Here is a 144,179-nt window from a genome sequence, read left to right as displayed (position 1 = left end):
TCTAACCTGGAAACAAGATAAGATACGGCCTCTAGCCTGGGGATACAACATGACATATGGCCTCTAGTCTAGATGCAACATGAAATACGGCCTCTAGCCTGGATACAAGATGAGATACATCCTCTTCTAGACTGAATAAAAGATGAGATACGGTTGGGCATGGAGGCATACAGGTTCCGTATGGTATGCTGCGGAACATTCACTCACAGATAACACAGATTGGACTGTAGATCCTACGCTCTCCTAGGTTGCTGAAGCTGATGTCCCGAATGGTCCCATAAATGTTCGATTGGCTATAAATCTGTTGACCGGGCAGCCAAGGAAGGGTTGTAATCTGGAGGAGAAATTTCTGGTAAATCCTGTGTGCAGGTAAGAATTATTCTGCTGAAAAATGCCAGTTGGAAGCCCTGCCATAAGAGGGACACATGTGCCACAGGATGTCCAGCACATATCACTGAGCAGTTATTGTCCCTCATTTCACTACTAGAGGTGACTGACTGTCGTATGCATTGGCTCCACAGATTAACACACCAGCAGTGGGGGCAGTGTGCCGCTCCACAGCAAAGGCAGGATTGAAGTGTTCACCATGAGACCTCCATTCTTGAACCCGAAAGTCATCGGATCCCAAACAGAACCTGAATTTGTTGCAAGACAATAAAATTCCAGTCCATTTCAGTTCAGGTTTCACGACACTACTGCAAACAAAGCTGGCAGTGGCTGGCGGTCAATGGCAGGACATGTAATGGGCACAGTGTCACAAAATGTACTTCCTTAAGCTCCTGGAAATGGTCTGGTCTAGCAGTCAACCATCTCTCACCAAGATGTACAAAAGTAGCCTCTGAGATGCTTTTTTTATAGGGCAGCAGGGGAAGCACTTTGACAACCTACTGTGGCAGGACCCAGTGTCTAATCGTACCACACCTGTAATCATTTACATATCTGCCTGAGACATAACTGCATGCCGAGTTTTGCAGCAATCCAACATTTTTATCTGGATGTGTTATTTATTATAATTTTTTTATTATCATTGAGTGTACCTCGTACATTGACAACATAGTTTACATTTCCCTGTCAATAGCCTTTGCCCCTGTACATGTATATATCCCAAAGGCTAGGCAACCTAATTCTCCTCTCCTTGCATCAGCGATGCCTTCTGCAAGTCTGGGTTATGACTCTACTGCTCTCCTGTCCCAGTTGGATTGGTTTGCCATGGTTCTGGATTACTTCCGCCTTGTGGCCTATTGCACTTGCATATTTGCTTGGTTCTTGTTCCTGACTGTTATTGTGACTTTAATTTCCACTTTATCTTGGTTTCAGGGTCCCACTTTGATCTCATTCCTTGGATATTTTGCCTGGTACCTGTTGTTCTTCTGCTGGTTTTGACCTTTGCTCTACGTCTTTGACTCATACTCTGACATGTCACATTGTTAGCGCTTTTCTGCTGTTGACCCTTGGCTATGTTCTAACAGCATTCTTGCCACCAATTGGTGACTATGCTGGGGAATTTTGACTAGAAAAGGCCATAAACCCTTTCAGAGTTCACGGGTCTAAGCAGTGCAAAAACTATTGTGGCTTAGAGGAACCACATCTCTGGTGAGGCTACAAGCTTGATCAAGACCTAACCACTCGGGGGGAGCTCCTTAGAACTGGTCAAGAATATCATATTGTTGGGGGTCCAACTTCTGGCACCCCTGCTGATCAACTGTTAGAAAGGACCAAGGCACTTGGGCATGTGCTACAACCTCTTCTTCCATTTGTGAGGTTGTGTCCACCAGTCGCATGGCCTATTTGCAGCTCAATTGCTTTCAAGTGAATAGGACTGAGCTATGATACCAAGCACATACAATGTATGGTGCGGTGCTTGGTATACAATGAAGATTCCCACATACCTTCGACGAGCTGGGGGTATTAAGAGTCATATCTGCAACAATCAGAGGGTCCTGAGAATAGGTCATCAATATTCAACTCCCAGAAAAACTCTTTTAATAACTCTCTCCAGTCCAAGGCCCTATCACTAGGTGGCCTCCTAGAAACGTTACGAAACATTAATTTAACAGATTGGCCATTTTATGATGACAGATTCCGTTTAAATCCTTTTTTGGACAGCAATTACTGAATGTTCAAGGCAGTGAATAGCAAAGTGAGTTGCTGAAAGTAATATCTAATTTTTCAGAGTGTCTTTAAATAGGAGTGATATACTGTAGGTAGAATACAATGGCTCGTACATTATCGGCTTAATGGGCACCGAGGCTCCAACGTGTCAAGCTTTTTATCATTACAGTCTGAGTATAAGAAGAGAGACAATCAATATAATTATATCTGAGCGCAGAAGACTATAATTACTTTATATTATCTATAGCACTCATTCAGTTACTATCTACCTTATTCTATGATAACTCTGGAACCAGAAGAAACCCTATAAAAGAAGGGCTGTATGTGGGGAAGCCAGCACAAAGACGTCTGCTCAATATATCATGTCTAAGCGTGTAATCTTTCAGAATAAAAAATATGGAAGCTGAAATTTCGGAGAAGCATAAAGCATTTTGTATCAATGCTCCTCGCTCAGACGCCATTATGCCTTGACAAGGATAATCATGGAGCAATTAAATTTTCTAGCAGCATTGAAATTAGGCTTGAAAAGATCTCCTATCAAACCTGCTTCTAATCTGTCCAGTTGGAAGGTACTGTATTGATTTTCCTTATTGAGATCAAGGACTGTTGGAGGAAATGCTTCCTGGGGAAAAAAATACGGAAAATATAAGTGACTCTTACTACATTAGTATACATCTGGAAATCATACAAATGAATACCTCCAACATACACCGAAAATGCAGTGTAGTAGACCCTAAAAGTTAGCAATTATACTGACCTTCTTAGACATGATCAGGAAGACGTCTGTTCCTCTGGTCCTTGAACAATCCCTTTCCTCTTCTATAAAACCATATTCAATGCATATGTGCCATGATTTTACATTCTTTTCATCGATACTACCGTGATCTCCACTCTAAAGGGAAACCTGATAGACCTCCAGTTTGAATTTGGTGGAATTACTATCCATCATAAACAACAGGGCTATCCTTAGACTTAATGGTTTGCTATGTGGTTCCTTCGGTTCTGCTGTGCAAGTCACAGGAGTCCAATCGAATACACTAATGTGCATAGTGTAATGAGAAGACACAGATCAGACCATTGGAAGGACAATAATGGAGGATCTGAGGAGCATAACCAGAAGATAAAGAAGATTAATCACTGAAATCATGGACACATCATTGGTAAGCCTGAAGACCAAGATAGGACATTCTGGAGAAACCCTACTTATGTGGGGACCAGAAGTTGAAATTGACATGATAACCACCTCACCCACCAATAGGAGCATATTAATTGTGGCCCTATCAGTGTAATCAGGTCTGTCCACTACACAGTGGATAGAGTTGTATAGTTCTGGCGCCAACTTCCAAGACCGGAGCTACTGCAGAACAGCTGATTAGTGGGGTGCTGGGTGTTCCTGCTCCCGCCACCCCCCACTTTTCACCAGGGCCGCACCGCCAGCTTGGGGGGTGGGGCAATTGCCCCGTTGCCCCCCCCTATGGATCCGCCAGTGATGTAGGAGGGGTGGGTGGGCATGTTGTGGCAGGAAGTGTGCCTGGGCTCCTTCCGGCAAGAATGACGCCCCTCTGGGCACCTTACTGGCTCATTTGCATACCAAATAAACTGGACTTTCAGAGGTTAAAAAACATCTATTGCTGGAACAAAGGCACATCTGGAAATAAGGTACTAAGTGCTATTAGGCCATGGCTTTACTGCAATAGCGATTATACTGGTGACAGATTTCCTTAAAGCTCTCCTACAGCAGTGAAGATAAACGGCTGGGTTGTTATGGAAACCTGGAGTAAAACTGTGTATGTGGAGACTGGAGGACCTGCATGTTTCAATTGGCTGATAAGGGTCATGTGACCAGACTTCTATTGGATAATGCATTTTTTTTGGAATATCTCAGGAACGGTACGTGCTAGAGAGCTGAGACCCGATCTAAAACCTTCCCGGACACCTGATGTACCTGTATGCCAAATTTCGTGATTGTAAATGCGATGGTGCAGATTCCTTTAGCGGACATACATACATACACACACATACATACACTCAGCTTTATATATATTATATATATATATATATATATATATATACAGTCAGGTCCATAAATATTGGGACATCAACACAATTCTAACATTTTTGGCTCTATACACCACCACAATGGATTTGAAATGAAACGAACAAGATGTCCTTTACCTGCAGACTGTCAGCTTTAATTTGAGGGGATTTACATCCAAATCAGGTGAACGGTGTAGGAATTACAACAGTTTGCATATGTGCCTCCCACTTGTTAAGGGACCAAAAGTAATGGGACAGAATAATAATCATAAATCAAACTTTTACGTTTCAATACTTGGTTGCAAATCCTTTGCAGTCAATTACAGCCTGAAGTCTGGAACGCATAGACATCACCAGACGCTGGGTTTCATCCCTGGTGATGCTCTGCCAGGCCTCTACTGCAACTGTCTTCAGTTCCTGCTTGTTCTTGGGGCATTTTCCCTTCAGTTTTGTCTTCAGCAAGTGAAATGCATGCTCAATCGGATTCAGGTCAGGTGATTGACTTGGCCATTGCATAACATTCCACTTCTTTCCCTTAAAAATACTTTGGTTGCTTTTGCAGTATGCTTTGGGTCATTGTCTAGCTGCACTGTGAAGCGCCGTCCAATGAGTTCTGAAGCTCTTGGCTGAATATGAGCAGATAATATTGCCAGAAACACTTCAGAATTCATCCTGCTGCTTTTGTCAGCAGTCACATCATCAATAAATACAAGAGAACCAGTTCCATTGGCAGCCATACATGCCCACGCCATGACACCACCACTACCATGCTTCACTGATGAGGTGGTATGCTTAGGATCATGAGCAGTTCCTTTCCTTCTCCATACTCTTCTCTTACCATTACTCTGGTACAAGTTGATCTTGGTCTCATCTGTCCATAGGATGTTGTTTCAGAACTGTGAAGGCTTTTTTAGATGTCGTTTGGCAAACTCTAATCTGGCCTTCCTGTTTTTGAGGCTCACCAATGGTTTACATCTTGTGGTGAACCCTCTGTATTCACTCTGGTGAAGTCTTCTCTTGATTGTTGACTTTAACACACATACACCTACCTCCTGGAGAGTGTTCTTGATCTGGCCAACTGTTGTGAAGGGTGTTTTCTTCACCAGGGAAAGAATTCCTCGGTCATCCACCACAGTTGTTTTGCGTGGTCTTCCGGGTCTTTTGGTTTTGCTGAGCTCACTGGTGTGTTCCTTCTTTTTAAGAATGTTCCAAACAGTTGTTTTGGCCACGCCTAATGTTTTTGCTATCTCTCTGATTGGTTTGTTTTGTTTTTTCAGCCTAATGATGGCTTGCTTCACTGATCGTGACAGCTCTGTGAATCTCATCTTGAGAGTTGACAGCAACAGATTCCAAATACAAATAGCACACTGGAAATGAACTCTGGACCTTTTATCTGCTCATAGTAATTGGGATAATGAGGGAATAACACACACCTGGCCATGGAACAGCTTAGAATCCAATTGTCCCATTACTTTCGATCCCTTAACAAGTGGGAGGCACATATACAAACTGTTGTAATTCCTACACCGTTGACCTGATTTGGATGTCAATACCCTCAAATTAAAGCTGACAGTCTGCAGTTAAAGCACATCTTGTTCGTTTAATTTCAAATCCATTGTGGTGGTGTATAGAGCCAAATATGTTAGAATTGTGTCGATGTCCCAATATTTATGGACCTGACTGTGTGTATATATATATATATATATATATACAGTACAGACCAAAAGTTTGGACACACCTTCTCATTCAGAAAGTTTTCTTTATTTTCATGACTATGAAAATTGTAGATTCACACTGAAGGCATCAAAACTTTGAATTAACACATGTGGAATTATATACATAACAAACAAGTGTGAAACAACTAAAAATATGTCATATTCTAGGTTCTTCAAAGTAGCCACCTTTTGCTTTAATTACTGCTTTGCACACTCTTGGCATTCTCTTGATGAGCTTCAAGAGGTAGTCCCCTGAAATGGTTTTCACTTCACAGGTGTGCCCTGTCAGGTTTAATAAGTGGGATTTCTTGCCTTATAAATAGGGTTGGGACCATCAGTTGCGTTGAGGAGAAGTCAGGTGGATACACAGCTGATAGTCCTACTGAATAGACTGTTAGAATTTGTATTATGGCAAGAAAAAAGCAGCTAAGTAAAGAAAAACGAGTGGCCATCATTACTTTAAGAAATGAAGGTCAGTCAGTCAGCCGAAAAATTGGGAAAACTTTGAAAGTAAGGGCTATTTGACCATGAAGGAGAGTGATGGGGTGCTGCGCCAGATGACCTGGCCTCCACAGTCACCGGACCTGAACCCAATCGAGATGGTTTGGGGTGAGCTGGACCGCAGAGTGAAGGCAAAAGGGCCAACAAGTGCTAAGCATCTCTGGGAACTCCCTCAAGACTGTTGGAAGACCATTTCAGGGGACTACCTCTTGAAGCTCATCAAGAGAATGCCAAGAGTGTGCAAAGGAGTACTCAAAGCAAAAGGTGGCTACTTTGAAGAACCTAGAATATGACATATTTTCAGTTGTTTCACACTTGTTTGTTATGTATATAATTCCACATGTGTTAATTCATAGTTTTGATGCCTTCATAGTCATGAAAATAAAGAAAACTCTTTGAATGAGAAGGTGTGTCCAAACTTTTGGTCTGTACTGTATATATATATATATATATATATATATATATAATATACAATATTTCACAAGTGCCTGCATGCCTCCATGTCCAAACGTATCTCATTTTGTATCCAGACTAGAGGCCGTATATCATCTTGTATCCAGGGTAGAGGCCGTATCTAATTTTGTATCCTGGCTAGAGGCTGTATCTCATCTTGTATCCAGGCTAGAGGCTGTATCTCATCTTGTATCTGGGCTAGAGGCTGCGTCTCATCTTATATCCAGGCTAGAGGCCGTGTCTCATCTTGTATCCAGGCTAGAGGCCAATTATCATCTTGTATCCAGGCTAGAGGCCATATCTCATCTTGTATCCAGGCTAGAGGATGTATCTCATCTTGTATCCAGGCTAGAGGCCATGTCTCATGTTGTATCCAGGCTAGAGGCTGTATCTGATCTTGTGTCCAGGCTAGAAGCCGTATTTCATCTTTTATCCAGGCTAGAGGCTGACTCTTATCTTATATCCAGGCTAGAGTCTGTATCTCATCTTGTATCTGGGCTAGAGGCTGCGTCTCATCTGCTCGTCTCCCCCTTCCTCCTAGTGCCCTCCATAATGTACCAGTATAAAATGCCCCATATATAGTGCCCCAGTAGATGTCCCCCATAATATGCAAGTATAAATTTCTCCCTCTTAGTGCTCCCCGTAGATGACCCCCATATATAATATTTCCCAAGTTCCTGCATGCCTCCATGTCCAAACGTATCTAATCCTGTATCCAGACTAGAGGCCGTATGTCATCTTGTATCCATCGAAGAGGCCGTATCTAATTTTGTATCCTGGCTAGAGGCCGTATCTCATCTTGTATCCAGGCTAGATGCTGCGTTTCATCTTGTATCCAGGCTAGAGGCCGTGTCTCATATTGTATCCAGGCTAGAGGCTATATCTCATCTTGTATCCAGGCTAGAGGCTGTATCTCATCTTGTATCCAGGCTAGAGGCCATGTGTCATATTGTATCTAGGCTAGAGGCCATATCTCATCTTGTGTCCAGGCTAGAGGATGTGTCTCATCTTGTATCCAGGCTAGAGGCCATATCTCATCTTGTGTCCAGGCTAGAGGATGTGTCTCATCTTGTATCCAGGCTAGAGGCCATATCTCATCTTGTGTCCAGGCTAGAGGCCGTATCTGATCTTGTATCCAGGCTAGATGCCGTATTTCATCTTAAATCCAGGCTAGAGGCTGTATCTCATCTTGCATCCAGGTGTCACGGCCACGGTTTTGGCCGTGACTCCTTGGGAGCCGCATACTGTTGCCCGCGGTTTTGGGTTGTAGTGTCAACCGCAGCTTGAGGCATAAGGTTGTTAGCCTCAAGTGCGGTTGCCGCGGACAACAGCTATGTGTGCGGTTCCCTCGGAGTTGTGTGCGCATTTGTAAGCACTTTTGTATGTCTGTGTGCACTTTGTTTATGTTTGGTGTGCACTGACATTTTCCCTGCACTGTGGCTGTCCGTGGCAACGTTTGGTGGTATGATGTACATGTGGTGGCAGTGTCCCGGCCTTCGGGCTGACTCCCAGGACACGCTTGCCACCCATGTCGTTGCCTGCGGCAACAGCCACAGTGTGTTTGTTGTTTGGACACTTCCCCTTTAAGTTATGTTTTCCCTTCTGTGGTTTTGGAAGGGCTAACTCCCTTTCAGTGTGTGTGAGTCACGGGGTGTGTCTGATTGTTGGGTGTGGCCTCTTAGGCCTATAAAGCCTCAGTGTTTGGCATGTCTCAGTGGGTTGCTTCAGCCATGTGTAGCTGGAGCAGCCTCCTGTGTATATCATCTGCCAGTGGGGGCCACCCTTGTGGTCATAGCTTTATCTGTGTACTTTATGTCATGATGTTCAGTTGATGTTTTCCTTTGTCTCTGTTTATTGCAACTACGGATGTCCTGGGTACCTGTGTGTTCTGTGTGCTATGTCTCTTTGTGTTCTGTGGACATGAGTAGTGCATGCATGGGTTCCAGTCAGCGTGGCTGTGACAGGTACGTGTGGAACTTGTTTAGTTCGCCTGTCATATCTGTATGTTGTATGTGTTCCCCCATTCCTTGCAGCTTGGCCAGTGAGACCCCTGTTCCTCCGTGTCCAGAAGGAACAGGCCGTCTTACCCTGACTCCTATTTCAGGGACCGGTCGGAGGGTGAGTTAGGGATCCGAGGTTCCTGAGCATGGGCCCTCCTACCTTCAAGGTCGGCCCATGCAGCTAGGAGTTAGGGTCAGGTTAGGGATGTGTTAGGAGGTGACCTGCTCCCTAATCCTGTTGTCCTGGCCGAGCCGCTTTACATCTTCTGGCATCGCACGGCTGAGGATTTCCCCCATCCTCAGCCGTGACACCAGGCTAGAGGCTGACTCTTATCTTGTATCCAGGCTAGAGGCTGTATCTCATCTTGTATCCAGGCTTGAGACCGTATCTCATCTTTTATACAGGCTAGAGGCTGTATCTCATCTTGTATCCAGGCTAGAGGCTGTATCTCATCTTGTATCCATGCTAGAGGCCGTATCTCATCTTATATCCAGGCTAGAGGCTGTATCTCATCTTATATCCATGCTAGAGGCCGTATCTCATCTTGTATCCAGGCTAGAGCCTGCCCAACAGGGTCCTAGAGCCTCCTTTCAGTTGTACAGTTTTCCACCTTCTCTGTTCTTTCTAATATTGTGATCACTTACATTTATCATCATTACAGTCACACATAGAAAGCTTAATTCCAACAGCTCCTTCTTGGTGTTATTGTGCTTTCAAAAATAGAAGTGTTAAGTTTATTATGATCAATTAGCAAAATGCTAAGTGCATAAACAAAAGATAAATCTAAATCCAATCAATATTTGGAGTGACCTCCCTTTTCCTTCAGAACAGCCTCAGTTCTTCTAGGGACACTTGCACACAGTTTTTAGAGGAGCTCTGCAGGGAGGTTGTTCCAAACATCTTGGAGAACTAATCACAGGTCGTCTGTGGATGTAGGCTTGCTCAAATCCTTCTGTCTCTTCATTTAATCCCAGACAGACTGAATAATGTTGAGATCAGGGCTCTGTAGGGGCCATATCACTTCCCAGGCTCCTTGTTCTTCTTTTTCTGAAGATAGTTCTTAAAGGGGTTGTCTGAATTATGTGGGGGGGGGGGGGGGAGCACTGTAAATCTGATGGTCAGCCATATATACATAAGATAAGCAAGTTTTAGGCAAAAAAGAAATATATTTACTTATTTCCCTAGTTCTGGCCCTTTGTTTATATGCAGCTGGAGAGCTGTGGGGGCGTGTAACAAGACTGCTTTTCTCCTCCCCCACTCTGCAAAGGGAGTGAATAAAAGTGCTGCCCTGTCTGCAGTCTAACTACAAGTCCCAGCTGTACAGTACAGTACAATGACATTGCTGATACACACAGGATCTTCCCCTTACCTGTTCTTGTGCAATGCTCTGCAGACACTTCCTCACAGCCAGCATAAGAGTATAGAGGCGAGAACTTCTCCATTCTTTGTCAGCTCTGTGTTTGCAGGGTGAGGAGGGAGGGAGAATCCTGTACACAGCATTTGTCTCTTCAGTGCCTGGAGAAGAGGAAATCCTGCAGCTGCTCAGTACCTGAGGCAGAGCCTCCAGCCCTGAGTCTGCACTGCTAATTTTAGAAGGGGTTAAACTTTTCTGAAGAATCCAGTGGGAGGGAGACACACGGCAGACAGCTCAGCCAGCAAATCGGCAGTGCAAGTGGCATGGTCAATAGATTTTTCAGTGTGGGGGCGTACCTTGAGGCTCTAACCAGCACAGTCTTCACAGTGACGTTCAGTATCAGAGTCAGACTTGCTACTCTTGCTCCCTCAGGCTTGTGCACAGAACATCATCAGTGCAGGGAAAGAAACTCATGTCACAGGACATGTGATGCCCCTGCATACTTGGAGAACTGGGCCACTGTAGATGAAGTAAGAGAAATGAAAACCCCTTACATTTGGTTAAAGAGTAATGGAGTCTTCAATGCTTAGAAATACCGGAAGATACGTATCCATCATGTATTATCATCAAGAAGGTGTCTAATTGGATACAAATGTATTCTGCATCTGGACAACGACAACAAACACACAGCCAATATCATTAAGAATTATCTTCAGTGTAGAGAAGAACAAGGAAGTGATGATATGGCCCCTAAAAAGCCCCGATCTTAACATCATCCAGTCTGTCTGAGATTACATGAAGAGACAAAAGGATTTGAGCAAGCCTACATCCCCAGAAGATCTGTGGTTAGTTCTCCAAGATGTTTGGAACAACCTCCCTGCCAAGTTCCTTCAAAAACTGTGCAGGTGTACCTAGAAGAACTGATGCTGTACTGAAGGCAAAGGGAGGTCACACCAAATATTGGTTGGATTTAGATTTCTCTTTTGTTTATTGACTTGGCATTTTGTTATTTGATAAAAAATTTACCTAACATGTCTATTTCTGAAAGCATTGTTGCTGTATATAAAAGAATAAGTATGTAGCAATCTCCAAAACCAACACCTCATCTTTTAGTAACTATATTGTATATAATCATCCCAATCATGGACTTTGTAAATATCTAGTTTAACCACTTGGTAGAAGCAGTTATCATACTCAGTTCTCATAGATGTTTTATCAGGCCATCAATGATGACTGAAAGGGACTATCTAATCTGATCTATCATAAATGTATGGGAGAGGGAGTGCAGCCGTTCTCTAGGTCATAAAAGTAAAACTACGGTTATCGAAACACGAGGCTTGTAATCTCAGTCTATAGAAATCCAAGGTAGCAGTGCCAACCACCGAGCCACCATTCTATACAATTTTGTTGTAATAGTTTATGGTCAAGGAGCTATAATACAGAACCTGAGTCCGAATGCAGGAGACTCTTCGTTCTACACCAAACATGCATTCTGTATTTAGAAGAAGAGAGCTCTTGGTAGAGGATGGTGCACTATAGACAGTCTGCTCAGGGGATGGTGGCTCAGATTGGCCAATATACTTTCCGCAGCGACACTGGTATCTTCTTCACAGTCAAACTTTGACGAGAGGAAGCAGTCATTGAAACTGGAGAGCACCAAACCTTCTTTCCCTAGTATCGGAATGCACACATCCATACTTAGAGAAGCAAGACGGACAGCAATATGTGGTAACCCTGGCAGCATCTCTAAAAATATGACTTATGGTTTTAAGCTACACATATTTATCTATCTACTTATATAACATCACTAGTGCTCAATCGGTTTGTCCGGTATTGTGAGTTGGGTCATGCACTGAACATACTGTATAATAATGCCATAAAGTGCACAGAGGAGATGTGAATTAATTGACCACATAGTAACATGGTTTGTAAGGCTGAAAAAAGATATATGTCCTACAACACCCATAATGAATCAGTTCACAAAAGCCTACTTGTACATAGGAGCAGTATTATAGTAGTTATATTCTTGTACATAGTGGCAGTATTATAGTACTTATATTCTTGTACATAGGAGCAGTATTATAGTAGTTATATTCTTGTACATAGGAGCAGTATTATAGTAGTTATATTCTTGTACATAGGAGGCAGTATTATAGTAGTTATATTTTTGTACATAGGAGCAGTATTATAGTAGTTATATTCTTGCACATAGGAGCAGTATTATAGTAGTTATATTCTTGTACATAGGAGGCAGTATTATAGTATTTATATTCTTGTACATAGGAGGCAGTATTATAGTAGTTATATTCCTGTACATAGGAGCAGTATTATAGTAGTTATATTCTTGTAGATAGGAGCAGTATTATAGTAGTTATATTCTTGTACATAGGAGCAGTATTATAGTAGTTATATTCTTGTACATAGGAGCAGTATTATAGTAGTTATATTCTTGTACATAGGAGGCAGTATTATAGTAGTTATATTCTTGTACATAGGAGCAGTATTATAGTAGTTATATTCTTCTACATAGGAGGCAGTATTATAGTAGTTATATTCTTGTACATAGGAGCAGTATTATAGTAGTTATATTCTTGTACATAGGAGCAGTATTATAGTAGTTATATTCTTGTACATAGGAGCAGTATTATAGTAGTTATATTCTTGTACATAGGAGCAGTATTATAGTAGTTATATTCTTGTACATAGGAGCAGTATTATAGTAGTTATATTCTTGTACATAGGAGGTAGTATTATAGTAGTTATATTCTTGTACATAGGAGCAGTATTATAGTAGTTATATTCTTGTACATAGGAGGCAGTATTATAGTAGTTATATTCTTGTACATAGGAGCAGTATTATAGTAGTTATATTCTTGTACAGAGGAGCAGTATAATAGTAGTTATATTCTTGTACATAGGAGCAGTATTATAGTAGTTATATTCTTGTACATAGGAGGCAGTATTATAGTAGTTATATTCTTGTACATAGGAGCAGTATTATAGTAGTTATATTCTTGTACATAGGAGCAGTATTATAGTAGTTATATTCTTGTACAGAGGAGCAGTATAATAGTAGTTATATTCTTGTACATAGGAGCAGTATTATAGTAGTTATATTCTTGTACATAGGAGCAGTACTATAGTAGTTATATTCTTGTACATATGCAGCACGCCAGACCTGCAGGGTATTGCGATGTGAGGTCACGGTTTTGGGCAATCGAGGGTTGCTCACTGTATGGGAGGACCCTGGGCAGGCATGCGGCAGTGAAGGAGAGGTAGACACAGTTCCTCTGGGGCACACTCTGTGTGTAGGGACCAGGCCTGATGGTGGATGAGGTGCCCTGGATGTTACAGGTATTTTGAGTGTCTGGGGCAAGGTCCCTTTTGGATTTGTGACGCCAGTGCCTGTGACGGTGGCACACCGATTTGTAGTGGGAATAATTGAGGTACACAGATGGTATAGTGAACCAAACGTTTCTTTACTGAACAGTCCAACTTTATACAGTAAGGTAGTTATACAGTCCTTTGTATTACAGCTTGCAAGCAGGCTTATTCCACAAGATGGCAGGTATAAGTTATGCAAGATACTCAGAGGGTAAATCCACAATGCACTCAGAATCAGGTTGTACCTTTCCTCAGAAATAGCGTACACTGTTCCTTTCTAGAACTCCTGTCTGGTTTCCATCCCAAGGCCCGGATGCCTAAATGGTGGCTTAAATCCTTGGTATATATATATCTTCCTCTCGTATTAAATCCTTGCTTTTCTTCCTAAAGCATCTGCCCATCAGTGTTACTTATCTTTGCCTGTAGTATGTTGACTTTATTGCTGCAGGGCTGTGGTTTCTCCCAGGAGGTGACGTCCTGCAACCGGGGTGTCTCTACTGAGCTAATCCTAGCCTCAGGAGCTTCAGGTGGACGAAGTAACTCCTCTAGTCCCCTGGAATGAACTACCACTCCCCTGCCTGGGCCTTCCCATATATATCTAGGGCTCTCTAGCTCCCTCTAACGTCTGGGAGGCTAAACTACACCCTGACAGGCCTGACACCCAGTTAACACAGGGAAATGCATACACATAACATTAAAGGTAATAAAGACACATTAACCCCTTTTGTGCAGTGCCCACCTTTATCTAGTGGGACACTACATATAGGAGGCAGTATTATAGTAGGTATATTCTTGTACATAGGAGGTAGTATTATATCAGTTATATTCTTGTACATAGGAGCAGTATTATAGTAGTTATATTCTTGTACATAGGAGGCAGTATTATAGTAGTTATATTCCTGTACAGAGGAGGCAGTATTATAGTAGTTATATTCTTGTACATAAGAGCAGTATAATAGTAGTTATATTCCTGTACATAGGAGGCAGTATTATAGTAGTTATATTCTTGTACATAGGAGCAGTATTATAGTAGTTATATTCTTGTATATAGGAGCAGTATTATAATAGTTATATTCTTGTACATAGGAGCAGTATTATAGTACTTATATTCTTGTATATAGGAGGCAGTATTATAGCAGTTATATTCTTGTACATAGGAGCAGTATTATAGTAGTTATATTCTTGTACATAAGAGCAGTATAATAGTAGTTATATTCCTGTACATAGGAGGCAGTATTATAGTAGTTATATTCTTGTACATAGGAGGCAGTATTATAGTAGTTATATTCTTGTACATAGGAGCAGTATAATAGTAGTTATATTCTTGTACATAGGAGCAGTATAATAGTAGTTATATTCTTGTACATAGGAGCAGTATTATAGCAGTTATATTCTTGTACATAGGAGCAGTATTACAGTAGTTATATTCATGTACATAGGAGCAGTATTATAGGAGTTATATTATTGTACATAGGAGCAGTATTATAGTAGTTATATTCTTGTACATAGGAGCAGTATTATAGTAGTTATATTCTTGTACATAGGAGGTAGTATTATATCAGTTATATTCTTGTACATAGGAGCAGTATTATAGTAGTTATATTCTTGTACATAGGAGGCAGTATTATAGCAGTTATATTCTTGTACATAGGAGCAGTATATTAGTAGTTATATTCTTGTACATAGGAGCAGTATTATAGCAGTTATATTCTTGTACATAGGAGCAGTATTATAGTAGTTATAGTCTTGTACATAGGAGCAGTATTATAGTAGTTATATTCTTGTACATAGGAACAGTATTATAGTAGTTATAGTCTTGTACATAGGAGCAGTATTATAGTAGTTATATTCTTGTACATAGGAGGCAGTATCATAGTAGTTATATTCTTGTACATAGGAGGCAGTATTATAGTAGTTATATTCTTGTACATAGGAGCAGTATTATAGTAGTTATATTCTTGTACATAGGAGGCAGTATTATAGTAGTTATATTCTTGTACATAGGAGGCAGTATCATAGTATTTATAGTCTTGTAGATAGGAGCAGTATTATAGTACCGTAGTTATATTCTTGTACATATGAGCAGTATTATAGTAGTTATATTCTTGTACATAGGAGCAGTATTATAGTAGTTATATTCTTGTACATAGGGCAGTATTATAGCAGTTATATTCTTGTGCATAGGAGCAGTATTATAGTAGATATATTCTTGTACATAGGAGCAGTATTATAGTAGTTATATTCTTGTATATAGGAGCAGTATTATAGTAGTTATATTCTTGTACATAGGAGGCAGTATTATAGTAGTTATATTCTTGTACATAGGAGGCAGTATCATAGTATTTATAGTCTTGTAGATGGGAGCAGTATTATAGTACCGTAGTTATATTCTTGTACATAGAAGCAGTATTATAGTAGTTATATTCTTGTACATAGGAGCAGTATTATAGTAGTTATATTCTTGTACATAGGAGGCAGTATTATAGTAGTTATATTCTTGGACATAGGAGCAGTATTATAGTAGTTATATTCTTGTACATAGGAGCAGTATTATAATAGTCATATTCTTGTACATAGGAGCAGTATTATAGTAGTTATATTCTTGTACATAGGAGCAGTATTATAATAGTCATATTCTTGTACATAGGAGCAGTATTATAATAGTCATATTCTTGTACATAGGAGCAGTATTATAGTAGTTATATTCTTGTACATAGGAGCAGTATTATAATAGTCATATTCTTGTACATAGGAGCAGTTGCATGTCTAGGTTGTTTGGCACCTGGGGCGGGTCCTTTTGTCTGCCCCCCCCCCAATACTTTAAGAAAATTGTAGCCCCTCACAGTAGTATTGACCTCATTGTACAACCTTCACAGTAGTTTTGTACAGATTTGTGCCTAACAGTAGTTATGCCCACATTGTGCCCCCTTAAGGTACTTATCCCTTCATTGTGCCCCCTTCACAGTAATTATTGTAGTAGTTATATTCTTGTACATATGAGTAGTATTATAGTAGTTATGATCTTGTACATAGGAGGCAGTATTATAGTAGTTATATTCTTGTACATAGGAGGCAGTATTATAGTAGTTATATTATTATGGCAGAATTATAGCAGTTATTTAATGTTTATTTATTTGGAAAACCTTTTTTACCATAATTGGCAAATATTTGCAATGATAATCCAATATTAAACATTGCTTCTATTATAAACTAGCTGAAGGACCTGGCTTTGGACGGGTACATTTAATCTATTTAATTTAATGTTTGTGTGTGTCATTAAAATATAACGACAGTATCCACTATAACTGTGACCTCCACATTCCCCCACCCCTTAACACTGAATCCCCCACAGTGCCCCGTCTCCTTAAAATCGGACCACCACAGCAGCCCACCCCCTTAACTTTTACCTTTACAGCAGCCTGTCCCTTAACACTGACCCTTGGTTACAGTCCCCTTAACGGACCCCAACCATTCCCGGACCCCTTAAAAGAGACCTCCACAGCGACCGCCCCTTTAACAGTGACTGCCACAGTACCCCGCTCCCTTAACAGTGACCTCACAGTACCCCGCTGCCTTAAAAGTGACCTCACAGTACCCCGCTGCCTTAAAAGTGACCTCACAGTACCCCGCTGCCTCTTTAATAGCAGCCTCCACAGTCCCTTCCTCCCTTAACAGTGACCTCCACAGCAGCCCGCCCCCTTAAAAGTAACAACCACAGCGCCCTCCCCTTTAACTGTGACCTCCACAGTGGCCGCCCCTTTATTAGTGACCTCCACAGTACCCCGTCTCCTTAATATTGATTTTACAATAACCCGCCCCTTTAACAGTGACCTCCACAGAGCTCCATTCCCTTAAAATGTGACTTCCACAACAACCCCACCCCCCTTAACAGTGACCTCTACAGCACCCCTCCCCTTAACACTGACCTCCATAGGGGACCGTCCCCTTAACAGTGACCTCCACTGTTCCCTGCCCCCTTTACAGTGACCTCCACAGTGCCGCCTCTTTAACAGTGAACATCACAGCATCCCGCCCCCGTTACAGTGACCTCCACAGTACCTCATCTCCTTAACAGTGATTTCCACAACACCCCGTCCCCTTAACAATGGCTTCTACAGCAATGTGCCCCTTAACACTGACTTCCATAGCAAACCATCCCGTTAACTGTGACCTCTACAGCAGCCTGCCCCTAGTGTAGCCAGAGGTCCAGTTTTAGGCCGGACAGTCCGGCTTTCAGACTCCATGTCCTCCGTCCGACGCAGGGCCTGGACGGACACAGGGATGTCCTTTTGAACAGCTCACTCTCAGACAGCAGCACTGTGCTGTCTGAGTGGGAGCTGCAGGGAGAAAGTCACCCTCCCTCCCACCCCTGCAGCTGACAGAAGTTTATTTTTACCTTCATTTTTTCAATCCCCGTCGGCTGCGGAGTGGGAGGGGGCGTGGCCTAACCGGGTCGGGGCTTGGCTTAGCATGGTTTTTAAGTTCGTCTTTTGAGAGTGGCCTGAGGCCTCCTTACCTGCCCCCTGAACTGTGACCTCCACAGCACTCCGCTCCCTTAACAGTGTCATCCACAGCGCCCTGCCCCTTTAAAGCTGACCTACAGCAGTGGAGAAAAATGGCTGGGTTGTTATGGAAACCTGGTGTAAAACTGTGTGTATGTGGAGACTAAGGGCCTGCGAGCTTCTATTGGCTGATAAGGGTCATGTGACCAGGCTTCTATTGGCTAATGCATTTTTTGGGGGAATATCTCAGGAACGGTACGTCCTAGAGAGCTGAGACCCGGTCTAAAACCTTCCCGGACACCTGACGTACCTGTGTGCCAAATTCAGTGATTGTAAATGTAACGGTGCAGATTCCTTGAGTGGACATACACACATGCATACACTCAGCTTTATATATAAGATAATTGTGATTCCTGTGGTAGTTTCCTTTGGTCGGGTATAATTTTCTATCTGAACCTTCTCATTTCTCTGCTCTGGCTTAATGATCGCTTGCACTGTCAGTGTTGTGCTTGGACTGCGGTCTCATCTCAGCCATGGGGGTCGCTGAATCTGTTTGCTTTCAGCTTCTGTTTGTGTTTGATGCATCAACTTCTCACTGTGCCGCCCTGTGGTTCACTCATCTCGCTGGATATAGTAATGGGAGCTCCTGGGTATAAGCAGAGGAAACCCGGAACATTACAAATAATACACAGATAACAGATAATGCGTTATAAGATAGGCTTCTTGTATCACATCAATGCTTTGGAAGGCAAATAATACGGCGACTGTAAAAGACAATGCAACTGTAATGGAAAGTCCTTGACAACTGACTACTGTATGTTTTAGAGCGCAGCGTGTGCAGAACAGTTTGCTTTGATCCTTCTATAGATCAATGTAAATAAGAGGCAACCAATATCTCTTCAGACCAGTGTTCTCCAAACTATGGCTCTCCAGCTGTTGCAAAACTACAACTCCCAGCATATGCTCGTAAGTAGGGGTGAGCAAAGTATTGAAAAATTCAATTTGGCTGCTTTGCCGAATTTTACCAAAAAGTTTTGTTTCGAGATGAATTACTTCGTCACGAAGCACATTTCTTTGTAAGTAGTAGATGCAATGACAGGGAGCGACGATTGCGCAGTCCACCGTCTCTCCCCCCCCCCCCTTTGTACCCCTCAGATGCCGCGTTCATAGCTGATCGCGGCATCTGACAGTAGTAATACAGTGTAAAATAAAATAAAAAATCATACTTACCTCCTCCGTCTGATTGTGAAGAGCCGGCCACCGTCATCGTGATTGAAGATCAAGCGCGAAACCTTGCGCGGTCGGTGATAACGTCATCATGTCGGCCGGCAAGAGGACGTCGTATGTCACTGCGCGCGGGATTTTGTGCGAGATCTTCAACCAAGATGGCGGCGGCCGGCTCTTTGAGCTCAAATGGAAGAGACAAGTATAAGTTTTTAAAACATTTTTACTGCCATTCAGGGAAAATCTATTTTCTGCCATGAAGCACAAGGAAGTTCGACTCTGCAGGAAATAGATTTTTCCCTGAAATTCGGAGAGAACTCCTCATCCATGTAAAGTTTTCCCATACTACATCTAAGGTGTAAGCAAGCAAGGTGAGTCCGATAGACGAGACTAGGCTTGAGCGAATTGACCTTTGGATCATAGATCTGAAGTCGATTTGTTCAAATACTTTGCTTTTAATTCTGCATCCGCACAGCATTAAAATCTATAAGTCCTTCTCACCCGAAGACGCGCAAGACCTACATCTCGTATGTTCTTTTGCGGCATTTAAAATCCAGCGCCTGCGCATTGTGCGTTTCATCATGCGCTAACACACAGTGCACTTTCACTGGTCTCATTATTTTATGGTTTGGAGCGGCAGCCCCAGTCATATTCCTGCAGGGGCTCGACTTCTCTCCACCGCACTCAGTCTTCAGTAGTGATGCATGCCTACATCACTGGGCCAGGACTGTCTTCACTTCTCTGTGCCTGGGCAGCATTGCTTCTTCAGTCCCCTGCCAATCTAGAATATAGGTGGTCCTTCCAGTCTCTTCAATGGTCACTTCTGCTGCTCTCCCAGTCCACACACTAACACACCCCCGCAGGAACCTTAAATATCTCGACTTTCGCTTGCTTTCTGACTCTCTTCTAACACTCTCTACCATTTGTTCCCTCCAAGACCCAGACACTGGCGGATCCAGGGGGGGGGGGGGGGCAACGGGGCAATTCCCCTCCCCCTCCCGAGCTGCTCAGAAGTGGGGGCGGCAGTCGCAGGGCACAGGGAGATGAGCGCTTCCATTGTGGAAGCGTTCATCTCCATAGTCATCTGTATCGCCGTCCTCAGGACAGCGATACAGATGGCTGTGCTGTGGGGCAGGGGAGGGAGAGGCGTGTCCCTTCCTCTGATAGGCTGCAGGCACTAGGCGCTTGCTACTGGCACATTGGGGGGGCTCTTGTTACTGGCACATTAGGGGGGGCTCTTGTTACTGGCACATTAGGGGGGGCTCTTGCTACTGGCACATTAGGGGGGCTCTTGTTACTGGCACATTAGGGGGGGCTCTTGCTACTGGCACATTAGGGGGGGCTCTTGTTACTGGCACATTAGGGGGGCTCTTGTTACTGGCACATTAGGGGGGCCTCTTGTTACTGGCATATTAGGGGGGCTTCTTGTTACTAGGATATTAGGTGGGGGCTCTTGTTACTGGCATATTAGGGGGGCCTCTTGTTACTGGCACATTAGAGGGGCCTCTTGTTACTTGCACATTTGGGGGGCCTCTTGTTACTGGCACATTATGGGGGGCCTCTTGTTACTGGCACATTTGGGGAGCCTCTTGTTACTGGCACATTTGGGGGGCCTCTTGTTACTGGCACATTTGGGGGGCCTCTTGTTACTGGCACATTATGGGGTGCCACTTGTTACTGGCACATGATTGGGGGGCTCCTGTTACTGGCACATGATTGAGGGGCTCCTGTTACTGGCACATGATTGGGGGGCTCTTGTTACTGGCACATGATTGGGGGGGCTCTTGTTACTGGCACATGATTGGGGGGACTCTTGTTACTGGCACATGATTGGGGGGACTCTTGTTATTGGCACATGATTGGGGGGGCTCTTGTTACTGGCACATGATTGGGGGGCTCTTGTTACTGGCACATTAGGGGGGCCTCTTGTTACTGGCACATTAGGGGGGCTCTTGTTACTGGCATGTGATGGGGGGGGCTCTTGTTACTGGCACATGATGGGGGAGCACATTTTACTGGCAAATGATTGGGGGCACTATGGGGGCTATTCTTACTGGCACATTATTGGTGGGCACTATAGGAGCATCTACTGAGGCCACAAAGAAGGGATATTTTATATGGGGGGCTCTGTATAGGAGCATTTTATACTGGGACACATAATGGTGGGTACTATGGGGAAGGGGGGAGAGGAGTACTATGGGGTCATCTACGGGGGCACTAAGAAGTTTTTTTTTATACTTGCAAATTATGAGGGACACTGAGGGCATATACTGGGGCATTTTATACTGGCACATTATGGGGGGCACTAGGAGGGAGGGGGGATAGGAGCCCTATGGGGGAATTTACTGGGGGCACTATATAGGGGTATTTTATACTGGCACATTATGGGGGCACTATGGGGACATTAGCTCAACTGGGGGCATTACAAGGGGGTATTTTTTGCACTGTCTATTATCAGGAGAATTATTTCTACTGGGGGGCATTATGGTGGGCTTTATTACTCCCCCATGGTATGACCCCCTAGTAGCAGCCCCAGCCTCTCCCTGCTCTGCTATCCCTCTGCCCAGTCTCCAAATCCTTATTATGAAATCTATCTCATTAGGATAAAACACAACATCAGCTCCGCCGAGCCCCCGGCCAAAGTGTTGAAGTGGTGTCTGAGATCCCCAAGGGCCAAGCCAAGTAATTGTAAGTTTTCATGTGAAATATGTTTGTTATACGCATATAGCATACACTGTGTAGTCTTGTGGCGGCGGACAGAAAATAATCTGGAAGTGCCCCTCCCGAGACCAGGCTCTGGATCCGCCACTGGACCTAGATGCTGCCACCACCCTGTATAACACCACAATAAGTACAGCTCTGGACATTGTTGCCCCCTCACACACAACAAAACCCTAAAAATCAACAGACAACCCTGGCACACCAACCTGACCAAAAAACTCAGACAAGCTTCCAGGGCTGCTGAGCGGCGATGGAAGAAATCCTATTCTAAGGATCACCTCACCACATACAAGCAATCCCTCCTCATTCACAAATCCTCACTTGCTGATGCAAAACAGGCGATTTCTCATCTCTCATATCTTCCCTGGCCCACAGCCCTAAACAACTTTTTAACACTTTTAACTCCCTTCTCTGTCCCCCACCCTCTCCTCTCATCTCAGCTGAGGACTTTGCCACAAACAAAAGATAGTCAACATCAGAGAAAGCTTCATTGCACAGTCCCCACAGACCCTCTACACAACTGTACGGTCCTCTTCTCCCAAAACCAGCTTCTCCACCATTACAGAAGAAAAACTCAACTCTACTCTCCAGATCATATCTCACCACCTGTGCACTTGACCCGATCCCATCCCACCTCATCCCTAACCTCACCACGGTGTTTATCCCATCCCTAACTCATCTCTTTAACCTATCACTAACCTCTGGTGTGTTTCCCTCTGGTTTTAAACATGCTACCATTACACCATCCTCAAAAAGCCTTCCCTTGACCCATCTTCTTTGTCCAGTTATCGCCCCATATCACTTCTTCCATATGCCTCAAAGCTACTTGAGCAACATGTCCATTCTGATCTGTTCTCTCATCTCTCCTCCTGCTCGCTCTTTGACCGGCTACAATCTGGCTTCCGACCCCACAACTCAACTGAGACTGCCCTCACCAAAGTCATCAATGACCTACTAACAGCCAAAACCAAAAAACATTACTCTTTCCTCCTTCTCCTTGACCTGTCCTCTTCCTTTGACACGGTCAACCACTCCCTTCTGTTACAAACTCTCTCATCTCTTGGCATTACTGACCTGGCCCTCTCCTGGATCACATCATACCTCACAATGCGTATTTAGCGTCTCCCACTCCCGCACTACCTCCTCGTCTCATTCCCTCTCTGTTGGTGTCCCGCAAGGTTCTGTCCTAGGACCCCTGCTCTTCTCTATCTACACTTTTGGCCTGGGACAGCTCATAGAGTTCCATTGCTTTCAGTATCACTTTTATGCTGACGACACACAAATCTACCTCTCTGGTCCAGACATCACCACCTTACTATCCAGAATCCCACAATGCCTATCTTCCATATCCTTTTTCTTCTCCTCTTGCTTTCTAAAACTTAACATGGATAAAGCAGAATTCATCATCATCTTTCACCATCCTGCTCAAGCATCTTGCTCAACCCCCCCCCCCACCCCCAACAGACCTATGTATCACAATCAATGGCTGCGCACTCTCCTTGGTCAACCAAGTCTGCTGCCTTGAGTGACCTTGGATTCCGCCCTTTCCTTCCGACCGCACATCCAGGCCCTTTTCACCACCTGCCGCCTCCAACTCAAAAACATCTCCCGCATCCGCGCTTTCCTCAACTTTGAGTCTGCTAAAATGCTTGTACATGCCCTCATCATCTCCTGCCTAGACTACTGCAACATCCTCCTCTGTGGCCTTCCATCTAGCACTCTCGCACCTCTCCAATCTATCCTCAACTCTGCTGCCCGACTAATCAACCTCTCACCCTGTTACTCCTCTGCCTCTCCCCTCTGCCAATCCCTTCACTGGCTCCCCATTGCCCAGCGAATTCAGTTCAAAATACTAACAAATACATACAAGGCTGTCCACAACCTGTCCCCTCCCTACATCTCTGAGCTACTTTCCCGATACATCCCCACACGCAATCTCCGATCCTCACAAGACCTCCTTCTCTCCTCTCCTCTTATCACCTCTTCCCACAATTGCCTCCAAAATTTCTCCCGTGCATCCCCCACACTCTGGAACTCGCTACCCCAACATATCAGACTCTCACCTACATTGGAATCCTTCAAAAAAAAAATAAAAACCCACCTCTTCAGACAAGCCTTGAACCGGTGACCCTACTGCCTCTATACCGCCATGACCAACTTTACTCTCTTCTACTGTGTCCTTCTCCCGTACCATGTAGATTGCAAGCCCTCACGGGCAGGGCCCTCTCTCCTTCTGTACCAGTTTGTAACTCGTCTTGTTCATGCTTAGTACAATTGTCTGTATTATGTATGTATACCCCTCTTCATATGTACAGCACTATGGAATGAATGGCGCTTTAATAATAAATAATAATATTCCGCCAGCATGTACCTGCTGCAGCCAATCGGTTGCCTCAGCAGTAGTGTGGCATTCTACAGGCATCACATATAAGGTGATAGAACCCCAAGGAAACAAGTCAAAACAAACAAATGTATCACAGTAGCTATGGCTAGGTTCTTAGCTGAAGAAAAGAGCATGTACACATACAACTTCATATGTCCTCCATAGGGAAATATTACCGGCGCAACATATTTCACCAGGGATTTTCTAGTTTTATCTCATTCTAAATAATGCTTAAAGGGGTTGTCAGAGTTAATTTAATTTATTTAATTTAAAATAAGGCATGAACACTATTAGAATAGGGGAAAAAAGTGTATACCCACTACCCAGATGTTGCGTTCATCGCTGATCCCGACATATGAGGCTACCATTGAGGCCTTTCAGGGGTTAATCAGGGTAAAATAAATAAATACTCACCTCATCCATTTAATCGCATAGAGGCCGCCGTGGTCATCTTGACTGAAGACACAGCGTGAAATGTCATTGCGCTGGTCGGCATGGTGATGTCACACATCACCGCGTGAAAGATTTTGCGCGGTATCTTCAATTAAGATGGCCGTGACAGTCTCTTTGCGCGCAAATGGATGAAGTGAGTATGTATTTTATTTGTTTTTACCCTCATTTCAGGGAAAATTGAAGCGCGAGGAAATTCCGCTTCACGGCGAATCAAACTTTTCCTGAAATTCGTCTCAAAGTCAATTCATTTGACTTGGATTCGCTCAACACTAGAAACGATGAAACGGAATGGACCCAGTGGAGGTATCATGTCACATGGAGCAGGAGGGATAAAATTGCCGTTCATCCTCTATGGATAATGCAGAGATGATGAGGGTAACTACTGCGAGTAGGGAACTACTCGAGAAGCAGGGACTCAGCCCGTGAATGTCTAGCTCCATGTCAGCTCTTGGAATGAGAATTGAAGGCGGCGCAGTTATTTATATCCCTCACCGGCCGAGTCTGTGCTAGTAACAAGGAGCAGGATGGAAAGTGGCACAGCGCTGTGGCGGAGAGAATTACTCCTCAGTGGGCGCAGCTGGCACCGAGGCTTTCCAATGAGAAATGTTACGGGTCGCTAGAGGAAAACTTCAGCTGCAGGTTAACGAGCCCCAGGACTGACATGTCCGTGTATGAAACGTGATAGTGGAAGAAAACAGACGGCACACAAGGGCGGTGGAAGGGATGTGTCAAAACTGGTGCAAAGGAAAAGTGAAGCAGTTGATTATAGCAAACAAAGAGCCCCTCCAGTCTCTGCACTTGTATGCTGCAATCAGCCTGTATCACTGCACGCAAACATTCCTCCCAACAATGCGGGATCGCATCGGCAATGATCACACGATCTAAATAAGTCCATGGTCAGACAGGAGGAAATTGTGGTGGAAAATGATAATCTGCAGCCATTTACAGTTTGGGATAAGAGGATGGGGTTTCAAAACCCTATGTACATGTAGCGGATTGAAATCTGCTCAATCAGGGGCAAAATCCACGTTGGAAAATCTCTGCTATATCTGAACTCACACTGGTGCGACTTCAGATCTTACAGAAAGGATCTCGTTATGGTCTTTTAAACAGGCCTTGGGACATAACCTAGGATTATAACCAAGCCAGTATCACATCTTTCTTCTAAAGTCGAACACTGACTTATAGGATGGCTACAGTACCTTCTAACTGGTGGCATCAGATGCACAGTTTATTTTTCTTATTTGGAAACATAGCTAATTTTCACACCTTTCTTCCACAGGAGCTTTGAGTGGCTTATAAGATTCCTTATGGCTACTATGCACTTTCCAGAAGGAGAAATAGTACCCCCGGAGCCTCAATGAAGGTCTCTGACCCAGCTAAGCCAGTTTTCTCTACTCTGCACTAATGAGGAGCAATCACCCCAAAATAGCTCTGCAGATGAGTGACTGGCTTTGCTATAATCCTAAGTTATGTCTCAAGGCTTGTTAAAAAAAAGTCAAGCATTGATTTATAGCATAGTAGCAGTACACCCATCAAACGGTAGCGCAGGTGTCCTAAGGCAAGCTCAGGGAGGACAGAAACTTCCTGTGGAGCAGAAGGGTGGCACCAGAGGCACATCTTTCTTTTCTGTTTAGAAAGTGAGCTAATTTGAATGCCTTTTTCCCAGAGGAGCATTACCTGGCCTATAAGACTCTTTACATCTACTAGGTGTGCAGTACTCCAGACCTGGGAATACTATAATTGGTATATAGTTTGCATTGTTATGTATTGTATTGTTTACTTAAGAATGTATAGCAAGGAACAGGCCAAATTATCCTGTCCCTCTGCTCTTGGTAGGAGTGGGCTGGTCCTGCTTCCTGCAAGGAGAGGGAGTTCCTGTCCAGAGACAGAAAGGAGAGGAAGCACAAGCCTGAGCTCCTGCTCCTGTTACAGTTTCTCCAGAGAGGAGAACTACTCCAATTTTGCTCAAGTAAAGTCTTGAGACTCTAGACAGCCAGAGTGAACTGCCACCACCAGCATTGAAGACACTGCTGCAAGGTGAGGGATTAGAGTCAAGACACCTATCATCAGGTTGCTACTAGATCAGCATCACTGCCTGTAAGTGCTGAATTGCCATAAACCAACTTACCTGCATATCCTTACAGGTGCCAGAGAAGAATTGCACTAAAGCCTGCTGCTATGTTGGACTTTGTTACGTTTGCTCCTGCCCTCATTCTTCGGTTCTACATTTCCACTGCAATGGCCTGAGGGAGTACACCATGACGCAACACTTCAACAGGGCCACTCCCGTCCTCTACACCGGCTCCTCAGGTGGTCGCTGCACAAGGAGAAATAGTACACCCCAAGTCTCATAGGACGCAACGGCCTATATTTACAGAGTCTCTTGGGCACAGGATTAGGCAGGCACAGGCAGTACACCAGAATTGTGGCCCAATTTAAGCGCAATACGTTGCATATTAGACCACAATAATTTCCCCAGGGACCCAGTACTATAACTTTATAAGTAGCATACTAATCTCCATAATATTTCATGTAAGGGAAGGAACCTGGAGGAAGGTCTAAAAGGGGTAGCCTATGCTGGGCTCCTGGAGAGCGAGGCCTTCTGCTGTCTTTGCCCGAGTCACTTCATGTGCGAGGTTTATGTGGATATTTGGTCTGTTCATTGAGAGTCAGAGCATAACTCATTGAAAATGAATCAGTATTATTTGCGGTGATTGATCGTTTTTTACCGCCGTTGGTCAAGAGCTTGTAAATGATTTCAATTTGAAGATGTTTTCAGTCAGGGGATGAATATAAGATTCATTATTGAAATACCAATCAGTAGAAATCAACATGATTGATAACCCGGTGTTCCCACAGTTCCCATCAATGCCTAGATCCTTCAATAAGAAATCACGCAGGTATACACAATTTGTATCAGAAAAACGGCCCCCGGGGGCCTAACAGATGGTCGGGGGTCTAACAATACACATTTAATGGTAAAGGGCTTCTCACACATGCAGATAATTGGGCAAATGCTCATTCCTGATCATTGCCACGCAATTAGCGGACATACGAGCTTGAATGGCCGCACAAACCGTCCTAAGCAGTGCATGACCCTTCCTGTGGCCCTTCAAATGATCTACCATTGTAAAAGGTCCGCAACCCCTTAAAGACTGGGCCTATTTTCGTTTTTGCATTTTGAATTTTTTCTCCTCACATTCCAATAGCCGAAACTTTTTAGATTTTCCGTTCCTATAGCCATATGAGGGCTTATTTTTTTGCAGGACAAGGTGCTTTTTTTATGCCACCATATAATGTACCATAAATTGGAAAAACAAAACTATTCTACCAAGATTTTTGGGGTTTAATATTACGAAGTTCACTGTGCTCTAAAAATGACATCACATCCGTATTCAGCGGGTCAATAGGGTTATGGCAATACAAAATTTGTAAAGTTTTTATTTAGTTTTTTTACTTAAAAAAAATTAAAACTTTTGAAAAAAAAACATCAAAACTTTCTTTGCATCGCCATTTTCTGACAGCCATAACTTTTTTTTATATTTCCATCTACAGAGCTGTATGAGGGTATGTTCGTTGCAGGACACACTTTCGTTTTTATTGGTACCATTTTTGGGGTACATGCATCTTTTTGATCACTGTTATTAAATTTTTTAGGGGGAGAAGGTGAAAAAAAAATGTTAATTTGTGTGTTTTATTTATTTTTTCCATTACGGTGTTCAACACACAGGAATATTTTTTTTATATTTTAATAGTTAAGAAATTTCCAGATGCAGCAACACCTGTTATGTTTATTTTTTATTGTTTATATATTGTTATATGTAAAATTGGGAAGGAGGGTGATTTTAGTTATTTTTTGTACTTAAAAAAAAAAAATGTTACACAATAACTTATAGCCCCCTTAGGGGGCTATAACCAGCGATCTTCTGATTGCTTGTCCCTTAGACCATAATAGAGAACTGCTAGGGTCCATACGATTTTCATTGCCTGCCTATGAAGCTGTGTTGACCATGACAGGCTCAGAAAGCTTCAGCAGCTCCCAGGCTGTCATCGTAACTGATTAGCACCTCGGGATGTTACTGCGTGGGCTCCAATCTGAAGGCACAGTGAGCCCCCGCCTTCTGAATAACCTCATAGATGCCGCGATCGGTATTGAACGCAGCATCAAAGGGGTTAAATGACCGGTTTCAGCGTCATCGCTGATCCCATTCATTGTGGCCAGGTGCCTGCTGGATTATACTGTTGGCATCCTCTATGTATCGAGAGGGTTCAGTGTAGCAGCGCAACTCCATACAAGCTCTTGCGCAATATGGCGTACATATAAAAGGAGTTTCTGTTTTCTCTCTAGCCAGCAGTGCCTGTGGAGAAATCCATAGTCACGTACTCCCCGCTGCTCCGTCTTAGCTCCATAGCTCCCCAACATTCTTCATTGGGCTTCCAGTCTCTGACTGTAGCCAATGATTGGCATTAGCAATGACATGTAGCCAAGGGACATGTCACTGCTGGGTTTTGTGCCACTTGGGTATATGTCACCACAGAGGCCAGTCATTGGCCGCATTGCACATGAGACCCCATCCATGTTGACAGACTAGGACCAGAAGTCAAGTGAAGGGAATCAGAGAGCCACTGAGCCAGAAAAGGACACCCCTTTAAACAAGGACCGATTGACTTTCTATATTGCCAAACACTTCTACTCCGATTAAAGGACCCTAAGGATAGGCCATCCTGGACACCTCTTTCAAGCCCACATGATACTACTGCCCCAAGTAGAGGACCATGAGCACCATCTACAATTGTTCTCAGTTCCCTTCCTCTACATAGAAATGAAAGGAAGTGGAGATCTGCTAGGCCTGGTGAATGGCCTATCCAGGTAAGGAGAAGTTTCAAAGGTTGTTTAATGGTCCTTCATGGCCAAAATTACATGGGCACCATGTCTGCATCAAGGTTTTAGACAGACAAGTCATACGTATTGTGTGCACAGCCATAGAATGTCCATGAAGAAATTTAAGCCAATGAACCATATTGAACGCAGTCACCATGGCACCATCATAGGATGTCACCTTTCCAGTTCAGTCATCAGTCTACTAAAGGTGGTGTTGGCAAATAGCTCAGAACAACCTCATCTGAGACCAAAAGTGGAGTCCTCCCAAGATCAAAGAATGGCATCACATAAGGACCAAAAATTGTCTTTCTGGTTGTAGCGCTCACTGTTGAGGTCCAACCAGTGAGCCTAAAATAAAAGAGTCATAGACACGACCATATTACCAAACCGTGGTGTACAGTTCTTTTAAGTCTGCGCCTATTCGAGTCTATAGGCCCATACAGCACCTTTATGTGGCTCCAATTTTCACGGACATACACAGGTTATTTCTTATGGATTCATATAGCTATTGACATCATGCTCCAACATATGTCTAGTTACAGAACAATTAATTCTAGATTACAACATGGTACAACATGGATGTACCATATGGCGGTACATAGAGTGACCGCAAATTTATAATAAGGGGCCACAGCACTTCCAGATGCCCCCGTTCAGACTCAGTACAGCCATATTAACAATATTTGCTAATTAGAAGCTTATGGTTTTATTTGATCAAACAGTCTACATTATTCTGCTGTAGTTTTAGCTCTGGTTAATGTCTACAAAGCAAAGGAAATTGTCATCACAGCGGGGTTCAATTAATATCCGTAATGACTGTATTCTGAGTTCCAGACATGAATGGCGCAGGTGTCCTCCGACTCATCTCCGCCACCATGCTGTGATATTTCCATGTCACGCTCCTCTGCTGCACTTTCATCTTTCCATTAGTCACTCATGTACAGATCTGTTCCTTGATGTCCTCCATCACTTTTTTTGTGAGACTACTTTCTAAATAAAATGATTTAGTTTTAAATTTAGCTTGAAAATTGTTTTGAGAGATTACAAAATTGTACTTTTTCTAGAGTCTACAGAAGGATGTAGAGGATACCCTGTAACCTACAGACCAGGTCGTCATGACTGGCAGGAGAATACCTGTAGAACATTGCCAACAGGGCGGTATTATAGTAGTTACAGTATATTCTTGTACATATGAGGCAGTATTATAGTAGTTATATTCTTGTACATAGGAGGCAATATTATAGTAGTTATATTCCTGTACATAGGAGCAGTATTATAGTAGGTATATTCTTATACACAGGAGCAGTATTATAGTAGTTATATCCTTGTACATAGGAGCAGTATTATAGTAGTTATATTCTTGTACATAGGAGCAGTATTATAGTAGTTATATTCTTGTACATAGGAGGCAGTATTATAGTAGTTATATTCTTGTACATAGGAGCAGTATTATAGTAGTTATATTCTTGTACATAGGAGCAGTATTATAGTAGTTATATTCTTGTACATAGGAGGCAGTATTATAGTAGTTATATTCCTGTACATAGAAGGCAGTATTATAGTAGTTATAGTCTTGTATATAAGAGCAGTATTATAGTAGTTATATTCTTGTACATAGGAGCAGTATTATAGTAGTTATATTCTTGTACATAGGAGCAGTATTATAGTAGGTATATTCTTGTACATAGGAGCAGTATTATAGTAGTTATATTCTTGTATATAGGAGCAGTATTATAGTAGTTATATTCTTGTACATAGGAGCAGTATTATAGTAGTTATATTCTTGTACATAGGAAGGCAGTATTATAGTAGTTATATTCTTGTACATAGGAGCAGTATTATAGTAGTTATATTCTTGTACATAGGAGCAGTATTATAGTAGTTATATCCTTGTACATAGGAGCAGTATTATAGCAGTTATATTCCTGTACATAGGAGCAGTATTATAGTAGTTATATTCTTGTACATAGGAGGCAGTATTATAGTAGTTATATTCTTGTACATAGGAGGCAGTATTATAGTAGTTATATTATTGTACATAGGAGCTGTATTATAGTAGTTATATTTTTGTACATAGGAGCAGTATTATAGTAGTTATATTCTTGTACATAGGGGCAGTATTATAGTAGTTATATTCTTGTACATAGGAGCTGTATTATAGTAGTTATATTTTTGTACATAGGAGCAGTATTATAATAGTTATATTCTTGTACATAGGGGGCAGTATTATAGTAGTTATATTCTTGTACATAGGAGGCAGTATTATAGTAGTAACATTCTTGTACATAGGAGCAGTATGATAGTAGTTATATTCTTGTACATAGGAGGCAGTATTATAGTAGTTATATCCTTGTACATAGGAGGCAGTATTATAGTAGTTATATTCTTGTACATAGGAGCAGTATTATAGTAGTTATATTCTTGTACATAGGAAGCAGTATTATAGTAGTTATATTCTTGTACATAGGAGCAGTATTATAGTAGTTATATTCTTGTACATAGGAGCAGTATTATAGTAGTTATATTCTTGTACATAGGAGCAGTATTATAGTAGTTATATTCTTGTACAGAGGAGCAGTATAATAGTAGTTATATTCTTGTACATAGGAGCAGTATTATAGTAGTTATATTCTTGTACATAGGAGCAGTATTATAGTAGTTATATTCTTGTACATAGGAGGCAGTATTATATTAGTTATATTCTTGTACATAAAAGGCAGTATTATAGTAGTTATATTCTTATACTAGACAATGTACTGCAATCAAATGGCAGGAAAGTAATGAGAAAAATCTCATTCCAGAGTAAAAAGAATACAAAATCTTTGTTCAATACTTGTGAACAAAGGGAGAATTTTAATTATAATAAAAAATGTATTTAGTGGAACATTATTTTTGCCATTTACCTGTAATTGCCCTTTCCTTCAGTAATTACTGGACTTCCGCTAACCTTTATATGGCCACTCTCTATAGAGATTCCTCAGACTTCTGCGCTCTCAATAGCCTTCTGTTCTTTGACAGCACATTGTAAGTCAGTGGACAGGGCACGCAACCAAAAAGCAAATGGATACTAGACAATGCCGTCACTTGGCTTGTCTCTTGCACTGCTTACTTGGCTCTGTTTATTTCGGGAGGCCAGATGGCGGAGGTGATATTAAAATTTAACACAGGTGTCATAACAACTCAAGCAAAATAGAGATCATTACAATGCCAGCGAAATCTGTCTGGGTAATTCAACCTCCGCATCATGTATGGCAAAATAGACTTTCCATCACTTACTACGAATGAACCTGAACTACATGATCTGCCCGGGCGCCAGGCCTCCTATCAAATGAGCAGCACATGTCAAGATGATGGCCGGCTTACATAATGACATAAATTCCTTTCAACGTGACAAGAGGACGTCTGTTATTTTTGGCAGTGGAGATGTGATAGTTTTAATTTAAACGGGATGAAAAAAATAAAGGGGATGTCTTATTAGAGACATCCCCTTTAAGTTCGACGATTCTCCTGGCTATATCAGAAAACAACTTATAGTATTTAATAGTATAGTATAGTAAATTCATGGGGAAATATAATATTGCAAGGCAACCATTCAGATGTATTACTTTCCAAGTCTACCAAGGTGGGTCTTCGTTCTGGCTCAGCAGGAGACAGTGGCGGATCCAGAGCCTGGTCTCGGGAGGGGCACTTCCAGATTATTTACTGTCCGCCGCCACAAAACAATGGTGCTTATAGAACAGACTACACAGTGTAGCGGTATACTGTATATTGTGTGACATAGTGTAGAGGTATATTGTATATTGTGTGGCACAGTGTAGAGGTATACTGTATATTGTGTGACATAGTGTAGCGGTATACTGTATATTGTGTGGCACAGTGTAGAGGTATACTGTATATTATGTGGCACGGTGTAGAGGTATACTGTATATTGTGGGGCACAGTGTAGAGGTATACTGTATATTGTGTGGCACAGTGTAGAGGTATACTGTATATTGTGTGGCACAGTATAGAGGTATACTGTGTATTGTGTGGCACAGTGTAGAGGTATACTGTATATTGTGGGGCACAGTGTAGAGGTATACTGTATATTGTGTGGCACAGTATAGAGGTATACTGTGTATTGTGTGGCACAGTGTAGAGGTATACTGTATATTGTGTGGCACAGTGTAGAGGTATACTGTATATTGTGGGGCACAGTGTAGAGGTATACTGTATATTGTGTGGCACAGTATAGAGGTATACTGTATATTGTGTGGCACAGTGTAGAGGTATACTGTATATTGTGTGGCACAGTGTAGCGGTATACTGTATATTGTGGGGCACAGTGTAGCGGTATACTGTATATTGTGTGGCACGGTGTAGGCTATATGTGTATAACATAAACATATTTCACATGAAAACTTACAATTACTTGGCTCGGCCCTTGGGGATCTCGGACACCACTTCCACACTTTGGCCGGGGGCTCGGCAGAGCTGATGTTGTGTTTTATCCTAATGAGAAAGATTTCATAATAAGGATTTGGAGAAGGGGCAGTGGGGTCGCAGAGCAGGGAGAGGCTGGTGCTGCTACTAGGGGGTCATACCATGGGGGAGTAATAAAGCCCACCATAATGCCCCCCTAGTATAAATAATTCTCCTTATAATGTGACAGTGCAATAAATGCCCCATTATAATGCCCCAGGTTGAGCTAATGTCCCCATAGTGCCCCCATAATGTGCCAGTATAAAATACCCCTATATAGTGCCCCCATAGTGCTCCTCTCCCCCCTGCCTCCTAGTGTAGTGTCCCACTAGGTTAAGGTGGGCACTGCACAAAAGGGGTTAATGTGTCTTTATTACAGTTAATGTTATGTGTATGCATTTCCCTGTGTTTAACTGGTGTCAGGCCTAGTTAGGGTGCAGTTTAGTCTCCCAGACATTAGAGGGAGCCAGAGAGCCCTAGATATATATAGGAAGGCCCAGGCAGGGGAGTGGTAGTTCATTCCAGTGAAGGAGTTACTTCGTCCACCTGAAGCTCCTGAGGCTAGGATTAGCTCAGTAGAGACACCCCAGTTGCAGGACAGCACCTCCTGGGAGAAACCTGCAGCTTCCCAACCAAGCAAGGATAATACAAGTCAGATAAGTACCCTGATGGGCAGGGGTTCTATAAAGTACAGCAAGCGCCAATACTGGAGAGAGGATTTATATACCAAGGATTAAAGCCAGCATTTAGGCATCCGGGCCTTGGGATCCAGCCAGCTAGAATAGCTGAAGGGAATAGAGCAGCATTGCACTGCAAAGCATTAACTGTTGCGCCCTCCAAGTATCTTGCATGATTAATACCTGCCATTATTCAAAGTCTACCTGCTTGTGAAGTATTGTTCAAGGGACTGCATTATTATCACAATCACCTGTAACTGTATGTACAAAGTTGGACTGTGTTCACCAAGTAAAGCAACGTTTGGTTTACCCACCGAGTACTCAGTTATTCCTCCTATAAATCGGTGTGCCACCGTTACAGGCACTGGCGTCACGAATCCAACAGGGACCTTGCCCCAGGCACTAAAAACACCTGTAACATCCAGGGCACCTCATCCACCATCAGGCCTGGTCCCTATATACAGAGTGTGCCCCAGAGGAACTGTGTCTACCTCTCGTTCACTGCTGCATGCCTGCCCAGGGTTCTCCAATACAGTGAGCAACCCTCGATTGCCTATAACCGTGACCTCGCTTCGCTATACCCTGCAGGTCTGGCGTGCTGCATAAATTGGCGTCACGAACAGGATTTACGGAACATTCCTGCGCCATTGCGGATATAAAACTGTGTGCTAAAGACTGCCTTAAAGTGATCAAGCCCTATTGTTTTATTCAAAATTGCTGGGCCAAAGAACTGTCATCATTAGCGGTGTGAAGATAGTGTTTTCTGGACTGTTTGCTGCTTGTTTGAGCCACCGCTTGCTGTCAGTGAATAGACAGCCATTTTGCCACTTAAACCTGAGGTGGATTACAAGTGCGCCCGGTGAACTGTTTGGCGCGAAAAAGAGGACTTTGGCGCGAAAAGAACCAGGCGGAGTCATCACCCAGCCGGCGAGGAGGAAGAACGCCGCCCTGTCTGGAGAAAAAGGTGCCGCCTACCTGAGTCCCGGAGCTACGAGAGGCCGCGCCCACCTGCTGACGCTGTACGCAGGACGTCCGACGCCCGTAGCCGCGCATCTCGCGAGACTTGGAGCGAGCACCACCGGAGTGAGTACCAACTTAAAACTGTTGCCGGCTCTACTATTTACCTTACCGGAACGCTCTCGACCCCTGCCAGGGCACCGGAGGGAGCCCCGTTAGCGACAAAAGACTTTTCTGTGAAAAAAAAAAAAAGTTATTATCATTGCTGCTCCGGTCCGCTCTGCTACATTTAAAGGGCCATACCCACCTAGCAACGCCATGTCCACACCTGAGGAAATCAGACAGGTGGCCCCAGTCGTGCCTTCTGGAGTATCCCCAGCCGACCCTAGGGCCCCTGCCGCCGCGGCACCGCCAAGCATGATGCCGCTAACTATGCCGTACTATTTTGGGGCCCCCTGGTTCCCACGTTATTCAGGGGAAGCCCATAAGTTAAAGGACTTTAGGGAACAGATACTGGCCTTGTTCCGGCTTTATCCCATAAATGCCGAACAGCAAATGGAGATCCTCCTAGCTCAGTTGGAAGGGGCCGCCCGCAGGGAAGTCATGTCGTGGCCCCGCTCTGAGAAAAGTAGCCTGGAACAGATCTTTGATCGCTTGGGCACCACGTTTGAGGCCAGAATGGTGTCAGAAGTTAAAATGCGTTTCTTCAGCAGAAAGCAGCAACCTGGGGAGTCGCTCCGTGATTTTGCCCTGTGCTTACAAGAGACACTGAGAGCTGTAGTCCAAGTGGATCCTAAAGAAGCTGAGGACCAGGACCGGACTCTTAGAGAGCAATTCATTGCAGGCGTAAGTAATGAGCATTTAAAGGGCCAGCTACGCATGTTGTCAGCTCAACACCCCCACTGTGCCTTTCTGGACTTTAAAGAATGGGCCATCAGTATTTTGGGCCAGAACCCGGCTCCAGGGCCGGCAGCCTCCTATGAACCCCAGGCTTGCCAACCAAAGACTGTTAATGTGGGGTCTGCAGGGGTCAGTCAGGCCACCCAAGCTCCAGTCACGGATGTAGTGGCAGCCCTCATTGAGCAAGTGCACCATCTTACTCTAAGTCTAGAGAAGGTGTGCAAGAAGATAGAGGAAAGGGAGAGACCATTATTACTAGAAGATGAAAGTCCTCTTCCTCCAAGGCTCCCACCTGCATATGGAGACGTATATCCAAAAGAGCCTTATGGGCGACCAAGGTACCGGCCCAGAAGCAGAAAACAGCCTGTCTGTCACCACTGCAAGAAATATGGACATACTGAATCAATGTGCTGGCAGTTAAACGGGCAACCGCTGAGGCAGAGGACCGCCCCTCGGGAGGTAGAACAGTAGGTCCAAAGGATCCAAGCTGGATGCCTAAGTATGTAGGATCCCGTCCAAAAATTAATATATGCATCAACGGAGTACCCTTTGAAGCCCTCTTGGATACTGGGTCACAGGTCACCACCATTCAACGGCCTGCCTTTGACAAGTTCTGGGATCCAAGTCTTCTCACCCAGCCACCAGAGTCCTGGCTAGATATCATCGCCAGCAACGGTAAGCCAGTGGAAGTGCATGGGTATTGGGAACCTACCCTTCAAGTGGGAGAAGCCACCCTGCCACAGCAAGGCGTGATTGTGGTACAAGCAGGAGATAAAGGAGGACACCCTGTGATCTTAGGGACTAACGTTCTGAAAAATTGTTACTCTGAAGTGCTTGACGCCTTAAATCAAACTATATCTTCAGCCTCACCTGCTTCCAGAAGAGTTATCCAAAAGACTATTAGTGTGCTGAGTGCTCAACAAAAGTTTGCCAACAAGATTTGCACTGTCCGGATCCGGGATAACCGGCCGGTAATTCTGCCTCCAAATTCCCAGATCATCCTGTGGTGCCGTGCGGTGTTAGGGATCCAGGGCCAGGACTATCAAGCCCTAGTGGAACCTATTCCCTTTGAAGATCATCCCTTCGTACGGACAGCCAAGAGCATGGTGACTGTGTCTCAAGGTAAAGTGCCTGTCCGCTTAATTAACTTTGGTGATCATCCCGTTACTCTCCTTAAACACTGCCCAGTTGCTCAGCTTTTTCAAGTGTCTTTCCAGGATGTGATCCGTCTGCCTGCCACGGAAGCGTTCCAGACCACACAGAGCAGCAGCACCCCTACGACATCCTGGGGGGAAGAACTACATGTGGGGAACGAATCCACCCCAAAAGAGCAAATAGAGGGAGTCCTGAAGCTGGTGAAGGAGCACCACCAGGCTTTCAGCAAGCATTCCACGGACTATGGAGAGGTCAGTGTAATCAAACACACCATACCCACTGGCTCTCATCCTCCTATTAAGGAGAGGCACAGACCCATACCACCTACTACCTATCAGTCTGTGAAAGAGATGATAAAAGAGATGAAAGACTCTAATATAATCCAGGACAGCCATAGTCCCTGGGCTGCGCCCCTAGTTCTTGCCCGAAAAAAAGATGGCAGCATAAGGTTCTGCGTGGATTACAGAAAAATTAATCAAATCACCCACAAAGATGCATATCCATTGCCACGCATTGAAGAGTCCTTGACTGCTCTGGGGTCATCAGCCTATTTCTCTACCTTGGACTTAACCAGTGGGTACTGGCAAGTACCCATGGCCCCAGAAGATCGAGAAAAGACTGCTTTCACTACACCTATGGGCCTGTTTGAATTCAATTATATGCCGTTTGGACTGTGTAACGCTCCAGGAACGTTCCAGAGGCTGATGGAACGTTGTTTAGGCCATAGGAATTTTGAGACTGTACTCTTGTATCTGGATGACGTCATTGTATACTCCAAAACGTATGAGGACCATCTAAAGCACCTGGGTGAGGTGTTTCAAGTTCTTGCTAAATATGGCCTCAAGATCAAGCCATCCAAGTGCCACCTACTGAAACCAGCAGTCAATTACCTTGGGCACGTTGTCAGTGCCGACGGAATACAGCCTGATCCTGATAAACTTGCTGCTGTCCGCAACTGGCCTACTCCAACGACCGTGAAAGAGGTGAGAAGCTTTCTCAGTTTTGCAGGGTACTACAGGCGTTTCATCCCGCACTTCGCACAAATTGCGGATCCCATCCAGGAACTGTTGAGGGGGCATCCAAAAAAGAGCCTGAAAACCCCTATTCCTGTTGAATGGAACCAAGAACGAGAAATTGCCTTTCAAATCCTAAAGAAGAAGTTGACTGAACCCCCTGTTCTGGGTTACCCAGATTATCAGAAGCCGTTCCTCCTCTACACGGATGCCAGTAAAAGAGGCCTGGGGGCCGTGTTGGCTCAAGTGCAAGACAACAAAGAAAGGGTAATTGCCTACGCCAGCAGATCCCTGAAGGGAGCCGAAAAGAATGATCAGAATTACAGTTCTTTCAAGCTGGAGTTTCTTGCCTTAGTGTGGGCTGTGACTGAAAAGTTCAAAGACTATCTCGCTGCCACACCGTTTGTTGCCTTCACGGACAATAATCCCCTGGCGCATCTGAACACGGCCAAGTTAGGGGCACTGGAGCAAAGATGGGCCTCCCGCCTTGCCAACTATGACTTTACTGTGAAGTACCGGGCAGGCCGCTCCAATGATAATGCTGATGCCCTGTCGCGGCTTCCCACTACAGAGGCCCCAGATGATCTAAAAGATGCCTGGGAAGAAGTGGAGATGCCTGCGTTCTACAATAAATTCGCCCAGCAGGATAATATCCGTACTGAAAATCTCCCTGCTGCTGATCCTCCCTCATCAGATGATCCTGAGTCTAGAGACGATCAAGAAAGATGGATTAAGCTCCAGTCCGAAAGTAGAGTCCTCGGTGAACTGCTCGACTTCCTTACCAGTGGGAAAATCCCTGAGAGAATCCGCAGGAAGAGTGCAGACCCAGAACTAGTAAGACTGTGGAGACATCGCCACCAACTATTCCTTCAAAGAGGCCTGTTGCTCAGAAGGAGTCTGGATCCAGTGTCCTGTGATAGAGTCTACCAGATTCTCCTGCCACGTCGGGATGCCAGCCTGGTACTGGACATGTACCACAACCAGTCCGGACACTTCGGGGTGCAAAAGACTGAGGCCACTATACGGAGGAGATTCTATTGGATTGGGATGAGAGAAGATATCGAGAAATGGTGCCGAGAATGCACTGCCTGTGCTGTGGGGCGGACGGAATGCCATGACCAGAGGGCGCCTCTCCATCCTATTGTAAGTACAGCTCCTCTAGAATTGGTCGCGATTGATCATGTGAAGTTGGAGCCGAGTCGCTCTGGATATACATATGCCATGACTATAATTGACCACTTCACCAAGTTTGTCGTAGCAGTGCCTGTGAAAGACCTGACAGCCAAGACTACAGCGGAGGCGTTCTGGAAACATTTCCTTCTGCCCTACGGCTGTCCGGAAAGGATCCTCACCGATCAAGGGTCTGCGTTTGAGTCACAGCTGTTCCATGAGATGTGCCTGCTGCACAACTGCCAGAAAGTCCGGACCACCGCCTATCATCCGCAAGGTAACGGACTCTGTAAAAAGATGAATAAAACTCTCATTGAAATGCTGAGAGCGGTACCCCCTGATACGAGGGGTGATTGGCCTACCCTGTTGCCACAACTGATGTACACTTATAACAACACCATCCATTGTTCCACCGGTTACACCCCGTTCTATCTGATGTTTGGGCGACAAGGGAGATTACCTGCGGATCACTCCCTGGGGGTACAAGTGCCGGATGTGATCAACCCACTGCCCAGGACTGATTGGGTAGTGGAGCATCAAAGGCGTCTCCTCAATGCTAAGGAGATTGTCCAAGAACGGATGGAGATTGTTCGTGAGAGGCAGCAGAAGGACTATGACCAGACTGCCCATGCGGGACCCCTGGCTCTGGGAGACAAGGTATGGTTGAGAAACAACCACCGGACCAGCAAGTTTGACAGCAAATGGGAAAGGATTCCCTACCTGGTTACTGCCATACCTAATGCTGCAGCCCACATTTACCAGGTCTCCAGAGAAGGAAAAGGTCCCCAAGTTGTTCACAGGAACCGCCTCAAGCCCTGTATTGAAGGAGAACCAGCGGCGGAGGAGATGGAGTCTGAGCCTTCGGAGGAGGAATTGCCGGCTCCACCTATGGACCCTATGCAGGCTGTGGAGAACTTGATCCATGATAAAGAGCCGCTCCACTGGGCCCTCACGCCTTGGCTGAATTTGTTGGTTCCTGCTCCTGTTCCTGTTGGTCTCCCGTCTCAGGAGACTCCACCTCCAAGAGCTCCTGAAGAAGTTCCAGAGGCAGTGAGCTCCCTTGACCTTCCTGAGTCCAGGTAGGAAGAATCTCCGCCACTAAGGAGGTCTACCCGTTCTACCAGGGGACACCCACCTGTGAGGTTTGAGGACTACATCATGAGCCCAGGTAGCCCCTCACGGGAAACCCCTGTTTAACTCTGTTGTAAGCCTGGGTACGGACTCATATTTGTTCCTTGAGCCTCCAAGAACTTTACATCGTTTTATATTGTTCTACTGTTATATTATGGACAATTTGCATTTATGGACTATCCTGGTTTATTGATACGCTGCACCAGGTCAGCGCCCCTGTTCCCTTCCATTATCCTGAGAGAAGAGAACGACGCCCCTTTTCACCATTCCTTCAGTTTAATGTTTGTATTGTTGCTGTGATATTTGCCATGTATGCCGGTTCTCATTTTGTCTTTTAGGCTGCAGTATCCAGCCGGGCAGGGCCCCTCCATGTTGCGCCGAGGACGGGCAACGTTATAGCGTGGTTGTATGTAGTGTCCCACTAGGTTAAGGTGGGCACTGCACAAAAGGGATTAATGTGTCTTTATTACAGTTAATGTTATGTGTATGCATTTCCCTGTGTTTAACTGGTGTCAGGCCTAGTTAGGGTGCAGTTTAGCCTCCCAGACATTAGAGGGAGCCAGAGAGCCCTAGATATATATAGGAAGGCCCAGGCAGGGGAGTGGTAGTTCATTCCAGTGAAGGAGTTACTTCGTCCACCTGAAGCTCCTGAGGCTAGGATTAGCTCAGTAGAGACACCCCAGTTGCAGGACAGCACCTCCTGGGAGAAACCTGCAGCTTCCCAACCAAGCAAGGATAATACAAGTCAGATAAGTACCCTGATGGGCAGAGGATCTATAAAGTACAGCAAGCGCCAATACTGGAGAGAGGATTTATATACCAAGGATTAAAGCCAGCATTCAGGCATCCGGGCCTTGGGATTCAGCCAGCTAGAATAGCTGAAGGGAATAGAGCAGCATTGCACTGCAAAGCATTAACTGTTGTGCCCTCCAAGTATCTTGCATGATTAATTCCTGCCACTATTTAAAGTCTACCTGCTTGTGAAGTATTGTTCAAGGGACTGCATTATTATCACAATCACCTGTAACTGTATGTACAAAGTTGGACTGTGTTCACCAAGTAAAGCAACGTTTGGTTTACCCACCGAGTACTCAGTTATTCCTCCTATAAATCGGTGTGCCACCGTTACAGGCACTGGCGTCACGAATCCAACAGGGACCTTGCCCCAGGCACTAAAAATACCTGTAACATCCAGGGCACCTCATCCACCATCAGGCCTGGTCCCTATATACAGAGTGTGCCCCAGAGGAACTGTGTCTACCTCTCATTCACTGCTGCATGCCTGCCCAGGGTTCTCCAATATAGTGAGCAACCCTCGATTGCCTATAACCGTGATGGGCAGGGGTTCTATAAAGTACAGCAAGCGCCAATACTGGAGAGAGGATTTATATACCAAGGATTAAAGCCAGCATTCAGGCATCCGGGCCTTGGGATTCAGCCAGCTAGAATAGCTGAAGAGAATAGAGCAGCATTGCACTGCAAAGCATTAACTGTTGTGCCCTCCAAGTATCTTGCATGATTAATTCCTGCCACTATTTAAAGTCTACCTGCTTGTGAAGTATTGTTCAAGGGACTGCATTATTATCACAATCACCTGTAACTGTATGTACAAAGTTGGACTGTGTTCACCAAGTAAAGCAACGTTTGGTTTACCCACCGAGTACTCAGTTATTCCTCCTATAAATCGGTGTGCCACCGTTACAGGCACTGGCGTCACGAATCCAACAGGGACCTTGCCCCAGGCACTAAAAATACCTGTAACATCCAGGGCACCTCATCCACCATCAGGCCTGGTCCCTATATACAGAGTGTGCCCCAGAGGAACTGTGTCTACCTCTCCTTCACTGCCGCATGCCTGCCCAGGGTTCTCCAATATAGTGAGCAACCCTCGATTGCCTATAACCGTGACCTCGCTTCGCTATACCCTGCAGGTCTGGTGTGCTGCACTAGTGCCCCCCATAAGTACCAGTATAAAATGTCCCATATATAGTGCCCCAGTAGATGCCCTCAGTGTACCCCATAATTTGCAAGTATAAAATACCCCTTCTTAGTGCCCCCCGTAGATAACCCCATAGTACTCCTTTCTCCCCTTCCTCATAGTACCCACCATAATGTGTCCCAGTATAGAATGCTACTGTACAGAGCCCTCCATATAAAATACCCCTTCTTTGTGGCCTCAGTAGATGCCCCTATAGTGCCCACCAATAATGTGCCAGTAAGAAGTGTCCCCAATAATGTGCCAGTAAGAAGTGCCCCCAATAATGTGCCAGTAACAAGAGCACCCCATCATGTGCCAGTAACAAGAGCCCCCCCAATGTGCCTGTAACAAGAGCCCCCCCAATGTGCCAGTAACAAGAGCCCCCCCAATGTGCCAGTAACAAGAGCCCCCCCAAAGTGCCAGTAAAACTATTGTACATATAAAAAAAACAACATACTTACCTCCATTTCAGCGATGCGACGCAAGCCTCTTCCGGCCTGTGTCCCGCGCTGTACGGCTCAGGCGGCGCGGTCGCACCGCTTGCGCCGGCCTCTGATAGGCTGCCGGCTTAGTGCCTGCAGCCTATCAGAGGAAGTGGAAGGGAGATGCCTCTTCCTCCCCTGCCCCGCTGCAGCACAGCCATCTGTATCACTATCCTGTCACATAATCTAAGCACTCAGGTGAACGCTGTAAAAATAAATAAATAAAAACTGTGTCAAATCAACCAATTTTTTTGGTCACCTTGCCCCATAAAGTGTAATAATGAATGATCAAAAAAATCATATGTACCCAAAAATGGTACCAATAAAAACGTCAACTCTTCCTGTAAAAAACGAGCCCCTGCACAAGACGATCGGCAGAAAATTAAAAAAAATATGGCGTTCAAAAAATGGAGACACAAAAACATTATTGTTTTTTCAAAAATGCTTTATTATGTTAAACTGAAACAAAAAAAGAAAGAAAGTAGACATATTTCATATCATTGCATCCGTAACAACCTGCTCTATAAAAATAGCACATGATCTACCCTGTCAAATGAATGTTGTAAAAAAAAAAACTGTGCCAAAATAGCCCTCTTTTGGTTACCCTGCCTCACAAAAAACGTAATGTAGAGCAATTAAAAATCATATGTACCCCAAAATAGTACCAATAAAACTGGCACCTTAAGTTTCTAAAATAGGGTCACTTTTTGGGAGTTTCTACTGTAAGGATGCATCAGGGGGGCTTCAAATGGGACATGGCATCTAAAAACCAGTTCAGCAAAAATCTGCCTTCCAAAAACCATACGGCGCTCCTTTTCTTCTGCGCCCTGTCGTGTGCCCAGGCCCCGAATGTTTTAACCTAGCAACGCCCTTTGCCGACACCTACCATTTTCATACTCTGGCCTAGGGAAACATCCCCCGATGATCTGCTGAGTGAAGGCCATGCAAGCTCTGAACATGGATCTGTAATTCTATATGTAATTGAAATAAATAGACCTGACAAGACGTTGTTTTCTTCTTCCCACAATCAGTCTGTGTGACCCTATAATTATGGTGTCTATTAAATGTAAAAATGTAGACAGATGTTCTGCCTAATCGAGGAGATTTGAAATCCAATATTTAAGTGAAGCACAAAAGGCATTACTTTGGTGGCTCTTCTGTAGTCCCATATTCGTGTTTACGAAGTAGCTAAAAAAAAATGGAATACTTAGAACATGCTATGTTTTGCAAAAAAAATGCATACGGTCTTAAAAAAAAACTACCAAAAAACAATGTACCAAACGGGACAAAAAAATTCACTTTTTGTGATGTGTTTTATATTTTGTATTGATTTTCTGCAAACACCTGGGCACAGCATTTTTAGGTGAAAAAATGAAGCAAAAGCTGGTGAGAAAAACTAAACAAAAATGCAGAGTATTTCTTGAAAAAAAACACATGTGACACTAGCCTAAGGGCTCATGCACACGAACGTATTTTCTTTCCGCTTCCGTTCCGTTTTTTTTTTGTGGACCGTATGCGGAACCATTCACTTCAATTGGTTTGCAAAAACAATGGACGTGTGCATTCCCTTTCCGTATTTCCGTTCCACAAAAAAGTAGTGCATGTCCTATTATTGTCCGCAAATCAGGGTCCGAGGCCCCCTTCAAGTCAATGGGTCCTCAAAAAATACGGAATGCACACGGAACACATCCGTATGTCATCCGTATTTTGCGGATCCACACTGTAGAAATGATATGCCCAGCCCATATTGCTCATGTGTTTGGTGATTAATAAGTTACTGTTTCCGTTTCCGATCCACAAAGAACGGATCGCATACGGAAACCATATGGATATGTTTTGTGGAATAACGGAACAGAAGAGGACTTAAATCAGAGGGAAAAAAAACTCAGATACGGAACAACGGATCCGTAAAAAACGGACCGCAAAACAACAACGGTCGTGTGCATGAGCCCTAAAGGAAGTGAAAGCTCCCACCAACAAATCAGTGACCCCACCCATGAGGAGGAAGAAGCAATGCAACACTATGTGAAGTAATAGTTAAGTTAAGAGATGAGCGAAGTAGTGGGAAATTCCCCCAAAAATTGCTTTGTGACTAATTACTTTGTCACAAAGCGCATTTCTTTGTAAGTAGTGGGTGCAATGACAGGGAGCGGAGATTGCACCGCCCCTCGTCATTTTACCCCTCAGATGCCATATTCATACATGATCGCGGCATCTGATAGCAATAATCCGCGGGAGTGGTGATGTCTAGTGTTGAGCGCGAATATTCGAATAACGAATTTTTATCTCGAATATCGCAACTTCGAGATTTCACGAATATTTCGAATATAGTTGCATATATTCGCGAAATCGAATATTCGTTTTTTTTTTGTTTTTTTTTTTCCATCTGAAAATATATGATTCCTCCCTGCTTCTTGCTTGTGGGTCAATGAGCCATTGGCCCACAAGCAACTGAATTGAAGCTGGAAGGAATCACGTTTTCAGATGGACCAAATATGACGAATATTCTAAATAAAGAATATATTGCTGTATATTCGATTTTAGAATATTCGTCCTATTCTAATCTAAACCAATAATCTCGGTTATAATATTCGAGTTCACGAATATTACAACAGAAAAATCGTAATGGTTAATACGTGTGCCCGAGCGCATGACGAAATCGTTATTTAATCAACTTCAGCATACACCTCCCCGACAAGCGTCCCCGTCACCATGGGAACGCCTGTGGGTTAGAAAATACCATCGGATCTGAGTTTTCCCTGAGATCGTAAAACCTCAAATCCGATGGTATATTCTAACCCACAGGCGTTCCCATGGTGACGGGGACGCTTGTCGGGGAGGTGTATGCTGAAGTTGATTAAATAACAATTTTGTCATGCGCTCGGGGAGCAGTATGCCAAAGTGGAATATTATTGCTCTAACTTCGTCTTTTAGAATATTCGTAATATTGCTCTAACTTCGTCTTTTAGAATATTACGAATATTTTAAAAGACGAAGTTAGAGCAATATTAAGAATATTCGTAAAATACACATATAGATTGTAATTTAGCTAATATACTGCTATAGTAATTTTTTTTAATAGTGTACATATTTTCCAAAAACTAAAGTTCAGAAGAGGCAAAAAAAAATTGAGAAAAAAAAAAAGGATTATAGCACTATATTAGCTAAATTACAATCTACAGGGTGGGCCATTTATATGGATACACCTTAATAAAATGGGAATGGTTGGTGATATTAACTTCCTGTTTGTGGCACATTAGTATATGTGAGGGGGGAAACTTTTCAAGATGGGTGGTGACCATGGCGGCCATTTTGAAGTCGGCCATTTTGAATCCAACTTTAGTTTTTTCAATAGGAAGAGGGTCATGTGACACATCAAACTTATTGGGAATTTCTCAAGAAAAACAATGGTGTGCTTGGTTTTAACGTAACTTTAATCTTTTATGAGTTATTTACAAGTTTCTGACCACTTATAAAATGTGTTCAATGTGCTGCCTATTGTGTTGGATTGTCAATGCAACCCTCTTCTCCCACTCTTCACACACTGATAGCAACACCGCAGGACAAATGCTAGCACAGGCTTCCAGTATCCATAGTTTCAGGTGCTGCACATCTCGTATCTTCATAGCATAGACAATTGCCTTCAGATGACCCCAAAGATAAAAGTCTAAGGGGGTCAGATCGGGAGACCTTGGGGGCCATTCAACTGGCCCACGATGACCAATCCACTTTCCAGGAAACTGTTCATCTAGGAATGCTCGGACCTGACACCCATAATGTGGTGGTGCACCATCTTGCTGGAAAAACTCAGGGAACGTGCCAGCTTCAGTGCATAAAGAGGGAAACACATCATCATGTAGCAATTTCGCATATCCAGTGGCCTTGAGGTTTCCATTGATGAAGAATGGCCCCACTATCTTTGTACCCCATATACCACACCATACATCAATTTATTTTTTTGTTCCAACAGTCTTGGACGGATCTATCCAATGTGGGTTAGTGTCAGACCAATAGCGGTGGTTTTGTTTGTTAACTTCACCATTCACATAAAAGTTTGCCTCATCACAGAACAAAATCTTCTGCGTAAACTGAGGGTCCTGTTCCAATTTTTGTTTTGCCCATTCTGCAAATTCAGTGCGCCGATCTGGGTCATCCTCGTTGAGATGCTGCAGTAGCTGGAGTTTGTAAGGGTGCCATTTGTGAGTAGCTAATATCCGCCGAAGGGATGTTCGACTAATGCCACTCTCCAGCGACATGCGGCGAGTGCTACGCTGTGGGCTCTTGCTGAATGAAGCTAGGACAGCCACTGATGTTTCTTCATTAGAGACAGATTTCATGCGTCCACATTTTGGCAAATCCAACACTGAACCAGTTTCACGAAACTTAGCAAGCAGTTTGCTAACTGTAGCATGGGAGATGGGTGGTCTCGTAGGGTGTCTTGCATTGAAATCTGCTGCAATGACCCGGTTACTGCGTTCACCAGACATCAACACAATTTCTATCCGCTCCTCACGTGTTAACCTCGGCGACATGTCGATGGCTGTAAACGAAGAAAAACTTGTAAATAACTCATGAAAGAATAAAGTTACGTTAAAACCAAGCACACCATTGTTTTTCGTGTGAAATTCCCAATAAGTTTGATGTGTCACATGACCCTCTTCCTATTGAAAAAACAAAAGTTGGATTCAAAATGGCCGACTTCAAAATGGCCACCATGGTCACCACCTATCTTGAAAAGTTTCCCCCCTCACATATACTAATGTGCCACAAACAGGAAGTTAATATCACCAACCATTCCCATTTTATTAAGGTGTATCCATATAAATGGCCCACCCTGTATATACAGTATGTATTATGAATGCATATATGCAGTGGCGTGCCTGGGGTGTTTGGCACCTGGGACAGGTCCTTTCTCCGGCACCCCCCCCCCCCCCCAATACATTGCACTTCCTCACAGTAGTATTGTTCTCATTGTACAACCTTCACATTAGTTTTGTCCAGATGTGTGTACCCCCTCATGGTAGTTATGCCCATATTGTGCCCCCTCACGGTAGTTATGCCCACACTGTGCCCCCTCACGGTAGTTATGCCCACACTGTTCCCCCTCACAGTATTTAATCCCTCACTGTACAACTTTCACAGTACACTGCGTGCAGAATTATTAGGCAAATAAGTATTTTGACCACATCATCCTCTTTATGCATGTTGTCTTACTCCAAGCTGTATAGGCTCGAAAGCCTACTACCAATTAAGCATATTAGGTGATGTGCATCTCTGTAATGAGAAGGGGTGTGGTCTAATGACATCAACACCCTATATTAGGTGTGCATAATTATTAGGCAACTTCCTTTCCTTTGGCAAAATGGGTCAAAAGAAGGACTTGACAGGCTCAGAAAAGTCAAAAATAGTGAGATATCTTGCAGAGGGAAGCAGCACTCTTAAAATTGCAAAGCTTCTGAAGCGTGATCATCGAACAATCAAGCGTTTTATTCAAAATAGTCAATAGGGTCGCAAGAAGCGTGTGGAAAAACCAAGGCGCAAAATAACTGCCCATGAACTGAGAAAAGTCAAGCGTGCAGCTGCCAAGATGCCACTTGCCACCAGTTTGGCCATATTTCAGAGCTGCAACATCACTGGAGTGCCCAAAAGCACAAGGTGTGCAATACTCAGAGACATGGCCAAGGTAAGAAAGGCTGAAAGACGACCACCACTGAACAAGACACACAAGCTGAAACGTCAAGACTGGGCCAATAAATATCTCAAGACTGATTTTTCTAAGGTTTTATGGACTGATGAAATGAGAGTGAGTCTTGATGGGCCAGATGGATGGGCCCGTGGCTGGATTGGTAAAGGGCAGAGAGCTCCAGTCCGACTCAGACGCCAGCAAGGTGGAGGTGGAGTACTGGTTTGGGCTGGTATCATCAAAGATGAGCTTGTGGGGCCTTTTCGGGTTGAGGATGGAGTCAAGCTCAACTCCCAGTCCTACTGCCAGTTTCTGGAAGACACCTTCTTCAAGCAGTGGTACAGGAAGAAGTCTGCATCCTTCAAGAAAAACATGATTTTCATGCAGGACAATGCTCCATCACACGCGTCCAAGTACTCCACAGCGTGGCTGGCAAGAAAGGGTATAAAATAAGAAAATCTAATGACATGGCCTCCTTGTTCACCTGATCTGAACCCCATTGAGAACCTGTGGTCCATCATCAAATGTGAGATTTACAAGGAGGGAAAACAGTACACCTCTCTGAACAGTGTCTGGGAGGCTGTGGTTGCTGCTGCACGCAATGTTGATGGTGAACAGATCAAAACACTGACAGAATCCATGGATGGCAGGCTTTTGAGTGTCCTTGCAAAGAAAGGTGGCTATATTGGTCACTGATTTGTTTTTGTTTTGTTTTTGAATGTCAGAAATGTATACTGTATTTGAAATGTTGAGATGTTATATTGGTTTCACTGGTAAAAATAAATAATTGAAATGGGTATATATTTGTTTTTTGTTAAGTTGCCTAATAATTATGCACAGTAATAGTCACCTGCACACACAGATATCTCCCTAAAATAGCTAAAACTAAAAACAAACTAAAAACTACTTCCAAAAATATTCAGCTTTGATATTAATTAGTTTTTTGGGTTCATTGAGAACATGGTTGTTGTTCAATAATAAAATTAATCCTCAAAAATACAACTTGCCTAATAATTCTGCACTCCCTGTAGTTATGCCCACATTGTGCCCCCTTAAAGTACTTATCCCTTCATTGTGCCTCCTTCACAGTAGTTATGCCCTCATTGTGCCCCTTTCACAGTAGTTGTGCCCTCTCTGTGCCCCCTTCACAGTTGTAATGCCCTATCTGTGCCCCCTTCACAGTTGTAATGCCCTCTCTGTGCTCTGCGCTTCACACTGCTAGTTTGGGCAGGTGGACGGGGCCGGCCGGCATTCCTCCTCCTCCACAGACCAGTGCAGCTGATGTGGATCCTGCTGCTGAAGGAGGTGAGTATGTGGATTTTTTTTTTATTTTTTTTTACTTTCTGTGAGGGGACACAATCCTGGGCATATTTCTGAGGGGGCACAGCTAGGCATATTTCTGTGAGGGGGCACAACACTGGGCATATTACTGTGAGGGGGCGCATATCTGGGTATATTACTGTGAGGTGGCACATTTCTGGACATAACTACTATGAGGGGGCACATAACTGGGCATACCTGGCATAACTACTGATTGGTGGCATAAAGGGGGAATAATTAATATGTGGGGGCATTTAGGGGACTGGATGGGATTAGGTGTTTAGGTATGTTTTGGGCCGAGTTAGAGGGGTGGCCTAGTGCGGAAAAAATTTCCCATACATAATGTCCCACTCCCTTCTTTTCAAAAGTTGGGACGTATGATGTAGTAGCTGTCTGTCCCTGTTATTTATGTGTACAGCACATGGTGATATTATCTATGTACAGTACAGACCAAAAGTTTGGACACACCTTCTCATTCAAAGAGTTTTCTTTATTTCCATGACTATGAAAATTGTAGATTCACACTGAAGGCATCAAAACTATGAATTAACACATGTGGAATTATATACATAACAAACAAGTGTGAAACAACTGAAAATATGTCCTATTCTAGGTTCTTTAAAGTAGCCACCTTTTGCTTTGATTACTGCTTTGCACACTCTTGGCATTCTCTTGATGAGCTTCAAGAGGTAGTCCCCTGAAATGGTTTTCACTTCACAGGTGTGCCCTGTCAGGTTTAGTAAGTGGGATTTCTTGCCTTATAAATGGGGTTGGGACCATCAGTTGCGTTGAGGAGAAGTCAGGTGGATGCACAGCTGATAGTCCTACTGAATAGACTGTTAGAATTTGTATTATGGCAATAAAAAAGCAGCTAAGTAAAGAAAAACGAGTGGCCATCATTACTTTAAGAAATGAAGGTCAGTCAGTCAGCCGAAAAATTGGGAAAACTTTGAAAGTAAGGGCTATTTGACCATGAAGGAGAGTGATGGGGTGCTGCGCCAGATGACCTGGCCTCCACAGTCACCGGACCTGAACCCAATCGAGATGGTTTGGGGTGAGCTGGACCGCAGAGTGAAGGCAAAAGGACCAACAAGTGCTAAGCATCTCTGGGAACTCCTTCAAGACTGTTGAAAGACCATTTCAGGGGACTACCTCTTGAAGCTCATCAAGAGAATGCCAAGAGTGTGCAAAGCAGTAATCAAAGCAAAAGGTGGCTACTTTGAAGAACCTAGAATATGACATATTTTCAGTTGTTTCACACTTGTTTGTTATGTATATAATTCCACATGTGTTAATTCATAGTTTTGATGCCTTCATAGTCATGAAAATAAAGAAAACTCTTTGAATGAGAAGGTGTGTCCAAACCTTTGGTCTGTACTGTATATATATGGCAGTATGATTCATAGCGGTAATGTTTAAGTGTACAATATATATCATTACCTATGTGCACAGTATATAGCAGAACCATTTTTGTCTGTACAGTATATATGGTAGCATGTATGTATACAGTATTTGGCACAAAAAGCCAGAGTTCTCCGTTTTCTGAATGTTACACAACAATGCATGCTCTGTATATTTACTGTGGATAGCGCTATTCATGTCTGTGCGCCATGTGGCAATCAGTATTTGGTACTGGTATTCACACATTGGTAATATTTTGCACACTACATAACACTTTTATTTATGCAGTGTATGGCACCATTGACTTCTCTCCAGCAGGTCCTCATTTCTTCTGCACTGCTGAGACCTAGCATAACAGGTAATCAGAAAGCACATGTACAGTATAAGAAAGGTCATAGTATAAAGATATTGTGCTGTGTTGTACACCGTGTGTTTACGTGGCTGAATGACCTTTGGGCCCCCTCGGGCACCAGGGAAGCTCGGGTTGAGAATGCTACCACTGCATCTCCTATAGCTGCCTATGGTGAGTACCCTCCTGTTCCTACTGTACTTGTGTTAAATATCCTAAATTTTTTCCCCCCACTAGTCCCTTACCTTACAGCAGTGTCAGAGATGCAGGGAGTGACCAGTCAGTATAAGATGCAGCAAACTTACTGTTGACAAGTGTCTGCTGAGGAGTTCGGCAAAAAGCAGGAGGCACCTGCTTAAGACATCAAAGGTTGTGTTGCTATAATTGAGTACAGAGACTGTTCAAGGGGTTATCCTCAGGAGAGGTCATCAATATTAGATTAGCAGGGGTCCAACTCCTGGTACCCCCACCGATCAGCTGTTTGAAGTGGCCGCTGATCTCACTGGGGCTCCGGTGAGCGCTGTGCTCTGTTCATAGCTTACCAAGTACAGCGCCTTCCATTGGATGGTGGCTGTTCTTGGTATTGCAGTTCGGCACCATTCACTTGACCTTGTGATGGATGTACGTTCTCATCACTGGCTTATAAAGGTGCCAAGGTGCTCAGAGAGTGCCGTGACCTCTTCCGACAGCTGACCGGCAGGGGTGCCAGGAGTCCAACCTTGTCTGATCTGATATTGATGATATGTCCTGAGGACGGATCATCAGTATGAAATTCCCGAATAACCCCTGATTCTGAGCACGCTGGTCCATATTGAAGAGAGACTTGTGTTGTAAACCTGTCCCAGATTAGTGTTTTTACTCTTCCTCACCGTGAAACTGAAGTTTCGAGACACAACTATGGAAAGTTCTTCCGTTTAAGTTTCATGCTTCACTGGCTAAATGCACATATTTCTCGTACATAGGGAGAACCTGTCAGAGTAGATCGTTGAGTCTACGCCAGATGTTATGTGTGATGCCTCACAGCTGCAAGGCACCTTGATTAAACATTAATTAGGATTTTGCATGTTCGCACTTCCATCACAGATCACTCCAGGGACCAGGAGAAAAAATATATTTTAGACAAATGTATGTAATTTAAGAGAAAGTAGTTAACTCTTAAGAGGAAACTCAAAACAGAAATTCACCAGTGTCTTTGCAGCTTGAGGAAACATCAGGAGTGCAGCAAGGTCTGCCGCTCTAGGAGATTATCACCACTTTTGCAGACAACTGAAATGAGAAACAACTGTTAGTTTGGGGCAGGTTGCCCTTTTCTAAGTAATTGGCGTTGGAGCACATGAGCACCAGACCACTGACTTAGAGGAGGGCTCTCCTGCAGGAGGTAGGCACGGACTGGACACATGCAACCGAAGGGGAACTATGGCTGGCATGAGATATTGTGGCTACTGAGTTGGGGGCACGTGGACATTATGGGTCATTGTGGATAGTATAGAGGAAATCGTAGCTGCCATGGGGGTCATGGAGCTGTCATATGTAAACCTCTGGTGAGCACCTGGGCTCCATGGCTCTCCTCTTCCATCTGTGCACAGTTTGATGTACAAAGCTGCATGCATAGTATGGCTCCTGCATACATAGTGGATGCAGAACAGCAGATCTTGCACCAGGGAAGTACAACCAAAGAATCCTCTCTTGGCGGTGTACTGTCATCTTCCGGCGGCAACAGTTTTTATGCCTTTCCCTTAGGGATCCATTGCTTCATTCTAGACAAAATGTACTTTTGAATGCACTGAGGGAGGTCTCAAACCAGTATGTGCACCCTTGGTCCTTATGCTTATTATACCAGTTCTCCCCCGCCCCCCTTCTCGATTGACAAGGTCATCTCTACTGGTCCCATCAATCAAGAAGAAAGGGAGGGGCTATCAGAGGAAGCAGGAGGAGTTAGGGTGCACAAAGTGTCTTGGGACCACCCTTGGTGCACTTAACTGCTCATTTGCATATGTATTTTTTTTTCAGGATAAAGCAGCAGATCGCTAAGTGAAAAGTACCATTACCTCCAGCTGAGCTAACCCTACAAGGCAGTGTGTCTGGTTTATCATTTATTTCATATTGCTTGGACTGGCGTCACATATTACATTGGTGCTGTGACCCCTATTCACACTAAAAATGTATGAAGTTTAGTATGCATGTGTATCGGGAGGCCATAAGAGACTGCTCTCGGCCAAACCAGCCATCTGCTGACAACTGTCTGAACTGTAGGGTAGATGCAGTATCCCAGAGCGGCACTACCAATTATACACCCAGCTACAGTCTCTAGAAGCTAAATAAGAATGTCATTTGTGTACTCGATTCCAGGTCCTTTGATATTGTGCCTTAATAACATTACTATATATGTATTTTATTACATGTAATGTGCCTGGTTGTCCAGAGGGTGGCAGTGTATCTGGCAGAGAAGGATAACTTTAGAAAGAATGGAACTTACCATTCCATTCTCCTCTTTTTGGGCAGAAGTGGACTAGTCCTGCAAGAAGTTGCAAGAAGCTATAGTCACTCTAGAGTTGAGTTTTAGAGTCCAAAGGGACCAGACATGGCGCAGTGAGTCTTCCAGGGGAAGCAGCTTGCAACGCACCCTGACTCCTTGCAGTTTATGGACTGAATATTGCGAGGGGGTCAACAGCAAAAGGCATCCAACTCAAAGGTACCAGAACTGTCATAAAGTCCAGTAACCAGACTGAAGCCAGAGATTAGCTCAGCAGAGTAAGGCAAAGCAAAGTGCCCGAGATGACCTACCAGTGCACCTCAAACCTCCTGGAGCCAGAGAAAGATCAAATATTGTATGGATGCAAGTTTATTCAAGTAAAACTGTTGAACTTTCTAAAGTCTGGACCAACTATTAACTCCCCCCTTGTTGCTGCGGAGCCTAACCCTGGGGAGCACCGTGACACACAAAACTATTAAGGCTGCATCACCATTCGGCAATTCCTAAAAACCTGGAACACGATTGCCGTCACACTGCATAGACATTACTTAGAATTTTCTGATTTCTAAACCAGACAACTCCTTTAACCCCTTAGTCTCCATTTTGGACCTCAAGATGCAGTGATTTTTTTCCCTTCTGCCATGAAGAGGTCAATCCACCATAAAAAATATGAACATTTTAATAAAGGACTTTACTTGACCACCACAATAAAGTATTGGGATCTCTTTCAGCTCTCAGCAGTCTGTCTCTATGAGTTATGCACCTTTGATCTACAGAACAGTCTTCGTTGTCCAACTACATGCTGTACTCTCACTCGGTGCTGCAGATCGGTAATGTTCAGAGACTAAAGGTTCACAAATTCTTATTATTCATCAAGTTGACTCTGCAGGAAAAGAAATAGAAGTCCCATCGTTAATAATACCTGTGTTCCATGATTCATCGGTGCCCTTTGTCTCAACCCTGCTTATTGGCACCACAGTCTTCATCATGTGTCGTATCCCAGTGAGCTCTGCCCGGAAACAGTAATGCCAAATGGTACAGACAAACCCACAGAACTGCATATCTCCCCACTATTGCTTTTGGCCCAGAAACAAGACAAGGTGTAAACAATTTCCTCTGTTTTTCCTGTTTAGTTGAAAATGAAGCCATAATGCTTGTGTTCTCCAGGCTTGTACTACTGATATCTTCCTCCACAAATTGTTCTTGCTGCGCCATTACTTCTTTCACATTCACTCTATAATTTCATAGATATTGTGCTTTTGCTAACTTTATACCCGTTTTTTCATCTGTGTCATGGACAGACCATATGACCAAATGAATAGATTTATTTTCAGTGTGTTGTATGATTACCAAACTTCAGATCTTTTCCATCTGTGACACAAAGTGCATGGAAAATAAATTATGTAGTATCATTTCATTGTAGAGTGGAGCCACCACATTGTAGAGTGTTTCCATCTTTTCCAACTGTGACATGGAGAGAAAATACTGAAAATAATAATTAACATTGTGTGTTCCTCACACATTTTGTGAGTTCAGGTTGTGATTAAGTGAACCTACTCATAAAGTTTTGATTAGGGGCAGGTCTGTTAAAGAAACATCCATGGGACTGAGTGCTGTAGACGTCTGTTTTAGGAGTCACATGGTGTGAAAAACTTAGAACTTCAATGAATCTTCTTGCTGGAAATCAGGAAGATCTACCAAATATGCAGTGAATGGGTTTGGGGTGGCCTCAACACTACCCTGGGTCCTCGGGACACCGTCATGGTGTCACCACATGTTGCTGATCTCTGAAAGTGATGGTAAAGCGTGGTGCACCCCAACGGGAAATATATCCAGAGTAAGGGTCTAAAGTAAACCAGTGTGCTTCTTTACTGGAGGAACTCAAGTGCAAAAAAATACAGGCTTCTCCAGTCTCCTCCCTGGCAGCAGAAGGGTTTGATGCTGAGGAAAGACCTGAGCTAGCTGTGCCTCTCTCTATCTCAGAAGGTTGGCTCCCTGGCCAAAGGTTGGTGCCCCAGGATCTGTGGCTTAGTCATCGGGCTGACTCCCTGGTCACAGGACTGGTGACCCAAGATCTGTGGCTCAGCATCCCTATCTCAGCATCTTCTGGTTACTCATTTAGTCAGGCAGTGTCTCTAACTCCTGTCCTTCTATACAGTTTCTAGCTGAACTGAAACCTTCTAGTGGGAGGGGTGGAGTAGAGAAGCACAGCCTAAACAGAAGCAATGTTACAATTTTAGTCTGTCATAGACTTGTATTGAGTTTGAATGCGAGTATATGGGAATGACTAAGCAGCTTTTCCAGACATGAAAAAGTCTTCAGTCGTAAACAGCAGAGCTAAACAAGACAGTCAGTGTGTCTGGTTTTTCCCTCCAAAACTTTGCATTAGTAGAATGTCTAATAACTGATTACAAGTTTGAAGACACCTGTGATGCTAATTATAGGACACACCTTAGTTTAACATGTCCCAATAGTGTAATAATTTCAATCTTTTCTAGGGGTACCATCATTTTTGTCCAGGACAGTTTCATTAGTTTGGTTTTTTAAATTGTTCTGTTGAACCACAATTCAATTTAATGTCTGATTTTCATTAGCTGATTTACAGTGAATTTTTATTTATTATTACTTTTGTCAGTTTCCAGTTATTTCAGTGACAACAATATTAAACAGTATAAGTGCTGTAAGGGATTGCTCTCTCAAGCAGGGCGGCGGTGACAGATTCTCTTGCAGACCACAGGGTTAAAGTCCAAATTAAGCTTTATTTTTTTGACACTCCGGCAATACAGGCAAACCCCAGTTATAGCTCACTGGGTAGGGTGAAGGTCCAGCACCAAAAAAAACATAAACCAAACCAAAATAAACACCTGCCCGTCTGGCCTCTGGCTAATACAGTGAAGATCCTAGCTCACTTATTGAACACAGGTCACACAGAGAAATCAGCTTCTCTATCCTGCCGGGCAGCCAGCTTCCCAGTCTTTCTCCAGGCATTACTCTCCTCAGACTGACAGCCTGGACTGTGCTTTATTTCCCCTTAACGATCACAGATGGCTTCAGCTGGGGATCCCTCAAGCTAGGGGAAAACCTGCCCCAGAATGGGGTGGACTCGGGAGGTCCCTCTACCAAGCCTACCTTCCCCAGTCCAATAAAATCCAGCCCATAAACTTAACAACCTACACATTGCTGAGACCATTTTAACTTTCTGGATTTCATTTACCTCACCCAGTTGAGGAACCTGGGTGGGATATACACCGCTTCCAGGACATTACCATACATATTTCTGTTCACCTTGCTACAGTGCACACAGCACAAATCAGTGCAAATTAACCCTTCAAAGTCATAAAGTAGAGAACTGATGGCTTTGCATGGTAGCAATAAATAACCACAAACATCCATAGTCCAAAGGACCCTTGCCCCAAGACACTAAAAATACACATTCCCCCAACCAGAACAACCACTGTATTACATCTTCTTAGGTCTGCAGCCATTAGATATACACAATGGAGTCACATTATTATGACCACCAGCTAATCTCCAGAACAGACAGCAGCTAGACAGGCTGGGAGTGACTCAATAAGGTCCTGGTAGGTTGTCACAGGTATCTGGAGACATGCTGACTGCAACGCATCCCACAGCTATTGGAGGGGGCCTGGGGGAGATCCATAGTCTGGGGAATTAGGGGCCAGGGTAGTACTTGGAAGTCTTTGTCATGCTCTTTCAACCAATGTCGGACATTTCGAGTCTTATAACATTGCATAGTCTTGCTGGAAGATCCCATCTGCTCCAGGGAAGACGATCAGCATGTATGGGTGTACGTGATCTGCAAGAAAGGATTCAGACCCAGATCGTCTGACAGTGCCATCCACATGGATGAGTGGCCCAGAGAAAGCCACAAAAGCCTTCCCCAGACCATAAAGCAGCCACCACCAGCTTGTGTCCTTCCAGCAATGGCTGTAGGGTGTTCCCTCTCTGATGTTTCTCTCCTGACACACCAATGTCCATCCGTTCAATGAAGCAGAAGACATGATTCATGGGAGAAGACTGTCGATACTGCCGTGAAAATGTAAGCCTTTTTTGTAGCTTTGTTAGCAGAGCCCCATATTGACGTTGTCAATCAGTGATGATGTCACCGCGTGTGGCCAGTGTGATCACGTGGTGATGTCTTCACACTCGCTGCATGTCCTTTGGCGGGTTTTCTTCAATCAAGATGGGAGCAAATGGCCTCTCCATGATCAAGTGGATGATGTGAGCATAATTTTTTTATTTTCAGCCACCGTTTTAGGAAACATTGATTCGTTACCAAGCGTGAGGAAATTCGGATTTGTGGCGGATAGAATTTTTCCTAAAATTTCGGATTAAATTCCACTTTGGATGCCTCAATTTGCATAACACTATCGGATAATTCTAATTTTTTTTCCTGACTTTCCCCTTAAATCTTATAATATATGCAAATTATGCCAGCCCGAATTACATGTGACCAGAGCCTTATAATCATCTGCCCATGTGTTTTTCTCTATCCTTTAATTACGATGGATGGCAGTGGCGTACATAGGGAAGTAAGGGCCCCATAGCAAGGATCAAACCAGGCCCCCCACACAGGGCAAAAGGGTTTCTGACTAAACTCCTTTCACTGACTCTTGGGCCATTTTTCCACTGTTTCATTTGCTAAAAGTTGTTCCTTTAGAGGGTAGAGTCCTGACCACGTTTTCACCCCCAGTAGAAGAGGAGATGATCCCAACTAAGACTGGGACCCCTCTTGCCCTGGGCCCTATAGCAGTCGCATGGTCTGCCGCTATGGTAGTTACGCCTCTGATGGACGGAATCCATCATGTGAAATCTCCCGTCGTGTTGGTGACTTTGCTCTATTGAGAAGGCAGGGCTTTTCTGTCCCATTCTTCATCCCTGAGCCGGCAGTGACCGCAGATAACGGCTGAAAACCCTCCTCCTCCTCCTTATGGCCGCTCTGCAATAATATTACATTTTTACTATGAAGGGGAATTGAGTTTACACTTCTTTACCCTTATCCTGCAAATGCAGAAAGTCTATCTATTTATTCTACATTGCCTTGAAAAAGTATTCACACCCCTACAACTTGTCCACATTTTTTTCACGTTACAACCACAAACTTAAATTGTATTTCACTGGGACTTTATGTGATCGACCAACAAGTATGTATGTGTAAAGTGAAAATGATACATGGTTTTACATCTGTAAACTGTGTTGTTCACTTGTATTCAGCCACCATTAGTCAATACTTTGTAGGACCACCTTTCACTCCAATTCCAGCTGTAAGTCTTTTGGGGGTATGTCTCCACCAGCTTCGCATATCTAGAGGCTGAAATTTATGTCCATTCTTTTTTGTAAAATAGCTCACACTCAGTCAGATTGGATGGAGAGAGTCTCTGAACAGTGATTTTCAAGTCTTGCCACCGATTCTCAATGGGATTTAGGTCTGGACTGTGACTGGGCCATTATAACACATGAAGATGCTTTTATCTAAACTGTTCCATTGGAGCTCTGGCTGGATGTTTAGGGCTGTTATCCTGCTGGAAGGTGAACCTCCGTCCCAGTCTCTACAAGGTTTTCCTCTAGGATTGCTCTGTATTTAGCTCCATCCATCTTTCCATCAACTCTGACCAGCTTCTCTGTCCATGCTCAAGAAAAGCCTTTCCACAGAATGATGTTGCCACCTCCATGTCTCACGGTGGGGATGGTGTGTTCAGGGTGATGTTGTGCACTTCACTTGACTTTACTTCAAAAACAGAGACATAGAAGTTAAAACATTTCATCTGAATAAACAATTGAACAATACTACCGGTCATGACTAATTAAAGGTATATGTGTATCCTTCATGTACTGACTCGAGCGAGTAGCCCTTGTGGTGCTACTTGGATCTATGTGTACTGTTTCACAATTGTAGCCGTATCCGGAGAAATACCAGTAACTAAGATGGCTGCCGGGCAGGAAGTTCCCTCAGTTAAGATGGCCGCTGGGCCGGCCGGAAGTTACAGGAGTTAAGATGGCAGCCAGGCCGGAAATTGGATTAGTTAAGATGTCTGCTGGTGAGGAAGTGTCATAGAAATATTATTAGTAGAAATACGCTCGCATCAGACTTTGTGTAAGGACAGGCAAATCTCTCAACAGCAGTCAGACAATGGTGTTTTCATGTTGAGTTCTGCTGAGCGCTGCCCTGCTCCCGCCCAGCCTGTACACTTTTATTGTTTACTCACAAAAGGTGTAACAATAGAAAAGGGGCTGGCCACGGTTTCAGGACTGATGTGGAAATTTTATTAGGATGAGTTTCTAATATATTGTGTATTGTCATCATGTCTCTCCGTGTCAGGGTAAACCATTGGAGTGGATATCTTCCTGTGTATGTCCTGTCACAGCTGCTGGGCGCAGAGGTCTCCGTCGGCGAATGGTCCATGTGCTAAGCACTGGGCTGTGGGCCGGGGGAGACTGATGTGTTCAGCAGAGCAGTGTTTTGTTGGCTGATATATGGACGCCGCCTAGGGCCCCCGCGCAAGACGTGGATTTATTGATTTGGCGTGGATGCATTCGTTAAGAGAACAATATATGAAAGGAATGTGCGTTTGTTGTCTCTAGTGCGCCTGATCAGCCGCTGGAGATAAGGACGTTGTCCTGTAAATAAACATGCATGAGGATCATAGTAACTTTATCTGGCATTGATCACTGAGCAAGGCTGGATAAAGTTAACTCCAGAGGTTATAGGATAGGTTATGGGAGGTTATAGTATACATGTGTTTGTTAGCTGGCTATGTTATTCTAAATGATGGTGTGTTGTCTTCCTATGTCATCACTTCCTGTATGTCATCACTTCCTGTATGTCATCACTTCCTGCATTCTTGTTACATGAAGTAAGTGGTCGGGTGATGGGCCGGCCCCTTTTCTATTGTTACACCTTTTGTGAGTAAATGAAAGAAACAGACTGGGCAGGGGGAGGGGCAGTGCTCAGCAAGAATTCAACATGGTAACACCATGACTGACTCTGACTGCGGTTGAGAGATTTGCCTGTCCTTACACAAAGTCTGATGAGAGCGGATTTCTACTATTAATATTTCTATATCAGAAATTTCCTCAGTCAAGATGGCTGCAAGGGGGTGTGGTAGGGTCTCACAGCGCCATCTTGGAGGGTAGTGTCAGTGGCGTCATACATTTCTGTCCAGCCCAATTTCTTATACTTAATTATTTTCATGTTGACGCTTGTATTTTTATTTTTTTAATATCAAGAATAGAATGTTCTAAATTCAAGGCCGAATGTCCTGTGTTCACTCCTGTGAGAAACTTTGTAATAACTTCGCTCCTTTTTGGCCTAAAGCCAGAACACACACCCCTCACTGTGTTATGATCTTTTTCATTCTCGACTTAACTCTTAATTTGGCCTCATCATCACATCAGTAGAGCTAATTTCGCTCACAGTAAACTTCGCTGCGTGACCATCCTCTACTAGTCAGTTTTCTAGTTGGCAACACACAAGGTCAGATTCCCGTTCCACACAGACATAACATTCAATGTCGAACAGACATATAGAACACTTTCTCATACTTTTACACACACAAGTGTTTGAACTTATTAACAATTAACATTCAAATAACATACATATGTGCTCCATAAACACACAGTACCTCACGCACATTTTCTTTTGATTATATCCAATATATCTTAGTATTGCAGTGTTCTTACTATTATACATTCCAATGTCATGATGTCACTCCCCCCTTTCAGCTGCGGCCCCCTGTCTCTCCCTCTATATTCACCGGGCAACAGAGACACACACGGTGCGGGGCACACATGCACTAAATGCTTCCCATACTCACTTCCACACACTCAATTCTCCATTTAAAATCACATCCTGTAATCTTCAACTTCTTCAACACTGTCTCCCATGGTTTTATTCACTTACTTCACACATACAACCAAGACAGAAGCTGGCACCTTCTCGTTCACGCTCCCAAGCAAAGCTCACCCCTACGCAGTATATACACTCTGGCTCCCACGTCTGGGCCGCCAGCTGGGACTAATCCACCTGCCGCCTCCTAAGGGGAGATCATTTAAGATGCCCCAGTCCAGGTCCTGCAGGTCTGCCTCCTCTTAAGGGGAGATCACTTAAGATGCCCCAGTCCAGCTCCAGCAGATATTTACCGTAGTCCCCCTAGGCTATTCCATCTACCACCTCCTAAGGGGAGATCTGTTAAGATGCCCCAGTCCAGGTCCAGCAGAAATCTACTGTAGCCGCCCTCTGCCAGGGGAAATCTCTTGCTATGATTAACCATTAACTGTGAAGGTACCTGACACAAACCATACAGACAAAACACAAACACAGAAGAGCAAACTCAAAAGAAGGATTCTAGGAACTCAGGATTTTTACATCAACCGAAGTTGCTACTACGTATGTAACCTCAATAGCAGAACAGATTACCACAGCACAATGGAGCAGCAAGAGGCAGGTTAGATAACCAAAATTGTCTCACCTTGTTTCTGAGGCTGCAGTCCTCCTCCTCAAGCGTGGTCCACCGTGCTCTGGGAACCCCAAACTTCAGCTAGCGACGCTACTTCTCCTGAGCCCCACGTTGGGCGCCAACTGATAAAGATGCCCTCAATCGGGCTGATTACGTTTGCTCTACTGCTCCAAATTAATAGTAACCCAAGGGTTTTAAGTGCACGGAAGAAAATAACTATGACACACACACTGGGGTCAAAGCAAATTCTTGTTTATTACAGGAATTACAGCAGTTTATATAGACATCAGAGAGGCATTCCACCTGAGGCATGTGGCATTGTTACATTGGCTGAAATATGAAAATAAGAAAAGAGATAAGGCTTGGCATCTGCGCAGTGTGCATTGTTTTACTAACTCTGGTATGTAAATATCTATCTATAGCGGCCATCTTGCAATGGAGTCTGTACTAACAACAGAAAAGCATATATGACGTAGCAAGGAGGCATGTTCTCTTTGGTAGGATGGAACCTTTGTGTTCTGGAGAAGATAAGGTGTTGTCTGAGAGCTAAAGTATGTGGGAGCTTTCTTAGCTGAATTCAAAGAATGCAGTCCACATCTCTATCATTAGTTTTCTGTCCCACATAGTGTTTTGTTTTTAGGCCAAAAAGCTCCACCTTGGTCTCATCTGACCAGAGCACATTATTCCACATGTTTGCTGTGTCCCCTACATGGCTTGTGGCAAACTGAAAATGGGACTTCTTATGACTTGCTTTCAAAAATGTCTTTCTTCTTGCCACTGTTCCATAAAGGTCAGATTTGTAGATTACGCGACTAATAGTTGTCCTGTGGACAGATTCTCCCATCTGAGCTGTGGATCTCTACAGCTCCTCCAGAGTGACCATGAGCCTTGTGGCGTCTTCTCTAATTAGTGCTCTTCTTGCCTGGGCTGTCAGTGTAGGTGGACGGCCATGTCTTGGTAGGTTTGCAGTTGTTGCATACTCCTTCCATTTTCAGATGTTGGATTGAACAGGTGAAACGTTTAGAGCTTGGGATTTTATTTTATATAACCTAACCCTGCTTTAGACTTCTCCACAACTTTATCCCTGACCTGTCTGGTGTGTTCCTTGGTTTTCATTATGCTGTTTAATCACTAAAGTTCTCTAACAAACCTCTGAGGCCTTCAAAGAACAGCTGGAGTTATACTGAGAATACATTACACACCAGTGGACTCTATTTACTAATTAGGTGACTTCTAAAGGCAGTTGGTCACATTGGATTCTATTTAGGGATATCAGAGTACAGGGGACTGAATACAAATGCACAGTACACTATTCAGATTTTTATTTAGTAAAACTTTTAAAAATCATGCATCATTTTCTTTTCACTTCACACATACTTGTTACTTTCTGTCGATCTATCACATAAAATCTCAATAAAATAATTAAAGTTTGTGGGTATAGCGTGAACAAATGTGGAAAAGTTCAAGGGGTATGATTACTTTTGCAAGGCACTAAATCTATCAATCTATAGAGGCCTTACAGCTGCTACTCAGACAGTGTGTCTCATGTTTCCTTCCTTCTGAAAGATCAGAAGAAAGGTCAAATAAATGATGATGTCAACCAGGCCAAAAAGGCAAAATAGTGGCCCAGTCATGAAGTAGGGAGGGTGAGAACAGCATGAGAAGTCCACAGAGTGGCCCAATGACATAGTGTGGGAACGTGGCAGCAGCATCAGAAGACCACAGAGTGACACAATGAGGAGGTGGCAGCAGCAGCATGAGGAGGCCACAGAGTGGCAAGGTGACATAGTGTTGAGGTAGCAGCAGCATCAGTAGACCACAGAGTGACAAGGTGATATAGTGTAGAGGTGGCAGCAGCATCAGGAGACCACAGAGTGGCAAGGTGACATAGTGTGGAGGTGGCAGCAGCTTTAGGAGACCACAGAGTGGCAAGGTGACATAGTGTGGAGGTGGCAGCAGCATCAGGAGACCACAGAATAGCAAGGTGACATAGTGTGGAGGTGGCAGCAGCATCAGAAGAACACAGAGTGACCCGGTAACAGAGTGGGGAGGTGGGTGGCACTAACAGTACCCGCTGACGATGGTGGGTGTAAGAAGGAGCACTTGGCATCAGATATGTGGCATCAGGCGTGTGGCAGAAATAGTAGCTGAGGCAGGTAGCCAGAAAAAAAAAATATGTCTCTTTTGTCAAGGTTTGGGTGAGGCAGCATGGATGATCTAGTCTGATGCATCAGGCATTGATGGGTGGAAATCCTGGCTGATTCACGTGTGATTCATCTTGACAAAGGTCAGTCTTTCCACATTTTGAGTGGACGGGCGAGTTCTCCTTCAGGTAACTATGGCCCCCGCCGCACTAAACACCCGCTCTGATGCCACACTACTGGTCGGGCAGGACAGCTTTTCCAGGGCAAACTCCGCCAGTTGCAGCCACAAATCCAGTTTGGCTGCCCAACAGTCCAGCAGATCTTCAATGACGCCTGGCAGGGTGCACTCCAAGTATGCCACCACCTGCTGGTTCAGGTTCTGCTCTATGTCTTGCTGCTGGTGAGTAATTTCTTTACTATGTGGGTAAAGAAAGCTGCTCATCAGCGACTCTAGATTCAGGCGGCTGCTGATGGAGCTGGTACTGCTCCTGCCACCCCCCCTCCGCCAGCAGCCATGGCAGTGTAACGTGAGTGCAGAGGGCCCCCCCCGGTCAGACCTGCGAGAGGATGGACGATGGTGCAGATAGGCAGCGGACAACTGACTACATAGGATGTTTCTATAGTAGTTCAGTTTGTCCTCCCTCTCAGTGGGTGTAAAAAAGCCTAGTTTTTTTCATCTCCCTCTTGCTCCTGCTCCTCCTCTCCTGTCACCTATGTAGATAAACCACCCATTTCACTACACATTGCTTGTGCTCTAATGTCCTCCTCCTTCTCCAGTTTAGCCGTGAGATGTAGGCTCCAGTCCCCTGACCAGACAGATTTACCAGCATCTGTTCCAGGATATGAATCAGTGGAATGACGTTGTTCATCCCGTAGTCCTGGCCACTGACAAATAATGTGGCATTCTCAAAGAGCACGAGCAAACGGCAGGTGTCACGCATGAGCTGCCACTGGCTAACATCGAAGTTACACAGGGAAGTACCTCTGTCCACCTGTATCATCAAGAAATCGTTTATGGCCTTTCTCTGTTCGTATAGTCGGTCCAACTAATGAAGGGTGGAATTCCAATGGGTGGAAACGTTGCATATTAGCCAATGTTGGGGGACGCCGTTCTGCCGCTGTAGCTCCAGGAGGGTGTGTTTTGCGGTGTACAAGTGGCTGAAGGGCATGCAAAGTTTCCTGGCCATTTTTAGGATGTCTTGCAGATGGGTGGAAGACTTCAGGAAACGCTTGACAACCAGATTGAACACGAGCGCCCTTCAGGGTGCATGGCTCAGCCCTCCTTGACGCAGCGCCAACACCATGTTCTTCCTGTTGTCGGTCACCATGGTTCGATTTTGAGTTGCGGCAGAGAAAGCCAGGATTCAATTTTTTGATGAAGGACGCGGAGCAGTTGCCCCCCGTGGGACTCTGTTCACCCAGGCAAATTAGGTGCAGAAAAGCGTGACACGGCCTTGCTGGTGGGGCACTGTGAATTGTCCCTGCAATGGAGGCTGAGGACACGGTGGAGAATGAAGAGGCAGAGGCGGACATTGTCGCAGGAGCAACGGCATGAGAATGTGGAGGCGGAAGCGGCTTCACCTGGCCAAGTTGCTGGTTTGGGTGGGCAGGAACCATATTTACCCAGTGGGCGATAAAGGAAATATATTGTCCTTGACCGTAGCTACAGCTCCACACGTCAGCGCTGCCATCCACTTTGGCAGACACCGACAGGCTCAAGGACTGGCCCACCTTCTGTTCTACTAATGTGTGCTAGGCTGGTACTGCCTTTTGGCAAAGAAATGACACCTTGGGACTCTTCACCTCGACTCGGCACAAGCCATCAGTTCTCTGAAAGGTGCAGAGTCCACCACTTGGAAAGGGAGGGAATGTAGTACCAGCAACTTGGCCAGGAGCATGTTCAGCTTCTGCGCCGTTGGATGAGTGCACGCATACTGTTGTCTCTTGGCAATCGCTTCGGTGATCGATTTCTGACAGAATTCGTGATGAGGAGTAGGAGGAGAAGAAGCATCAGGACCGGCAGATGATGGGAAGGAGAGACAGCTTACTTTGGCTGAGATGGTGGAGCCTTGACTGCCTGAAATAGGGTGCATGCCACTGGGTGATGCAGCGATTGCTGCAGCAGGCTGGACCACATTAGAGCCACAGTTCTCCCAGGCAACTTTATGGTGACGCTGCACATGTTGACGCATGGCCGTGGTGCCAACATTGGCACCCTGGCCACGCTTCACCTTCTGCCCACAGATTTGACAAATGGCCATGTTCACTTCCCCCGGCGGCTTAACAAAAAACTGCCACACCGCCGAGTAGGTGATTTTACCCCAAACACTCTGCACTGACTTACTGCTACCGCCACTGCCTTTGTGAACCCCTGCACCACTACTTTCCGGGCCGGTAGGCTCCTGCGAAGCGGGTGGTCTACCCCGGGCACATTTGGCTCCTGACCTCCAACTGCTGCCACCCTGCTGACTCCCAGCTACGCTATCGACTTGCTGGCTCCACCACTGCCTCACGCACAAGCTGCCACCCTCTTCTCCCGATGATGATGAAGCCCCTTCATCACCCGGCTCCCAATTGTGATCGGCTACATCATTATCGAGTACTGTCTGCACGTCACTGATGTCCTCCCCAACGGTCTCTGAGGAGAGGAACCTGACCACTCGCAACACCAGCTCCCACGCCACTCTCCTCATCACTACTTGCCCGCCTACCGGAGGAAGCGGTGGATGTCTCCTCCGGACCTTGGCTGGGCAGTAGCTGCTGACTGTTCTTTAGTACCTCATCCTCACTGTATAGTGAAGCTGAGCCCACAGCATATAATACTTCTCTGGCTGAGGGAACAGAAAAGGACAGAGGCAGGTTGAGGACAGGTGAGGGCACAGGGCCTGCTGCCGGGCCATGCCAACTAAAGGTTGTGTCTAACGAACCCACAGACTCTTGGCTGGGGGTGTCTGATGTAATTTTCAACGAAGTCAAAGATCGAGTCAACCATTCAAGAACCGCTGGGTTGCTGGTGAAGATACGACAGCTAGCTGACACTGGAAGCTCAGGCCTTTCGAAGTGACCCCAGCTGCCACAGCCCCTTATTCTGCTGCGACCTGTGCCTGCGCCAGAAACATTTAGGCCTCTGCCCCTGGCAATTTGGATCCCCAGTCAGTGCAGCAAGGTGTAATAGGATTGCTCCTATTACCCATTCTGTAACCTCCCCTACTGAACCCTGTTTTGCTTTAATACTGTGAAAAAATTCCTCCCTATCCTTTCCCTACACTTCTAATGATCTTTCCCTGAACTTCTATTCAGCAAAATGTAAGTTTTCAAGTCTTTTCTAGAACTGTCCCTAGTGCCTGCTGACTTCTCTCCCTGCACTAAGTACACTGGAAAATGGCAGAATCCAAGATGGCTGCTGCTATTTATAGGGCTGTGACATCACAGGGTTGGCTGGCTGCTGATTGGCTGCATGCATGGCATTGTGAGTGATCCCTCGTTCCCAGAGTTCCTTGCTCTATGTCCTCACACGTGCAGCAGCCATTTTAAGACAAAATTCGATTCGTTACCACGGAGCGTGGGGAAATTCGGATTTGGTGCGAATTCAATAATTCCTGAAATTCGGATCGAATTCCACTTTGTCAGCTTAGATTCGCTCATCTCTAATAGTGACAAATATTAAACACCGCCATAGCGATGTGCACCTCGCATATAGGGTTGTGCTGACTGTATCCCCCACATTTTTTCTTTGCAGTATATATTGGAGGCGTGGCGATCTCCATGCAGTCAAGCACACCTGACCAGTTAATCTGCCCTGGAGGCTGGTTTTAAAGTCAGTATAAAACTGAGTCTACTTCTACAGGGCCTACCAGTGGCCATTTGGCTCCAGGAGAAGTATATAGTGGGCTCAGCATGCATGTTGGTACTTGCTTCCCTGGATCCGATGAAAGCTGTAATGGCACCGGACGGGGTTAAAAGCAGAGTGTGCCTGGCGTTTATGCTGTGCCTGCGCTCCCTGGACTTTGTGTGCCTGTCATGGCCCATAAACAGGTAGGAACTAGTGTTAGGGACCACTCATAGAGGCGACCTTGACGTGGTGAGTGGCTTATTACGCTTTGGCCAAAATGTACACCAATACCTTATTCAACATCCAGCATGGAGGCAGGGCAGAGTGCTGGTTGCAGAGTGCTATTGCATTTGTGTCTTTTTCTTTGTAGATGTATTTCGCCATAGCGATGTGCACCTGCATATAGGGTTGTGCTGACTGTATCCCCCACAAATATTAAACACCTGTGTGTATCAAAGTATTAATTAAAAACAAATCGGCAATGTAAACACTAACCAGAATGGACCCCATTGCTTCCTTATGTATCTGGCGTTATGCATTGTCCACTGCGCATGAGTAAAGTGAAACGCATATTACATCACTTCCACACATGAGACCCCGTTTTGTCACATGATCGCAATATGAAATTGCGAACTATACATGTGACCCATTTATCTATCTATCTATCTATCTATCTATCTATCTATCTATCTATCTATCTATCTATCTACCTTTAGACCAGGGATGCCCAACCTGCAGTCCTCCAGTTGTTGCAAAACTGCAACTCCCAGCAAGCCCTGATAGCTGTAGGCCGGCCATGCATGATGGAAGTTGTAGTTTTGCAACAGCTGGAGGGCGGCAGGTTGGCCATCCCTGCTGTAGACATTGCCTTGTGAAGTGTGTTTCACCAGACACAAGCCTCTAGGGATGGAATATGTTTCAGTGGAAACTTCCTTGAGTGTCTTTTTTTTTCTTGCATTATTTACTGGGTCATGAAGCTTCGGTCTGTTGGGAAATTCCTTGGTGGAGCAGAAGGACGCCTGCACGATGAGCGGTCCGTATGATTTATACAGAGCTGATTACATGGCCTGGAGCAGAGGCCGCAGAGCTGCAGGTGAACCTGGCTGTGAGGTCCGGCCGTATATCTTCTGATAAAATATTAATATAAAAGGGAAGTCAAACCTGAAGCTCCAGAGTAATGGCCGCCTGCGCACAACGCTTTATTACTCCCCCTCACCACCAGTGAATGTGTTTTACAGAAATGAAAGGACACTTCATTCTGATATATGACCCTAATACTGTACTTTTATGCTACATCCTTTTCAATACCTATTACACTTTTTGTTGCATTACTATATACAGATGTAGCAGAGCCGAGTTGGTCACAAACAGCTGATATTGTGATTTTCTGTGGATTTACACTGCAGGTAAATTACTATGTTATCTCAGATGGTCTGTCCATTACCCCCCTGTCATATTGTGTGCCCTTAAGGGGCAGGTCCAGAGATTTAAGGGGAGTGTGTCAGCACTTTTGAGCAAATATTATTACATCATAGACAAAGGGGCAAGCAGATATACCAGGAATTAGGGATCGACCGATTATCGGAGTTGCCGATATTATCGGCCGATATTTATCATTTTCAAAGTTATCGGTATCGACATCTAACCTTGCCAATAATGCTGATAATGCGTCTAGCGCACTATCACAGAACATGAGCGCGCTGCTGTCTGCGCGCTCATGTTCCCTTAGCAGCACAGGGGAGAAGGAGTCACTCTCTCCCTCCCCCTGTGCCGCTGCTGCCAATGAGGAGAGACGGGAGGAGGAGGGGCGGGCGCACTGCACCACCAATGATAATTAACGTCTAATACAAACGCAGGAGGCGGTGCCCAGCCTACATGACAGGAAGCTGCGATCAGTGGCAGTTAATCCCTCAGGTGCCGCACCTCAGGGGTTAACTGCTGCCGCTGATCACAGCTCTCTGTCAGAGGCAAGGTGCCGGCTATGTGATTCTGCGCCGACACACCCGCCTCCTGTATTAAACGTGATAATTATCATTGGTGGCGCAGTGTGCCCTCCCCAGTATTAAAAACATTGGTGGCGCAGTGCTCCCCCCCCCCTTCCCAGTATTAAAATAATCCCATCCTCTTCATTGGTGGCAGTGGCAGCTTCTGATCGGAGCGCCAGCAGTGTAATCCTGGGGCTCCGATCGGTTACCATGGCAGCCAGGATGCTACTGAAGCTTTGGCTGCCATGGTAATCTCCCTTCTGCTGTGTGCACTATGCACAGGGCAGCAGGGAGAGTGTGAAGTCCTAGTCACCCTAATAGAGCTCTATCAGGGAGAATAGGACAAGGGATTAAAAGATCCCAGGTTCTAGCCTCTAAGGGGGGAAACAGTTAATAAAAAGTAGAGAGAAAAAAAGTTGAAAAAAACACCAAAATATTAAGTATAAATCAACCCCTTTCCCAATTTTACATATAAAATATATAAAAAGTAAATAAATAAAAACAAGGAGAACCTGGGCACTCTCTAGGTATTCGGACCACAAAGAATTTATTGATACACAAGTTAATTAAAATATTGATACACAAGTTAATTAAAATATCCGCTTCCCATACTATAATATTGACGTCCTATCACACAGAAATGATACATATCATCAGAATAATAATAGAATAATCAATGTCTAAAAATATATAAAAATATGGAGGCAATAGCAAGGTCCAATAGCCAAAAATAGCAAAAAGATTAATGTCAATGAGGTGGATGGATTCCAAATGCTAAGTAGTCCCAAATATAACTGGTACTGTTGAAAAGTTCTGGGAAAAAAACAATGAATGCTCCTGGTGTAATGTCACAAAGAATGTCCTGTTTTTTAAATAGAAACAATGCGTATATACACACAGAGGTAGCGGCATCCTGCTATATAAAGTTGCCAGCGGCGTCCCACTGGGGAAAAATATCCTGTACTCCTTGTGAAAGCCTGCCGAAGAAATAGGAACGGTCTTACCGTATAGATGAATGTCCCACAAATGCTCAGCTGGATGGTCCTATACTTGTCAGACGAGTGTTCACGAGCGTTATTCGTCCCCACTCTCCCGCGCTGGTAGTTTGTTTGGCACGTGCAGCTAGACTCTGGCTTGTACTGCTAGTCTTGCGCTATATAGTTCAAACTTCCATTCACGCAGCGGGCGGTATTATTAAATATACGGCAGGCTATTCACATACATCAGGTGGTCATAAAGTTTGGGGTCCTGGCTAAATGCGTTTCGGGGTATCAGGTCACCCCTTTCTCAGTAGCTATCAGACCCCTTGGATAATCCTTTCTTTTATAGTTCATGGGCTACTTCAAAACCCCAAATGGATTTGGGGCAAATGGTTGGAACTTCTGCTTATTTTTGGGCTTCATATTCTTGAATTTATAAATCTTGTTTGAAAAGATGCTCACCTCATAGTAAAATATCACATAGGGGGTATATCTCATATAGATTCCACCTCATGACAATATATATATATATATATATATATATATATATATATATATATATATCACCAAAATAACATGAACGCAACTCTCTGCATACAAAACCTCCCATACATCTATTTATGAGTATCCATTCCTTCCATATCACTCAAAAACGCATCAGAGCCTATGCGGCACCGATGCAATTCCGTTGCGATTTTTCATATATCCACCCTAGAGTCAATCCTGTATCCATTTGATATTAAATTAGGTTATAAGTTAAAAATAAATTGAGAAATAAATACATTTTTTTACAAAAATTCAACAAATTGCTCATAAAACTTTCTCATAAAAATCCCATACACTTATAAAATATTTCATAAGAAATATATTAAAATATATGTATATAATTCATAAGTCTAGATAAAAAAACTAGATAAAAAACTAGATAAAAAACTAGATAAAAAACTAGATAAAAAACTAGATAAAAAACTCTTAAGAATTCTTCAGACCAATAGGGAATACTGGATAATGGATATAGGTGGAAGCCCACTGCCAAGGGAAAACTCCCCCGATAACATACTGGGTGGAGTTGACCATCAGCAGGGGGCATCCACCGAATCTATAGGAAACCAAACAATTCAAATTCCGCATTCAGTCCCCCTGGGAGTAAAGTGTTCAATTCAAAAATGCGTTGTGTTTCTAATCTTGACATCTTGCCAATGTGATTACCCCCCCTCCAATCCCTATTGACCTTGTCAATGGCTGCAAATCTAAGCCCTACTGGATTTTGATTATGGGCTATTTTGAAATGGTTGGATAAGGAGTGGGTGTCCAAACCCTTTCTAATATTAGCCACATGCTCCGAGATGCGTTTCTTCAGTGTCCTTTTAGTCCTCCCCACATATTGTCTACCACATGGGCACTCTATGATGCAAATGACATCTGTCGAGTTACAGGATAAAAAATCTCTTATCGTATGTTTGTGCTTATTGGTGGAAGATATAACTTCATTGGTTCTGCGTGGAAAATCTGTAATCCTACAGTTACTACATTGTCCGCATTTGAAAAAACATTAATGTTCGCCCAACTTTGGACTGAACATTTCTGATCAGTTGCATTCTTGACCGTCGGGGCCACTTTATTGCTTAGACTTGATGCTTTTGTAAATGTGATACGGGGGTTCATTGGAATAATTGAACCCAATATTTTATCTTTTCTTATTAGGTGCCAATGCTTATAAATTATCTTTTGAATCCTTTTATATTCGCTATTAAAAGGTAAGATTATGCGTAACTCTCCTTCCTTCTCTTCTTTGTCTACTTTAGCCTTTTCCTTTAAAAATCCTCCCTTTTCATATCTCTTACTCTACTTAATGCTCCCTCCACAAGCTCCATGGGGTAATCTTTCTCCAAAAAAGCTTTTTTCATTCCCTCTGCTTCCATTTCAAACCGATCATTTAAAGTGCAATTGCGTTTGATCCTCCGAAAATGGCCCTGAGGTATATTCATGAGCCAGCTAGGGAGGTGGCAGCTACTATATAAAATATAACTGTTTCTTGTAGAGGGTTTGGTATATGTACAGCACTGTATCTTATTGGTCTCCACATAAATATTTAAGTCTAAAAATTCCAATCTTTCCTTACTAATAGCTCCCGAAAATTTAAGATTTAAAGGGTTCAAATTAATCTCCTCTAAAAACGTATCCAACTTTTCCCTTCCGTATCTCCATATAAAAAACACATCATCAATATATCTTTGCCAGAGCACCAGGTCTGCACCCAGATGGGGGGCGATGATTAGCTCCTCTCAATTCGCCATAAATAAATTGGCATAACTGGGGGCAAACCTGGTGCCCATAGCTGTGCCCTGAGTCTGCAGATAAAAATCCCCATTGAAATTAAAATAATTGTGGGACAGTATAAAATCAATCCCTCTAATTAAAAACTCTATTTGTTCCTGAACTAACCTTCCTTCTTCTTGTAATTGGGCCCTAACTGCATCTGTGCCCTGTCTGTGATTGATCACCGTATATAGTGATTGCACATCTAATGAGCCCATCAACCAATCATCCTCAAATTGCATATTCTCTATTATTTTGATGATTTGAGTGGTATCCTTAGTATATGAAGGCATCTGTTTAACCTTCGGTTGTCATAAGACATCAATGTATTGGGATAGATTACAGGTCAAAGAATCTATTCCTGATACAATAGGGCGTCCTGGTGGATAATTGGGATCTTTATGTATTTTCGGTATAGTATAAAACATTGGTATCCTTGGATATTTATTTAATATAAAATTAGAGGTAGAAGGAGAAATGATAGAGGGAAATAGAGACATAACACAGAATCAAGGGCATAATATTATAAGGGAAAATTGCACTAGGGAAGAGGCACATAGACATATGAATTCGAACACTTTTGTTCACAATAGGTTTGAAATTTTGGAAGATAGAGAACATTTTTTAGATCGTACAACACCACATCACAGGGTTCGCACGAGACAAAGATCACTATTGAGAAGGTCATCACCAACACACCTAACCCCAATAGACCACTCGTACAATTTGAGGAACAGACCGCAGATCTCAGGACAAGAACACAGGACACACTCAACAGGGAGGCAGCACAATCAATATCACAACCAATACAATCAGACGACACGAGGAAGAAAGGGGAAGACAAGGAGGGGAAGAAGGAAGAGGAAGATATTATCAAAGAGAATAGAACCTCAGGTCCAAAATAACTCCATTATAAACCTAAGTTCCTACATTTTATCAGACACTGAAAGTAAATTATTAAATAAGGGTTTAAAATTTGCCCCAACAGCGAAACAAAATAAATTTGATACATTTATTGGAGTGGAGAAGTTCATAAGACGATTGTGCCTTAGGAAATATTTTTAGAAAAATCCGATTGTTAGAGATATGAACCCTACGGCCTAATTGGAGCATTATACCCATACTGATTTAAGAAACCCATCAACAAAATACCCCAGGAACGAGATGAGTGAAGAGATGTCCACCTTTAAGAAATGTGTTGAGAACGATATACGTAAAGTGAAGGAGAAAGTGAGATACACACGCCACATTCTAACTAAAGAAGAAATCACATCATTGAAAAGTCTGCAAAAAGCCAATAATATTATTATTCGGCCAGCAGATAAGAGGGGATCAATAGTAATACAGGATGTGGAGAAATACAATAACGAATGATTTAGGCAATACAATGACGAATGATTTAGGCAATTGTCAGATGTACAAAAAGTTGATAGGGGACCTGACTCAACAATTCTATAAAGAATTGGTGGATTTTTGTGAGGAAGGGACAACAAGTGGTATTCTAAAAAAATAAGAATCTAATTTTATATTAAATAAATATCCAAGGATACCAATGTTCTATACTATACCGAAAATACATAAACATTCCAATTATCCACCAGGACGCCCAATTGTATCAGGAATAGATTCTTTGACCTGTAATCTATCCCAATACATTGATGTGTTATTACAACCTAAGGTTAAACAGATGCCTTAATATACTAAGGATACCACTCAAATCATCAAAATAATAGAGAATATGCAATTTGAGGATGATTGGTTGATGGGCTCATTAGATGTGCAATCACTATATACGGTGATCAATCACAGACAGGGCACAGATGCAGTTAGGGCCCAATTACAAGAAGAAGGAAGGTTAGTTCAGGAACAAATAGAGTTTTTAATTAGAGGGATTGATTTTATACTGTCCCACAATTAATTTAATTTCAATGGGGACTTTTATCTGCAGACTTAGGGCACAGCTATGGGCACCAGGTTCGCCCCCAGTTGTGCCAATTTATTTATGGTGAATTGGGAGGAGCTAATAATTGCCCCCCATCTGGGTGCGGACCTGGTGCTCTGGCAAAGATATATTGATGATGTGTTTTTTATATGGAGATCCGGAAGGGAAAAGTTGGATACGTTTAAATCTTTAAATCTTAAATTTTCGGGAGCTATTAGTAAGGAAAGATTGGAATTTTTAGACTTAAATATTTATGTGGAGACCAATAAGATACAGTGCTGTACATATACCAAACCCTCTAAAAGAAACAGTTATATTTTATATAGTAGCTGCCACCTCCCTAGCTGGCTCATGAATATACCTCAGGGCCAGTTTCGGAGGATCAAACGCAATTGCACTTTAAATGATCGGTTTGAAATGGAAGCAGAGGGAATGAAAAAAGCTTTTTTGGAGAAAGATTACCCCATGGAGCTTGTGGAGGGAGCATTAAGTAGAGTAAGAGATAGGAAATGGGAGGATTTTTTCAAGGAAAAGGCTAAAGTAGACAAAGAAAAGAAGGAAGGAGAGTTACGCATAATCTTACCTTTTAATAGCGAATATAAAAGGATTCAAAAGATAATTTATAAGCATTGGCACCTAATAAGAAAAGATAAAATATTGGGTTCAATTATTCCAATGAACCCCCGTATCACATTTACAAAAGCATCAAGTCTAAGCAATAAAGTGGCCCCGACGGTCAAGAATGCAACTGATCAGAAATGTTCAGTCTAAAGTTGGGCGAACATTAATGTTTTTTTCAAATGAGGACAATGTAGCAACTGTAGGATTACAGATTTTCCACGCAGAACCAATGAAGTTATATCTACCACCAATAAGCACAAACATACGATAAGAGATGTTTTATCCTGTAACTCGACAGATGTGATTTACATCATAGAGTTCCCATGTGGTAGACAATATGTGGGGAGGACTAAAATGACACTGAAGAAACGCATCTCGGAGCATGTGGCTAATATTAGAAAGGGTTTGGACACCCACTCCTTGTCCAACCATTTCAAAATAGCCCATAATCAAAATCCAGTAGGGCTTAGATTTGCAGCCATTGACAAGGTCAATAGGGATTGGAGGGGGGGGGGGGTAATCACATTGGCAAGATGTCAAGATTAGAAACACAACGCATTTTTGAATTGAACACTTTACTCCCAGGGGGACTGAATGCGGAATTTGAATTGTTTGGTTTCCTATAGATTCGGTGGATGCCCCCTGCTGATGGTCAACTCCACCCAGTATGTTATCGGGGGAGTTTTCCCTTGGCAGTGGGCTTCCACCTATATCCATTATCCATTACTCCCTATTGGTCTGAAGAATTCTTAAGAGTTTTTTATCTAGTTTTTATCTAGACTTATGAATTATATACATATATTTTGATATATTTCTTATGAAATATTTTATAAGTGTATGGGATTTTTATGAGAAAGTTTTATGAGCAATTTGTTGAATTTTTGTAATTTTTTTTATTTATTTCCTAATTTATTTTTAACTTATAATAACCTAATTTAATATCAAATGGATACAGGATTGATTCTAGGGTGGATATAGGAAAAATCGCAAAAGGAATCGCATCGGTGCCGCATAGGCTCTTGAGTGATATGGAAGGAATGGATACTCATAAATAGATGTATGGGAGGTTTTGTATGCAGAGAGTTGCGTTCATGTTATTTTGGTGATATATATTGTCATGAGGTGGAATCTATATGAGATATATCCCCTATGTGATATTTTACTATGAGGTGATCATCTTTTCAAACAAGATTTATAAATTCAAGAATATGAAGCCCAAAAATAAGCGTAAGTTTCAACCATTTCCCCCAAATCCATTTGGGATTTTGAAGTAGCCCATGAACTATAAAAGAAAGGATTATCCAAGGGGTCTGATAGCTACTGAGAAAGGGGTGACCTGATACCCTGAAACGCGTTTAGCCAGGACCCCAAACTTTATGACCACCTGATGTATTTGAATAGCCTGCCGTATATTTAAAAATACCGCCCGCTGCGTGAATGGAAGTTTGAACTATACAGCGCAAGACTAGCAGTACAAGCCAGAGTCTAGCTGCACGTGCCAAACAAACTACCAGCGCGGGAGAGTGGGGACGAATAACGCTCGTGAACACTCGTCTGACAAGTATAGGACCATCCAGCTGAGCATTTGTGGGACATTCATCTATACGGTAAGACCGTTCCTATTTCTTCGGCAGGCTTTCACAAGGAGTACAGGGTATTTTTCCCCAGTGGGACGCCGCTGGCAACTTTATATAGCGGGACGCCGCTACCTCTGTGTGTATATACGCATTGTTTCTATTTGACATACAGGACATTCTTTGTGACATTACACCAGGAGCATTCATTGTTTTTTTCCAGAACTTTTCAACAGTACCAGTTATATTTGGAACTACTTAGCATTTGGAATCCATCCACCTCATTGACATTAATCTTTTTGCTATTTTGGGCTATTGGATCTTGCTATTGCCTCCATATTTTTATATATTTTTAGACATTGATTATTCCGTTATTATTGATAATACGTATAATTTCTGTGTATTAGGAGTGTTTATAGGACGTCAATATTATAGTATGGGAAGCGGATATTTTAATTAACTTGTGTATCAATATTTTAATTAACTTGTGTATCAATAAATTCTTTGTGGTCCGAATACCTAGAGAGTGCCCAGGTTCTCCTTGTTTTTACGTATCTGATTTCAAGAGGATAGGCTGAGTCCTCTTTTTCTGAGTGCACCTCAGTTTGGTCTTAGTGAGTCCTGTGCGCCACATTCAGCATATTATTCTCAGTAAATAAATAAAGATATCACATATTGCCACACCCGAAAAGTCCAAACTATTAAAAAAAATGAAAAAAATCTCCTATGTGGTGAACGCCGTAACAGAATTTTTTTTTTTTTTCAAAAATGAAAATGCACAGAATATCGGTTATCGGCTATCCACCTTAAAGTTCACAGGTTATCGGTATCGGCTCTAATAAATCAATATCGGTCGATCCCTACCAGGAATGAAAGAAATTGAAGTTTTTATCTCCCTGGAGCCACAACCTCAAGTGCCCAGAAGGCAGTACCCCAGAAATTCTCCATTTAAAGGCTATGGACACCTTCAGGGAAATTTAATTTATGATTGCATTTTAATCATTTTGGACTAAAAATCATCTTTTACATTTTTTCTATTTGCAGACAGTTCATGAGTTCAGTCAGCTGACGGCTCATGTGTAGCTCTTATCTCTTACCTCCTGACCTCATAAACACTCACTATACCTAAACTCTCAGCAAACTGATAAGACTGACTTAAAGGCTATGTACACCTCCGGAGGCAATTTTCTTTTTATGATTGCATGTTACTCATTTTTAGGTAAAAATCATTTTTTAAATTGGCCTTTATTAAAAATATTGAGCTCTTCTGTCACAAAGGGTTAACTGTTTTTCCAGCTGTGTGCATCTTACTGTACTTTCACTTTGTGCCCTGAACTAATAAACCTTATCTCTAAACTACTAAGAAAAGTGTTTATAATGTCAGAGATCAGAGATAAGGAGTCCATCAGCCCCAGGTCTGACGGAAAAGACAATAAATCCAAAGGCTGCTACTACAGCATGTCAGCTCTGTACAGAAAAAAGGACGCCATATTTTTTAATAAAGACCAATTCAAATTTTTTTTTTTGCTCAAAATAAATACAAAATAATAATAAAAAAAATGCCCCCAAAGGTGTACATGGCCTTTAAAATGAGTGTTTATGAGGTCAGGAGATCAGAGATAAGGCTCCATATGAGCCGTCAGCTGACGGAACTCAAGAGGGAAAGTTTGCAAATAGACTGCTTTTTAACCACATGTAGCACAAAAACTGCTGAAAAAGACCAATTGAAAAAATGATTTTAGCCCAAAATGAATAAAATGCAAGTATAAAAAATTGCCCTAAAGTTGTCTATAGTGTACAATAATGCTGTATTAATATAGCAGAGCCGAACTTGTCAGTTGTTAAAAACCCGAGCTTCTACCATATATCAGACTTGAATTTATTGGATACAGAACAGCCTAATTTGTATATGTAGTATTGTTGAATTTGAGAAGACTATCACAGTGTCATGTAGCAGAGCTGAGTTTGTCAGCTGTAAAGGAATGTTGGATTTAGGAGACCTGAGTTTGTCAGGACAATTGTTATGATATCTCGGTACATAATGTATCATAATGTATACTGTGTCTGTTGACAAATTTAGCTCTGCTACATGCGTTGTTTCTGTTAATGTACCTGATATAATAAGTCAGAGGAAGGTTATCAGATGCTCCACTCCCCTGGCAACCAGCCCTTGAATAGACAGTGCCCTCCTTTACATATGGCTGAAAGCCAAGATTGCTGGCCGGCGGCGTAGCATAAATCAGTGCGGATTATTTGGGAGAACAATGCACGGTCATGTGTGACAATCAGAAACTCTGGTGTTTTGGCCGCCCGACTGAAGGTGACACGTCTCAAGCAGACGCGGAGCATGGAAGTGACAGGGGACCATTTGGGCTGAACATTCTGTGACAAATTCTTAAAGCAAAGTTGAAAGCGAGAACAAAAGCTGCGCTCGACGACGTAATTGACAATTTGCTATGTAATGACACTAATGACACGCGTGGCTCACATGTGACATCACGTCCCTGCTGCAGCCGAACATCGTTATCCAGACGCAGTTCGTTCTGCTGCTCGGATTCCCAGAGATCAACTGTAATCTCTGTGCAAAGCGCTCCGTTTTCCTACAGCTCCTCCACAGGGGAAATGCGGCATTACATCTTTCCTGTCACGAGGGTATCGAGAACCACGCCTGACTCCGTTATACCCGGGGTCAGGAAGTCGCAGCGGTTGGCTGCACGCTCTATTTAAGATAGGGCTGTTTTCCTTATGGTAGCTTTCTGGGTTTGCTTTGCAACCCTTTTTGGCACTCAGGGATCCGTAGCTCCTTCTCCTCAGCTGTTCCTTGTCCAGCACTCCCAACCTCCTTATATTCCCCTCTCACACTTCTCTGGTTGCCAGAGATAGAGCTTCCTGCCTGGACATCTATTCTGACCTTCTGGAGCTGTGTTGCTGCATTCTCTGGTAGTTGGTCCAGAACGCTACCCTCCGGATCCCTGTTGGACCTTTTTGGTCTATTGTGGTCGCCCACCTGGGTGTATGTGTTTGTCTGTTTTGTCTGTCTTCTCCCTGGTGTTTCCCTCTTAGTGATAGTGGTGCGGACTAGCGATCCCACCGGCCGATTCCCTATCTAGGGCTCATATTAGGGAAAGCCAGGGTTTAGGCACGTGATCGCCGCACGGGTGAGGAACCCGTCTAGGGACGTCAGGGCAGTCAGGTGCCAGCCGCAAGGTGAGTTAGGGGTCACCACCTTTCCCTCTCCCTTGGGCAGGGCTTTCCCTGTTTTCCCCCCTGTGCGTGACGTCGGTCATTACATTTCCCATAGGAGTCAATGTGTAACACAGGGACTTGGCGGGTCCTCCAGATAATCCTTGGCTAATAGATGAGGGTCCTGAATGTGAGACCCCCTAATAATTTGGAATTCACTATGAAATTAGGGTTTAATAAACCACATAACCCCTTATAAGAGCAGTTCCACCTAGTGTTTTCACCCGGCCGGTATCTCACTGGCCAAGCCGGTAATTTAGTGCCCCTGCTGGTGCCGGTAATTATTATTGCTGGTGTTTTCCTATAAGGACTGTTACTAATGAGCGTTTCCATTGTGGAGCGCTCATTAGTACAGTCTTTAACTCCCACTCTCCAGAGAAGAGAAGGGGCCACTAATGGGGGCATTAGTATTACTGGGGGCACTACTGGGGGCATTAATATTACTGGGGGGCTCTAATGGGGGCACTGTTAATTTTTTGGGGTGCTAAAGGGGTCATTATTAATTCTTGGGGGCACTAATGGGGCATTATTATTACTGGGGCACTAATGGGGACATTATTGATTCTGGGGGGCACTAATAGGGCATTATTATTACTGGGGGCACTAATGGGGCATTCTTAATTCTGGGGGGCACTAATGGGGACATTACTATTACTGGGACCACTATTAATTCTGGGGGGCGCTAATGGGGCATTATTCATTCTGGGGGGCACTAATGGAGGCATTAATATTACTGGGGGGCACTAATGGGGGCATTAATATTACTGGGGCACTAATGGGGACATTATTGATTCTGGGGGGCACTAATAGGGCATTATTATTACTGGGGGCACTAATGGGGCATTCTTAATTCTGGGGGGCACTAATGGGGACATTACTATTACTGGGACCACTATTCATTCTGGGGGGCGCTAATGGGGCATTATTCATTCTGGGGGGCACTAATGGAGGCATTAATATTACTGGGGGGCACTAATGGGGGCATTAATATTACTGGGGCACTAATGGGGACATTATTGATTCTGGGGGGCACTAATAGGGCATTATTATTACTGGGGGCACTAATGGGGCATTCTTAATTCTGGGGGGCACTAATGGGGACATTACTATTACTGGGACCACTATTAATTCTGGGGGGCGCTAATGGGGCATTATTCATTCTGGGGGGCACTAATGGAGGCATTAATATTACTGGGGGGCACTAATGGGGGCATTAATATTACTGGGGGCACTATTAATACTGGGAGCCACATTATGACATAGCGACTTAACACCCCGTGTTAAGCCACACCCCTACAACCATACCCTCTTTGGGGTGTGGCTTAACTTGGCCGGTATTTTTTGTTGGGAAAGGCGGCAACCCTAGTTCCAGCCTCATCGGATGTTAGCATCAATGGAGCGGTGAATCCTTTTTTTTTAATAATCTTACATTTCACAAATTTAGTAACATTGTAACATTTCAATAATTTGGCATTTCCTTGGTTCGTGGTGATGGATTATCGAATATACCAGTCTATTGTAAATTGGGGGGGGGGGGGGGGCGTTTTGAGCAGATAACAATGTGCTTAAAGTGGACCAGTCAACAGGATCAACTCTGAACAGGCGTATCCCTACACAGTCTGAGCACTGATTGGACAATGTGAGAATATGCAGGGACACACCCCCAACTGGTATCACCCAGTTGTCACTATACTCATACATTTCTAGGAGGAATAACAGAGGAAAAGCACAACACAAAGTTATAAGGAAAGAAAAGGTGCATGAAGAATTAAAGTCTTTTTCTCTGGACCGCAACTGATTGACAGGTATCATAATAATCAGCAGGATAGACCCTATCAGACAATATGCCTATTGACATAGGGTTGATATCCTGCCGACAGGTGCTCTTTAGAGAGGCTCTGTCACCTTTCTCGACAGGTCTAATTTAGTAAGCACTTCTATTGCGATTCTGGAGCATTATTCCTGATTATTTTGTGTTATGCTGTTATTCCTCCTAGAAATGAATGTACCAACAACTGGATGTTGTGGGTGTGTCTCTGCACACTGTCCAATCAGTCCCCATAACGATGATGCTCTGGTCTCCGCAGCTCAACACTTCCTGGTCCTGGCTGGACACACAGCAAACGTCTGCAAATGGCCAGTCTGCCAATCACTGGCTGAAGCTGGCCACACCCACGACCAGTGATTGGCTGATTGGCCGTTACCTGTGTGCTGCAGCGGGACCAGGAAGTGGAGAGCAGCGAGGACCAGAGCAGCTTCATGATGGCAGCGGTGAGGTTCATAACTGTGGGGCGTTTATTACATTTAACCCTTTCTGGACCTTTTTAAAAATAACTATGTATACTGCTCCTGGAAAACCCTTTTAATTCATATTTATTTATTTTATGCACTTATATAGCCCTACTATATTCCGCAGCACTTCACAGACATTAGCATCCAACTGTCCCCAATGGGGCTCACAATCTAAGGTCCCTATCAGTCTGTCTTTGGAGTGTGCGAGGAAACCGGAGAACCTGGAGGAAACCGGAGAACCCGGAGGAAACCCACGCAAACACGGGGAGAACATACATTCTTGATATATAAAACATTTGTGCTACTGTCGATAGCAGCTGAATCTGTCTCTTTCAGCCCTGACCCCTCTATGCACAGTACAATTTGAGGTACATACCGTATATAATGAACATACTTGCCGTACACAGAATGGCCCCCCTACACTTCACGCTCTGCGCACTGACGTCTGTGCGACACGACAAGTGATCTGCAGGTGACCCCCTCAGGCATTTTATTAGAGGGCATCTCTTAATTGGCTCTCAGTGACCCAGAGGGCGACTACAGAACCCAATAAAAGCCCATTCAGACAGCGCCACAGGAACATTTGCAGCTCCTGCTCTATTTTGGGACAATACAATCTATGGTCGCGAATCTAATTGTAAGACCTGCAGATCTGTAGAGCTTAGCGAGATGCATCAGTCAGGGCTATTAATCTATCTGCGCAAAACTCTCATGCCGAACAAAGATTTTAAGGGATGGTCATGTTTTTTTTTATGAGGGATGATGTAGTTTTTAATGGATAGTATAGTAATTGAATAATTAGTTCACACTCGCTTTGCAAATTACGGACCTGAGACAGAAATTGGGGGGTTTGCATTCCATGAAAAGAATATTTTTATCACATATTAACAGCCTATACGTGAATTTTCCATGTCATTTAAAAAAAATAAAAATAATGGATTAATGTTTTTTGGGATATAAATTGCAGCATCCGACTGCTGAGGCTGTAGTACAAATGGGTTTTAGGTGCATTTATACCTGTATGCTGCCACCAGGAAAATGTGTTGTTGCATTATGTAGGTAAGACTAGTCCATATCCAGTAGATGGGGCTGCATTCATACCCTCACCCCATCAGGGAGGAGGAGAAAGGTCAAATCTGGTTCAGTCTAGTTCAGCCTAAGCAAATGAGAGGAGCTCAGGTAGCTGAAGCCTGCTAAGATCATTACATTACATAGCAATGTGGAGGACAGCTCCAGTGCTACTGCTAAAGAAGCATGCCAGATGCAAAAAGAGGTGAGTGGAGATGTCTGTGGAGAATTGCCTCTAAGAAGTTTCAAGTCTTACGGTGTGTAGACACACCTTGAGAGCAGACTGATCACTACTGTGTAGGAAAATATCCACATCCCTTATTATTACTGGGGCACTAATGGGGACATTATTGATTCTGGGGGGCACTAATATGGCATTATTATTACTGGGGGCATTAATGGGGGCATTCTTAATTCTGGGGGGCACAAATGGGGACATTACTATTACTGGGACCACTATTAATTCTGGGGGGCGCTAATGGGGCATTATTCATTCTGGGGGGCACTAATGAAGGCATTAATATTACTGGGGGGCACTAATGGGGGCATTAATATTACTGGGGGCACTATTAATACTGGGAGCCACATTATGACATAGCGACTTAACGCCCCGTGTTAAGCCACACCCCCACAACCATACCCCCTTTGGGGTGTGGCTTAACTTGGCCGGTATTTTTTGTTGGGAAATGCGGCAACCCTAGTTCCAGCCTCATCGGATGTTAGCATCAATGGAGCGGTGAATACGTTTTCAATAATCTTACATTTCACAAATTTAGTAACATTGTAACATTTCAATAATTTGGCATTTCCTTGGTTCGTGGTGAAGGATTACCGAATATACCAGTCTATTGTAAATTGGGGGGGCGTTTTGAGCAGATAACAATGTGCTTAAAGTGGACCAGTCAACAGGATCAACTCTATCAAACCAGGCTGTAAGGGTTGATCCTGCTGAACAGGCACAACCCTACACAGTCTGAGCACTGATTGGACAATGTGAGAATATGCAGGGACACACCCCCAACTGGTATCACCCAGTTATCACTATACTCATACATTTCTAGGAGGAATAACAGAGGAAAAGCACAACACAAAGTTATAAGGAAAGAAAAGGTGCATGAAGAATTAAAGTCTTTTTCTCTGGACCGCAACTGATTGACAGGTATCATATTAATCAGCAGGATAGACCCTATCAGACAGTATGCCTATTGACATAGGGTTGATATCCTGCCGACAGGTGCTCTTTAGAGAGGCTCTGTCACCTTTCTCGACAGGTCTAATTTAGTAAGCACTTTTGTTTTATTTTTATGAGGGATGATGTAGTTTTTAATGGATAGTATAGTAATTGAATAATTAGTTCACACTCGCTTTGCAAATTACGGACCTGAGACAGAAATTGGGGGGTTTGCATTCCATGAAAAGAATATTTTTATCACATATTAACAGCCTATACGTGAATTTTCCATGTCATTTAAAAAAAAATTAAAAAAAATGGATTAATGTTTTTTTGGGATATAAATTGCAGCATCCGACTGCTGAGGCTGTAGTACAAATGGGTTTTAGGTGCATTTATACCTGTATGCTGCCACCAGGAAAATGTGTTGTTGCATTATGTAGGTAAGTCTAGTCCGTATCCAGTAGATGGGGCTGCATACCCTCACCCCATCAGGGAGGAGGAGAAAGGTCAAATCTGGTTCAGTCTAGTTCAGCCTAAGCAAATGAGAGGAGCTCAGGTAGCTGAAGCCTGCTAAGATCATTACATTACATAGCAATGTGGAGGACAGCTCCAGTGCTACTGCTAAAGAAGCATGCCAGATGCAAAAAGAGGTGAGTGGAGATGTCTGTGGAGAATTGCTGTCTGATCAAGACCTCTAGCCTCCAAGAAGTTTTTAGTCTTACGGTGTGTAGACACACCTTGAGAGCAGACTGATCACTACTGTGTAGGAAAATATCCACATCCCTTAGAGGACATTTGTGGAAAAATATATGCTATGAGTACTGCAATGTGACTAAAAAAGGCGCAGCCCTATGTCTGATGGTGGGGGCCGCCCTGTGGTTGCATTGCCTTACATAACCTTCCCACACTGCACCCCGTTGTTCCTGGATGCTTTAACTCCAGTCAGCTAGTGAAGAGCAGTGTGAGCATAATCGCACCAAAGAGAAAACCCTAACTGCAGCCGTATAACCTGTGAGAACTGTGACAAGTTGCACTTGCGTAAGAACTGCCAGTCCATGCGTGCTAAGAACTGTGTGCAATGCATTTGAACTTGGAGCCTTGAGTAAAGAACTATTTGCTGATAATCTGGCCGGCTTACTTCCTGCACCTTTACACCGCACTGACACCTGCCTTGCACCTCACAATTCGTCACCATTAAGGACCCCCTGAACCACCATTAGGCAGGATAGACCCCAAGACCAGGGTGTGCCCCAAATGAAATAAAGGTGCACTCTTCCCATCACTGCACAGCCCAGGGGAGTGTCAGAGTGAGTAACTACAACCACCATTTCTGCTACTATCACTCCCCACCTCTGGTCTCCCGGGCACACTGAATAGTTTTCTGAACTCATTCCATATATTCTACTGCCTGTCCTAACTTTTTAACTTCCTCTTTGTTTGGACTTTTAGCACAGCAGACCGTCACGCTTAACTCTGTCAGTCAGACCATCACTGCGGCCAGAAAGAGCCCCCCTGTAGTGACTCAATGATTATACCATTCAATGCACTTCTTTATATATATATATATATAGACAAAGTCCACAAACTGTTTTGATCCGCGCTCAGTGAACAGTTAGTATAAAAAGATGGTGGCGCGTTTCTTCTCCTCACCGCTCGTCTCCCTTATTCACACCTCCTTCCCATGCCAGAATCGTTTCCGTATCTCTTAACCCACGGGCAGAAAAAAAGGGCCCTCTTTGTCAGACCTTTAAAGATAACATAGACATAGCGCAGACCCACTAGTAGAGTTAAAATAAAAAGCCCCTGATGAAGCAGAGCGAAACCTAGGTTGGGCAGGAGTTTGCTTTAATTGCGATACAATGTGCATGATAGTATGCATGTAAGTAGAATAAAGTGTTTTATTTTAACTCTACTAGTGGGTCTGCGCTATGTCCAGGGGCGTTGCAAGGGTCTCAAAAGATCCAGGGCCAAGCCCCAATGAATATGGCCCAGTTCTCACACACCGCATTTTGCTGTACTTGCTATACAGCAGCACGTACCTCTCACATCCAGTGCCTCCAGGTGACGTCTCCTCTGATGTAGATCTTCTCTGTCATCATCTTCTCCATTTGGTCCGGACACTTCTCACAGCCGCCTCGTCTCTGCAGAGTGTGACACACAGACATCTTAGCTTCCTCACATTTCTATAATCTCTCAACCTGGAGACCCCACAGGGTTATCCTGCTGCTCGCTGAACCCCCCAATACCCCCAAATACTATCCTGAAGAAATATGAGTGCCCCCCATAGTAAAACTGCTCCCACGAATAGTAATTCCCTTCCAGAATGCCCTCATTAGTAATACTGCCCCCTACAGTGCCCCCAACAGTGATAACGCTCCCCAAGAGTGCCCTTATTAGTAGAAGATCCCTCCAGTATTAATAATGCCCTCACAGAGTCCCCAGGAGAAATAAGGCCCCCCTATTGTTCCCCCAGTGGCAATAAAGCTCTCTACATACCCCTCAGTAGTAATAAGGCCCCCATAGTGGTCTTAGCAGAAATAAGGCGATCTATAAGTCCCTCCTATAGAGCCCCCAGTAGTAATAAGAACACCTATAATGTCCCCTGGATTTGCAGTGCCCCTGCAGTTATATTCCTCCCTCCACCATACAGTCCCATGTAAATAAGAACACTCTCTCTCTCCAGCCCCCTCCAAAATACAGTCCTATGTAAATAACATCAGCTCCCCCCAGCCGCCTCCAACACGCAATCCCATGTAAACATCACCCCCTCAACATTCAGTCCCATGTAAATAACATCATTCCCCCCACCATCGACCTTCATCATACAGTCCGATGTAAATAACATCGTCCTCTAAACATTCAATCCCATGTAAATAACATCACTCCCTCCCATAGCCACCATCAACATACATTCCCATGTACATAACAACGCTGCCTCCCTCAGTCCCCTCCGACATACAGTCCCATGTAAATAACATCACTCCCTCCCCCAGCCACCTCCAACACACAGTTCCATGTCAATAACATCCCTCCCTTCAGCCCTAACATACAGTCCCAGTTAAATAACACCAACTCCCAGCATTCCTCTGCCTCTCCCTTCACTTACCTCCTTCTCCTCTTCACTGCGACCCTCTCCTGCACTGGTCACATAATGGTCACATCATCGCAGGTCCTTCTCCTATCACTGCCTGTTTTGCTGATCACATGACCTGTGATGTCACCACAGGTCCTTCAGCTCTTCCAGTGCATTAGATTCTATTGTATTGCCGTCCTGAGGATGTACAGTTGTATCTAGCTGGCAGGCAGGACATTCGGGGCCTGGGACAAAAGATCAGGGGTCCAGGCCCCAAATGTTTGAACCTAGCAACGCCCCTGGCTATGTCTATGTTATCTTTGAAGGTCTGACAGAGACGACCCTTTTTCTGCCCGTGGGTTAAGAGATACGGAAAACGATTCAGGCGGGTGAAGGAGATGTGAATAAGGGAGATGAGCGATGAGGAGAAGAAACGCGCCACCATCTTTATTTACTAACTGTTCACTGAGTGCGGATCAAAACAGTTTGTGGACTTTGTATAGAAAAGGAGGATCTGACCCTTCTCCTCTAAAGATCCTGCTGCTATATTTCTACGCGATCCCAGACATATAAAACATATACAGTTGCAAGAAAAAGTATGTGAACCCTATGGAATGATATGGATTTCTGCACAAATTGGTCATAAAATGTGATCTGATCTTCATCTAAGTCACAACAATAGACAATCACAGTCTGCTTAAACTAATAACACACAAAGAATTAAATGTTACCATGTTTTTATTGAACACACCATGTAAACATTCACAGTGCAGGTGGAAAAAGTATGTGAACCCCTAGAGTCGACTAATGACATCTCCGAGAGCTAATTGGAGTGAGGTGTCAGCCAACTGGAGTCCAATCAATGAGATGAGATTGGAGGTGTTGGTTACAGCTGCCCTGCCCTATAAAAAACACACACCAGTTCTGGGTTTGCTTTTCACAAGAAGCATTGCCTGATGTGAATGATGCCTCGCACAAAAGAGCCTGCAGAAGACCTACTATTAAGCATTGTTGACTTGCATAAAGCTGGAAAGGGTTATAAAAGTATCTCCAAAAGCCTTGCTGTTCATCAGTCCACGGTAAGACAAATTGTCTATAAATGGAGAAAGTTCAGCACTGCTGCTACTCTCCCTAGGAGTGGTCGTCCTGTAAAGATGACTGCAAGAGCACAGTGCAGACTGCTCAATGAGGTGAAGAAGAATCCTAGAGTGTCAGCTAAAGACTTACAAAAGTCTCTGGCATATGCTAACATCCCTGTTAGCGAATCTACGATACGTAAAACACTAAACAAGAATGGATTTCATGGGAGGATACCACAGAGGAAGCCACTGCTGTCCAAAAAAAACATTGCTGCACGTTTACAGTTTGCACAAGAGCACCTGGATGTTCCACAGCAGTACTGGCAAAATATTCTGTGGACAGATGAAACCAAAGTTGAGTTGTTTGGAAGAAACACACAACACTATGTGTGGAGAAAAAGAGGCACAGCACACCAACATCAAAACCTCATCCCAACTGTGAAGTATGGTGGTGGGGGCATCATGGTTTGGGGCTGGTTTGCTGCGTCAGGGCCTGGACGGATTGCTATCATCGAAGGAAAAATGAATTCCCAAGTTTATCAAGACATTTTGCAGGAGAACTTAAGGCCATCTGTCCACCAGCTGAAGCTCAACAGAAGATGGGTGTTGCAACAGGACAACGACCCAAAGCATAGAAGTAAATCAACAACAGAATGGCTTAAACAGAAGAAAATACGCCTTCTGGAGTAGCCCAGTCAGAGTCCTGACCTCAACCCGATTGAGATGCTGTGGCATGACCTCAAGAAAGCGATTCACACTAGACATCCTAAGAATATTGCTGAACTGAAACAGGAATGGTCAAAAATTACTCCTGACCGTTGTGCACGTCTGATCTGCAACTACAGGAAACGTTTCGCTGAAGTTATTGCTACCAAAGGAGGTTCAACCAGTTAATAAATCCAAGGGTTCACATACTTTTTCCACCTGCACTGTGAATGTTTACATGGTGTGTTCAATAAAAACATGGTAACATTTAATTCTTTGTGTGTTATTAGTTTAAGCAGACTGTGATTGTCTATTGTTGTGACTTAGATGAAGATCAGATCACATTTTATGACCAATTTGTGCAGAAATCCATATCATTCCAAAGGGTTCACATACTTTTTCTTGCAACTGTACTTTTTATATATATTTATCTAGATCAGGAATGCTTAACCTGCGGCCCTCCAGCTGTTGCAAAACTAAAACTTCCAGCATGCCTGAACAGCCTACAGCTATCAGCCTAGAGCAGGGCATGGTGGGAGTTGTAGTTTTACAACAGCTGGAGGGCCACAGGTTGAGCATCCTTGATCTAGGACTATCAAGAGAACAACAGATCTGTCATACTGTTGACCCGATTCTACACCCACTATTATCGTGAGGATTACCCTGCAGATAAATTCCCCTCAGCAGCAGTAAACTGACCATGGAGTACAGTACCTGTCTATATCGGAGTTTTATCTCTCTGTGCTCACTGCTACACAAGGGTAACATAGTATTTATTTTTCTATGGTATAGTACTGCCGAAATGAAAAAAAAAAATAGGCAAAAATTCTTTAAAAAAGTTTTCAATGTTTAAGGGTACTTTCACATTAGCGGCAGGGGAGTCCGACAGGCTGTTCCGGCGGGTGAACAGCCTGTCGGATCCGTCATACCACTAGTTCACGTGTGCCCCCGGACTGCTGCTCCGTCCCCATTGACTATAATGGGGGCGGGGGCGGAGTTCCGGCAGCAGCACGGCAGCGCACGGCGAGAGGCAGCCGGACTAAAACTACAACATGCAGTACTTTTAGTCCGGCTGCCTCTTGCCGTGCTTCCGTGCTGCCACCGGGACTCCGCCCCTGCCTCCATTATAGTCAATGGGGACGGAGCGGCAGTCCGGGGGCACACGTGAACTAGTGGTATGACGGATCCGACAGGCTGTTCCCCTGCCGGAACAGCCTGCCGGACTCCCCTGACACTAGTGTGAAACTAGCCTAAGAAATGCTCATTTGCACCATAAAAATATAATTTGCAATAAAAAGTGTACATTTTTAATCTGCAGCTGTCAGATTGATTCTAACTGATGCTCCTCTTGAATATTAAAGGGTTTCTACCATCAGATTTTTCCATATGTAGCTGACTGACACCAGCGATGTGCTAGTGTCAGCAGTACATAACAGTCTTCTTTGTTCACTTCTGTCTGCAGCAGTTCACCTAAAAAACTTACTTTTATTAATATGCTAATGAGCCTCTAGGTGCTATGTGGGCGTCTATTCAGCACCTAGAGGCTCCGTCTACTGACCATTTTCGCCGCCCATGTAGTTCTTCTAGCCCGCCCCGCAACTCTTGATTGACGTCCGATTTGCCTGCATCTGTCTAAATCCCGCGCAATTTTTTTACTTATGAGGGCAATGTGGTATATTTTTTTTACTTCCAAAAACTTGAAGTTCATCTTTCCCTGTCTGCAAATTTTCAGAAACCACCTCAGTCCCTAAATAATCCATATAGTGTAAAACAGTACATGGAAGACAAGGAGGAGGGGGATGCAGCTGCAGTTTTCACTTGAGAGAGGAAGAAGTGTGGGGATACAGTGGGATGCGAAAGTTTGGGCAACCTTGTTAATCGTCATGATTTTCCTGTATAAATCGTTGGTTGTTGCGATAAAAAATGTCCGTTAAATATATCATATAGGAGACACACACAGTGATATTTGAGAAGTGAAATGAAGTTTATTGGATTTACAGAAAGTGTGCTATAATTGTTTAAACAAAATTAGGCAGGTGCATAAATTTGGGCACCACAAAAAAGAAATGAAATCAATATTTAGTAGATCCTCCTTTTGCAGAAATTACAGCCTCTAAACGCTTCCTGTAGGTTCCAATAAGAGTCTGGATTCCGGTTGAAGGTATTTTGGACCATTCCTCTTTACAAAACATCTTTAGTTCATTCAGGTTTGATGGCTTCCGAGCATGGACAGCTCTCTTTAAGTCACACCACAGATTTTCAATTATATTCAGGTCTGGGGACGGAGATGGCCATTCCAGAACGTTGTACTTGTTCCTCTGCATAAAGGCCTTAGTGGATTTTGCGCAGTGTTTAGGGTCGTTGTCTTGTTGAGAGATCCAGCCCCGGCGCAGCTTCAGCTTTGTCACTGATTCCTGGATATTGGTCTCCAGAATCTGCTGATACTGAGTGGAATCCATGCGTCCCTCAACTTTGACAAGATTCCCAGTCCCTGCACTGGCCACACAGCCCCACAGCATGATGGAACCACCAAAAATAAGAGGGTATCTTGCTTGGAGAACAGCAATCAGATGTAATCTGCAGGGGAACCTGGAAGAGTTTAATTCCCTCACAGCGCCACCACAGGGGAAATGGCACATTACATGATGCTCACTGAAATGAATGAGTCGTTGATGTAAAGCACAGACAGATCAGGTACCCGTCCCTCCCCGTTCCTCCGTGTTTGGATATAGCTATGATGATGTCATGGGACCAATATGAATAACCGAAACCTGAACCTATTCTCTGACAAAGGCTCAGCACGGACTCGACATGGGAGCAGAATTAATTAGGTAGGTATATAGACAGTTTTTGATTTTTACCCTTGTAATTCCCTATTTATATAATAGGGCAACACCTTCGACCATTGCTCGAAATCCTCTAAGATCTTCTGTCTATAAAACTTCTACACCTTCTGTCACAGGATTCCCAGAGACTTAGGCCTCTTGCACACGACCATGTCCCCCCCATGGCCGTATTGCAGCGGGTCCGCAATACACGGGACACCGGCTGTGTGCATTCCACATCACGGATGCAGACCCATTCACTTGAATGGGTCCGCATATCCGTAGTTGCGGAACAGAACGGGACCACGGAACGGAAGCACTACAGAGTGCTTTCGTTGGGCTCCGTTCCGCAAAAAGATAGAACTTGTCCTATCTTTTTGCAGAATGCGGTCCCCATTCAAGTGAATGGGGTCGCGATTCGCATGCGGCAGCCCCGCGGTCGTTGCCCGTGCATTGTGGACCGCAATTTGCAAGAGGCCTTAGAGTAAGTGCAAAATTTTTTGCAGCACCCTAACTAACATGAACCTTTATGATACTGCCAGAGGCACCTTTAGGTACCAGCGCCTTGGTGTGGCAGCTAGATCTGCACCGCAATATGTACACCCCCGAGGATTTCATCCTTTTTGTGCTGCAGTTATCACAGTAGAGGCCCAGAGCTGTCGTCCACTGGATTTGATGTATTTTTGCTTTTACAGAATTTTTTTTTTTTATCTGGGTTTTACACAAGGGCAGTCTTTTTCCATGAGTCCAGGGAGGTACATGAAGAAGGAGGTTTAGATTGTGAAAATATCAGTGGTAGTTATTTTCCATTACACATCAGATAATCCTGGCATTGCTGAATAATCTGGATTATAAAGCCTGGTTCATTATGTGCTGGTGATAAGATTCCCTGTAACCGGTATGCCTCCTCCACCCACGGTGCCCAGAAGAGGTGGCCATGGAGGTGGTCACTTCAATGGAGAGGGCCACACTTATGCATAGGCACCATGCTTTATGTGGCTCTATTGGGGGATCACATGGGGTCCAGATCACAAAGGTGGAATGTGAGCCTGATTTTCAGCCCAGGGACCTCTACCAACCTTAAGGCTCCATTCAGACGTCCCTAGAATGGGTCCGCATCCGTTCCGCAATTATCCGGAACGGGTGCATACCCATTCATTCCCTATGGGGCCGGAAGAGATGCGGAGAGCACACTATGTGCTCTCCGCATTTCCGGAGCGCGCCCCCGATCTTCAGGTCCGCAGCTCCGGATGAAAATAGAGCATGTCCTATTCTTGTATGCAATTGTGGACACAAATAGGCATTTCTATGGGGGTGCCAGCCTGGGGTATTGCGGATCCACAATTTGCGGATCCGCAATGCACTACGGACGTCTTGATGGAGCCTAAAGTTTTTTTGTTTTTTTTTTGCATCAACATCCTATTAACGAATCCTTTTTGATGGTAGCTGTAATTTTGCAATGTGTTGGATTGTTCCTATTTCCCGATCTGGGCTGGGGTCACATGATCATGTCCATGCAGCTCTTTCCTACTTCCTGTGATGTCATGTCAATGGGCGGGGCAATGATAGAGGAGTGTCTATGTCACTAGCTGGGTGGGAGGAGCTATAAACTAGTTAGGCATTTTTAGGGGTGGAGCTGGAGCTGTGGCAGGAGGAAGAGGAAGGAGAAGTGCATCATGGGTTTGGTTGGATACAGGAACAGGAAGTGCTACATACAGGATGGAAACAGACCAGAGGGATTGGTTTACATGGGGAAGCCGGGTCAGGAGAGTCAAACTGAAAAAAAGTATGGGGAAGATGTACATGTGCAATGAGCAGGACACTGGGTCAGTGGGTCAGCTATGTAGTGGGTCAGTTTATATATGTATAAGTTCGTGACGCCAGTTGCAGCTTGCGCAGGTACTGTAGCAGGGGCCTTTAAGATGTTAATGAGCTTGCGTACTAGGTAAGGAATGCCAGAGGGGGGGGTAGTGTCTCTGTATAGTAGATTTGGTAGTGTCAACGGTGTCTCCTACCTTGGTACGGCTGTACTCCTGTATCCTGGCTCACATGCAACAAAATGAGTGCTGTTAATAGGAGTAATTGAGGAATGATGGAATTCCACACAGATAATAGGGTCCAACTTGTCTTTACTTGATGTTATAATATGCAGCTCTTGATCCATACAATGTACAGCAATAGTCTAAAGTCCCAGCAGGTATTGGCAATATGTGGCAGGAATTTACATATATTCTGCATCTGGTACATACGCCTATTAGAATCTGGCAGGTATCTATCTTCTGCTCTGTCTGAGGTCTGCTTAGCTTGGGTCTGACTAGCTGTGGAGGTACTTATCTTCTCCTTGTCTTGGAATCTTTATTTAGAGGACTGCTCGCAGGGTATGATGGTGGCTTCCTGGAGATCTGATAGTTCTGTAGTTGGCTGCTTCCTTGTCCACCAGGTGAGGTAAGGGACTCAGGCTGGGAAGGTTGATCTCGGGCCTCAGCAGAGGCTTGGATCCTTGGTTTGGGTCCCTGTTTCTGGGAGCTCCTATTCACACAGCCTACCCCAACAGGGGGTGGCTGGTACACTGCCTAGAACTTTCCTTCCTCCCTCTGAAGTAGGATGGGGGAACATTCCACTCCTCCTCAGATAGGGGGGAGCTAGCCTGGAATGGTCTATTCCAGTCTAGGTCTATTAACTAACTATGGTCTGCCTACATATTGCTGCCACCTTCTGGTGTACATTGAGAATTACAGCAAATTACATGAAACAGTCCCAGTAAATCCATATAATACAAATACAATGTCAAATTACACAGGATGTTAACACATTTACACTTTAACATCATATAGCAGGGTGACAGAGTTTTAGTGACATACTCTGGGATGTTACACATGAGGTAAGCAACTACTTGTGCAGATCTATTAAAAACCATAGGAATCCCAAAAAACTCCTTTCTGGCTCTGGCAGTGATGTCACAGCCTCTGGCACAGTGACATCACTTATTATATTTATTTGGCCGTGTGAAACAAAGCAGGTTGAATCACTATTGAATTCGTGGTGACTCCTGTCTTACCAACCAAGATGACTCACCTCATGCTAATAATACACATACAGTGTGACGGATATCACCCAGGACCTCTTCTGGACACTTGTTGTAATAACCATTCATGGTACAGAGCAAGAGTGGCACAATCCCTTCTACACAGGATTATGGAAGTTCTCCAGCGTTCCCATTTACCCTCCACTGCTTAGAATGAAGGGGCACAGGAGGAACAAAGCATGGCTGCTTCACAGGGTCGGCACCACCAGGCTCCCCGCACAGCGGCTGGGCAGTAGGGTCACTGTGCAGCAGAAAGGTTGGACCTGGGAGTCCTAGAGATCAAATCTTCCAACATGCCTGGAATGGGGGGGGGGGGGGCGGACTCTTAGAAAAAGGGGTGACCTCCATTGGTTGGCATCAGGAAATTGTCTGCAGCAGTGCCAGGGAGTAATCCAAGAGAACATAAGATCCTTGATTATCTGTACGTCTGCTCTTTGACTGTATTTTAATGGTTGTCTGGTCTGGGGTCTGTATTTCCTCAGGGAGTCTAGACTGGGGTCTGTATTTAGGGGGTCTGCTCTGGGGTCTGTATTTATTTATGGGTCTAGTTTGGGGTCTGTATTAGGAGATTTTGGTCTACAGTCTTTATTTATTTTGTCGGTCTGGAGTCTATTTCTTTTTTTTTTTGGGGGGGGGGTGGTCTAATCTGGGGTCTGTAGTTAGTAAACTGACTCCAGGATTAATATTGAGAGGTCTGACCTGGAGTCTGTATTTAGATGAGTCTGGTCTGGGGTCTGTATTTAGAGGAGTCTGGTCTGGGGTCTGTATTTAGAGGAGTCTGGTCTGGGGTCTGTATTTAGAGGAGTCTGGTCTGGCATCAGTATTTAGGGGGGGTCTAGTTTAGGTTCTGTATTTCTTCAGGGGTATCTAGTATGGGGTCTGTATTTAGAGGGTCAGGTCTAGGGTCTATATTTTTAGGGGGTCTGGTCTGGGCTCTGTATTAAAGCAAGTCTGAGGTAGAGTTGTATATTTGTTGGGGTCTGTATTTACAGCATTTGGTCAATAGTCTTTATTTTGGCAGTCTGGGGTCTGTATTTCTTTTTTGGGGTCTATGTTTCTCTTTGGGGGTCTGGTCTGGGGTCTTTAGTTAGTAGGCTGACTCCAGGATTAACAGAGGTCTGGTCTGGGGTCTGCATTTTTTTATGAGGTCTAGTCTGGGGTCTATATTCTTAGAGTTTGGTTATAGTCTTTGTTTTGTGGGTCTGGGGTCTGTGTTTCTTTTGGGGGTCTGGCCTGGAGTCTGTACTTAGAGGGTTTGGTCTGGGGTCTGTATTTATTTAGTGGTTATTTCTGTTGAGAGCCTGATCTTAGCTCTATATTTCTTTTAGGGGCGTTATCTTGGGTATTTATTCAGGGTCCAGATCTTTGGTCTCTCTCTATTAGTTTAGCAGTTCTGTAGGGGGTGACGGGGGCAAATTTAAGAGGTTTGGGATGTTGGTATTTATTTTGGAGTGGGGGGCATTTCCTACATAAATGGACAGACAATGAGGAAACACCTATTCAGAATTACCCTGATGTCTCTCCTCAAAGGTTGTCAAGTGTGTCACTTGTCAGTGATGCCATAGCATCCTGTGAGACAGTATCCCTTTAAGAGTTGACTCTTTCCCCTGAATTACCCTCTCCCTGTGGCCCCTCTCCAGCCCCTATTGCTGTTTAATGCATATTAACCCCATTATACCCCTGTAATGTTATGTCTGGTTGGTCTTTGTGTCAGGGAAGGGGCTGGCTATGGGTTTTGAGGTTTGAATTGGAGCTGCATACACAAAACGGAAGCACAGATTGTCAAGTTGCTTCATTTTGAATTCAAGAGCTGAAGAAAACTGTCTTCAAGTGTATAGAGACGTTTTACAACTTTCTGATATACTTCCTTATAAATGTCTACCATTTTCAAGATTTCTGCTTTGTGTCAGTGAATGGAAACAGTGATTTTTATTATTTTATTATTATTTTTTTTACATTCCGAGGCCAAACCCCCTACTGATCCTGCTCGACTGATACAAGTGCAAGGTATGATAACATTACATGAGCCGTGCGCCTGTTTCCATTCACAGACTGCAAGCAGAGAACCTGACGAAATGAAACATACAGTAAACAAGCTTTATTTACAGAAACGGGAAAGAGAAATGACATCTGAATGCATTCCCTTAGCATGCTGACTGGGTATGTTGATATATGGACCAGGCAGCAAGCTCTGAAATGCTTGCTGATGGTTTCCTTCTTGATGACAGGACTTGCATGCAGCAACATGGTGCAAAAATAAACGTGGAGCAAAAAGTACATTTTCTTTCCATAACGCCATATGCCATAGCTTATAATCAGTCCGTCAACGTACAGTTTTCAGAAAGCGTCTAATGCCCCCGTCAATGGCAGCCACCAGCTTGCTGACGGATTCCAGTGATAAGAGCAGGAATTGGATTTCTCAGGAGCTCTGAAATCCATGATCAACATGTCCCTGATGTACATCAGGGAATTGCTACTTGTCCAATTCTTGGATGTAGCAGTGCTGAGTGTGTTATCTAACTCTTTGGACGTCCTCCAGACGTAGCTGTGGGTTTGTCACACTCTTCCGACATAAAATATGAAAAAAGAATACAGTACCAGGAAAAGCAGAGGAGGTTTTAACAAATCTCATCTACAAGCTGTGGAAATTTTCGGCGCAGAATTTGACCCCCGATGTGGATTTTTTTAAATCTCCAGCACGTCAATTCTATCTGAGGATTTTCACCGCAGATTTTTAACCCTTTCAATGCAGGCTATACAAGCGGATTCTGCTGCCGATTGGTGATGAAATCCATGGCTGGATATGTGGCAGGTGCAGGGTTTGTTCCTCTTTATGAGCACATCAATATATTACCATTAGATGTGCCGGACAACAAAGTCCTCCCTGCTTCATCTATGTTAGCATACTTCTGTCAAAAGTAAAATTCAAAGCAAGGCTGTAATTCCTATGTTAACCCTTTACAGTAAAACAAACCGCGCTGATATTAAGCTGCAGCCTCCTGCTATGAGCTTACCTCCCATGCACAGTGACGGCCTCCTCCTGTCACATTACCTACAACATATGTTGGAGCCCCCGGCCTCCTCCTGGCCGTCATACTGTGTAATAAAAGAAGGCATCATCCTTTGTGCACAAAAAAAGTAAATCTGCCAATATGTGTCTGGTGGGCGCGGAAATCACAATGTGTTATCTGTGCTTTACATAAGGAAACCGAGGGCACCACTGTGTGCACAACTATACAGAACCAAAGGGTTAAAGCTAATTCAGCTCTGCTACATCTGGATAGATAGATAGATAGATAGATAGATAGATAGATAGATAGATAGATAGATAGATAGATAGATAGAGATATTAGATAGATGGATAGATAGATAGATAGATAGATAGATAGATAGATAGATAGATAGATAGATAGATAGATAGATAGATAGATAGATAGATAGATAACAGATAGGAGATGGATAGATAGATATTAGATATGAGGATAGATAGATAGATAGATAGATAGATAGATAGATAGATAGATAGATAGATAGATATTAGATAGATAGATATGAGATAGATAGATAGATAGATATTAGATAGATAGATAATAGATAGATAGATAGATAGATAATAGATAGATAGATAGATATTAGATAGATATATAGATAATAGATAGATAGATAATAGATAGATAGATAATAGATAGATAGATATGAGATGGATAGATAGATAGATATGAGATGGATAGATAGATAGATAGATAGATATGAGATGGATAGATAGATAGATAGATATAGATAGATAGATAGATAGATAGATAGATAGATAGATAGATAGGAGATGGATAGATAGATAGATATAGATAGATATTAGATAGATGGATAGATAGATAGATAGATAGATAGATAGATAGATAGATAGATAGATAGATAGATAGATAGATAGATAGATAGATAGATAACAGATAGGAGATGGATAGATAGATATTAGATATGAGGATAGATAGATAGATAGATAGATAGATAGATAGATAGATAGATAGATAGATAGATAGATAGATATGAGATAGATAGATATTAGATAGATATATAGATAGATAATAGATAGATAGATAGATAGATAGATAGATAGATAGATAGATAATAGATAGATAATAGATAGATAGATAGATAGATAGATAGATAGATAGATATGAGATGGATAGATAGATAGAAGATAGATAGAAGATAGATAGATATGAGATGCATAGATAGAAGATAGATAGATACATATCACCCCTTCCAGTCAGCACACAGGCAGTTAATTCTGCTTGCAGCCAGCGCAGACATTCAGGAGATGCTGGGGGTAGTCGTACATCTGGTCTCTGTACAGTAGTAGTCGGAGGAGTTCCTTCACTTGCTGAGGAGATGCCTCCAGTCCCTGACTTTGAGCGGAGACAGAAAGAAGGAATGAAAGTTCTTCCAAGACACTAGAAGATAGAAGAAGCAGCAGAAGACATCAGCCCGGAGCAGAGCCCCCCGCCCAGCAGAGGACCTGCCTTCTCCTCCTCACATGGAGCGCGCAGAGGGAAGGGGCTGACAGCCGGGACTCTCTCCTCCTCCAGCCGGGACTCTCCTCCTCCTCCAGCCGCCCTCTCTCCTCCTCCAGCCGCCTGGACCACAGCAGACCCCGGACTACAACAACAGCCATAAACAAACACAGGGCAGCAGCCTCCATGTCAGGAGGGAGCCCAGTAACCCCTTGCCTCCTGGAGTGATTATTATTATTATTTTAAATTTTTTGGACAACAGGATCTTTTTTTTAATTCTCTATAGAATCTAGTAGTAAATCTTGAGAACCTGAGGATTCTTAAGGGATTGGGAGGTGAGAGACTGTCTCTGATCCCAGGTCTGCACATTTACCTCTGTCTGAAGATGAGGAGTAAAGGTAGGGATGCTAACCTTTCAGATTCAAGAGATCTGGATGGATCCTATGATCAGCTTACTGGTAAGTCACATCTTCCCCTTTCCTTGGTGTGGAAAATGGGCAGCATCCCTTTAAGAGAGAACAGAACCTTCACTAACAGGATACAAAGCATGGATACATTGTTGCACTGATTAACTAGATGTTTGGTTTCATGGGCAATTGGTGGCACTGGGAGATGCACACTGACCAGTGGTGGCATGTGGGATAACCAGTGTGTTGCACTCAAAAAGTTGGAGAGAGGAGTCAGTTTGGAGAGTCACATAATCCTGGCTGAGAAGGTGAAGTTTAGATAATGACCCCCTACAGATTTCTGCCGGTAGGGATGGGATCCTTCAAGGAAATGCTACCAGGATCATAGAACAGAAGGGACTTGGAGAAGCATTGCTGAACTGCAAGTGCCAGCATGCCAGAAGCTAATAATAGCGCATAATGGGAGTTATAGTTGTACAGCAAGTCACCGTCACTCATGGTTAGCATATTGACATGGGGCTGCTCGGATGGTGTGTGTTCTGTGCAGGTGGAGATTTGCATACACCTACAGCTTGGATGATAACGTGAGATTACTCTCATCATGTACAGCAGATTATTATAGTATATATTTTTTTTACCTTTTCATACCTACAGGAAATCAGGAGAGGGTTAAGTGTGATTGAGAGCGGTGAGACATAAACACTCATTTTTAGACTTTATGCCGTAAGACATCTTAAAGGGCCCCTGCGACCCGCTGTCCGCGAAGCCACAAGGCGAGGGATGTGGGGTTTAGTAATTAACGAAGGTTTATTCATCTCAGGGAGACGGCTTCTCTGAGCAGGAATCTTCCGTCTCATTAGCATATTGTAGAATTGAGAGAATGAGACAAAAACATAAATAAATACATGAGAAATATTTAAAGGGACAGACCCCCATTTTAATTGGGAAACCACTTGTGCACAACTCTCGGTAAGGAGACAGATACAAATAAGGGCTAACTCACATCACCATAGCCTGTTTTGCAGTCTGCAAATTGCGGATTCGCCCAAAAAAACATGGCTACCGGCCGTGTGCATTTCCGCATTTTGCAGAACGGAATGTCCGTCCCATAATAGAACAGTCCGATCCTTGTCAGTAATGCAGACAATAATAGGACAGCATTGAAGTTAAAGCTACATTTACGCTTGCAGTAGCCTTTTCCGGCAGGCTGTTCTGGCGGTTGATCCATGCTACCACAAGTCCACCGTGCTGGCGGAAGTCCGCTCCGGCCCCATTCACTATAATGGAGGTCCAGGGCAGCATGGCAAACAAGCCGAGAAAAAAGCCGAAGCATGCTGTAGTTTTATTCCGGCTGCTATGCGGACCTCTGGCCGCCCACCATTATAGTGAATGGGGCCGGAGCGGACCACCAGCGGCACGGTGGACTTGCGGTAGCACGGATCCGGCAGGCTGTTCCCCCGCCAGAACAGTCTGCCGGAAAAGGCTACTTACTGCAAGTGTGAAAATAGCCTAAAAATACTTTTTTCAATTGGTCTTTATAAAACATTTTCAACATTTTTTGCTCTACAGGGTTAAGTTTCAGTCGATGTGCAGAGGCTCTTGCCTTCAGTCTCACACTGAACCCGTCAGGTTGCTGCTGTGACGGCTTGATGCATAGCCCTTATCTCTGAACTCCTGAAAGCTCATATACTCATTATAACTAAATTCATATCAAACTGATAAGAATACGGTGGAAATGAGTGTGTATGAGCTGCCAGGAGTTCAGAGATAAGGGCTATACATCAGGCCGTCACAGCAGCAACCTGATGGGTTCAGTGCGAAACTGAAAGCTGTATACTCTGCAGATGGACTGAGACATATTAACCCTGTAGGACAGGGATCCGCAACCTCCAGCACTCCAGCTGTTCAGAAACTACAAGAATTCATTCACTTCTGTGGGAGCCTGTTTGCATGCTGGGAGTTGTAGTTTCACAGCAGCTGGAGTGCGGGAGGTTGCTGATTTTTGCTGTAGAACAAAAACTGTTGAAAATTTCTAATAAAGACCAATTGAAAAAATGCTTTTTAGCCCAAAATGAGTAAAATGCAAAGGGGCCAAAAATTGCCCTTGACGTTGTTTACAGACTTTACGTTTAATTACTTTGTTGCTACTTTCTCTAAAACAGATATGCTCAACCTGCGGACCTCCAGCTGTTGCAAAACTACAACTCCCAGCATGCCTGAACAGCCTACAGCAGGGCATTGTGGGAGTTGTAGTTTTACAACAGCTGGAGGGCCGCAGGTTGAGCATGCCCGCACTAAAACAACTATTACTACAGGGAGAAATGAGATAAATAAGAATATTGCTGCAAGACAAACTCTTCAAAGTGTCCATTAGACAGAAGTCTCTGCCTCCATAGTCAACCAATGACATGATAAAGGAGAAGACTAGAGGGGTTAATAGTCTACGAGCAGACTGGAGATGCAAATGGTAGAACCGTGGGGCATATGGCAGGTTCACAATCCGTCACAGCTACATCTGCATGGAGTTTGCATCTTCTCCTGAGCTCCAGGTTCTCCGCTTTCCTCCTAGACTCAAGGAACTGATTGGTTAGTTGGCTTTCTATGAAATTGGCCAAAGCTTGTGAATGAGTTCTTGATATTAGACTATGACCAGCACAGGTAAAGGGCTCATGCACACAAACGTATTTTTTATTCGCATCCAATTCGCATTTTTTTTAGGTCTGTTTCGTCACATCCATAAAAATATAGAACATGTCCTATTCTTGTCCACATTATAGACAAGTATAGGCCTGTTTTATTATGGGCCGGACGTTCCGTCCGGTTTTGCAGACCTTAAAACAGGCTACGGTCGTGTGCATGAGCCCAAACTCTGTAAAGTGGTACGTTGCAGGGTAACGCTAGGTACAGGAAGTAGATACTTATGAGGAACTACACGTAATGACCAGTTTATCCCCCTAATACCCTGAGGGTAACACAAGTATAAGGCTGGGGCTACATGGCGACGTTGACTAAAGAAGTGAATGGGGGTCACAGCATGATTTGCAGTTTGCTGCATCTGCAAGCCCATAATCTTAAAAAAATGGCTTTTTACAATTTTGGGGTTGTGGCAACTTGCAAGTAGTGTTGCGACTCCACTCAGTTCAATAGCAGCACTACTCCTACACAATGTTTAGTCGTGTGACTAGTGTTTTGGCCAAGATCACAGTTTAGCCCCAGCCTAATATTCCATATATGCCTACGGCTGTCACTCATTAGCCTTAATTCCCTGACACTTGCCCGATCTTGGTCCGCATGTGAAACTAGTGCTGCTATGAATAAGACTGAGTAGTTTGGCCGCTTACCTCCCATTCTTAAATTTTTTTTAAGTGCCATCTCTAGGTATTTCAGGTCTGTAACAAGGGAGGTAAGAACACAGACAAGGTGAGTCAAAAGTCACAGGACACTCTTTACTTTCATAAACGAAAGGGAAAATGAAATATCTGAATACCCCAGCAAGTTATGGGTGAGGGGGCCCATATTTTTGGCTATATCCGAAAGAAGGTCAACATTTTGGATCAAGGGCAACTTTTTCCTATGGGAAGGGGGTCATGTATCAAAGAAGTCCAGAATTTTCTCAGAAATCGATTACCAACATCAGGTTTGCAATATCACTTGTGGTTCAAAAGTTATCAACCTGAAAGTTGCAACAACAACCGGGAACATTCCCTGTGATGCACTGAAATTTGACATGTTCAATGTGTTGTTCCTGGGTCTGAACACAGAACTTTGAAGTTTTGAACTTTCTGTGTTGAACTTTTGAACCACAAGAGATAATGCAAATCTTATTGTGGCAATCGATTTCCAGGAAAATTCTAGTTATCTTTGACATGCTATATGACCCCCTTCCCATTGGAAAAAAATTGCCCTTGATCCAATATGGTGACTTTCAAGATGGCAGCCATGTTCAGGACATAGCCTAAAAAATAGGCGTCCTCACCCATTACTTGCTGGGGTATTTAGATATTTTATTTTCTCCTTTGTGTTTCTGATATAAAAGGGTGTCCTGCGACTTTTGACTCACCATGTACATTACAGTAACATGATATTTGCTTTAGTGCACCAAATGTGTAAGAGCAATTACATTTAAAGGGTTTTTCCAAAACTTCATAAATAAATCTTAGTCAACCACAAGATGTCCAGTAATTTCCTAAAAGGCTCTGATTTCCAATTTGGTCTTAAAGAACAGCAGAGTTAGGCCTCATGCACACGAACGTTGTTTGTTTCCGGGTCCGTTTTTTTTTTTTTGCGGATAGGATGCGGAGCCATTCATTTCAATGTCCGCATCACTATGTCCGTTCCGTAGCCCCACAAAAAAAATAGAACATGTCCTATTCTTGTCCGTTTTAGGCATTGTTACAATGGATCCACAAAAAAAAACGGATGGCATCATTTTTTTTTTGTGGACCGCAAAACACATACGGTCGTGTGCATGTAGCCTAAGGCCTCTTTCACAAGAGTATGACGGATTGGCTCCAGATGCGTTCAGGGTACATTCAGTGAAACTCGCAGCATTTTGCAAGCAAGTTCAGTCACTTTTAGGCTGGGTTCACACCTGAGCGTTTTACAGCGTGTTCCTACGCGCTGTAAAACGCTCAACAGGCAAGAACCAATGATTCCCTACGGGAATGGTTCTCACCTGAGCGTTTTACAGCGCGTACGAACGCGCTGTAAAACACCCTACACCCCAAGAAGTACAGGAGCTTCTTTGGGGCGTATGGTTGCGCGTTACCGTACATAGACTTCCGGGAACGCGCGACAATAGGTGTTTGCTTATTTCCGGAGCCGCGTATGTGAGACGCCCGTAGCATACACTACTATAATACTGCCTTCTGTGTACAAGAATATAACTACTATAATTCTGATTACTATGTACAAGAATATAACTACTATAATACTGCCCCCTATGTACAAGAATATAACTACTATAATACTGCTCCTATGTACAAGAATATAACTGCTATAATACTGCCTCCTATGTACAAGAATATAACTACTATAATACTGCTCCTATGTACAAGAATATAACTACTATAATACTGCCCCCTATGTACAAGAATATAACTACTATAATACTGCTCCTATGTACAAGAATATAACTGCTATAATACTGCCTCCTATGTACAAGAATATAACTACTATAATACTGCTCCTATGTACAAGAATATAACTACTATAATACTGCCTCCTATGTACAAGAATATCACTACTATAATACTGCTCCTATGTACAAGAATATAACTACTATAATACTGCTCCTATGTACAAGAATATAACTACTATAATACTGCTTCTATGTACAAGAATATAACTACTATAATACTGTTCCTATGTACAAGAATATAACTACTATAATACTGCTCCTATGTACAAGAATATAACTACTATAATACTGCCTCCTAAATACAAGAATATAACTGCTATAATACTGCCTCCTATGTGCAAGAATATAACTACTATAATACTGCCTCCTATGTACAAGAATATAACTACTATAATACTGCTCCTATATACAAGAATATGACTACTATAATACTGCCCCTATGTACAAGAAAATAACTACTATAATACTGCTCCTATGTACAAGAATATAACTGCTATAATACTGCTCCTATGTACAAGAATATAACTGCTATAATACTGCTCCTATGTACAAGAATGTAACTACTATAATACTGCTCCCTATGTATAAGACTATAACTACTATAATACTGCCTCCTATGTACAAGAATATAACTACTATAATACTGCTCCTATGTACAAGAATATAACTACTATAATACTGCTCCTATGTACAAGAATATAACTACTATAATACTGCTCCTATGTACAAGAATATAACTACTATAATACTGCTCCTATGTGCAAGAATATAACTACTATAACACTGCTTCTATGTACAAGAATATAACTACTATAATACTGCTCCTATGTACAAGAATATAACTACTATAATACTGCTCCTATGTACAAGAATATTACTATTATAATACTGCTCCTATGTACAAGAATATAACTACTATAATACAGCCTCCTTTGTACATGAATATAACTACTATAATACTGCTCCTTATGTAGAAGAATATAACTACTATAATACTGCTCCTATGTACAAGAATATAACTACTATAATACTGCCTCCTATGTACAAGAATATAACTACTATAATACTGCCTCCTATGTACAAGAATATAACTACTATAATACTGCTCCTATGTACAAGAATATAACTACTATAATACTGCTCCTATGTACAAGAATATAACTACTATAATACTGCCTCCTATGTACAAGAATATAACTACAATAATACTGCCTCCTATGTACAAGAATATAACTACTATAATACTGCCTCCTATGTACAAGAATATATCTACTATAATACTGCTCCTATGTACAAGAATATAACTACTATATTACTGCTCCTATGTACAAGAATATAACTACTATAATACTGCTCCTATGTACAAGAATATAACTACTATAATACTGCCTCCTATGTACAAGAATATAACTACTATAATACTGCTCCTATGTACAAGAATATAACTACTATAATACTGCTCCTATGTACAAGAATATAACTACTATAATACTGCTCCTATGTACAAGAATATAACTACTATAATAAGGCCTCCTATGTATAAGAATATAACTACTATAATACTGCCTCCTTTGTACATGAATATAACTACTATAATACTGCTCCTATGTACAAGAATATAACTACTATAATACTGCCTCCTATGTACAAGAATATAACTACTATAATACTGCCTCCTATGTACAAGAATATAACTACTATAATACTGCTCCTATGTACAAGAATATAACTACTATAATACTGCTTTTATGTACAAGAATTTAACTACTATAATACTGCCTCCTATGTACAAGAATATAACTACAATAATACTGCCTCCTATGTACAAGAATATAACTACTATAATACTGCCTCCTATGTACAAGAATATAACTACAATAATACTGCCTCCTATGTACAAGAATATAACTACTATAATACTGCTCCTATGTACAAGAATATAACTACTATAATACTGCTTCTATGTACAAGAATATAACTACTATAATACTGCCTCCTATGTACAAGAATATAACTACAATAATACTGCCTCCTATGTACAAGAATATAACTACTATAATACTGCTCATATGTACAAGAATATAACTACTATAATACTGCTTCTATGTACAAGAATATAACTACTATAATACTGCCTCCTATGTACAAGAATATAACTACAATAATACTGCCTCCTATGTACAAGAATATAACTACTATAATACTGCCTCCTATGTACAAGAATATAACTACAATAATACTGCCTCCTATGTACAAGAATATAACTACTATAATACTGCTCCTATGTACAAGAATATAACTACTATAATACTGCTTCTATGCACAAGAATATAACTACTATAATACTGCCTCCTATGTACAAGAATATAACTACTATTATACTGCTCCTCTGTACAAGAATATAACTACTATAATACTGCTCCTATGTACAAGAATATAACTACTATAATACTGCTCCTATGTACAAGAATATAACTACAATAATACTGCCTCCTATGTACAAGAATATAACTACTATAATACTGCTCCTATGTACAAGAATATAACTACTATAATACTGCCTCCTATGTACAAGAATATAACTACTATAATACTGCTCCTATGTACAAGAATATAACTACTATAATACTGCTCCTATGTACAAGAATATAACTACTATAATACTGCTCCTATGTACAAGAATATAACTACTATAATAAGGCCTCCTATGTATAAGAATATAACTACTATAATACTGCCTCCTTTGTACATGAATATAACTACTATAATACTGCTCCTATGTACAAGAATATAACTGCTATAATACTGCCTCCTATGTACAAGAATATAACTACTATAATACTGCCTCCTATGTACAAGAATATAACTACTATAATACTGCTCCTATGTACAAGAATATAACTACTATAATACTGCTTTTATGTACAAGAATTTAACTACTATAATACTGCCTCCTATGTACAAGAATATAACTACAATAATACTGCCTCCTATGTACAAGAATATAACTACTATAATACTGCCTCCTATGTACAAGAATATAACTACAATAATACTGCCTCCTATGTACAAGAATATAACTACTATAATACTGCTCCTATGTACAAGAATATAACTACTATAATACTGCTTCTATGTACAAGAATATAACTACTATAATACTGCCTCCTATGTACAAGAATATAACTACAATAATACTGCTCATATGTACAAGAATATAACTACTATAATACTGCTTCTATGTACAAGAATATAACTACTATAATACTGCCTCCTATGTACAAGAATATAACTACAATAATACTGCCTCCTATGTACAAGAATATAACTACTATAATACTGCCTCCTATGTACAAGAATATAACTACAATAATACTGCCTCCTATGTACAAGAATATAACTACTATAATACTGCTCCTATGTACAAGAATATAACTACTATAATAAGGCCTCCTATGTATAAGAATATAACTACTATAATACTGCCTCCTTTGTACATGAATATAACTACTATAATACTGCTCCTATGTACAAGAATATAACTACTATAATACTGCCTCCTATGTACAAGAATATAACTACTATAATACTGCCTCCTATGTACAAGAATATAACTACTATAATACTGCTCCTATGTACAAGAATATAACTACTATAATACTGCTTTTATGTACAAGAATTTAACTACTATAATACTGCCTCCTATGTACAAGAATATAACTACAATAATACTGCCTCCTATGTACAAGAATATAACTACTATAATACTGCCTCCTATGTACAAGAATATAACTACAATAATACTGCCTCCTATGTACAAGAATATAACTACTATAATACTGCTCCTATGTACAAGAATATAACTACTATAATACTGCTTCTATGTACAAGAATATAACTACTATAATACTGCCTCCTATGTACAAGAATATAACTACAATAATACTGCCTCCTATGTACAAGAATATAACTACTATAATACTGCTCATATGTACAAGAATATAACTACTATAATACTGCTTCTATGTACAAGAATATAACTACTATAATACTGCCTCCTATGTACAAGAATATAACTACAATAATACTGCCTCCTATGTACAAGAATATAACTACTATAATACTGCCTCCTATGTACAAGAATATAACTACAATAATACTGCCTCCTATGTACAAGAATATAACTACTATAATACTGCTCCTATGTACAAGAATATAACTACTATAATACTGCTTCTATGCACAAGAATATAACTACTATAATACTGCCTCCTATGTACAAGAATATAACTACTATTATACTGCTCCTCTGTACAAGAATATAACTACTATAATACTGCTCCTATGTACAAGAATATAACTACTATAATACTGCTCCTATGTACAAGAATATAACTACAATAATACTGCCTCCTATGTACAAGAATATAACTACTATAATACTGCTCCTATGTACAAGAATATAACTACTATAATACTGCCTCCTATGTACAAGAATATAACTACTATAATACTGCTCCTATGTACAAGAATATAACTACTATAATACTGCTCCTATGTACAAGAATATAACTACTATAATACTGCTCCTATGTACAAGAATATAACTACTATAATAAGGCCTCCTATGTATAAGAATATAACTACTATAATACTGCCTCCTTTGTACATGAATATAACTACTATAATACTGCTCCTATGTACAAGAATATAACTGCTATAATACTGCCTCCTATGTACAAGAATATAACTACTATAATACTGCCTCCTATGTACAAGAATATAACTACTATAATACTGCTCCTATGTACAAGAATATAACTACTATAATACTGCTTTTATGTACAAGAATTTAACTACTATAATACTGCCTCCTATGTACAAGAATATAACTACAATAATACTGCCTCCTATGTACAAGAATATAACTACTATAATACTGCCTCCTATGTACAAGAATATAACTACAATAATACTGCCTCCTATGTACAAGAATATAACTACTATAATACTGCTCCTATGTACAAGAATATAACTACTATAATACTGCTTCTATGTACAAGAATATAACTACTATAATACTGCCTCCTATGTACAAGAATATAACTACAATAATACTGCTCATATGTACAAGAATATAACTACTATAATACTGCTTCTATGTACAAGAATATAACTACTATAATACTGCCTCCTATGTACAAGAATATAACTACAATAATACTGCCTCCTATGTACAAGAATATAACTACTATAATACTGCCTCCTATGTACAAGAATATAACTACAATAATACTGCCTCCTATGTACAAGAATATAACTACTATAATACTGCTCCTATGTACAAGAATATAACTACTATAATACTGCTCCTATGCACAAGAATATAACTACTATAATACTGCCTCCTATGTACAAGAATATAACTACTATTATACTGCTCCTCTGTACAAGAATATAACTACTATAATACTGCTCCTATGTACAAGAATATAACTACTATAATACTGCTCCTATGTACAAGAATATAACTACAATAATACTGCCTCCTATGTACAAGAATATAACTACTATAATACTGCCTCCTATGTACAAGAATATAACTACAATAATACTGCCTCCTATGTACAAGAATATAACTACTATAATACTGCCTCCTATGTACAAGAATATAACTACAATAATACTGCCTCCTATGTACAAGAATATAACTACTATAATACTGCTCCTATGTACAAGAATATAACTACTATAATACTGCTCCTATGTACAAGAATATAACTACTATAATACTGCTCCTATGTACAAGAATATAACTACTATAATACTGCCTCCTATGTACAAGAATATAACTACTATAATACTGCCTCCTATGTACAAGAATATAACTACTATAATACTGCTCCTATGTACAAGACTATAACTACTATAATACTGCTCCTATGTACAAGAATATGACTACTATAATACTGCCTCCTATGTACAAGAATATAACTACTATAATACTGCCTCCTATGTACAAGAATATAACTACTATAATACTGCTCCTATGTACAAGAATATAACTACTATAATACTGCTCCTATGTACAGGAATATAACTACTATAATACTGCTCCTATGTACAAGAATATAACTACTATAATACTGCTCCTATGTACAAGAATATAACTACTATAATACTGCTCCTATGTACAAGAATATAACTACTATAATACTGCTCCTATGTACAAGAATATAACTACTATATTACTGCTCCTATGTACAGGAATATAACTACTATAATACTGCCTCCTATGTACAAGAATATAACTACTATAATACTGCTCCTATGTACAAGAATATCACTACTATAATACTGCCTCCTATGTACAAGAATATTGCAAATAAATCCTTACACATGTTGTGTAGCTGTGAATACTAGAAAAACTTCTTTACAAAAAAGAAGACATTTTAAGACCAACTATGTTGATGTTTTATGAGCACATGTCGTGCTCAGATAAGCAGTCCTCGGTATAAGTACCTTATTAGGGTGTCCATGTATGTTATAGGCAGTGAATTGATTTCAGTCCTCACCATGTAATGCTGCTCTGTTCCTGTGGCGGTGCACTTGCAGAGGAGATAAACACTTGCTCACCAGTTTTCCCCAACACATGAAACCTCAGCAGGACATCCTGTGATCATCCATTTTTTTTTAAAGAGTCCCTTCTAACAAAAAACAAAAAAACAAATCAGACATTCCATTTAAAGGGAGTTTAGTATGGTCCAAACTGCTGACAGCACTAGGTAGGGGCCAAGGAAAACTGTACAGATAAACCTTTTGGGGAATGTATCTTATCAGGAGTAGTGTGAATATGAAGCTTTATTCTGCTAAATTCTGCTCCTGTAAGTGCATATATATATATATATATAGTAAATATAAAATCATACATATGCGGTATGTATATGTATACTGCATATGTGTGTGTGTAATATATAATATATATACTGAATATAAATTAATATATATATATATATACGGTATGTATGTGTATGTGTGCATGTGTGTGTGTGTATGTACATATCAGATTTAGAGCGCATGTACGGTATGTATGTGTATACTGTGTATATGTGTGTGTAATATATATATATAATATATACAGTAAATATAAAGTCTGTAGGTACCAGCAGTCGCCCTCCCACACGCTGCAGTCATCCTGTATATGAGACTTCTGCAGCTTTTCAGGAAAAGATTCCTGTAGCACAAAGACATTTCCAAAGTATAAAATGTACGGAATGAAACAATACAGTCGATCAGAATCTTTTTTCCGCCCGTGTGAGGGGGTGAATGGCAGCTCCGAGGATATACAATCCAGACATGAAAGTTTGCCAAGGATTTACTTATATGGAAATTTCTCTGTAGAACTATAAATGACTCAAACAACGTGTCTAGGATTAGAATAAAAATAAAAAGAGTCTGCATTTTTCCAGAAAACAGCGCCACTCTTGTCTGTGGTGGGTGCGTGGTATTGCAGCCCAGTGCCATTCAAATTAATCCAGTTCAGATGCAATACCAGGCACAGACCATGACTGTCTAAGACCATCAAGAGCAAGGCAGTAAAGAATTTTAAGAGGTTGGGCTACATCTGTACTGAGAGCCCAAGTAGCGAGGGAAGTGCATGTGTTCATTAAAGGGGTTCTCCGGGTTACAGATATTGATGACCTATCTTCATCAAAATCAGATCGGTGGGGGGGGGGGGATCCAACAACCGTCACCCCCGCTGATCCGCTGTTTTTGGGTAGCCATGACTAACAGTGTACTGAGCGAAAGCAGAAGGCTCAGTTCAAGGTGTAGCTTCCTGCACTAAAGCTCGACCCCCGTTCACTTAAAGGGGCGATGTAAAAAATGAAAATCAAACACAATATAGTCCATGACAATACCTTTCTAACAAAGCTAGAACCAGCCCTGTACCTCACATGGATCCAGAGATCTCCCCATTCATTGCTCCAACTGCTCTGCTAAATCATCTTCAGTCTGACAGCTCAGGGGGCGTGTCCCTTCTTCTGCAGCTCTCCTCCTATCACAGCTCAGTGTGTGTCCTTTTTCTGCAGCTCTCCTCCTATCACAGCTCAGGGGGCGTGTCCTTTCTGGGGGGGCTGGTGACAGTTGAAGTTTTAAACTGAACATGTGTGACCCGCTCTGTCAGATGGACAAAAAATAAGGAAAAGAGCAAACAGCAGGTGGCGCTGTACCGATACATTTCATTGAATAGCTCACTGGCTATGCAAAATTTTTAATTACATGCAATTACAAAAGTATTCAGATGCAGGCGCTGGTTCGAAAAATGTAGACTATGTTTTTGTGACACAATCCCTTTAATTGGAGCTGAGCTGCAGTACCCTGCCATGGCCACTACACATTGTACGGAGCTGTCTGCCTCACGCTTTATACACAGTATATTTTCTGTGCCAGCTGATCGGTAAGGGTGCCACGTGTCAGACTCCCACCTATCCAATATTGGTAACCTATCCGCAGGAAATATCATTGATATCTGTAGCCTAGAGAACCCCTTTAACGTATTTGGCCGCCACTTTTCAGCCACAGGAGACAGTTTAGTCAAGCCCGACCTTCCTGACAATCAGTCAGTTCCTTCTTCTTACAGCGGTGGTAGCCTCAGACTCCAGCGTTTTGCTACTTACCAATGTGTGGCGCTCAGGGCTGAGACTTTTCGCTGTGAGAGAGGGAATGAGAGCTGCTGAAAACACAAAACTTCTCAAAAACCTGACCCTAAAATACTGGTAAACGAGGAGCAAAAGACGATAGGAATAATAGAGGACACACGCAGAAATGGGGGGCGACTGTAAATGTGGGGAACTTGGCAGGCGACCCAGTCTTCCGAGTGCCCGTTATTAATGGGCACATCCCAGGATTAGACAGAATTGTACCGTAAAACCCACAAAGCAGGTTGAGGGATCATAAATCAAGGCAGAGCACCGTCCCAAAGGAAGACGGAAGTGAATTTTAATTGTAGCATCTTCCGAGGCGGAATTCGCACGCCGATAAATGGATGCGGCCGTCATGTTTAACGATGACTTTATAACCGGGAGCTTAATTTCATGTTCTACAGGGGCGCTAATTACATCATAATCAATGTACTATTGGCACCTAAATCTAGCGCTCTCAGCAGTTTGTGCCTCTGATAATAAGTGTTTTTACAATCAAGCATTGTTCAGTGGATTGTAAAGATAGGACAGACTTAAAGGGGATTTCCTCAGGATAAGGCCTCATGCACACGGCCGTTGTTTTGGTCCGCATCCGAGCCGCAGCTCTTGCGACTCGGGTGCGGACCCATTCACTTCAATGGGGCCGCAAAAGATGCGGACAGCACTCCCTATGTTGTCCGCATCCGTTGCTCCGTTCCGTGGCCCCGCAAAGAAAATATAACCTGTCCTATTCTTGTCCGTTTTGTGGACAAGAATAGGCATTTCTACAATGGGCTGCCCCCGTTCCGCAAATTGCTTCGTCTTTTTGCGGATCCGCAATTTGCGGACCACAAAAAATTGATCGGTCGTGTGCATGTAGCCTAAGTCATCAATATCTGATCAGTGGGGGTCCGACTCCAGGCACCTCCACCGATCAGCTGATTTCACAGATTACCAAGCACAGCGCCACACATGGTATAGTGGCTGTGCTTGGTATTGCAGCTCAGGCCCGAGCAGCACCTAGGCCTGTGACGGCTAACCTCCGGCAGTCCAGCTGTGGTAAAACTACAACTCACAAGATGCACACTTGTTTGGCTGTCGTCAGAACTCCATAGAAATGAATTGAGCATGCTGGGAGTCGTAATTTCACCACAGCTGGACTGCCAGAGGTTAGCCATCACTGACCTACTGTAGGCCATGTGACAATGAACACGTAGGTAGAGGCTGCGGCGCTCTCCTGCGCACCATGGCCTCTTTGAACAGCAGATCAGCGGAAGTGAGTTATCATAATGCTTTCCCAAAGAACCAAGTGACAAATTCAGCTCTGCTACATCTGGAAAAACTTTAAGTGATTCTTCATCTTTTATCATGTAGGCCCAAGATTAATTTCTTGAGTTCATTAAATCTTGATAGCAGTCAGACGTTCCAGAGCTCCAAATCCTTTGAATAAGTTGATCACCTGCATTGAAGGGTTGTCTCATGACAGACAATGGGGGCATATCGCTAGGATATGCCGCCATTATCTTATAGTTGCGGGTCCCACCGCTGGGACCCGCACCTATATAGAGAATGGAGCCCCGAAAGGGTTGGCGGCGCATTGTGCATGCACAGCCGGCCTTCATTCATTTTTCATAGGGCCAGCGAAAATAGCCAAGCTGGCTCGGATATTTCTGTTGAGCCTATAGAAATGAATGGGAGCGGGGGTCAGTCATGCGCGGTGCGCTCCCATTCACTTCTATGGGCGCCAGCTTGGTGGTGGCCGGACCAGAGTCCTCCAGCCACCACCTTGCGGGGCTCCAGTTTCGATATAGGTGAGATATGCCCCCATTGTCTGTGATGAGACAACCCCTTTAAGGGGTTTTGCTGTAATTGCTGTAATACATGAAAATCAGACATCATATAGTACATGACAACCTCTTTCTAACAAAGCTAGAACCAGCCCTGTACCTCACATGGGTCCAGAGATCTCCTCATTCATTGCTCCAATTGTTCTTCTAGATTAATTTCAGGCTGGCAGCTCATGGGGCGTGTCCTTTCTCAGGGGCGTGTCCTTTCTCAGGGGGCATGTCCTTTCTGCTGCAGCTCTCTCCCTGTAACTGTCACAACTTCTACCAGAAGAGGCAGTTGAAGATTTAAACCAAGCATGTGCGACCACCTCAGTGAGGTGGACGGAGAAACAAGGAAAAGAACAAACAGGAGGTGGCGCTATACAGATGCATTTTATTGAGTAGCTCAGTGGTTATACAAAATTTTTCAATACATGCAATTACAAAAGTATTCAGATCCAGGTGCTGGTTTGAAAAATGTAGAATATTTTTGTATCCTGCTTTGCTATTGAGTTCAACAGCTAACACTGTGCATTGAACTTCCCAGCTCCCTCTAGTGGTGGCCGCAGGTAGTCAAAATGTTATCTTTTATCTCTGTGTCTATGCAGGGAATTTGGAGCTCTGTATCAGAAAAAAACAAAGTTCAGACCACTGTAAAGATATATTACTCAGTATAGAAACTGCATAATTATTTTAAGCATTTATATAGCGCTGACATATTCCTCAGCGCTTACAGACATTAGCATCAAGCTGTCCCCAATGGGGCTCACAATCTAAGCTCCCTATCAGTATGGAGGAAACCGGAGAACACACACACAAACTCCATGCAGATGTTGTCCTTGGTCAGATTTGAACCTAGGACCCCAGTACTGCAAGGCACCAGTGCTATCCACTGAGCCACCAGTGCTAACCACTGAACCACCATGCTGCTAACCACTGAGCCACCCTGTTGCCCATTTTTCAATTTATTGAGATTAAAGAAAATACTTTTACTTGATTTTCCACCGGGACTATTTCTCTTCAGTGTCACGTAGGGGAGGGAAAGTGACCTTGGCTTTAGAAGGATTGGAAATGACAATCAATGTTGGAAAACGGTTTAGTAAACGGTTAAACTCCATCATGCAATCTTCAGGTCACGCTCTGTATTTAGTCTGTTCCCAGGACTCGATGGTTTTTAATTAAATCCTGTTTCTTCTAACACCCGGTGATTAAATAAAAGGAAAAAAATCTTTGTGGGGCAGTAAATATAGACTTTTCTATCTGTCCTCCCTGGAACGTACCTAGCTAGGGAGCTCAGGACCAGGGATGGAGGAGGAGTGGGGGGGAGGCAAGAAATTGGAAATCTGCTCTGTTCTCCTATGTTTAATAAAAATCAGGTGGTAGATTTATAATATCTAATGACTTCAGCTCATGGACCTGTCAAAATACCACCCTAGAGCTATCGGTAGGGTTGATAGGTCATGAGATACATCTGGTGGAGGCTTCATTTTTATTTCCAGAGCTCCCCACAGGCTAGCGGTCACCTACGCAGGTCATTGTTGGCCAGAAAGCTTCATTACCAGCATAATTAAAGGGTGTGAATACTTTTGCAACCATTTTAATACTACAATATCTAGCTTCTCGTCCTGCCTTGTCTGTAGGGGGTACTTGTCCTCTCCTCTCCTGGGCTTTTAATCTCAGTATAGTATACAATCCTAGACTTGGGATATGGAGGCATTTATTTGACTCAAATAAAAAATAAATAAAAAAATTGTTGAGGTTGGATGAGTTTGGGTCACATGACTATCCCTGGCAAGAAATGGATTGGGTCTGGTGGACCGTGGTTGTGATGTGTGTTTGGGACTGCAGGGAATGAATGTCCAGTTGGGTACAATTTTTGGAGAGAAGACTTTCTAGTCCATGTCTGATGAGTTTGATGTATATATGTATAGGGGGTTGCACCAGCTGAAAAGGTCTCTCATATGAGTGATGGTTGATACCATTACAGGTCTTGCCCAAGTTATGTCTTTGGGCACCATCTTCTTTGTGTTTGGGAATGCTGGCAATCAATCTCCAGTTGGGTAGAATTTTCTGGAGAGAAGACTGTCCAGTCCATGTCTGATGAGTTCATAATCAGGAGCATATCTAAAGGGGGTTTTGGCTGCACCAGAGCTTTGGAGCCTAAGGGGGCTAAAAAGGTCTCTCATATGAGGAGGCTGATACCATGAGTGACGTGTGACAGCTGAGAGACCTTTTACAGGTCTTGTCCAGGTTACGTCTTTGGACACCACGTTCTTCATTATATAGTGAGGAGCTTTTCTCATGGGTATGATTATTTTTCTACAGCATGTTACACCATAGCGATTGCCTAGAAGACGAGTGATCACTGATCAGAGTGAAAGGAAATCAATCCATATACTGTAAAGCCAGCCGTACAATCAGCAGGTGGTCACCAAGATGTGATGTTCTACCAAGAAACCTACCCCTGTTATGATATCATTTGAAATTGTGTTCTGGTTCTTTGACTCCTAAGCGCTCCTCGTTTCAAGTATTGTTTGGTGCAACACATCCAAAAAGTCTTATCCATGCTCAAAACCCAAATGACAATGTCCATCAAATCATCTCAAACATAGAGCCCTCACGAATTTCCACCTTAAAGGGATGCTGCAATTATCCACCAGCATGTCTAATTTCCTTCAAGCTTTATGAAAAAGAAATGCAACTGAGGCATATAATTTGCTGTCCTGGCTTGATTCTGTTCTATTCTATTAATTGAGACTGGATAGAGATGAGTGATATTCGCTCGTCTATTGTTCAGGAAAGTCAAATCTTTACCTTCCTTGCTTTAATGTGATAGAAGACCATGTCTATACAGATAGGAAAGCGGTAACCACCCATGCATTTACTGTATCTTCATGGATTGCTGCAGGGTTCATTTACAGATGCAGCACAGCTGAATTTGTCATTTGGCACAGATAATCATATCCCTGATAAGCTGGTGCACTACCAGTGCAGCTGCAAAGAGTTAAATGTCAAAATCAGCTCTGCTACATCTCTACATGTGGCAACCTAGTCCTGAACTCGTCTTTTACTGATGTGGAAGTCGCCATGGTAATATCTAGTTAAGTCGATTTCTATACAGCGTTTTATTGTGGTAGCGTTGACTTGTCTGAGAACGTTGGGCAGACTAGATGGGCCAAATGGTTCTTATCTGCCGACACATTCTATGTTTCTATGTTGGCAGATAGGACCCGGCCTTTTTGACAGTGAAAACAGGTCTTGGAAAGATTCGTTGGTCTGGCTAATCCTCTTACTATTGAATGGCGACGTTTAATGCACACAAGGATTCCGACATTCACTCCAAAATATCGACAGCAATTTACTTGATGGCTTCTGACATCACATTCCCGCCGTGCTGCTGGAAAGAGACATCTGCTGGTCTTTCTTGAGTAATAAAGATGGCTGACCATCCATAATTTGCTGGTAGAGGACAACGTTGGGATTTCTGCAGCGGGAGCTATAGGTTTCATAAATAATGGACAAAGAGCATAAGGATACATTGTATCTGTCACATAAATTGTGGAGCAGTGGTCCATAGTAGCCAATGAGATTACAGCTCAGTAAGGGCCACGTATTCCATCACTGGAATAATGAATGACCTACTGTCCTAAAAACATTTTGGGTGCTTCAGCTGTTCATGACCATTGGTGGTCTGATCTGCATGTCTAGTGCAGCAATGAATCAATGTCCAGAGCTTCAGATAGCTTCTTGCAGCTCCTATGTCTCTGGTTTTGAGATCCTCTCCCGGATCTGAAAACGCTGGTGTAGCCTTAGTTTCTTTGTCTACTATTCTCTATCTTTTCATGGTCCATATGCCGTCTCCATCTACTCACAAAGCTGAAGTGGTATGTATGTATTTAAAAGTCTTCTCATAGATTTTTCATGCTTCCTGTTTCCTTTCATGGTTGTTTTAAGATGTCCTCTATGCTTGCTAGATGTCCTCATAAACACTAAAAAATCTTGTGGTTCCTATGGCTTCTCGTTGTTCCTATGTTCTCATGGTTTCTAGAAGGCCCTCTTGGTTTCTAGGTATTGTTATATGCTCAGTTACTATGTCTCATGAATCCTAAGTCTTCTCCCGCTTTCTACTTCTTCTCTTTGTTCTATGTTTCTAAGTAGTCCTAATGGTTTCTAGATGCCTTTGTGGATTTTATTACATCCCGTGGTTCCAATAACCTGGTGTTGTTCATATGTCTTTTTATAGCTCCTAGATGTCCTCGTGGTTCCTAAAAGTCCCAATGGTTTCTAGATGCTCTCATAATTCCCCCATGGTCTCATGGTTCCTATGACTTCTCATTGTTCTTGTGTCTTCAAATATAATATTTATTTCTCGATCACAGCATCAACTGTGTACAATAAAAAGGTACTCTGTTCCCTTCCTCAGACTAAACACTGTTGGTGGCACAATCTCAATTTTTTATGGACCTGAATTCCATATTCAATGCCCTAGATAAAAGTTAAGACGTGCTTACAATAATGAAGTGGCTTTTCAAAGTGAAACTCGAAATTCTCTCTCAGTATTGAGCTAGTGGTTTGAGGTGCATACCATCAGAGGGGTAATAGGATTGAGACTCTTTCTCCATCTACTCTCAACCCTTTAGACTTTTTTACTATGGAGAACCCCTTCTGAGGAACGTCTAAAATTATCTAATTATTGTTGTAAATTGAATAGTTTTTGCTATGTTCTGGGGAATTACAAAGGCCTCTCACACGGGCGTCGCGTGTGAGGGCCGGATAGTATGCGGGTGCGTCGCAGGAAATGCACGATTTTTCCGCTCGAGTGCAAAGCATTTTAATGCATTTTGCACGCGTGTGAGAAAAATTGGCATGTTTGGTACCCAGACCCGAACCCAGACTTCTTCACAGAAGTTCAGGTTTGGGAGCGGTGTTGTGTAGATTTTATTATTTTCCCTTATAACATGGTTAAAAGGGAAAATAATAGCATTCTTAATACAGAATGCTAAGTAAATTAGGGATGGAGGGGTTAAAAAATAATAAATAAACTCGTCTTCATTCTTCTTATTTGAGGACCTGGGAGGAAAAGGTGACGTCTTCTTATTTGAGGACCTTTGGTGACGTCACTGCGCTCATCACATGGTCCATCACCATGGGGATGGGCCATGTGATGGCTCCCTCATCACATGGCCCATCACCATGGTGATAGACCATGTGATGAGCACAGTGACATCACCAAAGGTCCTTTTCCTCCCAGGTCCTCAAAGAAGAAGAAAGAAGACGAGCCGGGCTGGATGAGGTGAGTTAAATTTTTTTTTCAAATTTTAACGCCTCCATCCCTAATTTACTTAGCATTCTGTATTAAGAATGCTAATATTTTCCTTTATAACCATGTTAGAAGGGAAAATAATAAAGATCGGGTCCCCATCCCTAGCACTTGCTTGCAGATGCTTGAGATTTTCACGCAGCCCCATTCACTTCTATGGGGCCTGCGTTGTGCGAAAAATGCACAATATAGAGCATGCTGCGATTTTCATGCAACACACAAGTGATGCGTGAAAATCACCGCTCATGTGCACATTGAGTGAATGGGTCCGGATTCAGTGCGGGTGCAATGTATTCACCTCATGCATTGCACCCGCTCAGAATTCTCGCTTGTGTGAAAGGGGCCTAACTTTTACTGAACCCTGAACATTGCTGTAGGTTCTGCTAAATGGATAGGATCGGCATTAGGGTTATTGAGCTTCATGATGGCATGCGTCAAGTGGCCTAACATGATAATTCCCTAAGGAATTTGTTAAATCTCCATCACCCCATAACCAGATGTATCACACATTCCACATAAACTCTTCAAAATGTAACGTTTGTCTTGAGCCCCTAAGACTAAAGGGTTGATGCACGATATTAATGTGAGAGGAGAACCTCCCATATTAGTCAGGTCTGCTGATCCCCCTGTAATCCCCTTGTATACATTACACCAATGTTTCCCTCTTAAAGACTCTTGGAGTATTTACATAGTTTGAGTATATAGGGCAGATTGACGTCTGGTGTGACTTCCAATTATTTTTAGCTATTTTACATTAATGCCTTATTATACATATCGGCAGGAGAACTTTCCAGCCAAGAATAAGATCTTCAATGTTCACTAAGTGTTAAGTGATTCATGGGTAACTAAAGGGGTTCTCCGCTTTACAAAAAGTCATTGCTAATAAGATCATATAGCATTCATGATCAGCTGCAATCTGTGGGGGAATCTAACAGCAAGTTTTCCATTTCCCTGCAGTGCCTCTGCAGGAGAAATGAAGAATTACACAAGTCTCACTTCGCAGGAAAGAGAACCATTGCGCTGGCACCACCTTGTGAAAGTGACTCCCTATGGGTCGAACTCTGACTCTTGAACAAACCTTGGCATTTGAGAAGGGAATATAGCTAAATATCCATCCATAGACAGCTGTTTCAGGGGTGCGGAGTAGGATTCTGGCTGGCTGGGTGCGATGCCTTAAGGTCCATTCACATGACGCAAATTGCAGAACCGAAAAACATGGGTACTGGCCGTGTGCGTTCTGCATTTTGCGGACAGCACATGGCCGGCCCTATGATAGAAATGCCTATTCTTGTCCGCTATTGTGAACAAGAATAGGATACGCTCTATTTTTTGGCGGAGCCACGGAATTAACGATGTGGACAGCTTTGTGGCCCCTTTGAAATGAATGGGTCCGCACCTGTTCTGCATGATTGCGGAACGGATGCGGATAACAGAAATAAGGTCGTATGAGTGGAACCTTAAAGAGACCAGTCTGTACGAAGACTTACTGGAAGTGCTCCAGGGTATGGAGACTTATTGGCAATGCTCCATGGGAAAAGAATATTCCAAGAGGTATCTCCCAGGGAAAGGGAACGATCTCACTAGCGTCACCTTGTGGAAGTCACTCCCTACGAGTCAAAATCCAACTCTTTAACAAGTCTTGTGAAATCCCAAGGCTTGTTAAAAAGTCAGATTTTGGCACATAGGGATCCACTTCCACAAGGTGGAGTTTGTGAGATGGTTCTCTTCCTTGGGAGGTACCTCTTTGCATATTCTTTTTCCATGCAGAATTGACAATAAGCCTCCATACCATGGAGCACTTCCAGTCAGTCTCCATACAGGACTGGTCTCTTTAAAGGGCATTTCTGAGATGTTAAAACTGATGACCTATACTCAGGATAAGTTATCAGTAGGTAATCAGTGGGGGTCCGACACCCAGCACCCCCACACATGAGTATGTCATAGACATAGTCCATACAGTAGCCTGCCCAAACCTTCCATAGTGTGCCAAGGCGTGGGACAGGCTACCATGGTCAGACTGAGGACTACTGGGAAATTTCCTGGCTGTCCATTAATAGAGGATTACCTCCAAGAATTCTGAATTAGCAGATAGGAGTGTTTTCATTGCTTGGTTTTCATACCGATGTATCAGAATATCTTCCTTCTTTCTGACATCCCCAATTACCTTTGTTTAGGCAACGACCTTAATGAGAGCGGCTCTACCTCCGATTGCTTTCAAATGAATTTACTTTCAGGCCGAATTTAATTGGCTGATTTAAAGACAAGCTGCCCATCACACCACAATATTCATTTACCTGGGACCAGATTACGGGTTTAAAGGGGCAGTACAGGGTGGCCAGGCTTAGTACATACAGTACAGTATATCACTGGATATAATATTGCTTTCTTTTGACTATTTATACTAATACAAATTAAATGCCTAAAGTCTGCCATTTCACATCCTAATAGACACTTTTTTTTTTTTTTTTTTGCAGCATTTAATAAACTCTCATATCACTAAAGACCAGAAGACTGTAACATAGTAACATAGTACATAAGGCCGAAAAAAGACATCTGTCCATCCAGTTCGGCCTGTTATCCTGCAAGTTGATCCAGAGGAAGGCAAAAAAAGAACTGTGAGGTAGAAGCCAATTTTCCTCAATAAAAAATTCTTTCCCGACTCCAATCAGGCTTCAGAATAACTCCCTGGATCAGCGACCCCTCTCTAGTAGCTATAGCCTGTAATATTATTACACTCCAGAAACACATCCAGGCCCCTCTTGAATTCCTTTATTGTACTCACCATCACCACCTCCTCAGGCAGAGAGTTCCATAGTCTCACTGCTCTTACCGTAAAGACTCCTCTTCTATGTTTGTGTACAAACCTTCTTTCCTCCAGACGCAGAGGATGTCCCCTCGTCACAGTCACAGTCCTGAGGATAAATAGATGATGGGAGAGATCTCTGTACTGACCCCTGATATAGTTATACATAGTAATTACATCTCCCCTCAGTCGTCTTTTTTGTAATTGTATTATATTACATTAGTATTATTATCAATTTTCAAAAACCCACTTTTTAGGGACCAGTTCAGGTCTGAAATCTCTTTGTGAGGCTTACATAATAGAAACCACCCAAAAGTGACCCCATTCTAGAAACTACACCCCTCAAGGTATTCAAAACTGATTTTACAAACATTATTAACCATTTAGGTGTTCCCCAAGAGTCGATGGCAAATGGAGATAAAATTTCAGAATTTCAATTTTTTGCCAAATTTTCCATTTGAATCCATTTTTTCCACTAACAAAGAAAGGGTTAACAGCCGAACAAAACTCTATATTTATTGCCCTGACTCTGCGGTTTACAGAAACACCCGATATGTGGTCGTACACCAATCTACGGCCCCACGTCAGGGCGTAGAGTGAAAGGAACGCTGTGTGGTTTTTGGAAGGCAGATTTCGTTAGGGTCTAATTTTTTGCAGGATGAGATGAATGTTTTAATGGTATGATTTTGGGGTGCATATACCTTTTTGATCGCTTGCTATTACACTTTTTGTGATGTAAGGTGACAAAATTATGGCTTTTTTTTACACCATTTTTATTTTTACGTTGTTCACCTGAGGGGTTAGTTCATGTGATTATTTTATAGAGCAGGTTCTTGCGGACACGGCAATACCTAATATGTTGACCTTTTTTTATTTATTAAGGTTTTACACAATAATATCATTTTTTAAACCAAAAAAAACTTGTTTTAGTGTCTCCATAGTATGAGAGCCATAGTTTTTCGATTTTTTGGGCCATTGTCTCATGTAGGGGCTAATTTTTTGCGGGATGAGACGACGGTTTGAATGGTACTATTTTGGCGTACATACAACTTTTTTGATCACTTTTATTACCTTTTTTTGGAAGTAAAGTGAGCAAAATTTCAATTTCATCTTAGTTTTTATTTTTTATGGCGTTCACCGTGCGGGGAATGTAACATGACCGTTTTATAGATCGGGTTGTTACGGACGCGGTGATATATAACATGTGTAGGGAATTTTATTTTTGTAATTTTTAATCAGGGATAAATGTGTTTTTTTTATTTTTACTTTTTTAACATTTTTTTTTACCCAGACCCACTTGGTTCTTGAAGATCCGGTGGGTCTGATGTCTGTATAATACAGTACAGTACACTATATAGTGTACTGCACTGTATTTCACTCACACTTTGTCTGAACAGATCTCTGCCTTTAGCACAGATCTGTTCAGCACCATGGACAGCAGGATGCCTGAGAAGGTGTCCTGTTGCCATGGGAACCTTCCCAGTCTGCCACAACTGAGCAGACGGGGAAGGGGAGGGAGGAGGGCTCCCTCCCTCTGTCACCCCATCCTGTCCGGGGGCTGCAAAGGCACAGCAGCCCCTCGATGGGAGAGGGAGGGAGCTCCCTCCCTCTTCACCTCTTCCATACAGCGGTCCCTACGGACCGCGGCATGGAAGGGGTTAAAACGGTGGACATCTGCACAGATGTCTGCCGTTTGAATCGGAGTGTCAGCAATGAGCTGACACTCTCATTCAACCGCTCGGCCATCCTGAAAATTATTGGGGGGTGGGCGGAAGATCACGCACCCGCCCCCCACACTGCCGCACACCTCCTGCCTGCCTCCCGCACCGCCCGCAATCCTCCCCCCTGCTGCGCCCGCAGGCACAAAAACACAGAGGTCTGCGGGGGGGTTAACTTTAAAAAATATGGGCACTTTGAGGTTTCTGATCCCTGCGGTCACGGACCGCAGGGATCAGAAACTTGCATAAGAGCTAAAAACCGCAGGTCTGAATTGACCTGCGGTTTGTAGCGATCGGCAATGCGGGGGGTCACAGGACCCCCCTAGGCATTGTCACAGGGTGCCTGCTGAATGATTTCAACAGGCACCCTGTTCCGATCACTGCAGGCCGTGCGGCAGTGATCAAAACTACACAGGACGTACCGGTACGCCCTGGGTCCTTAAGGACTCGGGAAACAGGGCTTACCGGTACGCCCTAAGTCCCTAAGGGGTTAAAAGTTTTACTTGAGCAAGGCCCTGTACTGTTATAAGTGCTTCAGGCATCTGCTTTTGCGTTTGTGAACGGTTATATTTTCCCGTTGCAAAAACCAGCAGTAGTCCCCATCATGTTGGGATTCCAGCGGCCTTGATACCTGTTCTCCATTGGAGAAATATCTTTATGGAACCGCTCTTCACGTTCATCACTTACGTGTCCCAAATTGGGTGGGAAAAAGTCAAGATGGGAATGTAAGAAATGCACTTTCAATGACATTCGGCGGCCAAGTTGTTCATGTGCTGTAAGCATGTTGTCTACTAATTCAGCATAGTTTTCAGCTCGTCTGTTCCCAAGGAAGTTCTGCACTACTACCACAAATGCATCCCAAGCTGCAAGACGCACTCGCTTTGTCAGATTCTTGCGCTGATGATGTGTAGTGTATTTGCCACATATGTAGCATAAATTGTCTGGATCGTTAACACATTTGCGTTTTTCCATCTTAAGTTTCAAAACTGATAGCACTATAACAGATCACTTTATCCAAATCTGTCCCGCTTGCCTTATGTACTTACTGCTGGCATCAGCCTGAGTGCGTCCGAACAGGTCTGGACAAGTCCATTTGAATATCTCCAATATTATAACTGTATAGGCTTTGTATGTACTTAAAATCTAGACGTGTCATGAAAATTCTGAGTTCATATTTGGAATCAGCGCGCTCATTTTAGTATAAATCGCATGTTTTTCTTTCAGTAGTAAAATCATTGTTGCGCGGTGAAATCTATCATACCTATTTCTAAAACAGAATTGCAATATACTGTAATATCACAAGACGTGAAGAAAAGGACTGATCTGAGAGAACAGATAAGGCAATAACTCTGATTGAAATCAAATATATAGTATAATATTTCATGTTAATAGCCTGTTTTATGTACTTTCCAGCAATCCACAATGTCTGATAATCCAGCAACAGATCTCATTGCTGTCAGACATTCCATAATTATATAGTTTATAATACACTGCCCGTCCAAAAAAAAAGTCGCCACCAAAAATATTTAGTTGGACCGCCTTTAGCTTTGATTACGGCACGCATTCGCTGTGGCATTGTTTCGATAAGCTTCTGCAATGTCACAAGATTTATTTCCATCCAGTGTTGCATTCATTTTCACCAAGATCTTGCATTGATGATGGTAGAGTCTGACCGCTGCAGAAAGCCTTCTCCAGCACATCCCAAAGATTCTAAATGGGGTTAAGGTCTGGACTCTGTGGTGGCCAATCCATGTGTGAAAATGATGTCTCCTGCTCCCTGAACCACTCTTTCACAATTTGAGCCCGATGAATCCTGGCATTGTCATCTTGGAATATGCCCGTGCCATCAGGGAAGAAAAAATCCATTGATGGAATAACCCGGTCATTCAGTATGTCACTTCATCTGCCTCTCTTATTACCCTGATGCGCCCATCACTCTGGAACAGGGTAAATCTGGACTCATCAGACCACAGGACCTTCTTCCATTTCTCCAGAGTCAAATCTTTATGCTCCCTAGCAAATTGAAGCCTTTTTTTCTGGTTTGCCTCACTGATTAGTGGTTTTCTTACGGCTACACAGCTGTTCAGTCCCAATCCCTTGAGTTCCCTTCACATTGTGCGTGCGGAACTGCTCTTAGCTTCACTATTTAACATAGCCCTGAGTTCTACTGTTGTTTTTTTTTTCGATTTGATTTCACCAAACTTTTAAGTGATTGCCGATCACGATCTTTCTTGTTTTTTTTCCGTCACATTTCTTCCTCGATTACGATGGGTCCCCACTATCCTACCAGTTTGTAATAATGCGTTGGACAGTTCTTAACCTAATTTTAGTTGTTTCTGCAATCTCCTTAGATGTTTTCTCTGCTTGATGATGCCAATGATTTGACCCTTCTCAAACAGACTAACATCTTGTCTACGACCACGAGATGTGTCTTTCGACATGGTTGTTTAAGAAATGAGAAGCAACTTATTACACCAGTTGGGGTTAAATAACTTGTTGCCAGCTGAAAGATAATCGCCCATGCAGTAATTATCCAATAGGAGGCTCAGAACTATCTGCTTAGTTAAATCCAGGTGGCGACTTTTTTTTTGGACAGGCAGAGTATTTTCATTATATTTACATTCTTTTTATATTCATGTCACATTATATTACTGTACATCATTTTATGTTAAAGTTACATTACTTTATATTTAGTTAAGATTACTTTAATTACATTATTTTATTTGTTGTAATTTTTATTGTTATATTACTTTACATCATTTTATTAAACTTTAGTTACATTACTCTATATTATTGTACATTAATATTATTACTTTACATCTTTTTATATGTTATATATATATATTAGTCACATTATTTTATATTGTTATATTTACACCTTTTTATACTGTTACAATTTAGTACACTACATAATTTTATATTGTTACATTTTACTACATTACATTTTTTTATTTTACATTAGGTAACTTTCCATCAATTTATATTGTTACATTATATTATTTTTCATTATTTTATGTTCTATTACATTATAATATTTTTTGTTATATTACATTTTCTTACGATGCAATGTTTTCCATACATTATATTGTCAAGTTTTTATTACAGTACTTTAATACTACAATATTACAGTAGTTATGTTATATTGTATTATATTGTGTTATATCACAATGCTGTTATATAAAATTATGTTAAATTATATTGTATTATACTATGTTATATAAGAATGTTATTTTATATTCTATTCTGTTACATTATACAGTATACTGTACTTGCATTGAGTGTGGGCAGAAATCCAGAAACTCTTTCTGCCTGTGAGATTGTGGGACCTTCGCAGTATTGAAATAATGGATTTACTGGTCGCTATCTATTGATTAGACTGTGATAAATGATTGATCGTCACCACCGCCTTCTAGTGATTAATGCTCTTTGTTCTAATGGAATTAATGACTGGAACATGGTTGTGATAGAATATGGGAAAGTGCCTCGCTGGCACAATAAACACCATGATATGGATCTCTGTTAATTGTTTTAAGACCTCCGGCTCCAATCATATTTCACCAATGATTTCTCTATTTTCTACTAAAACGAGAGAACCAGATTTAGGCTACTTTCACACTAGCGTTTTTGCAGGATCCGTGATGGATCGGCAAAAACGCTTCCGTCATAATAATACAACCGTCTGCATCCGGTTGTATTATCTTTAAAATAGACATGACGGATCCGTCATAAACTCCATTGAAAGTCAATGGTCCGTTTTCTATTGTGAACACATCGCGGACAGAAAAATGCTGCTTGCAGTCTGCATTCTGGTGCATTCTGTTTAGTTCAGTTCAGTTTTGTCCTCATTGACAATGAATGGGGTCAAATCTGAAGCACCCCCCCCCCCCCCCCCCCCGCTATTGAGATCCTATAATGAATCTCAATAGCGGAAAGGGAAGTAGCCTAATATGTAAGTGATACCTTACACTACATTTAGTCACCCTTGAACATGCCCTTTTAGTATAAATTATAATAATCTCTACCTATTTGGTATGGGGAGTTATTGGCTCCATCACAGTATAGTAAGGCCTGATTTTTGCCCCCTCCAATGTCCATGAACCCTCCGGACCTTCATCACAATCCTCATTCGCCTCAACTTATCTACATACTTCCCAACTATCTTGCTTTTTATCTTATAAAATGGGTCTCAGGGTGGGTGGTTTTGCCACAAATGAGCAATTTAGGGATGTTTTGTGGGTGTACCTGTGAACAGATCAAGGATAGAGCTTGAAATATCCTATGAATGGGCATTCAGATATTAGGAGAAACCATATGCATCAGGTTCACACCTTGTTATGTCCTGCCAGATTGCATTGGAATGTTACCGAATAGAATGCCAGCGTTACAGTAAAGACTGGCACAAAGACAGGCAGTCATAAAAGGCTGAACTGTAGGTTTATATACCTTTCCATAAGGATAGAGATACAGATGACAGTCCCTATAGGCACTAATAGCACTCAGTGTTGTGTTTTGCTGTAGGGTATTAAGATAATTGACGACAACTCAATACCTACCTAATGAGTCTGGATTCAGCCTGCAATGTATGTCTGGCCTGACATGCATTATAAGACTGATGGCCAGTCACGCGCAAGTTGCATGAAAGCCATGGCCGCAGTCTGATTTCTGTTGCTATTATGGCAAAAAAAAAGTGCAAATATGAGACTATTATAACATTTGTAGCCCAGCGGGTGAAAAAAAAAAATGGAGGAAAAATTGCACGTAGTCCTGGAGAAACAGGTAACAGGTGCTTGAATACCTTGCATGCTGAGCCCGTCTTACTCTCAAGTGTTAAATCGGGCAGACTCCCCGCTCGTCCCGCGCGCTGTCCTTGTACGGCCTGTAACTGCATGTGCCTGTCACGTTTACAGGAGAGTTAGATTGATGGTGTCTTATTTCCACTGAATCAAAGCCAGGAAAAGGTCTCAAGTTAGCTGCGTGCATCCCTGGAGAAACACAGCTTAGCCTGTGCGTCCCTCCAAGACAAATGGTGTACTGTGTACATTACAGTGGTTGTGACCGTGCATGTTCCTGCTGGGAGGGAGCAGCGGCTTACCTGCTCATGCTTGGTTATTAAGTGTATAAACATCAAGGGTACGGAAACAAAGCAGGCTTAAAAGGGAGCACAGTGAGGAGATGTATGAAACTGTACAATAATATTTGCAAAGACAGGTGCGCTCTGCGGTCTTACTAAATGATGTTAAAATTGATGTATGAAACTGGCACAAAAGAAGAGCGGAGCAGTTGCTCATAGCAACCAAATTGTTTAATACAATGTATCCATAGAGTTCTATATAGTCACAGGTGTAACAGGAAGCACGAGTCCCCTTCACCTAGTGCTGATCAGCTATAGTACTAAGAGGAGTCTTTGGACCCCTCGGGCTCTGTCCTCTTATATAGGCCATGCCCAAAAACTTTGCTACCGACACAGAATCACAAGTGCATGACCTAATTATCATAATCCAACAATGAATACAGACCCCTAAAACTATACTTACCATCATTTGATTTCCCCAAATCAAACTTGTACAAAAGAAGAGTGGAACAGTAGTCCATAGCAACCACATTGTTTAATATAATATATATAATCATAGTGCAGTGAGCCCCTGAAGAGCCAGTGCGGAGCATGGGAGTGATAGTGGCCCTGATGAAGTGCTGTGTCGCGGTGTACTTCCTTAAGCCATTACTGCCTGAAGATCGATGCAGTGAAAAGGCAGTTTTGAAGAATGAGGCCAGAAGTGAACCTAGAACAGTCTCTTTTATTAAGTTCAAATTGTAACTTTGGGTATTCCCATCTGAGACAATGGGGGCATATCGCTAGGATGCCACCTCTGGGACCCGCACCAATATCGAGAACGGATCGGGGAAGGTTTCCCGGGTCTGGCCACCACCAAGCGATCTCCGCATAGTAGTGAATGTGATAGATAGATACAGTAGATAGATAGATAGATATGAATATGAATGGAGGGCGGCTGCGCTTGTGCAGTACGCTCTCCTAGCGATATGTCCCCATTGTCTGAGAATGGAAAAGTCCAATATTCTGGCACCAGTAAGGAATATGGAGGCAGGTTGCTCGGCAGCAGTTTAGCACTAGTATTGTACTGGCCTAGTAGTAGTCTGGGTAAAATGTGTTTTAGGCCTCATGCACACGACCGTTATTCTGGTCGCATCCGAGCCGCAGTTTTTGCGGCTCAGGTGCGGACCCATTCTCTTCAATGGGGCCGCAAAAGATGCGGACAGCACTACGCGTGCTGTCCGCATCCGTTGCTCCGTTCCGTAGCCCCGCAAAAAAAATATAACATGTCCTATTCTTGTCCGTTTTGCAGACAAGAATAGGCATTTCTACAATGGGCCGCCCATTCCATTCCGCAAATTGCGGAAGGCACATGGGCGGCTTCCGTGTTTTGTGAATCCGCAATTTGCGGACCACAAAAAACGGAACGGTCGTGTGCATGAGGCCATAACCGTAGTCCCTCACCTTACAGCAGTGTCTTTAATGCAGGGGTTAGCTGGTCACTCCTCTGTCTGACTTCAAGGATTTACTTGAATATAGATTTTAGCTGTTCTCTCTGGAGAATCCTTCATAGGAGCTCTGTAGGGTGCTTCCTCTCCCTAACCCACTCCTACCAAGAGTAGAGGAACAGGGTGGTTAGCCCTGTTCCTTGCCAAACTTTGCCAGCCATAACCTTAACTGCTAGATAGGGACAAATCATGAAAACTACTTAACAATACAAAAGTATATAATATCAATAGCAGATACCGCCAGGTCTGAGGTACTGCAATAGGTGTAACAGGCCCTTCGCCCAATTATCTTAATCCAACAATGAATATAGACCCAGTAAATAAATACTTAGGAAACAAATGAGGAAATTTAAGCCCCACCCCCGTAACACCCCAAACACCCACTCGTGGGGTCAACATGCCAAAACCCACCCCTTTTCTGTTTGATTGTCGCAAAAATCAGGTGCATTCTCATGTATGCTTAAAGGGAACCTGTCACCAGTTTTATGGTGTCCTAACTAAGGGCAACATAAATAAGTGACTGATTCTCTTAGCACAATGCTGGGTCACTTTCTTTAATTGACCCAGTCAATCTGCCAACATCTTGTATTGAAAAGCTCCAGCTCATAATGATGAGTCCTGAATATTCATGAGCTCCTGACTCTCCCCGCCCACCTGCTGCTGATTGACAGTTATTTTCCATATGAATCAGCAGCAGGTGGGCAGGGGAGTGGCTATAGCTCTGAATTAAATATACGCTGGACTCAATGACATCACGATGGACTCCAATCAGCTCCTTAGCATGCGGCATGCGGCATCTTTGTGTGTATATTATGAGGTAACCATCTGTCACACCAGTAAGTGAATACATCTAAGGCACTTTTTAGTAGTTAATGATTGTATATAATTAGTTAGATTATAATCAAATATCCACATGACAGGTTCCCTTTAAATGAATACGACTCGCTCCCGAGTGCCTTGTACACCCATTTTTTGGATTAATCTAATATACTTACAGTTAAAAAATAAAATAGCAGTTCAAACAGTCTTGTTTTTTTCTTGATTTATGAGTCTTCAGCTCCTAGGCAGACTTATGTGTCTCCATGGTAACAGACTACAAACACTGTTTAGTCTGATCTTGCAGACACACTCCCTTCTGTTTCCTACTGTTTACTAACATACATTGGGTGGTTTAGCAAGAAGCAGGGGACAGATTAGAGGCAATATGACTGTGGGATCAGACTACACAGGGTTTGCTTGTAGTCTGTTACCATAACAACGCAGTGGTCTGCATTTAACATGTAAGCACCAAAGATATTTCTAATGAACGTTATTTGCAAAGTTGTAATTCCATGATCAGATTTTTCAGCCGGAAATGTAGCAGACTATTTACATTAAGATGTATAAACAGATACTTAGAATATAGAGATGAGTGAACTTCTTGAAATTAGTTTCGGGTCCGGTTCTAAAGAATTGGTCAGAAAATGTGATTCGATTCAGGTTTGAATCGATTCTACCGAAACCTAAGGCCCCTTTCACACGGGCGAGATTTCTGCGCGGGTGCAATGCGTGAGGTGAACGCATTGCACCCGCACTGAATCCGGACCCATTCATTTCTATGGGGCTGTGCACATGAGCAGTGATTTTCACGCATCACTTGTGCGTTGCGTGAAAATCTCAGCATGCTCCTCTTTATGCGTTTTCCACGCAACGCAGGCCCCATAGAAGTGAATAGGGCTGCGTGAAAATCGCAAGCATCCGCAAGCAAGTGCATGGTTATAAGGGAAAATAATAGCATTCTTAATACAGAATGCATAGTAAAATAGGGCTGGAGGGGTTAAAATAAAAAAATATAAAAATTAACTCACCTTAATCCACTTGTTCGCGCAGCCCGGCTTCTCTTCTGTCTTCATCTTTGCTGTGCAGTAGGAAAAGGACCTGTGGTGACGTCACTGCGCTCATTACATGGTCCGTCACATGATCCATCACCATGGTAAAAGATCATGTGATGGACCATGTGATGAGCGCAGTGACGTCATCAAAGGTCCTATTCCTCAAAGAAGAAGACAGAAGAGAAGCTGGGCTGCGTGAACAAGTGGATTAAGGTGAGTTAATTTTAATTTTTATTTTTTAACCCCTCCAGCCCTATTGTATTATGCATTCTGTATTAAGAATGCTATTATTTTCCCTTATAACCATGTTATAAGGGAAAATAATACAATCTACAGAACACCGATCCCAAGCCCGAACTTCTGTGAAGAAGTTCCGGTTTGGGTACCAAACATGGCGATTTTTCTCACGCGCGTGCAAAACGCATTACAATGTTTTGCACTCGCGCGGAAAAATCGTGCATTTTCCCGCAACGCACCCGCATCTTATCCGGGCCAAAAACATGACGCCCGTGTGAAAGAGGCCTAAAGTAATCCAATGGGTCTGAAAATTAGTTTTTGACACTCTGAGGTCCTGCAGGATGTCTATTTTCCTCTCTTATCTTTCTCTCTCTCTCTCTTTTTTATTTTTATAAATTTATCTCTCTTGGTCATCCTCAGTGACCAAAATATACCTGCCGATGACACAGTAAAATACACTAATTTAAGTTCTTGTTGCACTTATAAATAGTAGAAATATTGCAACAGATTTTTGAGAAAAGAAACATAGATGCAATAGAACATGCCCTGGGTGTGACCAAAATATATAGTACACTGTTGTTGACACATACAAACTATATAAGCTTTGCGACAGGTTTTTGGAAAGAAAGAGGAGCAATAGCTCAGCGTATACAGTGAAATATATGCTGCTGGTGATGCTGGGAAACATGCCTATAAAATGTATGAACTGTAGATTTATTTTTATTTTTTTTACAAAAAAGGCTGGCTCCTGCACAGAAAAAAGTACTGTGTCTTGTTTCTTACTTTGTGGAGTGCAAGACATGAAGTTATAAAGATCTCCAGCTTCAACTGTAAGGCACACAATACATTAACTGCCCTATCCTGTCCCTAATGATAAAACCTGACATTCTACATAGTAAGTAAATATATCCTCTTCATAATCCCTACACTGTCCATGCAAGATCCTATAATGCAAGATCCTATATAACGGATTCTCACGGAAGAAGAATTTTTGGTGAAATTCTAGTGCAATACGTGAGAAATCCCTTTAGTTTAGAATAGATTTGCTCATCTGTACTATAATATAACACATGACATGGGACACATCGGCCCTCATTTATGGAGAGCGCTTTCTTGCTGCGCCGGTCTTGATTGGCTCTCCGCCAATTTCATTTATGAGGAGGAGCAGGCCATGATAAATGTGCCCGGGGTGATGGCCCGTCCACGCACTGCCCCCAGGAACTGGCGACAGTGGTGTAAAAGCGTCACTTGCGACTAGATTTAGTGTTTAAAAAGTTTTGTAATTTTCACAACTTTTTAATGCCAAAACCCTGACCCAGGGAAATGATAACTATCCCCAAAATGTTACTTTATTATTTCTTTGTCAATAGCGGGAACCCATAGAATATTCCAGTATAAGCGATGTGGACATCCTTTCTTCTTTACAAATGAATGCATGTTCCGACATCTTTATTTCTGGTTCTATCGGCCTAACAGACGCTTCTCAGCGAGAGATGGAAGATCCTGTTCAAATATTGATGAGCGAATAATATTCCAATAACCGCCTGTCAGAGGTTTATTCTAATCGCCGTCACTTCTCATTTCATCTGCTGAACCATTTAAGTATATTTAATAAAAATATTGTAAATCACTTGCCTTCAGGAGACAGAAATGGCACCTCGGCAGTGACAACTTTACATTTACGAACAAAATGTAAAAGAAATGATATCTGTTTCTGGTAAAGCTGGGTGACGGCCCACGTGGCCCATATCACATTTATATAGATCCCCTGCATTATAGGAGGGGGCGCTGCAATGGACGACTCTGGAAAAGCTGGGTTGATTGCAGTCACTTTGGGTGCCCCCCAGCTTTAATATTACATATTAGCAGCATACCTTTTTTTGTTTTAGGCCCCACCCATTTGTATAGGACACGCCCGCAACTTTGTGAATCATACAGGGCATATGACGGCCTTTCATCGTGCACCAAAATGAATACAGACCAGGTACACAAATACGGAAACCCGGACTCCCTAACTAAATACAGCCCCCAGATGACACTCCTGAAATATAGACCTCAGGTCAGACCCCAAAAGTGAATATAAACCCCAGATCAGAACCCCTATAGAAATGCAGACCCCACTTAATAAATACCTCAGACCACATTCCCCCTTAAAACAGACCCCCGACTCCTCTTTATTACAGACCTAAGACCAGTTCCCTGTTTATACATACCCTAGACCAGCGGTTCTCAACCTAGGGGTCGCGACCCCTTTGGGGGTCGATCGGCCCTTTCCGGGGGGTCGGCTGAGGCTTCCTATTGTGGGTCGCCCGCACAACGGCAGCGGCCCCTTATCCTCGCGCACAGGAAGTGATGTCCTATGGGGGGACATGAAGCACCGCTGATTTATTTATTTGGGGGACCCTGAGCACTTCTGATTTATTTATTTGGGAGACCCTGAGCACCACTGATTTATTTATTTGGGGGAGACCTGAAGCCCCGCTGATTTATTTATTTGGGGGACCCTGAGCACTTCTGATTTATTTATTTGAGGGGGACTTGAAGCACCACTGATTTATACACCATGCTTCAATACAAAATTTCATTTATTTGTAATTAGAAATAAATATTTGACAATATATAACATTTTGCATATCAGATATTTACATTACAATTCATAACAGTAGCAAAATTAGTTATGACGTAGCAAGGAAAAAAATGTAATGGTTGGGGGTCACCACAACATGAGGAACTGTATTAAGGGGTCACGGCTTTAGAAAGGTTGAGAACCACTGCCCTAGCCCCTTCCATATTTACAGTCCCCAAACTAGACACCCCAATTATAAAGACTTAAGACCCCCCCATTACAGAGCTAAGACCAGTTCTCTATTTATACATTCCCCAGACCCTCTCATATATACAGACCCTAGACTAGACCGCCCATTTACACAGAACGCAGACCCCCCTTATACAGACCTAAGACCAGACCCCTGTTTATACATACCTCATACATACTGCTGACCCTCCCATATACACTGACTCCAGGCTAGACCCCCATTTTTACAGACCCCAAACCACCCTGATACAGACCTAAGAACAGTTCCCTGTTTATACATATCCCGGACCCTCTCATATGACCCCAGACTAGACCCTATTTTATGCAGACCGGACCAGACCCCTGTCTATACACAAGATGCACAGTTACTGTACCCTAATTTCTGCACCCTTTTTCACTTTGAACAGCGCTGCAGATAACATTCTGATGCCAGGGCAGTTGGCAAATATAGTGTAGCTTAAAGTTACTGGACCCCAAATCAAAATTTGCCTACTATGCACCATTTATTACTGGTGTCTTCTTTTGTAGCAGAGGAGCTTTTGTACTGCACCCCCTATAGCAGTGGTGGCGAACCTATGGCACGGGTGCCAGAGGCGGCACTCAGAGCCCTCTCTGTGGGCACTCGCACCTTGCATAAGGTATATGGTGTACCAATATGCCTTAGACTTTTCCTGCCATTCATCAGCACAGGGCGCGCTATGGACAGCACAGGCAGCACATTGAATGTAGGCAGACTATTATAGCTAAACGATAAAGTACATGGCGGATATACTATACTGGACTGTAGTATTCAGGGTAAATTACCTGGTTGGCACTTTGCGATAAATAAGTGGGTTTTGGGTTGCAGTTTGGGCACTCAACCTCTAAACGGTTTGCCATCACTGCCCTATAGCTATGCCCCTGCCCCTATCCTCTAAGCATACCCCCTTGAAATGTTGGGAGTAAGGCCTCATGTCACCCTTATAGAGGTCAACAGTCATGAGGACACCCCCGTCTATATCTTCTATGAGGGTTTGAGGACACGATGCGAGAGAGTACCCCTGTTTTCCAACTCTTCTATCAGCCACAGTGGAGATCCTGTTTTAATGGTCGGAATGTAAGGGTGGGGGCTTCACGTCCAAATTATGGTCACATGATTAAAAAATTTAATTTGGAGATAAAAGTTAGACTTAGATACTTCAGAACTTGCTGTATTTTATAATAAATTCAGCAACATTATAACATTTCCTGATTGTTGTGTTATGTGCTTCAGTATGACATTATCACACATGAGAGGCTTAGATACACTACTTAATATGATACCATAGTTCTGTGGGGTGCTATAAGGCAGTATCGTGCAGGAGTAGGCTTGGATACACCAGCTCAGGAGGAACCTGTCCTGAATATAAAAATATAGCAAAATTCTGTAACATTACATGATGGAGATTGTAATGACATGTGGTTCTGTGAGTCTGTGTCACATATGAGAGGCTTGAGTACACAGATCATGCGATATTAGGCTTAAAAGCTATGTACACCTTTGGGGTCACTTTTTTTATTGCATTGTACTCATTTTGAGCTATACATCATTTTTTCATTTGGTCTTTATTGAAAATTATGAGCCTCTTTCTCTGTACATCCTTGAGATTCTTTAGTAGCAGGCTCTGTATTTCTACTGTGTTCCATCAGGCAGCTGAGCTGACGGCTCCTTATCTCTGATCTTTTAAGCTAGACAGCTGGAGTTAATCAATGATTATATGTACCCAAAATGGTGCATTAAAAACGTTAACTTGTCCTGCAAAAAATCAAGCCCTCATACAGGTACATTGATGAAAAAACTAAAAAGTTATAGCTCTTAGAATGCGATTTTGAAAAAAAATCTGCCTGGTCACTAAGGGGTTAAATACTGTGGATCAGTGGGGAACTGTCCTCCTGGAAATATAATCAAGTTCAAGCTACATGATGGGGTTTGTAATGCTAAAGACAGGCAGGTTAGATACGGTAATCAAAACTGAATAAAAAACCTGAATAAAAAGTTCCTGAAATAGCTTGCAGCACATAAGACATCGCAGTCTCACGTCATTGCTGCAGACCTGTTCCTGACATGTACTATGTAGTATATACTCCATTTTCACGCCCTCCAGTGCTTCTTATTTTAACCTAGCATTTGGGTCACAGGACACAACTGCAAAAAATCTCAACTCAAAACCGATCCTTCTTATCAATAAGGGAATATGAGGTCGATGGCAACAATTGCTACAACTCGATGAAATCTATTGATATTTCTTGCATTTTTGTCACATTTGTAGCAATTATTTCGGACGAGCACCGACATGCGTTGCCTTTTGGGGCTTAGGGAAGGATTTAGACTGAGATATTAGGAGCACAATTACTGTATGTCTCTGGAAAGCGAAGCTGTCTTGACCGCAGATGACCGGGGATGGTAATTACTCGACTATGGGACATGTGCCAGCTATCTCTTCTATCCGAGGCCCGGGCATGAGCGCACACTGGGATGCCGCATGGGCAATCGTCCCTAGGTTTTGTCTACTTGCAATTATTCAAGAAGGTAAATAAATAAACAGGAGGCAGCTAATGAGAAGCACATATGCCTCCTTTTTCTGCCCAGGGCTGTTCTACATTTTTAATTGTAAAAAAAAAAATTCTAGAAATGTATAAAATAAAATGAAAAGGTCATTTCCATCCCAAACTGTAAAACTGGTCATATTTTAATAAAATCAGAAGTCAACACAACAGTCAAAGTTTGACAGCTCTATTTCATTTCCTTACAGTCATACAGCCATTTTCCCATCTCGATAAGGCAGCAATTTTTCCAAAATGCCAACATGAAGTGTTAGCCATATTGGTTGTTTGTTTGTTTTTTATCTCAGAAATTAAGGACAAGCTGTCATTTTGTTACTATGTTCAATCTACAATAAAGTGGAGAAGCTAATTCAAAGGTGACAACCAATATGGATGCACTTCCTGTTTTTGCTTTTACAAAAATGGCTGCCGCATCAAGAAAGAAAAACAGCTATATGTCTGTAAGCATCTGGAATATTGGCATGTAAAGTAATCAAGATTGCCAAACTTTTTAGGTGCTGCTATAACTTGTAATTATTACTGTGTGGATAAATTTAGATAGAAAAGCCCTTTAAGGCAATAATTCACTATTGTGGTATCCAGCCAGATGCCTGCAGTATCTGATTTTTCCAGTATAGGACCTGCCTCTGTACCGGCATAGGTCATATCCTAAAGTAGGAAAATATGATGTTTACTGGGGACTTATGGAAGGAATCAACAATGCCGGTTACGCTTCTGATGACCATGAAGAATGATATCACGGCTGCCCAGAGTCCAGCAATCATATTTCAGAGGCCATGTCTGGTCTCCTCTCTAGAGTAACAGCAGTGTTATAAAACAAGAGATTTTGGACATGGCCCACGGGCATGGAAAGTTTGGGGAGGAGGAAACCACCACCACCTGCCCAATACCCTTGCCACGTGAGAAGACTCTTCAAGAGTATCTGGAAGTTTCCTGAAAAAAATGGACACCTCCATGATTTCCAGATGAGTAGTTACATCTCCCAGGTGTCCCCATCCTTCTAATTACTCACCTCTCCTCACTCTTGCAGCTTTACATTCTTATGGAAAGTGAAGAGGATTAAAAACTACAGGAATGAGGAGAGGTAAGTGTCTGCAGAGCTTGGTCTGGTGCTTTTATATATTTTTGGAGGTCGTGGCAGTGGTGGCGGTGGTGGCTAGGTCCTGGTCTGAGTGTCTGTATTTACTGGGGATGTCTGGCCTAGAGACTGTATTCAATCTGCGGAGTGTTGGGGTTTAAAGGGGTTCTCCGGGAATTAAGAAAATGAAAATACTTAAATATTACTTTAGTATAAATATATTCCCAAATACATTTCATTAGCTATAATGATTCATTTTGTCTGGGGAGCAATCATTAGGAGAAATAAAATGGCCGCCGTCCTATTAGTATACACAGCAGGACAATCACACAGCAGGACAAGTTACTTTACAACACTGAGGTAAAGAGCTGCCTCATCCTCCTCTCTGCTCTACCTCTCAGGGGTTATGATCCTGAATACAGCTGATAAGATCTTCAGCTGAATCTCTGTGGGAATGGAGTACATGAGGAGACATGATATACAGAGAGGATGGACAGGACAGACTGTGGTAATGTGGGGCTGTGGTAATGGAGACTGCACACAAGTGCTGCTGCTCATTATCTACACCCCTACTATCCTCTCTGTACTTCATGTCTCGTAATGATCTCCATTCCTACAGAAATTCATCTGAAGATCATATTAAACTGTGTCAGAATCATAATCCCTGACAAGAGATGAAGATGGTGCAGCTCTTTAACTTGTCATCCTGTGTATTTAGGACAGGTTTTGTGTGGACTAGTAGGATGGCGGCCATTTTAGTTTTCCTAATGATTGCTCCCCTTACAAAACGAGCCATTATAACTAATTAAAGGTATTTGATAATATAGTTAGAATGAAGTAATGTTTAACTATTTTCATTTTCTTAATTCCTGGAGAACCCCTTTAAGTGGCCTGGTCTGGGGTCTGTATTAGTGTAGGAGGTCTCATATGGGGTCTGTATTCATTTAGGGAGCCTGGTTTGATGTCTGTATTCATTCAGGGAGGAGGGTTAATCTGTGGTATATATTGGTTTAAGGGGTCTGGTCTAAGGTTTGTATTAGCTTAGGAGACCTGTATTTGTTTAGGGCTTCTGCTCTGTGGGGTCTGTATAAAGGAGGGGGGGCTGAGGTCTTTATTAAGTTATGAAGTCTGTTTTGAAATCTGTTTTAGTTTATGGTCTTGACTTTGAGCCTGTATTAGTTTAGGAGGTCTGGTCTTGGGTTTGTATTAGTTTAGGGTTTCTAGTCTGGGGTCTATATTAGTTTAGGGGTTCTGGTCTGGGGTATATATTAGTATAGGAGGTCTGGCCTGCGGTCTGTATTAGTTTTGGGTTTCTGGTCTAGGGTGTGTATTAGTTTA

This window comes from Bufo bufo, chromosome 6 (assembly GCF_905171765.1).
Source record: "Bufo bufo chromosome 6, aBufBuf1.1, whole genome shotgun sequence".
Taxonomy (NCBI): Eukaryota; Metazoa; Chordata; class Amphibia; order Anura; family Bufonidae; genus Bufo; species Bufo bufo.
This window is presented reverse-complemented; position numbering follows the sequence as displayed.